The following is a 122,775-nucleotide window of genomic DNA, read 5'->3' as shown; positions in this document are numbered from 1 at the left end:
CTGAGCAAGAAGCACTCTCCCATATTCACCAAAGACTTTGGTTCATAATCTGCTTTATCTTCCGTCTCATCCTACTTTCTGACCACCTTTTATTTATTGACATTTTCAATGTTTCTCCCCCTCCCTCAACTCCATTTGGGACTCTGGGTTACTTTTTCTTTGTGGCTGAAGAATTTTTTCCATATCCAGATTAGATCTTATGGTCCACCATTTGACAACTCTCTTGTCCTTACCATACACACCAAGCCTGCATCAATCTACATGAATCTAACTGAGGTTTCTGGGGTGATGGAGAACATCCCACTGCCTGGGAGTCATACGGTTTTCCTAGACAGTAGTGTCTTCTTGTCTTATATTTCAAAAACTGTTCATCTTTTTTGATTATTTCCTATTTCTCCTTGTGGTAAGACAATGACCATGTTCTCTCCTTCATGAAGAAAACAGACTCCTTCACCTTTATGCCCCCAAACCTCCTACTTACCTGCATCCACGCCCTCCTTGCCTCTTTCCCTCCTGTCACAACTAGGAGAGTATGACCCCTCATCCTGGGTAAGGCCAATCTTTTCTTCCTGTTTTGGATCTTATTCCCTCACTACCTCCTTCTCTGTCCCCACTTGTCTACTGGCTCCTTCCTATCAGAATTTAGAGATTCTCAAGTCTTTTTCAACTTTAAAACCTCCTTGCAAAAACATCATAAACCTTCTGTGACTAAATTCAGGGAGAGATCTTTGTCAGTTCTTATTTTGGTTCCATGGCCTGTTTTAATCACTTCTTCTTTCTTGAAACTCAGTCCCTCTTTACCTGCCGTGACACACTCTCTTGGTTTTCCCAATGTTTTGTCTGCTCCTCCTCAACCTTTCTTCCTCATTTTCCCCCATACATGGTTATAAATCTTAAGGTTTTATGTTATGTGTTTTGAATTTTTGATTAATGACAATAGTAATAACACCAACAACACTGATAATAGCTAGCATTTACATAGATCTCATTGTGCATTAAGCAATTTTCATGCATTATCATGTGAACCATACTATGTTATTCTATAAGTTATTAACTCTAATATATAAATGCTAAACCATAGTGGCAAAGTTAACTTTATCAAGATCACATTACTAGTAAGTGGTAGGTCAAATACTCAAGACCAGGTCTGTCTGACACAACCTCCTAGGAGCATCTCACCCATTCCCATGGCTTCTGTCCTCATGTATGAGCAGCTGACTCCTGAGTCTTTATCTCCAGCCCTCATTATGTCTTCGGGGATCAGACCATTTGGCAACGTCATCCGAATGTCTAATAGGCACCTCAAATTCAACATGCTCCAAATGAAACTCATTATCTCTCTACCTCTTTCTAATACTTGTTTCTCTCTAAGGCTTTCTCCCTCTGTGAATGACCCCAAGTAGCCTATTTCTGTGCTTACCTTCTACCTGGGTATTATTGCTATGTCCCTTCTCTTTCATTCCCCCATCCAATCAGACATCCATTACTGTTGATTCTCTCTCCTTAGTATATTATCTCTATATATCTTAAGCATGTTTTTATCATACTAGTAGTCCAGCCACTGTCATCCCAATGAACTCTTGTGTGTCTTTTTGCTTCCCCTGCAGTCCTTTCTAAACTATTCTCCAATTATAACCAGATGTTTGTCTAAAATTCAAATCTGGTTATATTACCCTTATTTAAAATCCTTCTACAGTTCCCCACAACACTCGAGAGAACCCACAGTGCTTACCTCTTCTGCGCTGTGGTTGCTACCCACACTGTTTTTATTAGTTTCTCCTTGAATCCGACCCATTCTTTTTTTATATATATATTATAAGGCCTTTACGCATTCCCTTTCCTCTGCCTGAAATTATTCCCCCACCTTGTTTAGTCTGACTAATCCCCTATCAGTTTTCAACTCTTGGATTTGAGGTAACTCCTCCATTTCTGATGCTACGTGAAGTCTGCGTTAGGATTCTCATTTCAAGGTCCCATAACTCATTACCTTTTCTCTATAAACCTCTGATTTGCCTTTCTAGTTCTCTCACTAACCTGTAAGCTCAGGGAGGGCCAGGAGCACATCTATCCTGTTTGGCATTGATTCTGCAGATCATAGCACAGTGCCTGGCATTTAGAGAATTGTTAAATGAATAGTGGTAACTACAAAGTTCAGAAACTGAAAAAACAAAGGACATTTTGTTTGGGAAAATGCAGCAAAAACCACAGACTTAATCATAGGAATATAAGGACCTAAAGAGATTATTTGGTCTAGTGATTTTTCTAGGCTAGCATACCCAAGGATGAGCAGATGGTGGCGGAGGCAGCCCTTGAATCCAATCATCCAATGATGAAGACCCTGCTTGCTGTCACCAGTTCTCCAGGGTCCTGGGAGGAGCCCTCACCCCTCTGATACCACCCACCTTCCTTAGTGCCCTCCATGACTTTCTCCAGGAAACTTTCGCTGCCTCATTCCTATCTCTCTGCCTTCCACCCACTTGTCCTCAGTCAGTATCTTAGGGAACCTTTCAAAGTTAATCTACGTGACAGGATTCAACATCTGTCTTCTGCCCCCTTCTATCTTAGAAGTTCCATGGGCTGTGAGCCGATGTCCTGATTAACATGATATTATGAAATGATCACTCAAAGACATTAATGGAACCTAATCAGTGTCTTTAATTCTTCCCTTTTGAGTAGCAAGGGCAAAATTAGCTTTCTCTTCTTTGTCTGGGGGAGAACGACTTACATGTTGGAACCTTATTTGAGACCCAGGATTCAGGTACAGAGGAACATAGCATGGACTCTCTCAGTGACACTGAACTGACTGCAATGCTGAGAACTGAGCACAGGACGAAGCCAAAATTCAGGTGCTAGACCTAAAGATTGGGGTCAAAGCAGGCTTGATGCTGCATTTCCATAATAATTCTGCTAGGCCAAGACACGGTTGTCAGGAATGAGGAGTAAGATCAGGCTCCCAGGGGGTAACCTGGAGTGATGTCATATAGGTACGAGGGCTAGTCCTTCGTTGAAGACTTTCCAATCAGGAGAGAGCTCTGAACTTGCAGTCCCTTGATCAAAGTGGTCTCCCTTTTCCCATCTATCACCCAGTGATTTTCCATGGCAGCCTGAGGCCAACATTTGAGTGCAAGTCGTTTATTTGAGAGCTAATTCCAAAAAACTCTGAGAAGAGCGAAAATGTAAGAAAGAAAGAAGAAAGCCAATACCGTTTTACAGTCAGACTTCCTCTGTGGGCAACCAGAGCTTGGAACAATTTTTGAAGAAAGATAAGGATATTGCGGTTTAATCCAGCAGTCCCAGTCTCACTGGTTGAGGGTCATTCCAGAGATGTTAACTCTCCAGAATTTACAGCAGTAACTAGAGAAAGCCCTAGGCAGAGAGAGATGCAGGAAGTGTCTTCAGATGACCTCTGGGCCCCTGGAAGACATGGGCAAAGTGCAGACAGTGACTGCTCCATCCCCGGGCTGTGTGCAGCTGTTTGCAGCCCTAATTGGGAATCCTTACTTCTCTGTCCATTTAAATGCAGTGGGAGGAGGCACACTCCTTGTGAAGGAGCCATATTGCACCCAGGTATTATATAGAGTTAGTCTGGGCTTAGAATTCACTTCATGGATTGATGACTGGGGAAGGGCCAATCCAAGGAACTTCTACTCAGCTTCATTTCGAAGCTCAGCCTTGGCTTTGAAATAGTCCATCTGAGTATTTGCGGTTGTATTCCCTCCAGCCCACTAGCTGTTCCTGATAAGACAGCTTTCCTATTTGGTGGACATTCAGCCCTCTCCAGATGAGCCAACAGGGTTATTTTGTTCCCTTGGCCTTCTTTGTGCCAACAAGAGAGGGCCTTTCTCTATTGCTCCTCTAAGGAGCCTATATCATCCAGAGTCTGCAAGACTCTCCAGAGGAAGATTACACAACCTTAATACTCAACCCAGTGATGGGCAGAGAGTAGCTACAGGGCCAGCGCCGCCTTCTCTGCAATGGGTTCCTCTCTGGTTCCAGCTCCCATGAGCCAGGCCCAGGAGAGCAGGTATTCCTCTCACAGCAGCTCCCATCACTCACACTGCACTATCAGTCATGGGGGTTTCAACTCAGAGCCTTCAGAGAGGGTTTATCTAACCCTGCATTTCCCCCAATGCCTTCTGCAGAATTTTAGTGCACCATAAATAGGAGGTCTGAGAGGTAAACAATGCCAGCCAAACTTCCCCCTTGAAATGCATTTGTCAAAAAGAATGAAAAACACTAACGTGTTTTACTGTCCTTTTTTATTCTGTAATGGAGTGTTTTTTAAGGAGTGTCAGTTATTTCTGGACATGGCAGGCAGGTAAAGGAGAAGGCCCAGCTCGCGGCGCATAGGCTGCACTTGCCAGCAGAGACTGTGCTATCTGTGTCCTGCTCTTCATCCTGCAGCCTGTTTGTAAATTTTGGTCCTAAATGAAGTACATTCTTTAAGTTTTCTAGCTGGTTTCCTTTTCTTCTAATATAAGGTTTTTCTTTTAAAAAAAACATATGAATAGATTTTGATTATTTCTTTGGGTGATCGATTCATGAGCCCAAAATTCATGAGACTAAAATTGTTGTCTGGTCCTGAAAGTTTGCAAAATCTTAACCTAATGTATGGTGTCCAATGCATCCAGGTCTCTGGGACTCTGGTCCACCATGCAAAGCCTGAAAGGCATTCCAATGGCTCTCCGGGCTTTCGGCGGACTACAGTGTTCTCAGGAAGTCTGCCACCACCCAGGACTTGTCTGGGAGTAAACAGGATGGCTTGCATGACAGATGGGTAGAGAAGTATCTGTGGGGTATTTTCCCTGCTTGCTTTAGAGATGCTAGACCTGAAGCTTTTACAACAAGCATCTATTCTCAGTTCTCTGCAGAAACCACAGGTTCTGAGGAGTGAGTTTGAAGATGCAGATCCCTGGACCCCGGCTGTAAAGATTCTCATTCAATAGGTCTGAGGTGAGGCCCAGGAAGCTGCATTTTCTACTAGCTCATAGCTGGAGCTACCGAAGGTGTTCTACCTTTGAGATGTACGGGCAGCCCCTGCAACTGTGGGGGTGAGAAAAGTGCAGGTCAGGGTTGTAGGATCAGGGTAGGATCTGATGACCTGTTCCCCAGTTCTAGAGCTTTGGTGAAAGTCTTCCCGGATTCTGGAGACAGGTCAGAAGTTAATGTTGGGTGTATTAGGGAAAAGGAGACCTAGTACCAAGCAGTGGGGTGTTCTTTTTTTTTTTTTTTTTTTTGAGGGGTGTTCTTGTTGAGTGATCATCGCAAGAAACTGACTCTTGAGAGAATTTGGTTGGGCAGCCCCTCAGACCCCCTTCCTTCTGTTGTCAGCATTAGGACAACTGCTGGCCCACAACTTAAGGGACCTTACACTCATGGGATGGGAACAAAGAGTGGAATTTAGTTGTCTCTGAGGGTCAAGTTTCTATAGGTATTTACCTTGTATCTGAGGATTCTGGAATATAAGAAAACCTACTGAGTTTTCTTCTTTTGGGCCATAGAGGCATCTTAACATGGATTTGTGAATGCTGGTAAGTGAGTAGTTTTCAAGAAATGATGAAATCAATTTGAAGTGATTGAGCAGATAACAGTTGTTCCACATTTGTCATTTCACTGGTGATGGAAATGGCTTTGTTTGGTCCTTAGTCAGGATCTATGGTCCAGGGGGGCCAGCAGCCTCAGGCTGCTAGATGGAGGTGGATGTGGATAAGAGGGGAAGTGAGGGTCTCCCTGAGATTACACTGGGAAACACAGGTGTGATTTTGTAATTTATAATGAGAAATATTTGCTCTTCAGTCCCATGTTTCTGGCACAGGGCTTCTAAAACCACTGGAATTTTCTAAGTAATGAGCCATAAACATATCTTTCATTAAGTTTATGAGGTGGCTTTTGGGACTTACTGTGGAATGGGGGCTGGTTGCCAGTGGAGCCAACCATGTGATTAGAGGGTTGGAACTTTCAGTCCCACACCCTGACCTTCAGGGAGGGGAGAGGGGCTGGAGATTGAGCTCATTCACTAATGCCCAATAATTCATGCTGATATGATTAAACCTCCATAAAAACCCAAGAGAGCAGAGCTCGAAGAGCTTTTGGGTTGGTGAATGGGAGGATCTGGGGAGAATGGTACCCTCAGAAAGGACAAGAAAGCCCTGCGCCTTCTCCCTGTACCTTGTGCTATGCCTCTGTTCCTCCTGACTGTTATATCCTTTCATAACCAACCGGTAATATCATAAGTAAAATGTTTCTCTGAGTTCTGTGAGCCCCTCTGGAAAATCAATGGAACACAAGGAGGGGGTCATGGAAACCTTTGATTTTATAGCCAGTAGGTAACAATCTGGGCTTGCAATTGGTATCTTAGTTGTGTGTGTGGGTGGCACAGTCTTGCAGGACTGAGCCCTTAATCTGGGGGATCTGACATTATCTCCAGGTAGATAGTGTCAGAATTGCATTGCATTGTAGGACACACAGCTGGTATATGGAGAACTGCTTCTTGGTGAGGTAGGGAGCATGTGCCCTCCCACCAACACACACACTCACACACACACACACACACACACACACATTGGAATGGGGTATTAGACTGTATTAATAGGACAGGGGATCCTTTCTCCCAGCTTCTGTTCTTACTAGGAAAAATATTTCTCTAATCATGCAGTAAGTCTGAGTCCATCACAAAGATGGCTAAGCCTCATGAGAACTACAGCAACAGCAATAGGCATAACCATCTCTTTTAATCCCCAAAGAAATCCTGTAGAGTGGGTAGAAGGTATTTTCTTACATATAAGAAAACTAAGAACACTTAGGTTCTGTGCTTACTCTAGGTTATAAAGATATAATTGGGCTACACAAGCTTGTCTCCAAATCTTTTGATTCCATTCCCAGTGCTCTCCCATTTCTGGGATGGGTCTGGCTGACTGAAGCCATTAGGGAACCTACTGGTGGGGACATAATTGCAGGACTCTGGGACTTGAGAGAGGCAGTGACTCAACTGAATACATTCAGATTTGGTGAGGTTTCAGCAGGTCTCAGAGAACAGCCTCTTTGTTGTATAATATATAGCTCTTTGAGACTCAGGAGATCCAAGAGAACACTTTCCCCACTAATGTGGCATTTGGTTCTGTGTGGCAGCCATGATATGGGCAAACAGGTAATTCTTATGTTTCCAGAGCCTGATTAGTAGATGCAAGTGTCGGCTCCCATCCCATGTCAGATGACATCTTCTCATGCTTCTCACTGTTGCTCTCATCTATTTATGTACCACCAAAATGATCATTTTCATGCAGGTGATCCTAAATCTGGGCCTTTCTTCTGAGCTCCAGACCCACTAATCCAATGCCTTTGTACATGTCTTCTTGAATGCTCCATAGACACCTCAACATCACTGTCTCTCATGATCGCTCTATCTTCTCACACCCCAATCTCTTCTCATCCTATGTTCCCTGTTTGAATAAGTTAATAGCCATTTTTCTAATATGGAAACTTAGGGGTCCTCCTTTATGCTTCTCTCTATGTAATTTCCTCCCTTATTCCAGATGTTGTTTCAGACTGTGGGTACTGCAGTAAACAGGCTATAAACTCATAACCTTTGGGAGCTTAAATGTACCTCTGGGTTGCAGCCAACTTTTCTGACCAGCTTTCCAGGCAGACACTTTCCAGAGGAGAAAAAGACTGAGGTTATAATGACAGCATGAGTAGTCTGGAGTCACATTTGAAACACAAATTTAAATTTATACCTCCAACCTAGGCCTTTCAACTACATTCTAAATTCTTATAGTCAACTGTCTACTCATTATCCCTCACCTGGATGTCTGGTAGGTCTAGAAGGCCTATTAATTTCTTCATCCCAAATGTACTCTTCCCTTAGTCATCTTCATTTTAATAAATCAAAACTTCCAGTAATTCAGGCCCCAGGTCTCAAAACTTTGTTTGGAATTGGCCATAACTTCTCTCTCTCTCTCAAATCTCATACTTGGTCCCTCAGAAAATTCTAATGATGCTGCTTCTGAAGTCTAGCTGTCTGCTTCTCATCACAGCCACTGCTACCACCATCGGCTGGGCCAATGCACCATCATCTCTTGCGTTGGATGTAATTCGTATATGTTTGGAGTGTGTCTCATGGGTAACATTTTCTCAAACCCTTGCAGTCTGTCCTTTTTTAAAGCAGCAAGAATGATATTTTAAAAACATGCCTTCAAGTAAGTTCCCATTAATTTCATCTTTGAGTTCATCTCATCTTATTCTCTCTCTTGATCTCTGGGACCCAGTCCCGTGGAGACCACCTTGCTGTTTCTTGAACACACCAAACATGCTCTTGCCTCAAGGTTTTTGAACTTGTTATTATCGCTGCCCGGTATTCCCTTCCCATTTATAACCACATGGCCCATTCAAATATCAACTTGTTAGAGATGCCTCCCCTGACCACCCTTTCCCAAACACCAGCCAGTGGCCACTCTCTAGCCCTTTACCTTTCTTCATTTTTCCTCATAACTCTTTTGACTAACCAATACTAGCATTTTATTTGTTCACTATCTCTTTCAACTAAAATTTCTTCTCTCTAAATTTATGGAATTTTGTCTGCCTGCTTAACCGTTGAACTCTTAACATAAGAGCAGTGCTTGGCACATACTAGGTGATCCACAAATATTTGTGCAATTAACTCAAGGGATCCTGAATGTGTATGTATCAGTTATTTATGGAACATTGCTAGAGCTTTTAATCTGCCACAAGAATAGGGTTTTGAGGAAACAGGACAGAGAAAGCACAAGTACCTGAACTATGAGGACAGGGTGGGTAAAAACTGGCCATATCCCATGTTACTAAAGAAAAAACAATCTTCTACTGAATAGTAGCTTAAGGTTTAGGGTTCCCCAAATCCACCATGATTTGGATAAACATTGTTCTCCAAGGTGAAAGGAGAGTATGGCTGGGCTCCCTAGTTCATGGAATGAGAGAGCAAGCCATCTTTAGCACTGGGGTTACTGCTGGGCTCTCCATGCTAATGGAATTAAATGTCCCTGTTTTGGAGGATGTGACAAGAGTAATCAAGACTTAGAAAAGTCCCTGAGAGGTCAGCATTTTAGATAGTGATAATCTGTCCAGCTGAGCTGTCCGTTGTTCTAAAATTTTAATTGTTAGGCTTCTGATTGGAGCGATAGTGTACTGGACAAGGGAGCAAGCTGCCCAGGGAAGAGAAGGAATTTGAAGTAACTATGCCACTGGGAAAGTGCGATGCGTTGTTTGTGGTGATGAAAGTGAGACCACCCTAATCCTGCCCAGTAGTCAGAGATTGAGCCTTAGCTATCTGTAGCACCAGAAAAATATCACTGAGCCATTCTGGAAGTCCAATAGTCCTGATCTGCTATTCACTCATGGCCGAAGTCCTAAAGGAATGAAACTAGGGGAATCCTTGCTGAACATAATTTACCTCTGAATGATCCAGAGATAATAGCTAGCTAACCTATTGTCCAGGGATGGAGTATAAGGGACCTACAATGGGGAGGAAAGTGCGTGCTCTGTCTGTGGGTCTGAAAGAGCCAGGCCCTGTCTGGGATGGCCTTGAGCTGTCGGTGGTGCTGAACAAGAGCTGCAGAGGATGGATGAGAGCTGAATGGAAAGGGTGTTTTTGTTTCCTTGTTTCTTTATTCTATTATAGTTGTCCCAATTTTTTCCCTTTTGCCCCCCTTCACCCAGCCCACCCCTCTAGCCCACAGTCAATCCCCTCTCCATTGTCCATGCCCATGCATCATCCATACATGTTCTTTGACTAGTCCTTTCCTCTTCCTTCTACCATTCCTCCCTCTCCCCCCACTACAGCTATCTGTCTGTTCCATGTCTCTGGTTCTATTTTTCTCATTAGTTTATTTTGTTCATTATAGTCCAGTTATAAGTGAGATCATATGGTATTTGCCGTTTGACAACTGGCTTAGTTCACTTAGCGTAATAGTCTCCAGTTTCATCCATGTCGTCGCAAAATGTAAGAGAGAAGCTGATCTGTCTGTAGTGCTGAATGAGTGTGCCAGGCTTCAGTGCTGAGAATAACTGAGTTTCTGTAGGGGCTAAAGTGGAAGAAAGAAGTCATTCAAGGAAGAAAAGAAACTGGGAGTCTGGGAACATGCCTAAAAAGTATTTAATCAAAACATCTCTGCCCATCAGAATGGAGATCCAAATGAAGTTGAAAAGGAGGAAGATATTTCTTTCTCAAGGGTCTTTGCCTTCCTACCATCTCTCTGAACCCACTGAAAATGAGATCATAAAGAGGGAAAGTATTCTTGTCACTAAGAAGAAAGCAAGTTCCTCACCACATGATCTGTAATGTTGTGAACCCAGAAGTTCAGGATAGTTAATTGAGTCAGGTCTAGTGACTTTGAGTTATAATTATTCAAAAAACCCGAAGAAGTAGTGTGGTTTTATCAAAATAGTACTGGGCTTAGTGACAGAAAGCTTGAATTCTGACAGTAACTGGGTTTTTTAATTCTCTGGTCCTCACTTTTATGATTTGTAAACTAGAGATGATAACATCATCCCTGCTAATCTGACACTGTTGTTGGGAGAATCAAATAATGTACGTAAAAGCATTTTGTAAGCTAAGTGCTGTACAAATGCACAATATAGACTTAATATTTCCCATTACACATGAGATTTAATAGCCAGTAGCCACTTAGCCTATTTCAATTCCACATCACTAACTCTCAGCATATAAACTAAATAAACATGTGAGATCATTTACAATTAAACACAACATAAAAAACTCATAATGTTTCCACTTTCTTTCTCCATCCCCCATAGTGTGAATACTTTTGAATATGGCTAAGCTGCTCAAAGTAAAAGTGCCTATTTAATGAGTTAATATGAATAATAATAGTTTCAGGAATTTGAATAGGATTCATGCTGTGAATAAGAGTTATTTAAAACATATAGAATCTACTTTCTTTCTCCTATTTCAAATACCCTCCCCTAACAGAATTCCTGTCCTATTCAACAGGACCCTATCAAAATACATTGCTAACAGACCTCCAGAATTCTTGGGGAAGGGGGCCTGGCAAGCACTGTGAGTTTTAATTTTTAAAACTGTGACTGAACACGCCCAGGTGTATTTGAGTAAGCCCAAGATTTTGTAAGGATGAAGTGCAAGCCTTATTCAACAAGAATATTGAAATCACCATATAGACAATTCTATGCCATTAGTAAAGTCTTGGTGGACAGTAGAATTTAAGCAATTTCATAATCAATTAAGGTTTTTAGGGACATTGGGGCCCCCTAGCATCATATTTAACTAGATGACATAATATCACAAAGAACATGCATGACAAATGCATCCTTTAATACGTGTCATAACTCCTCAACATACTCCAGTATGTCTCCCCCAGCTCCTCTCATTAAAGATTTTATGAGGCTGTAAATGACCTCCAGGGTGCCAAATACAGACAGACTTTTAAATCTTGACATACTTGACTTAACAACAGGGTTTGACACAGTTAACTATTATGTTTATATTGAAATTCTCTCTCTTTGTTCCATTTGAAACTTCATTGAAGGCTTTCTTTTTCTTTTCTTTTTTTTTTTTTTTTTGTTCTGGCCATTAAATATTGGTGCTTCTTGGAGTTCTGTCCTAACCCTCTTCTACATTCCCTCTCATGGAAATCTAATTTTCTCCCATGGTTTTAACTTCCACTCAAACCTCTCTTCTGTGCGAATCCTGTCTACCTCCCTGTCCTTTTTGGATATCTCCTCCACCTAAATTAGCGTTCCTCTTGTTCCCAATTTTGTTAAATTGCATCATCAAGCTAGTTGCTCACATGATAAACCCATAGAGGCTCTCTCCCTTACTCTCTCATGTGCTCCAATCATCAAGCTACAGCTCTCTCTTACCTGGCTGGCTTCTCTGCTTGCTCTAGACTGGTCTCTTGCATACTCTGTTTTGCCTCCATACAGAGCAGCCAACATAATCTTTTAATAATGTAAATCTGATCATATCACTCCTCTGATTATACCTTTTAAAGGCTTCCCAAGCTCTTCAGACAATGCCTAAATTCATTCACATGGCACAAGAGGCCTGGCAAGATCTGGTGTCCACCCATCACCTCCTCCTATAACATTTTTTCCCTGTTTTCCTCCCAGTAGTGACACTCATCTGCCTTCAGTTACATCCACCAAGCTCCTTTCCACTTTGCTAAATACACACATGCATTTCTCATTCAATAATACTTTTCCCATCCCTTTCTTTTCTGACGTCTGTTTTTTCCTTCAGCTTTGTTTAAATATCCCTTCTTCAGAGCAGCATTTCCTGAATGGATTAGTTTTTTTATGTAACTGACTTGCACAGCAGCCTGTACTTTCATGGTGGCCATTTATTTCAGCAATTATCTCTTCAGTGGCTGTTCCTGTGCTAGAAATAAGCTCCCTGATGTCAGGGACGACATCTGTCTTTTTCCCTGTGGTATCCTTAGCACCTAGGACAATGTGACACATGTGAGTGTTCGATAAATATTTGTTGAGAAAAGGAATACATGAATGAACGATGTGGCTCTCTCAGAGACAGGCTGTTTTGGAAGGAGCATCACGAATGCGACCTGCAATTATCACTATTTAGTCTGGAGTTTCTGTTGTCAGTGTGCCCGATTTGACCCTAGAATGAAAAAGATGGTCCCTACTTCCCCAAGATGCTGAGCATGACAGTGTTTATCTGGAGTAGAAAAAGATGGAGCCATACATGGAGGAGAGAGGAAAGACTGAAATGGGGGAGAAGATGCTGAAGGAGAATTTGGTGACATTTACTAAGAGCGAGTCACTGCAATGCAATGAAAAAAAGTATGATTTGGGAATGAGGAGACCTCGTTCAACCCTGGACCTCCTGTTGACTTGTTTTCTGATGTTGAGGTGTATTTTTGGTCTCTGAGAAACAGTTAGCACACAGGAAGATGAGAAAGTACTCTGAGGTGACATTTGTAAGTTCCGGTTCCTTCTGAGTCTGGAAGTGATGGTACAGCTTTGACTCCCTTCTGAGTCTGCTCTTGTGAGGCAACTAAGGATTTATCTGATTAAGGGCCAAGTAGGTTCCCTGAAGACAGGCTGACTTTGCAGTAGCAAACATCAGGTCTGGGTTTGATTGTGCACCTGACAGAAGGATTTCTCTCTAACACGACTGGACAGTTGACTTCTGGATACAATAAGGGGATTGAGGACTAAGAAGATGGGCCTTCATATTTATTTTGGTTCTTGACTCCCCAGGGAATGAGAAGCAAGAGATCTGTGTTCTCTGGGCTACCGAGTCAAATGTGAACATGGCCTGCGTATTTAAGGTTCAAGGGCTTCTCTCTTGAAAATGCTGCAGCCTGGAAGTGCCCAGCTGAGCTCCTGGGGGTTGCAGGGTGAGCCCGGAGAACTTAGCTCTTCCTCATTCTGTCAACTACTCCAAAACGCTTTTATTCTCGGTAATTGCTGAAGATCTACTGTTCATTAACACTGTCAGCCATGGGTCTGTGATAAACCATGCTCAGTCTTTGGGCATCTCCTCTCTCTGGATTTAATTTGGTCCTCCGCCCAATGAGGGAGTTGGTCTAGGCTAGACTGAGGCCCCTCCATTTTGACAGGAAGCCATATTTCTTGATTTGGAGACCATTGAGTCTTCTCAGGGAGAAAAGAAACCCTTACTATCAGGAAATAATGAGAGAAATAAGCAAGAACTCAAGTATGTGATTCTGACCAAGCAGTGTTAAGCAGCAAAGACAAATGCCTCAAGGTGCTGAAAAAGCCAGAGGCCAGCAGAGATGGGAGAAGTTGGTAAAGTCTTTCTGGAGGACGCTGTTTGTAGATGGTTTCTCATCACTGTCTGTGTGGCCATATGAATGCCACATACTTGGGGCTTGGAGAGGCACAGTTGGTCCTGGGCTCTGGGGCCCTAAAGGATGAGAAGATGCACACCCAGGGGGAAGACTCCCAGCGGGCTCTCTCTCTCTGTGTTTGACCTTGGAGGAACACCTAAAAGCAGGGGCACCTCTTCAGGACCCCTTTCCGCAAGGCCATTCTATGGCTGTTAATCTTCTTCTTACACATTCATTATTTTAGAGCCAAATAGGTTTCTTGTGAACAATAGCCCCTCTTTTTCTTTTTTAATTTTCTCAAGAAAAATATGCAAATTCTGACAGATATAAAAGAGTTTTGGACAAGGTTCTAAGGCAACAGCACTGTGAATATTATGTAAATGCCAAGCAGTATAATGCAGCCCATCAGTTTATGCCAGGGAAGCAAAGGGTACTGGGAAAATCCAGAGCTGCCGCGCGGCTCCTGACGCTGAAAGAATCTGTCTTTTGTCCGCATATCACACTCTGATTTGGTCCTCAAATTCTGCTTCCAAATGGAAAATTCTGACAAAAATAGTATCACCTTTTAGGCCACTGTCAACACGTCACTTCCTGAGAGCAGCCTTTCTGGGTCTTGCCTTTCTAAATTAGGTGCCTCCAAGATGGTTTCCCAGAGAATCCTGTTTCTTCTTGACATGCATCACGGTTTATAATTCTATTTATTTGTCTGTTTATTTAATATCTGTCTCCCCCACTAGACTATAAGGCCTGCGAGGGCAGGAACAAATTTATTCTGTCCCCAGGTCTGTGCCCTGCACCGCGTACCTGGCACAGTGTATAGGGTGGAATATTGTCATTAGGTAAAAATGGCATCTCAGTGAAGTTGTCACGTTTTAAAAAACAATGTAGCATATTCTTAGTGTTCCAGATCTTTCAAAATGCTTTGTGAGATCGTCTCTGCCATTTGAGTCCTCTACATCTTTTTTATGTTTTCTTACACTTATCACATCTCTCCCCCAATAAAACAAATAGGTCCCACTGGTACAGAAACCAATGTGTAGACAAGCAGCGCAGTGTAATGGTTAAGTTCTTGGGTTCTGGAGCCAGACAGTCTGGGTTTCAATCCCCACTCTAGAAAATACTAGCTGTCGGACATGGGAAAGTTTACTTAACTTCTCTGTTCTCCTCTTTAAAACAATCATGAGAATGAAATGAGTGCTTAGAATAACATTTAGGTAGAGTCCTTAGAACCAGGGACTAGCGCACAGGAAGCACTATATCAATTTTGCTGTTAATATCATTCTGTGAGAGAACATGAAGATTCAGTTGTTAACCCAGAAGTACTATACAATCTGTCTGACTCCACGTCAAGTCATACAGTGATCCCTGAAGGAGAGCTGTCTCCAGTCCACAGGTGAAGAATCTGAGGTCCAGGTCTTGCCCAAAGACTCCAGCTGGAAGAGGCACAGAGCTGGGCCAGCAGCCCAGGTGTCCCGGTGCTTTCCCTACTCTGGCGCCGATGCTGTCAGTTTTCCCAGGATTCCCTTTTCCCTTCCCTCCTGCTGATTTCCCATGAAGCTAAGGCTGCAATAGACTAGAGCAGGAGACACAGAGTAGTATGTGGACGAGCACTGAACCAGGGGGCTGACCGGGACATTCTGAGCTGTCCCTATTATTAACCCATTTCTACAGCTAAGACACTAAACCTTGAGACCGGCTGACCCAGGTGGTAGTCTACTGGAGACCTAAGTCATTATTCTTATCTCTTCTGCCCAGAAGGTGAAGAATACAAATACTAGCACTGATTATTCTTGGGGAGTGGTATTACTGGTGATTTCTTGAAAACAGAGGGATAATACATACACACGAAATGTATAAAGTACACAGGTATTTGCAGGAATTTATACCTTGATTTTTTTCACATATGCAAATACCTGCATAACAACCATGGAGACCAAGATATTAAAGGTTTTCTGCAGCTCGGACCCTCCCCCGTGTCCCTTCCCAGTGGCTAACTTCTTTCCCAGCCCCTGTGGGGTAACCACTGTTCTGGCTTCTGTCATCAGAGGCAGCTTTTTCTAGGTGCCTCTAATCCTTTGCCTGTGTCACCGTGCCCAGTGCACGGTGGCCTCCCCTCTCTTCTCCATCTACCTAACCCACCCACTGTTTAAGGCCTTTCTTGACTCCCTTCTCCCTAACGCATCCTTGAACTGTCCTGCCAGTCAACTCCGTGAGCATCTCAAAAACATTGTCATCGTCATCGTACCGTGATTCACTCCACCTCTTTTGCCCTAGGGCTGTGTTTAATGCAATGCAAGCTCACACTGGCTGATGCGTTGGCTTTGGGTCCCTCCCTACAGAGTGTGAACAAAATGTCTCCAATAGGGCACCCGCCCACTCCCAGTCATGAGTGTCATGGAGGAACAATTCAAATTATGGGCAGGGAAGCTTGTGCCAGTAACCAGCTATGTGACCTTGAATAAGTCACTGAAAGTAAAATGCCAGGTCTCAGTTTCTTTATCTAGACGAGAGCATTGGAGTAAATAATAACAGGAACAGGAGTTCATAGACTGGGCTAAGCCCTTTACATCCTCCTGTTTAAACTTCACAGTCACCTTGTGAAACAGGTCTTATTAGGGAGGAGGGAGAGTTGCTTAACACGCTAATAAACAGCACAGCTGGATGCTAACCCAGATCCGGCTCAGTCCACAGGCCCGTGCCTTTAGCCACTGTCTTCCACACCTGGCTGTGGTCAGTGTGACCTCTTCCTACTCTTCTGAACAAGGTCCTAAAATATGGCTCCTGCCCTCTTTGGAAAGCCAGGGAGAAGCACGATGATGACTAGTGAGAGGAGAAGATGCCCATGGGTCTAACGAGCAAGGTGGACCAGAGTGGCAGCCTCCCTAAGGACAAAGGTTCTAAGCTTCTCAGAACTGCCAGCCACAGCCAAGGGAGGGAACACATTTGCTTGGAGGGGGGGGAGGGGCTGAGAGAAGGTGCTGTCACATTTAAATCTCCTTCCCAGAGGACCCAGGACACCAAGCCATAATGTTTATTCAGGAAGCACATACTGCTCATATGTGCAAAGTTTTGATGGGAGTATAAAAACCGAGGAGACTCATAAACTCACACTCCGGCGGGGAGAGACAAATAGAAGCCCCACGCTAACAGGAGACATGCGCCGCACAAATACAAATACACGAATGAAGAGGCAAGGCGGAAGCAGGGGGAGCGAGAGAAGGCTGTAAGCCTGGTGGGACAAAGTCTAGCCAGGGCTTTGGAGGACACGTGGGACCTGGGCAGGGAGTGAATATGCAAAAAGGTAGATCCAGTGGGTGAAGAATATATGGGAAAGGGCACAGCAGCCCCTGAGGGCTCAGAAGGAAGGTGTGGGCTCCAAGCGCTTGGTGGCGGTGGTCGTGGAGCCCTAGGAGCAGCTGCCTATGGGCTGAGAGGGGAGCCGACAGGAAGCATGGGGCTGCTGCCCAGGAAAGAGGCTGAGGTCTCACACGTCTTCACTTGATTAGGCTCTGACACCAGGGAATGTGTGATTGTGCACCTATCCAGGGTCACCGATCCCTGGTTTTTCTCCAACCAGAAAAGCATTCCCTTGGCGATATTTATTTGTGGAAGACTCTTTAGCTACCATTCACCATTACAGACCATCCTCAGCTTCCTCTTCCATTCCCTTCTGATGATGATTTTTTCAAAACCATTCCTGCAGATATGTGCCCTTTCATGTGCCTATGAAAAATGCCCATGTCATTTTAAATGGTATTATTATTATTATTTTCATTACTACCACCATTACTTGACTGCTAAGTGAATGCACAAGGAACCAGTAAATGACTTTTTAAGACCACTGCACAATCTTACTAATATTTCGAGCCAACTTTATACCATTTCAAAATAATTTTTTCCATCAGACTAAAAGCAATTCATTTTCCTGTGTCATTTCCACCTTCCTCCCACACTATGTGGTAGAAAAGCCCAACCTTTTGGCTTCTGTTATTCAAAACACGTACATATGGTTGATTCTACCTGCTTCATTTTGCAAGTCCAGTAGAGCTGACTCAAACTACATTTTTAAATCGTAGCAGGCATTTCTCTCTTTTTCTGGCACCAGTCAAATCAGGTAATCTTAAAAAGGAAATTATGATCAAGAATCAAACTTACACTAAATGCACAGGAGCTGTGGGAGAGAAAAAGGCCAAACAGAGCCAGAACCATAGAAATTTCTGAGTCGTTCTTCTGGATTGTGGATCTGGGACTGAAAACAAAGCACGGGTGGCCTTGGTCCTGCCTGCTGTCACCTCCCCGGACATGCCTGAACGCTCTGCTGCAGTTTGGGAACTGCCCTTGCTCCCCTGGGTTTGTCTTTTTTTTTTTTTTTCCACCACAATTTTAACACAGGCATTCGTCAAACTTGTAGCCTGTCAGAATTTTCTGGAGAGCATTGAAAAAAACAATTCAGACTCCTGGCTGTCACTCTTAGACATCCAGATTCAGTGGGCCCAGTGTGAGATCCAGGAATCTGTGTGTATAAAAAGTTCTGCAGTTTATTGTGACGCGTGAGCAAGAGCAGAAGTTACCTCTCTTGATCTTATCACACTTCTCCAACAAGGGTGCTTGCTGCCTTGGGTTTGAAGCAAAACTTATCTCTGGAAGAGGGTATCACTTCCGGCCCAGCAACCGTGGATTCTCTGCTTTCTATGCCCATATGAGTTTAGTTTGAACATTTTCATCAATACTCTTAGGATATTTGGCCTCTGTTACCACAGCTTTGGTAGAAGTTCGGAAATCACATCTGCCCATAAAACATCCCTTCATATCAATGAGACTCTTTGAAGAGAGTAAACTTGACATGATGTGGCATGTAGAAATTGACAGTATTTGGATTTAGCTATAATTTTCCCCTCCACCCCCTTATCCTTCAGAAGAGAGCAGTAGAGTTTTCTCTATGGATAGACTAAGAGCAATTGTTCTTTTAAGAACTATGGGTGTTTGGGGAAGGTCATGTATTCAAACAGTCTATAAAACCTGCTTCCTTTCTGGCTCATAGATAAAACCAGTAATTCTTCCCATATAATCCCCGGCATAGATCTTTCCACCATTAGCCATAGACTGGCCCCCAAGTCCCACAGCCAAACCTTTGCCGCTCAGCCTTGCTTGTCTCCTCAGTAAGAGATGCTCACTTCTCTCCCAGCTCGCCTCCACCCGAAACCATGAGTTCCTGGAACATATGGTCAGCTTAATATTCAAGCATGGCAGGAAGGAGGAACTCTGTCTGACGCCTGTTCTGCCGAGAGCTAGCGAGTGGCTGTGGTAGGCGAAGCCGGCCTGAGACCCCCTGGTTTTTTTTTGCAAAGACTTACACTTGCTTGTCCTCCTTAGTGAAGGTGGTGCGGCCTGGCCGATGGGAAGGTTGCCGCTGTTCACGGTCATAGACCCGCAAGGGTTCGTGCTTTCATGGGTGCCATTCCCATTTCCCGTCAGGAGTCCCACCCTGGCTGCGGGAGCTCCAGAAAGTGCACTCCTCGGATGGAAGCCGGGCGGGGGTTGCAGGGGAGACGCTTATGTGTGATTAGATGGTAAAGTAACAAATGTGATTTTAAATGGTCTCAAGGGAAATGCTGAAACCTGAGGAAGCAAAGAAGCTGCACTTAGATAACAATGCCTCCCGCATCCCTAGGAGGCTGCCCCCCGCCTGGCGCAATGCTGCCTTGGACAGCTGGACAGGCAGCTCCCTACCGTTGACCCATTCACAGGGGGCCTCCCTGGTATCTGGGGCCTCGTGTTTATTCAAACGGTTTTGTTCCTCTTCCCAACTAAAACTTAAAATTCTTATTTTTTCCTTTTGGAAAAATGTAATTGAAGAACATGTCAGAGTACTTTTCATACTCCTTTTGCATACTCAGTAATAGGCCAGGTCTTATGAAATGAAATTACCCCCAAAAAAAAAAAAAAGTGCTAAAACCTCAGATGTGATAGAAGAAAAGAGCAGGAGAAAACAACCGGTCCTTGTGGCCATGGGACTCAGCGGGAGGGGAAGTGGTGCAGACAGGTTGTGACCGCGTCCCCAGGCCTCAGTGGCTGTCTGGTTCACTCTGGGCTGGCAGAGCAGTTGATAGGGCAGAAAACTGGCTGGATGCTTTATTGGATTACGACTCATTTCTTCAAAACCTCCCAAATCAAACCAAAAGCAGTTTCTTTAGGTCAGGTTTCAGTTCTTAGGATATGCTGGCCCCTCCCTGTAGAGACCGCAACTACCTAAGGGACGAGCCAGGGCGGGCCAACACCCCTGCTCCAAGGCACAGAGCAGTAGGAAGGGCGGAGGCTGGAGGATCTGGGCGGAGGCTGGAGGGTCTGGGCTTCCGGAAAGCCCTGTCGGGGGTGAGGATGGTTGGGCGCAGAGAAGGAGCACAGTGCTTCATCCTACACACTCTGCCCACAATGGCTGAAGTATGCTTACAGCAGACCTGTGATCAGAAAATGCCTCTGCTGAAAATCCCTAACTGGTCCCCCATTGCGGTCACAGTGAAGGCCCAGATCCCAGGGGCACCAGGCGAGCTCTCCATGAAGTCGTGGCTTAGTGGTGACTACTCCCCACCCCACCCCTGTTCCCGAGACCCAGTAAAGCTGCGCTATTTTCAGATGCTTGAGCTCGCCATGCTGTCTTCCCATTTGGAGACTTTGAAGATGTTATTCTTTCTTGTTTTCTTATGTGCAATTTCCTCCCCTCCCCTTCACTTAACTTCTAATCATCCTTCCTTTTTCAGACTAAAACATCACTCCCTTGAGAATACATTCCCTGACCCTCCAAACCGTGGTAGATACTCCTATTATACCCACATATGAATTAATTTTTTTCATTCATTCCACACATACAGGGAAGGGCAAAAGCAGGTTTACAGTTGCTCAAATGGAAAATAATACAATAATTAACAAATAATCATACAAGAATAAACTGTGTTTTTCACACTCACAACTGTAAATCTACTTTTGCCCCACCCTGTATTTATTGAGTACCATCTACGTGCCAAGAGCCCACACGCTAGTGGGAGAGACAGACAAATAATTCTGAGAATGACCATGATTGTGTATCTTGTGATGAGAGGTCCCATAGTAATGCAAATTCAGATGACAGCCATCAGCAATTGGCTCTCATCCTTGGCAGCTGCTCACCCTGGTCACTTCATGAGCCACATGATAATGCGGTGCACTTTCTATAGGACTGAACTTACTGGGTCTCAAGGCATCATGGCAGGATTTTACTGTGCAACCAATTGCAGTAGGAAAAATAAAGGGAATGAAGTACTTTTAACACTGAGGATATAAAGCACCTCTCTGAGCCATTTGTTTAATATCTTATCTTCTCTACTATTTATTCATTTAACTCATGCTTAATAAGAACCTACTATGCATCTCTACTGAGAGCTGAAGTTATAGAAAGAAAAGATAAAGGTCTGTTCTCGGGCAGCTTACATTCTAGAAGGGGAGGTAGGAAATTAGCAGTTAAAAATTGAACAAATGTTCCTTGTCCTAGTTCCGGGCACAGAGCTCCTAAAACCCTTGGAATTTCTTGTGATTAACAAGATAAAGGTGTCCCTTGTTATGTGAATGAGGTGACTTTTGGACCACACCTTAGGATGGGGGCTGGTTGCCAGGAGAACCCACCATGTGATTAGAGGGTTGGAACTTTTTGTTGTTCTGGGGAGTTGGGGGCGGTGCTGGAGGTTGAACCAATTTCCAATGGCCAATTGTAATAGGGTACAGCTCTGTCCCCACAAGGGGATTTGTAATGGGGTCCAGAAATTGGGATGTCCAAGAAAAATACAGGATATTCTCACCCCATCCCCCACTCCCCCACCCCCGCCAAAAGGTGGGCATCCTTGAGGGATGGGAGACAAGGAGCAGGCTCATTGAGTTACTCTGCATGTCAATAACAGGACAAGGAGCAGGCCCATTGAGAATTACTTTGCATGTCAGTAACAGCTGAATAGCTTCATTCCACCTATGCAAAGATGGTTATTTTGGATATCAACAAGGCTAACCAGGAAAGTTTGCAGAAGTTTAACCTAGGATGTAACTGGGAAAGCAGCTCCCCAGATTTCAGGGCCTGCTGGAGGAGTCAAGGGTTGCGGGGGGGGGCGGGGGGGGGGAGGATTCCACCTGGGTTGGGACCTAGACGCAGCCGCCATGCTAGAGGCTTTTGACCACATGGTTTTGAGTGCAGAGTGGGGGCTCCCTTGACCACATGGCTTAGGAAGCAGGAAAGCAAGATGTAGCAGCCATGTAGGCCCACAACCCAGTTACAGCATGCATGCATGAGAGATCAGAGATGGTTTGCTCCATGCCACGAGGGAACAAAGACCATGTGGGAAGGAGAAAGGGGAGAAAGTACTCTTGCTGATGGGCCATGAGAAGGTACCACGTGGTTGTGAATTAAGAACTGAAGGTCGCGGCAACGCAGCAGATGGTGCTGGGAACAATGAGAGGCCTGCCTAGCTGAGCTCTGGACTTCAGTTCTCTTCCTTCTGAAGGACGGCACCCCTGACTGGCCTGACTAGGCAAAGGGAGAAAGGCAGGACTGTGTGTGTGTTAATGGTTGTTTTAAATGGTGGGTGTTTTAAAGGAACTTTGAGATTTAAGGGTGACATTTAGCCATTAATCAAAACCTGTATAACTTGAATAAATACTTCCTTTCCTTTTCACCAAGCTCTGCCATTGAGAGCCATGATTTCAAGGGTGGCGGGCAGACCAACCTAGAACAGAAAGACCCAAGGGAAAGGGGGGGCCTTGTTCCGGTAGTCGTGTCTTGGGTTCCCCCCATAAAGGGTCCATTGTTCGGTAACTCAACGATTTAATCAACCATGCCAATGTAATAAAACCTCAAAGGATCAGGCTTGGGGGCCTTCCAGGTTGGTGAACATATGGAGATTTGGGGAAAATGGCGTGCTTGGACAGGGCCTGGAAGCTCAGTGCCCTTCCCCATATCCTGCCTTCTACATCTCTTCCATCTGTTCCTGAGTTACACCCTTTTCTAATAAACCAGTAACCTAGAGAGTAAATGGGTTCCCTGAGTTCTGTGAGCCGCTGTAGCAAATTACTTAAACCTCTAATTTATAGTCAGTTGGTCAGAAGATTGGTAACAAGCCATGCTTGCAGCTGGCACCTGAAATGGAGGGCAATCTTGTGGGTCTGACCACTAGACTTATGGCATCAGTGAAAGTTGGGGAATTGCTGGTTGGATGGGAGGGCATACCCTCCCTTTGGCCTCCACACGTGTTGGAATTGGGTGCTCCGGACACTTATAGGAAAAGGAAAGAATTATTTCCCATAAAACAACATACTTTGCAAAGATTTCTTTTGCTCCAAACAACCAGGGAATTTTATGATGCAGGCCAATTTTCACCCCCTTTGACTCAACATCCTCTTTTCATGCTTCATCCCAGGAAACTTCCTGTCACGAGTCAAAACACCCATTCAAGCTTGTCCCCAGTAAGTTACAAGCTTCCTTCTGTGTTTGGTAGATGCATGTCATGTGTTCCTCTCCCAACGAAGTTGTAGTTGTGCTCCTTGAGAAAAGTGGGACCTACGAGACAACCCTGTAGGTCAACAGAGAACCCTTTTTTGAGGCTGGATTCTCTCTAGGGCGGGGTCCATGACTTCTTCCTGGGTCGCCACCTTGCCTGTTTAGACAGGAAGGTGCTGAGCTAAGAATTACTGAAGGAATAAAGCCGTTGTTCGTTTTAATCCATCAGCAGTTTGGTGTGCCTGGATTCATAGAATTCTTTTGAATGAAGAGTATGCTTTTAGCTTGCTGGAGTAACAATTCTTATTGAGTTGATTGGAGTAACTTGTAAGTATAGGGGTTTTATAGCTTTCACTTTCCCATTGAACAATGATACCTGATGCCAGTCTGGTGGCTGACATAAGTGGCCCTTATTTTCTATGTGGAGAAACGGCGAGGCTTAGTGGGGTTGAGAGTCTTCATTGGTGACACCAGCTTGACATATAAGGACAAGGATGAGAACTCAAGATCTCTTCCTCCAAGGCTCTTGTCCCCAGGAACCGTGGCAGATGAGGTAGAAGGGAGAGAATCGTTGCCGATTCCTTGGTCCCTGCCCCTTTGGGCTTGTCATCCACCTCTGTGCCCATGAGGTAGCCTGGATGCAGGCTGAGAGGGCCAGGAGGGGCCCAGGGACAAGGGTGCCCTGTGGAATCTGACCTCCCTGTCAGAACACGGAGCTCCAGGGAAGGCGAGGAGCTCGGTTTCCATGGCAGCATGCCCACCCAGTCAGCCCCTGCAGCTTCAGACCCGCTTGGGCCCCTAAGGCGGAGGCTGTGTGTGACCCGAGCCAGCCCTGTGCCCACGTCGCCCCCGCTGGGTTCAGGCCTGAGGCACGCTGCTCATTCTGAGCTGGAGCTCTGCCTGCCACGGTTCCCATGGGGACGGCTGTGGGCACATGCTGCCTTGGTCAGATCCCCAGATCCAACCCCCCTTACAATGTAGGCAGCTCCTCTCAGGCTCAGAGCCTTTGGAAGAAAGACTGAGTTTCAGGTGTCCCAGTCTCTCAATGCCCCCACCCCCAACCAAAGGTAGATTTAAGAACTTGGGACTCTGGGGCTTTCTGGGTCACATGTGGGGCATGCCGTCTGCGCCAAGGCCTAGGGACACCAAGATTACTGAGACACAGCCCCTGCCCTGAAGGAGGGATGAGGACAGACCTCAAACTGATCATGACAATGCTGCATGGCCCAGCAACCATGGAACTTGGGACAAGGGACAGGAAGGGTTGATCCACTCCGGGGAAGTTTTCTCCAGACAGAACGGCCTCCTTCCTCATCACAGCTTGCACAGCTGCACCAGAGGCCTGTGTTGCAGGAAGAGTTGGGGGATGAATGTGTGACTGTCATGGAAACATGGGTCTGTAAACAGGGCATCTCTACCCTCCAGGAGCCCCATGTACCAGGGACAAGGCTGGCAGCGCTCTCCTCCCCCACCCACCCACTGCCTACTTTATCATCCAAGTCTAGGGCCTGGACTGTCCTCGGGGCTGGAGCGGGGACACATCAAAAACACCGCTGTCAGTCTGAAGAAATGTACCCACCTGGTTTATAAGGAGAAATCTGCTCAGTAAAGGTGGGGAAAGTAAAGGTGGGGGAAAGATGGGGAGCTGAGCTCAAGGACCTGAAGGGTGATGTGCTTGGCTAGTCTTCCTCCAGTGCCACCATCCCCGTTGCTCCCCCTGTAAGTACCATGAGGAGGTGGACTGTGTTTCTCTCTCCCCACCTCCTGACAGCTGGTGCCTTAGCAAGATGCTCACTGCCCATCGCTGAGCAGCCAGGACCTGCCACCACGTGCCAGGACCTCCTCGCCCTCCCACAACAGCCCTGGGGGACAGGGGTGGCCGTGCCCTTTTCACAGATGAGTCAATAGTGTCTCAAATGCATTCAGTCACGTGCCTGGATCACAGAGCCTTCGTGGGGCAGGACTTGCATTACACTCGTCTATCTGCACAGCCATGATGTCAGGGGATTGAGAGACGGTCCAGAAAACGGGCAGCAGAAAGGAGAGGGAAGTCACATGGAGCCAGAGGTTATGTCGGGGCTGGTGTTCTGCAAGCCAACGGCCAGGGGAGCTACTGAAGCAGAGTCTTGAGAGGGGAACCGGAGCCGTGGAGAAGGACTATGCTGTGTCTGGGTGTCGGGGTTCCTTGGTGCAAAAATGGCTGGGGTTGGGGGGGAGGGGAAGGTGAGAACCAATAGTTTAGGATGGTGGTTCTCACATCTGGTGTGCCTTAGAATCCCCTGGCGAGCTCGTTCACTCAGATCCCTGGGACTCTGACTCCCACAGTCGGGGTGGGGTGAGGTTCTCCCTTCCTGACAGGCACAGGGGACAGGGGTGCGGCAGGTCCTCACTGTGCTGGGAGGAGCTCGGGGCATGGCCTCTTTGGGCCCCTTCCCGCCGGCACCTCAGCTGTCTGAGGCTTTGGGATCGGCTTCGCCAGCAGAGGCCCTCTCTCTGGCTTTGGGCACTGCTGACTCAGGCAGGGCAGAGGGGTCCCCTAGCCCCAGGAGCCGTGGTTGAGAATGTCCACCACTCTTACTGTGCTTTCTGTGCCAGCTTGACAGATAATGAACCAGGTGATTCCACGGGTTAGAGCTAATAAGTGCTAGAGCTAAGACTAAACCCAGGAGCTTAGCTAGGACCCAAGGGGATGAGGCCTCGCTGCTAAGGGGACGCACCTGAGACCCTTCAGGACCTGGACTACCCACTGCTTGGTGGGAAGGTACAACAGTGTATTTGCTGGGAGGCCTGGGCCTCTGCAGGCATGAGATTCATGGGCCACCTTTCACCCCAAACTCCTGAAACAGGAAGTTTCACTGGAATGAGAGACAGGCATTCTGAAAAGGGGAAAAAGAATCACCTGGCAGGAAACGGATTCCTACCGTGAGTTTTTCCCTTGGGGCATCCCTACTCACCATGGCCTGGATTGACGGAGCACAGTGAGCATCCCGGGGGTTCTTGCACTTTGCACAAGCAGGCGGCACTAGGAAAGAAAGACACCCTTACAGAGAACAGAAGGGAGCTTAGAGTTACCTGAATTTGAATACTAAAGGAGGCGGGATTTTCTTCTCTACCCCAAGCTCCTCATTACAATAGGATCGGAGCGGGGCGGTGCTGGTAGAAGACCGGAACTGTTGCTCACTTTCTCTTTGAAATACATTTCCTTCATTTCAATGACGATTGTTTTAGAGTCATAACTGATACCTGTTTTCATAATTTCAAAGTAAGAGAATAAAACAGGTCGAAGAAAAGACGCCCAATTCAGCATTGGCAGTGAGATCCGAAGGCGCCATGTTAGACAATACCTTTTATTTTTCAGAGTGCTGTTGGAAGGAAAATGCGTGGCCTGGTGTGGATTCGGTAGAAATCGGGCAAAGAGAGTTTTATAAGAGGAAGCATTTGGGATCTCAAACCTCTTAGGCCTGGGCTGAAGGAAAGCTCGGAGATGGCAGAACGAGGCAGGGCGTGTGCTAAGAGCTGTACCAGGCCCAGGAGAATCGGGAGCTCAGAATACAATTTCATCTAAATGGACAAAGGAAATATGGAATGGCTGTTAATGGACATTTCAATCCAAGATGAAATACGAGCCCAAGGAGCATTTCAATATAATATATATTTAATTGAAATCACCATGTAGTTCCATGCAGAGTGAGAATTGTTCTGGGACCTTTATTTTCTCCCTCTCTCATGCTTATTTTAGGAGAGAACTGTTAGCTTAAGCATTTGCTGAAGAACTGAATGAATGAAGTTGAAATGGGAAGAGGGGTTTTTGAAAATATACTTTTAATAATGCAGTTCACTTCCCATGCTTCCCAGGTTTTCTACAATGGAAAGATAGTGTTTTGATAATTAGCAGAAGATTGGAACTAGGTGGGGGACTAGGTTAGGCGTCTGTTGTCTTGAGGGAGAGGTTCCTGGAGCGGCCAGCGGGATGCCTGCTCTCCTTGGCCAGAAATGGTTCCCTTCCAACCTCTGAACCAACACTGGGGTGAAAAGGATGAAGGAAGATGCTGGCCAGCAAGGCCGGGGCCGTGCACCCACTGGGCCGGAGTCCTCTGTGTCATAATTGTGCAGGGAGCTGGCATTCCAGCGGGCGGCCCTCAGATGCCCTCTCCCTCAGCAAGCTCAGGGCCGGGATGTGAAGGTTCATGCTCTTGGCACATGTAATTCTAGAACAGCCTGTCTCTGCCTGTGGCCGGTAAAAATGGCCGTGCCAGGGCAGAGCTGAAGGACAGCTGGCAGATGGGCGGCGGGGGTGGGGGGAGCTGTGTCTGCTGAGAAACTGCTGTGGGTGCAAAGAAGCGTGCGTCCTGGCCCACAACCCCTCTTACTGGTCAGGAGACTGGAATACGGCCAACCATCGCGGATCTCCCTGGATACACTTCCTGAAGTCACAGCAGAAAATTCATCTCAGGATTTCACTGGAGGGGAGTCAGGGTGGGCTGGAGCTGCATCTGGTTCCCTCCAGGGGAGGGTGGGGAAGTGGGATGGGAGAGACCCAGCAATGGACAGGCAGATGGGCAGCCAAAGGTCATCGGCAAGGTTATCCTGTCCAGCGGCACCTGTGGAATCTCAGGAATTGCCTGGGGTGGTCCAAAATGCATAGTCTGGACCCCTATTCCTTTTCTCTTCTTTTGGTAAATCTAGAGCTGATTCCGAGAATCTGCCTTTTGCACAAGTACTCTGGATGATTCGGGCAATGGAATGCATTGTATCGCTCTTCGAGGTTGATGACAGAACCATTGTGTCGGCTGGAAATTCCCCACAATTGCTTGAAACAGCCTCACTGAAGAGTGGCGTGAAGAGCAAGCAGATCTCTCATTTGCTAACATACCGTGATGTGCAGAAGTAGGTGGTTCAGGGCCAGTGCAGCAAATCCACAATCCCACCAGGTCTCACATTCTTCCATCTTTCCACTCTGTCTTCTTTACAGCCCGGCTTCCATCCTTGAGTGGGCCTCGTTGTCACAAGACAGCTATTGGAGGACCAGCATTACATCTGTATTCCGGGCAGGAAGGAGGAAGTAGTAATGGATAAAAATGCATTTATCAACGGATTTATCAATGCATTTTCAGAGAGCTTTTTAGAAGCCTCATCCAACAATGTTGACTTATGACTCCCTGGCCAGAACTTACCACAAGTCTCCTCTTTGCTTCAAGGAAGGATTGAAATTGTATTTTCTTTAGAAGCGGGCACTTCGATGCCTCTAATAAAATCAGATTTCTTTTATTAAGGAAAGAAGAGAGTGGATTGGGTCTCACTACCACTTCCCCAACTTTGTCTTGGCCTGACCTTGGCCCCAGTAGCCAAGGACCACCCACAGGGGCATTGTCATAGAGAATAAGCTGTAATTGGGCCTAGCCTTGCTCTTAACTCTCTGAGAGCAGCCTCACCATGCAGCCCCATCTCTGGGCTGGCCTCAGGGAGGAAAGCACCTATGTACACAGAGGACAAACGCCTTTGGCTTGGCTCTGCCCCATGGCCGCTGTGAGGCTCAGGGGAGCTAATGCACGTAACAGCACCTCAGAAACCACAAGGCACTGGGTACATGTCCAGGGTCTCGCTACTAAAATGGGCTCCGGGAACCAACAGTATTGGCCTCAGCTGGGATGAAAAGCTAGCTAGACAGGAACATTCTCAGCCCCACCGCAGCCCTACTGAACCAAAATCTGCAAGGTCCCAGGTGACTCAGGGGCATGTTTGAGTTTACAAAGCACTTCCCTAAAGAGCTGTGGGCCTGCATAAGGGAGGCCAAGAGATAGGAGATGGGTGAGCTCACCTGCAACATTTCCTCCCGCCTGATTAGGTATCTTGAAAAAGTCACTCTTCCATTCTGGGCTCAGTCTTCCCACCTGTTGGAGGAGGAGTATGCACCAGACCCTGTCAGAAATGCAGACTCTCAGGACCCACCCAGAGTGGCCAAATAAGAGCCTGCATTTTAGCAACCTCTCTAGGAGGTGATGCACCTGCACACTGAAGTTTGAGAAACCTGTGCTAGATGCTCCGTGTGCCCTGAACTGAGAGGAATCAAACGATTTAGGCAGCTGGTCCCAGGGCGAGCATGGCTTCCTGCAGCTCCCTGGGTTGGGTGGGGTGGAGATACACTCAGTGGCTGCCAACCCTGGGGTCAGGGAGTGTGGTGAGCCCCATGGCTGGTCCGATAGAATCCTGGGCTAGGTCTGGAGCCGTGGTCAGTTCGATTCCCAGGCTGGGCACATGCCTGGGTTACAGGCCAGGTCCCCAGTGGGGGGTGTGCAAGAGGCAACCACACATTGATGTTTCCGTCTTCTTCTCCTTCCCTTCCCCTCTGTCTAAAAATAAATAAATAAAATCTTTTGTAAAAAAAGGCAATGTAGAAAGAGAGCAAGGGAATGGGAATGAATGCACTCTCAGGCAAGGAAAGCTAGTCCTGCAGACTACCGTGGCTTGGAGACTCACACTTCTCCCTGACACTTCTCTGGGCTGGATGGGCACCTGGAGACAGAGGCAGGAGTTGCTGGGTGGGGGTGGGGGTGGGGTGGGGCTCTGAGGATGGCCCTGGACCGTGGCCGCTGTTGAGTTCCTGCCACTGGCTTTCAGCAGCAGAGGGGGGCGGAGCCTACATTACCAGTCTTCTTGCCGCAGAACACTTGGTTATTAAAAAGAATCCTTCAAGACTGGTGTTTTGAATTAAATAAGGCTGCACTCCCACTCCAACTGAGCTCATAATGAAGTCTAATTTTATAAAAAGTCCAATTAACGGCTTTGTAAATATAAAAGAAAGGATCCCTGCTTTTTTTTTTTTCCTCGACCAAAGGACCTCAGAAGTTAGTCCTGTAAAAATGTCACATCTTGCTTTAAAGAATGGCAGGATTTCTCTGAGCGGAATAACAGGAAATGACTCACAGAGGGTACCCCGAGGTCACCGGGCTGTACAAAGAGGCCCCCTGCGCAGTAATGTGAGGCTGCCGGCCCACTGCGGGGAGGAAAGTGTCCTGCCCATGGAGCGGAGCTGTCCCCTCCAGGCTGGGGCTCTCCGTGGGGCCCGGGGACGGCGGGCATGCTGGCTCGTGGAGACCGGATGGCATGCTGAGGCTGGGAGCCCGGCACAGTCAGGATTTGGCGCCTCGAGGAAAACTCGCCTAGAAATCGCGCTCAATTAACCACATAAAACTTTGGGCCCAGGAACTCTTCCGGGCACTGGATTCTCTCTCTCTCTCTCACCTTGATCACAGTGGATGAGCAGGTGGAGACCCCGAAGATGCCTCTCCTGGTTTCTTGTAGACTCACTCGGGCCTGAATCTTCTGTTCTGCCTTCTAGCTCCCTGTCGGCTCCCCGTCACTGCCTTTCTGCCCTCCCCTTCTCTCCTCCCCCTTCTCCTGTCTCCCCTCAATCCCTAGGCCCTCACTAAGGGCAGCGGACCTGCCCCAGGCCCCAGACCTTCAGGTGAGGGATGGGCCAGAAAATCCTCAGGCGGAACATGCCAGTATCACCACGGCCTTGGTAAGATAGTAAACTTTTTTCATGTCATTTGTTAAGTGGCTGCTGCCTTGGGCACCTGTTAGTCAGAAAGCAGAATCCACCTCAGATGGTTCCAGAAACGTGAATGACAATGATGTGACTGTTTACTGGGGTATGGATGCCATCGTATTCGTTGTGTACTGCTATGTGACAGGTTACCCCAACATTCTGCTTTTTAAACCAACCAACATTTATAACCTCACATCGTTTCCGAGGGGTGAGAATCTGGCAGCGGCTTAGCCGCGTGGCTGGGAATCGGTCTTCCACAAGGTCTCAGCCGAGTGAAGGGCTGCAGTCCTTCCAAGACCTGCCTGGGGCTGCGGGTCTACTTCCCGGCTCATCCAGGGCCTTGCTGGCCAGCCACAATCCTTGCACTTCACCTCCTGGACCCCTCCACAGGGCCGCCCCCCTCCTGGCAGCCCGCCCCGCCCCCCAGAGTGAGTGACCCAGCAGAAAGTAAGGCAGAAGGGACTCAAGACACAAGCTGCAGGCCTTGCTAACCTAATTTCAAAAGTGACATGCCATCACATCTGCTGCATGCTGTTGGTCATTCGGAACAAACCCTGTACACTCATTATGGGAAGGGAAAACTCAAGGGAATGAATACCAGAAGGCTAAAATGAGTGCGGGCCGTCCTGGAGGCACCCAGAGACCCGCAAGGCAGGCGCATTCCCATCCCTGGACCAGAAGCGGCCCGGGGAAGCTCATGTGCCTGGGGCCCAAGGAGCACTGGACCTCCGGCAACGGGGTGCGGAACCGCGGCTGGAGCATCAGAGGACCGCGCGGCCCCTGCTGGAGCAGAGGATAAACGCTGGGCAAGCAGGACGCAGGGATAATGCCCTCACTGCTGCCTCTTCCTTCCCTTCAATCTCTGGCTGGTGCCTCTGGTCGGTAAACCCAACTGGAGGGCAGGCAGCAAGTGAGCCCAACTGAGGAAGCGTGGAAGGCCCTGTCCCTCTGGACACGGGTCAAAAAAGAGAAGGGCAGAGAAGGCATCTGAGGGGAGGGTGTGGGTAAATGGATCTAACCAGTCCCCGCTAATGTTCTTTGGCTGCCCAAGCTGCCCTGCCCCCGATATGTCCTGTGATCCAACAACTAAAGGGTCCCACTGGCCATACCTCTACTCCCCCCTTCCTGCATCCCCTTTGGCCACCTCCAAGGACTGTCTCTGGTGCTCAGTGACATCCATTCTGTTTGGTCAGTGTCCAAGCCTTACCAGGTTAGATATTTTGAATACCATGCCTACGCAGCAGAGACAGCAAAGGAAATGACTTGAACAAGGGCACAGAATGCCCACGGAGAGTCCGATGAGGGCGTGGTGCCTAGAAAGAGGAAACCCCAGGTCCACACGCTGCCCCGCATTTCCGAAGCAGCCTCTACCAGGGGCAGAAGCAGGCTCTTGTGCCCCATGGGAAAGGGTTCCCCTGTGTCCGAAGAACCACCTTCTTTTGGATTTGGAGTGAATCTGGCAGGGCCACCAGCATTTTACCTGTGCTTTGTCATGTTGTGTGGGCCACAGCGGCAGGATATAAACAGGGCACGGGTCTTGGGGCTGCAGACAAAGCCCACGTTCCTGGACAGAACCTCCTCCATGCTGTGTCCAAGCGGGTCCCTGTACAGATGGGGACTGAGGGAGGGGGGGAATCCTCTACGTCCTCTTGGAGTGAAGGGGAGCAGAGAAGCTTCCAGAACTGCTTTGGGAAGGGGATAAGGGGAGAGGGCATTGCAGTGGAGGGAAGAGGGTGTGAGTGCAGGAACCACCAGAAATACACCAAGACCAGCCCGAGGGCTGGCAGCACCTGAAGGGGAAGCAGTGAGTAGATAGATGGGAGGTAAACTGTTCATAACTGGCCTGTGGGGGAAACCCCAGTGACCTGGTTCTTTCTCTCCCTGGGGCCCGCCGGAGCCCTTCGCCCATGCCGGAAGCCAGCTGTGGCACGTCTGGGGCCAGCTGAGGAAAGGCTCAGGATTGTGGGTGGAACTGGATGCCCTACAGGAAAGGCGGCCAGATCCCTGAGTCCTTGAGTGTGCCTTGTATAACTCTTTGCATGTCCATTATAATGTGTTCACCTGCTCAGTGAACTCAAAACCACCTAGAAGACCTCCCCCTTTCAAAACAACACTGTTTTTTTTTTGCCATTCCTGTCCCTGACCATTGCCACCTGCCACCTGGATGTGTTCCTGCTCTGCTCCCCCAGAAGTGAGAGGCTGTAAGGATGAACCGCCCGAGAGCCTCCGAGCAGCCCTTACTTGCGATGAAGGTCAAAGTCAGGCCCACAGAGAGGATGGGGCCTTTCTCAAGGTCTTAGAGCAAGGCAGGGGTCGCGCCCCCGCTGCGCTGGGAGGAAGGGCAGGGAGGCTTTCTCAGTTGAGCCTCGTGCCGAGGGAGTGGGAAGCGGCTGCAGGCCCGAAAGGCCCTGAGCAAAGGCTGTTGTGGGGCTCATCAGAGCCTTCTTAAGTGTAATTGACTTTTAGGCATTAAACTTTTACCAGAATGAGCTCACGAGGTCTGTAGGGAGAAGGAAAGTGCCTGGCATTTACTGCCTCTTGGGGCAGCGTCTGGGGTGCAGAAAGCCCATCCTCCACACCGCAGGATGGAGCCCTCCCCTGGGAGGGAGAAGAGGGGCCAGGCCCCAGGAGAGGAGCAGGCCGGGATACAGTGTTCAGGGGCCAGCGGGTCCTCCCTGGTTCTGGCGGTGGGGGCACGGGGCGGGGGGCTAAGACCCGCCCCCCAGCAAAAGCCCTCCAGCAGCCCTGCCCGAGCCTGCGAGGAGCGACTCCAGCAGGGGTAGGCACGGAGGGGCGGAGAAGTCAGCCTTTGCTCGCAGGACCGCTCCCTGCCCTCCCCGACCACGTCCTCTCACCGTTTTGTCCCTATGCCTGTCCTACCTGCCATCAACCCCAGACCTAGCCTCAATCACTGCCCATCTCTGGGTACCTATTTTCTTCTCTCTGTGAGGGGCTGGACAAGATGATGCCTTGAAATGTTTGAGCTTTGTCATGCTTTAAAGAGGGAGCTATTTATCCCGATTTCTCATTCCACGGGTTTCTTTCTCTCAAATACCGAGGCAGCCACGCCTCTGGGTACCCGCTGTGTTCACGGTGTCCCCCCCAGGCAGGTGGGCGGGCACCTCGGCCCGTCGTCGCCAGCCCTGGAAGGGAGGGAGGGGCCATCCCTGCCCTTCCTCACAGCAGCCTCCCCCTCAGACTTCTGTGCTAAGAGATCCAGAGCCTTGACACTTCCATTTTTAAAAACCTCCCGAACTGGGCTTTTGAAAAAAATTGGTGTGTTGAAGGTTGACTGACATACCATGAGGCGCACAGAATTAAAATACTCAGTTTGGTAAATTCTGATATATAGTATTCACGTGTAAAAAAAACAAACAAACTACCAGCCAATCAAGATAGTGCACATTTTCATCATCCCCCCCAAAGTTTTTTCATGTCCCTTTATTCTCTTTTTTAATACTTCCTCATCCCCAGGTTACCACTGATTTACTTTCTGTCACTATACTTGAGTGTACATTTTACAGAACTTTATGTAAATGGAATCATGCAGTATATACTTGTTTTAATTTCATTCCTTTCACTTAGCATAATTTTTTGAAGAACCTTTCATGTCATGGCGTGTATCGGTAGTTCATGCCTCTGTACCAAGCAGCACAGCATTGGATGGATAAGCACAGTTTACTTATTCACCTGTTACTGACCATTTTTGTTTGCAGTTTGGGCTATTAAAAATAAAGTTGCTCTTAATATTTGTAGACAGGCCTTTGCCTGGGCACTGGCCCTCATTTCTCTTTGTTAAATACCCGGAGTGGAATGATTGGTTGTGTTAGAGGTGTATGTTTAATTTCATAAAAAATAACTAAACTATTTTCCAAAATAGTTTACATCAGTTTTTACACTCAAACTAGCAGGGTATGACTGTTCCAGTTGCTCCACATTCTCACCCAAACTTGGTGTGGTTAGTCTTTTTCTTTTCTCTTTTTTCCCCTTTTTTTGGGTGGGGGAGGGGAGCATACTAATAGGCATGTAGTGGTATCTCATTGAGGCTTTTATTTGCATTTGCCTAATGACTAGCGATGCTAAGCATCTTGTCATGTACTTGTTTCTGCCATCTATTCAAACCTTTTACTATTTCAGACTTTTTATTAGATTGCTTTCCTTCCTGTTATTGACCTGGAAGAACCCTTTGTATATTTGAGATAAAAGTCCTTTGATATATGTTTTGAAAATATTTTCTCCCAGTTTGTGGCTTCCTTTTCATTTTCTTAATAATGTCTTTGAAAGGCAAATGTTTTAATTTTAAAGCCCACGAGTACTATGCCGAGCAAAACTGGTCCATAGAAATGAGAGAGGTAAAGACGTCCACAAATAAACAAAAGCTAGAGGAGTTTATCACCATGAGAACTGCCTACAAGAAGTGCTAAGGGGAGTTAGTTCTTCAGGTTGAAACATGAAAATCTAAAACTCACTGGTAAATAATATAGTCAAACTCAGAATACTCTAACACTGTAATGATGGTGTGTAAAAAATTTATCTCTAGTATCAAAGTTAAAAGTCAGTGTTGTTAAAAATAACTATGACTATAAAAATTTGTTAATGGATGCACAATATAAAAAGACAAAGTGTGACATCAATATCATAAAATGTAGAGGGAAGAAAAGTGAAATTGTAGAGGTTTTTTTTTTATGTGATTGAAAGTAAGTTGCTATTAGTTTAAAATAGACTGTTATAAGTATAAAATGTCTTATGTAAGCCTCAGAGTAAGCACCAAAAAATCCCCTCTGGTAGATACAGAAAATATATAAGAAAAGGAATTAAAGCATGACACAACCAGAAGTATATCACAAAGGAAGAAAGCAAGAGAAAGAACTGAACAAAGGAACTACATAACAGTAAAAAAAAACAATCAACAAAATGGCAATGGCAAATCCTCACCTGTCAATAATTACTTTAAGTGTAATTGAATTAGTCCATTAAATTCTCTAATCAAGAGACAGAGTGGCTGAATGGATTAAGAAAACATCCAAAAAGATACTGCCTATAAGAGACTCACTTTAATTTTAAGATCACACATAGGCTGAAAGGGATGTAAAAAGATATTCTATGCAAATAGTAACCAAAATAGAACACGTGTGGTTATACTTATATCAATAAAATAGACTCTCATCAAAACTGATCACAAGAGACAAAGAAGGACACTATATAGTGATAAAATGGTGAATTCATTGGGAGGATATAAGGACCCAATACGTATGCACCCAACATTAGAGCACCTAAATATTTAAAGCAAATATTAACAGCTGAGAAGAAAAATATATAGCAATACAATAGCAGTAGGAGATTGTCATACTCCACTTTTAACACGGGACAGATCATCTAGACAGAAAATCAATAAGGAAACAATGAACTTGGATGACACTATGGAGCAAATAGACCTAACAGGCATATATGGAACATTCTATCCAATAGCACCAGAACACACATTCTTCTCAAATATAAACACACCATTATCCAGGATATCTTATATGTTGGGACACAAAGCAAGTCTTAACAAATTTAAGAAGACTGAAATCATATCAAGTATCTTTCAAACCATAATGGACTGAAACTGGAAGTCAATAACAGGAGGAAAGCTAGTAAATGCACAAATATGTGGAAATTAAACAATATACTCCCAAACAACCAGTGGATCAAATAAGAAATCAAAGTGGAAATAAAAATTTAACTTGAGACAATCAAAAATGGAGGCACAACCTACCAAAATTTATGAGATGCTGCAAAAGTAGCTCCTACAGAAAAGTTTGGAGAAATAAATGCCTATATTAATAAAAAAGAAAGATCTTGAGTAAAAACCTAACTTTGCACCTCAAAAAACTAGAAAAGGAATAAACTAAGCCCAAAGTTAGCAAAAGGGAGGATATAAAGTTTGAAGCAGAAATTAATGAAATAAAGACTAAAAAGGGCATAGAAAAGATCAACAAAATTAAGAGTTGGTTTGTGAAAACAAACAAAATTGACAAACTGTTAATTGGATTAGGCAAGAAAAAAGGGAGAGGACTCAGATGAAAAGAAAGACGAAACACTGTAAATTATACCACAGAAATACAAGCCATCCTAAGAGACTACTATGAACAATTATATGTCAACAAATTGGATATCTTAAAAAAAATGGGCGAATTCCTAGAAACATGCAACCTATGAAGACTGAATCATGAAGAAATAGAAAATCTTATCAAACTAATAATTAATAGGGAGACTCACCCAGTAATCAAAAACTTTCCAACAAAGAAAAGCCCAGGGTCTGGTGAATTGTACCAAACAATTAACAAAGGATTAATTCCAATCCTTCTCAAACTCTTCCAAAAATCTGAAGAGGAGGGAACACTTCTAAACAAAACCAGCACTACTCTGATACCAAAACCAGACAAGGACACTTCAAGAAAATAGAGTTACAGGCAAATATCTCTGATGAACACATATGCAAATATCCTAAACAAAGTACTAGCAAATCAAATTCAATAGTACATTAAAAGGATCATACACTATGATCAAGAGGGATATATCCTTAGGATGCAAGGATGGTTCAACATATGTAAATCAATAAATTTGATACAGCACATTAACAAAATGACAGCTAAAAATCTTGTAATCATCTCAACAGATGCAGAAAAAGCATTTGAAAAGTTCGACACCCTTTTATGACAAAAGCTCTCAAAAATTAGGCATGAAAGGAGTGTGCCTCAAGAGAACAAAGGCCTTGTATGGCCTTTGCCTTTTAGAGGAAAGCATTTCCTCTAAAATCAGAAATGGGACAAGGTTTCCCACTCTCGTCACTTCTATTCAGCATTGAAAGTTCTATCCAGAGCAATTAGGCCAGAAAAATAGTAAAAGTCATCCAAATCAGAAAGGAAGAAGTTAAACTGTCTCTCTTTGCAGATGACATTACCTTACATATAGGAAATCCTAAAGAATTCACCAAGAAACTGTTAGAACTAACAAATGAATTCAGTAAAGTTGTATGATACAAAATTAACATAGAAGAATCTGTTGTGTTCCCACACACTAACAACAAACTACCCAAAAAAGAAATTAAGAAAATTTCATGTATAATATTAAAAAAAAATACTTAGGAATAAATCTAACCAAGGAGATGAAAGAACTGTACACTGAAAAAGTATTAGGCATTGATGATATAAATAGAAGAAAACACAACTAGATTTTTAAAAATCCTGTGTTCTCAGATTGGAAGAATTAATATTATGAAAATGTCCACACTACCCAAAGCAATCTACAGATTCAGTGAAATCCCTACCCAAATCCCAATGGCATTGTTTTCACAGCAACATAAAGAATCATCTTAAAATTTGTATGAAACCATAAAAGACTCCAAATAGCCAAATCAATCTTGAGAAAAAAGAACAAAGCTGGAGATGTAACACGTCCCAATTTCAAACTATATTACAAAGTTATAGTAGTTAAAACAGTATGGTACTGACATAAAAACAGCCACATAGACCAATGGAAGAGAATCTAGGTTTCAGGAAAAAACCCATACATTTTCAGTCAATTGATCTGACAAAGGTGCCAAGAATACACAATAGAGAAAGTATAGTCACTTCAATAAATTGTTTTGGGAAACCTGAATGTCCACATGCAAAAGAATGATATTGGAAACTTATTTCATACCATGTACAAATGATGAACTCAAAATAAATTAAGGACTTAAAAATAAGACCGGAAACCATAAAACTCTTAAAAGAAAACATAGGGAAAAAGCTCTTTGACATTGGCCTTGGCAGTGATTTTTTTTTTTATTATGATACTTAAAACAACGGCAACAAAAGTAAAAATAAACAGATGGCAAATAAAATTTTTGTTGATTATACCTCAATAAATTTGGGCAAAAGCAGAGTATGAGCCATCAGTGTGATTTGGCTGCAGAAGAGGTTTTAAAATATAGAAAGAGCCCAGAGCATGCCAAAGAGGGAGGGGGAGCAGCAAGGGGCTGCAAGGGGCGCAGCAGATGCAACGTTTTTAGTTACACGGTGTCCTCGTTCAGGGTGGCCTGGGTTGGGGGACTGATGGAGATTAAGGACAATTAAATCTGCACCCCCAAGATGCCTCTTGGTATTGCCTCTGTCAGACTAGCACACTTGAAGTCTACATCAGTAGATGCATATTGCCCAAAAGGAGGGGTAGCCCCTCCAGCCTTCTGAGCACCAGGTGCTAGAAAAGAAAGATGAGCCAGAGTTTGCATGGAGAAGGAGGGGAGAATGGTAAAAGGATAGAAATGACATCAACATATTAGGGAATTGAGTACATGGACAGCACAGAGGATGTTAAATTTGGAGACAGAGCACAGCATCTCCTCAGGTAGAGGACGTCTCCTCACAGAACTCTGCAGACGTGCATTGTCTCCGGAGGAGAAGAAATGGATGGTGGAAGGTTTGCAGAGATTACCAGGAAAACTTGTACCCTCCCTTCACCTTCACTCGCGCTATCCCTTTTAGCCCGGGGGCAGTGAGCTGTAGAGGTTGAGAGCCTGAGCTCTGAAGCCAGGTGCCTTGAGTTCGAGTCTTGTTGGGGCCATTTATTGGCTATGTGGCCTGGGACAAGCCTGTTTCCACTACATGCCTCAGTTTTCTCATGAAGCTAATGAAGATTAAAAAGAGTTTATATTTAACAAAGCCATTGTGAGGATGAAAGGAGATAATAACAGTGAAGTGGCTACCGAGCCCAGAGTAAGTGCTCAATAAATGTGAGCACTTGTTTTCTCACCGCCTCTTTGATTACTCCTTGTGCAGCAAGAGACAGGATTGCCCACTGAATGACCCTGGAGGTTCTATCGGGGTTGCCAGGCAACGAGCTATCTGGGACCAGTGGCTCCCCCTCCTTGAGCCGGGGAAGCTGTACAGGATTTCAACTTCACTGGGCGCTGGTAGCTGACATTCCAAGACAGCTCCCAGAACGGCTGCCTCCTGAGCCTGCATTGTTGACACGGCAAGCTCCCGTGCTGGCTCATTCAAGGGGGAGAAGGGTAGGGAGTGGGAACACAAACACCCTGTGCCCTGGTTCCTTGCACTCTTCTTGGTGCAAGGGATGAAGAGGTGAGACCATGTATCTCACCTTGCTGGCTGTGAATTTCTCATGAAACCTGCGCTCTGCCCATCATACATGATGCGGTGTTTTCCTTTACCTAGGCCCCCACACCCTGCCCTAAACTGACTCACTCCTTCTCGTCTTTATTCTCCCAGAGCGTGTCCCAGGGTGAGTCCTCTGCCCCCTTCTAGATCCGGCTATGCCGGCTCCCTCATGATTTCATCTGCTGCTGGGGGGTTTCAGTGTCACCCTTGTGCTGAGGACCCCTGTCCATGACTCGTCCTCAAGTTCCAGGCCTGGCTGGACTTTGACATGTGGACCTGGTACATTAAACCTCCCAAATGTTCAAAACTGAATTAAGTTTGAGTTTTCTTTCCCCTTAGCCATGAAAATAAACAGAAGAGAGAGAGAGAGAGAAAGAAAGAAAGAAAGAAAGAAAGAAAGAAAGAAAGAAAGAAAGAAAGAAAGAAAGAAAGAAAGAAAGAAAGAAAGAAAGAAAGAAAGAAAGGAAGGAAGGAAGGAAGGAAGGAAGGAAGGAAGGAAGGAAGGAAGGAAGAGAGAAAGAAAGAAAGAAAGAAAGAAGAAAGGAAGGAAGGAAGGAAGGAAGGAAGGAAGGAAGGAAGGAAGAAAGAGAGAAAGAAAGAAAGAAGGGGAGGAGGGGGGGGGAGGGGAGAAAGAGAGAAAGAAAGAAGAAAGGAAGGAAGGAAGGAAAGAGACTTGTCCTTCCTATTCTCATTAACTTGGTAGCTTTTCTTGCCTCTATCTGGTCATCCTGACTAAACATCTTAAGGTGCTCCCTGCTCCCCGACAGCCAGTCATTTGGCACAAGCATCCTAGTTAGAGCGTGTTGCCCCCTCCTCCCTCCTCTCTCAGTGCCTGTTCCCCACCAGGACCAGTGGTCTGGTCTCTTTCTCCTGGACTCTATCCTGCATACTCTGGTTAATTTTCCTCTGCTGCCCAAAGGCTGCCCGTGGCTCCTTATTACCTATGTGATGCTAAGTAAAAATTAAAAACCTGCCAGTAAATAAACAACTCATTGCAGGTATTTTTTTGTCAACATTAAATATTTTGAATATTTAATTATATTCAAATATTCAAATATTTAATTATATTAAATATTCAAAGTATTTATATAGGATGTTTAGTCAGGATGACCAAATAGAGGGCAAGAAATTATATTAAATATTTTGAGGATTAAACTCTTTTTAATCTTCATTAGCCTCATGAGAAAACTGAGGCATGTAGTGGAAACAGGCTTGTCCCAGGCCACGTAGCCAATAAATGGCCCCGACAAGACTCGAACTCAAGGCACCTGGCTTCAGAGCTCAGGCTCTGAATATTTGACCTCCTCACCTGGCTTTTCAGGCTCTCGGAAAAGCAGTCCATGACTAAGACTCATCTGCCTCCGGTTGGCTGTCTACACTCCGGTGAAGCTCGTACTTCCTTCCCTTTCTACACTCCCTCCAATCCATGGCGCGGCCTGAGCGGACACCCTCAGGAACCCCCCCTCCCCCAGCCCGGTCTCAGTCCTGCACATCTACCAGGCGCATCTCAGATGGCCCCTCTCTCTGGGGAAGGCGTCCTGGGAGCCGGCCTCCATTCACACTCTCAGAGCAGAGGTCTGACCTTGGTAATTATCATCCCCTGAACCTTTGTCTAATTCTCCCAGTAGCGTGTGTGCTCTAGCGACTGAGGGCCAGTTTACACAAAGTGGTGCCGCTTTGGCCCTCAGGGCATGTCCGTTGATTGAACTGAGCAGGGGCTGATTTGCCTGGGGAGGAGAAGACGCAGAGGAGCAGGGGACTGGCTTCGGGTGCCTGTAGGGGTGTTCGGCGTGGATTTTGAGCATGGCTCCAGCGGGACAGAGCTCAGACCAGCCTCTCTGCCTCCTGGGGGTATCCTGGGTCCGCAGTGAGAGCAATCTCTGGGGAGTGTGAGCTTTATAGCACCCATCCAGGGTCTGGATAACTCACCATTTCCTACCTTGTCTCTCCTTATCTGTCTGGCTCTTTGAAGGCCAGGCTCACAAACACTGTGTAGCAATCAGGGAAAAGACATGTCGAGCATTTGCTGCCATCTAGTGGACGAAGTGTGTCTCAGCCTCTTGCAAAAATGAACCAGACCCTGTGCTCTCCCCAGGAGCTGGCTCCAGGAGTCCCGCCAGCCCCTGCGAAAGGGGACCATCTGAGGGTGAACAGGTGTCTGCGGGAAGGGCCAAAGTTTCTGCACACAACACGTCATATCTAAGCCCCTAAACTGCAATCTGGAATGGGCAAGGCCACACCTTCCCAGATCCTCCCCTACCTCCACTCAGGAGGTATCCTTCCTGGAACGATGGCCAGCCATCTTTTTCAGAAAACTCCGTAGGGATCTGCAAAACACCCAGAGTTCATAATCAGAGGCATCTTTTATGGAAGACATAGCTCAAGCAGAACTGGCCATAACATTAGAACCGGTGATTTCCAGAGGCCCTTCCAGCCCCGTGTGGGAGCCCCTGTGTCCATGTCTCAAAGGCTGACTGCTCCTGGGACACCCCTTCCCTCCCCTCCCCGCTGCCCCAGCACAGCACAAAGGCTCAGGCTCCACCAGGCAAGTGATGGTGCACTCACTGGGAAACTGAGAGGTACAAATGAGATTATTCACGGCAAATGCTCAGCTGGTGCCTGAACACAGCAACCGCTACGTAAAAATTAGATATTAACGATGATTAGATAATGATATTATTAACTTTTGCCAATGCTCCAGAGCACAAGACTGCCTACAAAACTCAGGAAACTCAGGCCCTGGACATGAATACATTGAGTCATGGATAGATCTTGTCCACACTGAAAATAATCACCCCTCAGTGCACTGCAGTGTCTGGCACTGGCCTTCCCTCCACTGGACAGTCAGAAGCAGCCAGAGGCTCAGACCTCAGACTCCAGGCTGCTGATAGAAACATCAGCTCCCTGTTTGAGGTACAGGATTCCAGGGCGATTTCTCCAGGGTTTTCCCCACTTAGATTATCACAATGTGTGTTCTTTGTCCCCAGTCCAGTCTTTTTGGGGTATGCCAGCCTTTGGGCATGCTCAGTTTTCAGGGAGGTCCTGGGCTACCCCTGGCACCAGGCCCTCTCGTTAGGCCTGGGTTGTTCTCTGGGCGGCATGTCATGCAGATATCCAGCCAGAACTAAGTGTAGTGTTCATCAAATGGCTACGATACCCTGCTCACCGCTGTGTCTGACGGTGTCCCCACCCTGGGGTCCAGGTGCTGCTCTGAGGGTGCTTTCTCTGTCAAAGGTGCCCACTATAGATTTTTAACCAGAGTCCAGTGAGGTTTTCTTATTGGTTCCAGCCAGTGGTGTGCGGGGGCTAGCTCAAGGCAGCTCATGGCACCTGATGGTGAACATTTCTTCCCAACTCCATGTTCGGAAACACCATGTTGGTAGCTTGAAATCAGCCATGATGGAAACATTCACCACGGAAATCAGTAAATGCTACAAATCCTGGTTTATCTCCCTTTTTAAAAAGATTTTTATTTACTTATTTATTTTTAGAGAGAGGGGAAGGGAAGGAGAAAAGGAAACCTCAATGCGTGGTTGCCTCTCATGCGCCCCCTATTGGGAACTTGGCCTGCAACTCAGGCATGTGCCCTGACTGGGAATTGAACTGGTGGTCTTTTGATTCAAAGGCAGGTGTTCAGTTCACTGAGCCACAGCAGCCAGGGCTCTTTTTTTCTTTTCCTGAAGAGCCAACTTTATACACTTATCAGTGTACCACTTGCTTCCTCCTTTAATTCCAAGCAAAGCACTACACTTTAACCACTACTTATACAACCACTGAACAAGAGGCTTTTTGGTGTACTATCTGAATAAAATGCAAAATGAAAGTCTTTCTTATTTATTTATTTATTTATTTATCCAAATATATATAACAGAGATTGTAGCTGGTGAAATATAGGGTGGAATTGACAAGTCAAGATCATGCTTTTAGGTTTGAAATAAATTCAAAATATTTAATGTTGGCAAAAAAATACCTGCAATGAGTTGTTTATTTATTGGCAGGTTTTTAATTTTTACTTAGCATGCAAAAGAGCTATATGTGATAAGCCACATTCTTGCATTGAGGAAAACATTAAACAAAGGTATTGGATAACATACCTCAAAACATATGGAAAAACACAATTTAAATGTTTTTTTTGTTTCTCATTCTGTTTTGACATAATTTGAACTGTGTTTCAATCCTAACATTAGTGTTCCTCTACGGTCCTTCCTAGCACCTGCTTTCTCATTAAAACAGTACCAGTAACTGGTTGTAGCCAGGCAGTCTTATCTGATAACACTGTAAAAACCACTCGAAGGGAACCTCGAAATACCACTCTTTTAGCCAGGAAAAAAAGAAAACAGAATAGTTAATTCAGTGAGTCCACTGTTCTTTCATACACTGAGCTGTGGGTCCCTGGAGCTCAGAGGCTGGAGGTGAGGCTGCGAGGCTATGAAGTCGGGGTGACAGTGAGGGGCTCAGTCGCAGTGGACCTTGCCCTCAGCCACCCCAAAGCCGGACAAGTCTCCTGTACAGAGTGTCTGGGGGGGTGAATGAGGCCTGTCTTCCAAGGCGCACTTGGTCATCTTCACCCTGTACTTTCGAAAGGCCTTTTGTATAACAGCAGCACATTTCTCCTCTTCCTTCCTCTTGGTGGTGGTGACTATAGGCTCATATAACTTCTTGAAGGGGTTGGCTTCCATGAACTTCTCCTCCATCATCGCTTTCATGCTGTCCAGGCCGCTGGAGTTGCCGAGTACCCTAGTGGTGAAAGCGAAGAGAATATCCAGACAGTGAAGGCGATCTCCGCTTACCATGGGCAAGTCCATGACTAGAAATTGAAACTTATTTGGCTTCGCCACCCGCAAAGGCTCCGGAAGGGCATCGGCAAAGTCAGAAAGGACAGAATATTTGATAAACTGTGTTGCTCCTGGATCAAACTTTTCCCAGACTTCATAGAACATTTCAAAGTCATCTTCACCCAAAGGGTCCTCACTTTCTTCAGTGGCTATATTGAAGTTTTCTAAAATCACAGCAATATACATGTTGACAACAATGAGAAAGGAAATGATGATGTAACTGACGAAGTAGGTTATGGCTTTGGTAGAGAGGTGACAGTCATCTACCTTGGGTTCACATGACTCTTCTGTTCGCAGCATGGGTTTGAGGAGGGAATCCCAACCTGCTGAGGTGGTTATCTGGAAGAGACAGAGCAAGCTGCCTACAAAAGTCTTAAAGTTGAATATCTCATCAATTCCATCGCCCGGACCTACTTTGCAAAATAAGTTCATACCAAAAATGGCATAAATAAACATCACCAGAAAGAGGAGAAGACCGATGTTGAACAGAGAGGGAAGGGACATCATCAAGGCAAAAAGGAGAGTCCTGATTCCTCGAGCTGCCCGAACAAGCCTCAGGATTCTGCCGATCCGAGCCAAGCGAACAATTCGGAAGAGGGTTGGAGGGAAAGGAATGTTCTTATTGTTTTCTATGGCAGAAATCATTGTACCTTAGGAGAAGGAGAAGAGGCTATGAATTTCCAGCAGGCACACCGGGTTCAGACCCAAACTGACTCTCTTGCCTCAGAATCTTAGTGGGAGCAACTTTTATTGACACCTTTTACTTTATGCACAAAATTAAGAAGTTTCTTTACCCATATAAGAGAAAATACCTTTCTGTTCATTAACTTGGAAAACAATATCCAAAGGCCATACAGTTGTAGATGGGATAGGATATCCAAAATAGTAAAGACCCCAGGAAAGAAAAGAAAACGCAGCTTGTGAAGGGCTATTTTGTGGGTTATCTCAGGCACTTGAAGTATATTATCTACATTGGGCATTTAAAGTCATTCATGGAGTAACAAATTTAACAATGTTCCACATTTACTGAACGTATAGAATGTAAAACAGACAAACTACAGACGGAGTCTTCTAGATTAGAGTGTAAAGAGAAGTTTCTTCTAACGATGCTTGGTTTGGGCCTAAGCAATTGGTGGAAATTGTGGAACCCCTAACCTCAAAGTTCCTTAAAGGGACAGGTTCTTATCTGTTTACAGGAATTTGAACACAGCCTGACACCGGTGAGGTCAGGGCTGGAGGAAGACGGTGGTGTTAGGATGCTCGTCTCTGGGCTAAAGCTTCCATGGATCTCTCATATTAGCTAACATGTTAATTCCAAGGACTCCACAAGTGCAAATTCAAAAAGGTTTAAGGGACTAAATTGGAGATACTGTCTCTGTTGTTGTAGATACCCTAGAAAGGGCATCTCAAACAGAGGTTTCTGCAAACTGCCTAATATTTGGCCCAAACTGTCACCCTGTTCTCTCACTGTCTACTCTGCAGGCAAGTGAAACAAAATTTAAAGCAACCCACATTTTGGTCCACATAGCAATACTACAGAATGGCTGCCACATGCTTGATTTGGGCAGACACGGCCTTGCTCTGGCGGTCCTCTAAGGCAGGGGCCCCCGACCTCCCTCCTCCCTGTCCGTGGACGCCGCTCGCTTTACTGCCTGAGCTCTGCATCCTGTCTCTCCACCCAACCCTGGTCCATGGAAAAACTGTCTTTCACAAAACTGGTCCCTGCTTCCAAGCACATTGGGGACTGCTGCTCTAAGGTCTTTAAGAGTGAAGGGCAGCCAAAACTACCTGCCATTACCTAATGACTAAAGAGAATGAACTTATGGCATACTTCAATGACTGTCCAATTGTGCCAAAGAAGTTTAATTCATATGTTAATTGGGCACCCAACCCTGGTGAGATGTGGAAGTTATTAAGTCCCAACTCAGCAAAAACTGGAGGAGGTCCATCCTTTAAGGCTCACCTCTTCCATGAATAGTTCTTTGATTAATCAAGTCCACAGTAATCTCTCCCATCTCAGAGCTCAATTCGTCTGTGTACCATGTAATTTGGTGTTCAATTGATTTTTCTATCTTTTCCTGACTCCTTAAGGTGCGTAGGTCTATCCCTGGTCAGGTAGCTCAGTTGGTTAGAGCACTGTCCCAATACATCAAGGTTGCAGGTTCACAGGGCACATACAGGAAGCAACCAACGAATGTATAAATGAGTGAAATAAAAAATCAATGTCTCTCTCTCTTCTGTCTCCCCCTTCCTCTCTCTAAAATCAATCAATAAAAATTTTAAAGAAATTTTTAAGGTGATTATGTCTTAATACCTCAACTGGATTGTTAATGCCTAGAGAGAGATTCGCTTTGTATTTCTCTAAAAGCTTAGGAAAAAGCTTGAGAGAGTGTAGAGGCTAAGGTGGTGAATAGCAGACCTACTGGCAAAGGCATATAAAATGCTGCCCACATTGGTGAGCAGGATTTGGCTCAATGTGCGTATTTCCTCAACTATTGGAGCAAAATGCTATCCAGTGCTATGCAGTGTACCTGCAACTGCCTGATGTTTGTTCAAAGGACAGAAGTCAGAGATATTTCCACCAACTGTACATGCCTGGCACTGCCTGGATGGAGTTCAATAAATAGTGGAATGAATGAGCTGCTCTCTGCATATTGGAGGAAGGGCTCTAACGCTCTTCGAGGGCTGCCCCAGACCCATCCTCCCACCATTGTCTAGCTCAGTTGCTTCTGTCAATTTCACCAGAATTTGAATTGACTAATAAAGATTAAAGGTCTGTTTAGCTGTAAGCCCATGGAAGGATCTACTGGTAAATTTTACCTACATAAACTTCATGGCCTAGAAACCAGAACAGCCTTTGAACTGTGCCATTTTCACGCTCTCTGAAAAACTTCATTGCTGCTGTAGTGATAGGAACTAAAATATTTTGATCCAACATATCTGCTTAAGGCATCCTTTCTGAAATAGCACAAAAGCTTCCCCCTGCGAAATCAGTTGTCATTGTCTTCACTGTTTTTGATTTATTAGAAGGGCCCCTGGGCAGTTTTATACAATTATAAAAAGTCAAATTATTGGTTTAATTAAAAGAAGACTTCAAAAAACCAGAGTAAATGCTATGGTTTAGCCACGAAGAATAAAGATATATGGCAATAATCCTCTTTCCCCCACTCCATTCTTCTTTCATAAACCCTAGAGTTCATCCTGCCTATGGTTGGGGAAACTCTACACTGATGATAGAGTGAGGCTGGTTGGCGAATGGGGCCCAGGCAGCTGAGACAAGCAGAGTTCACACCCTGGTTTACGGTAACACAGGATATGAAGGAAAGAGAAAGTACCGCTTGGCCTTATGACACACTTGTGGCGCCCCAATTTAGGATGGGTCATAGAGGCCTTGTACAGGCGGTAAGGGAAGGCCTGACAATGTCACAAGGGCATAATAATTGTGATCTGACATTCACATGGATTTTGAACTAAAGAAAAACATGGAAACTAAATGCCAAATCCTTAAAATTATAAAATGTTCATTAAGGCTTACAGTTGCACAGGAAAGGTAGAACTTTGACTCAATTACCTAGATAAACCAGGTGTCCCCACAGAAACTTTTTAGTCACCTTAATCTTGTCTATCTCCATGGGATAAATGGCCCACGCTATCTTTAACTCTCCATTTCAGTTGTGTAGGCAGTCAAGGGAATGGGAATTACTTTGCCTCTCCTGGCAACTTCCCAGTAAAGAATGGCATCAGCACCCCTATGTTTTCAGAAATCACATTGAGAAGAATTTATTGCCTTGTGGATAGTAAGATTTGCAAATTTACTTCTGGCGCTCAGATTAAAACCCCTCTGGCTGATCATTTTACTTACTAACAACAGAAAGAACCACGATCACACAATCGAATAAATTCCAGCCATTGGAGAAGTAGTATTGCCTCAAAGCGAAGATTTTGATGAGACACTCAATCGTGAAGATGGCCACAAAGGCCAGGTTGAGATATTCAAGGACGCTCTTCTTCTCCGGAGGCTGGTCATACGATTCAGCCATCATGCTAACCATGTTGAGGAGAATGAAGATGATGATGATGCCATCGAAGACCTGGCTTGTGACCAGGTCAAACACGAGGCCTTGGCATTTGTTCTGAGGAAAAACAATGAAAGGAACCACAGATCACTTTGAGATGTAAGGATGAAATCACATAAATAAAAAAAAGCACGTAAAACAGAATTTATTCTCTTACAATTAAAGCAGATTTTTGAAAAAATGCAGAGATTCTTTTTAAAGGGCAAAAAAATTCTTGTATACCTATTTTCATTTAAATTTAATTAAATAACTGGATTTTAAGCTGTAGCCTTATAGCTTTAATTTTAAAACGAAAAGTATAAATAAGAAATTCTTAGTAACAACATAACTTTGATGTGATGGATGATGTTTTGCTAAAATAAAATAGCTGATGTTGGGTTTAATAATAAAAAGATAAACTTTGGCTCTATGTTTTATCTGTTTATATTTTGACTTAAATGATATTCATGCAGAAAATACCTGCTCACATAATTATGTTGGACAAAATGGAATTATCATCTCCAAGTCTCCATTGTTAGTTCAGAGTAATCAAACCTTACACTTAACTAAAACTTTACATTCAAGAAATTCTTAAATATCAATTTTCTAATTCTTGCTCACCTGAAGATAAGGCTAGATAAATGGGATTCTGATCCAATGATTACTAAAAAAGGAAACAGAAAAGCTGATTGTTTCATGTTATTACTGATAGTGAACTTGCACAGTGGTTTGTACATAGATAGCCACACTGCTCACAAAATGAGCATGTGCTAATTGCTCTGTATAAACTCAAGTCTGCACGCCTAATCTACCATGGGCAGTGGAATGACTAATTATTCCACTATTTTCTTTAGTCTAACTACTATGAAACATCACTTTGTTTTTTAGTGGAAAAGTTGTTCTTAAACGCAAACTCAGACACTGATATTGTATGTTGTTCTTGGCTATACATTGGTTGTTTTACAATATATTGTATATATTATATTATATTACATTATAATCATTTAATCAAAGTGTACAGATACTATTCTATTTAGGGATCTCATAGACACCTAAGAATTCATCTCAGAACCCCAGGCACCTGTTACGGTAATCCAAGCAAAAGATGATGCTGGTTTGTGGTGGTAACAGTAGAGAAAGATATAAGCATTTTGGTTTAAGACCTCATAGAGTCAGAGAAGGTTTGCAGAATAGCTGAAGCCATCCTTTCTGGTTGGTGGAACCATTCAACCAGCCAGAGAACAGAGGATAAGGAATTCTGGAAGGAGATGAGTTTGAGGTGCCAGTGGGCATTCCAGGGCCACAAGCTAGTACAGGTATGGGTTTGGAGCTCAGGAAGGGTGGTGGGATGCAGGTGTGAAGTTTATTGGTATTAATGTTGATATGAATTAAAACCAAGAGAATGAATGATATCGGCAGGGAGAGCAAAGGCAATGAGAAGAAAGACAGTAGGGACAGCATTGGAGAGATACTACATTTAACTTAGTATCTTTCAAACTTTGCATCAGGAACACTGAGGCTATTCAAGGAGTCTGGAGAAGAAACTTGAAAGTCAAGTGCATTTCCTATGTAAGAATGCATCCGGGAAGTCGGAAAGGACCTGGAGAAAAAACACTTTTAAGGGCACTCTCCAGGGAAGCAGAGTGAGGGGTGAAAATAAACGTGAGTGAGGGAAGGCACTGGCCTTACAGTTGAACTCTAGTATTTGGACCAATGGAGGAGGTTAAGAGTATAAGTTACCTAAAGTGGTAGATAGTAAAAAAAATCATTCTATGTATGATTTTTAAACCCATAATAAAGCCACCATGTGGGGATGCTTCCAGAAGAACTAGAAATGATTCCAGATCCCTTGTTCTACTGCTGGAAATGAAATCCATCATTACCCTGGTGCAAACAGCTATATTCACCCATCCCCACCCCCATGCAATTGCTATTAATTTGTTCCAAAGATCAAAAGATAATATTTAGATTTTAGAGATTAAGAAAAAAATTGTGGCAAGGTTAAGTTGTGAGTAAAGGGCTAACAGCTGATGTTAAGACTTAGATCCAACTCAGGGACATGTGGGGATATGACATTGGATTTATCTCATGCAACCTTGATCTCTGGAATACAGGAATTAAGATACATATGTGGTGTTCATTGGTGAGATTGTACTTTGTTACTGGAATCATTCATTGTGAAGCCTCAACTGGTGACCTATAAGCTACCCAGGGAGGGCTGTGGCCTGGCACCTACCCCCCAGATGAGCCACATGACAAACATGCTAAAAAAGGTAGTTAAGGAATGGAGGGTGGCAGCTTCCCTCCTGTACAGTAGCCCACACCCACTTCAAATTCATCTTTTGCACCGTCACATGTCCAGTGCAGTGGAGAGGCCTAGCAGCTACATGTATGTCACTAAAACTTCTGTTTGGCTGTGAGATGCATTGCTAGGTTCATATCCTTCAAAAAATAAACTGCTAAATATGGGGAGACATGTTGCATCTTAGGACCCTTAGTTGATTCCAAACCTGGGATCAACTGGTGTTGAGTTAGTGGCTACAGAGCATACACATGTAAATAAAAATTCTCTTTGGTTTTTTGTGTTGGCTCAAGTTCAGATAAGAATTTCAAACTGAAATTAGCCCTAGAAAGTGAGATTGGTACTTACAATCTAGATTTGATTTAGGTAAATTGAAGTTCCACCTACTATTAATAGATTAAACCTCTCCAAATATAATTTTATCATTAACTCTGTAGGCAAAAATTCTTCATTGTATAAACTCCAGACACTTGGCCCTGATACTCACAGACATTTTTAGTGCAACTCAAAAACTTAATCCTGGCAGGATGGACTCTGCGCATGTTCTAAAATGCTCTTCCACTCAACAAAAAAGCACAAAGCGCACGCCTGATGCCATGCTCTATTCTGAGTGCTGGGAACAGCAGTGCATTGAACACACTTCTGATAATCTTGGGTCTTAGTTCACAGGAAAATCTCAAAATCCTCCACATGCTTCAGTTTTTAAGCCCTCCTTCCACACGGCTTTCTATGTCCAGGCTTTTCAGCCATCACTGACCCCTCCCCACCTAGAAAGTCTTCAAACTCACTTGTCAGAGCTACCAACAGTGCTTGTTTTCTTACTTTGTCATCTAACGCCCTTAAACCCCAGCTCTCCAATGAGGCCGTAAGCGCAGAGCAGCCCTCTCACATCTGGGAAAGCAGGGCTCACAGGAGGCAGGGTCAGCAAACTACAGCCCGCAGGCCCAGTCTAGCCCGCCACCTGTTTTTTTGTAGAACCCAGGGGCTTCGCCATGGGTTTTACATTTTCAAATGTTTGAGGAAAAACCCAAAAGAAGAATAAAGTTTTGACATATGGAAAGTATATGAAATCTAAACTTCAGTGTCTTTAAATCAGGTTGTATTGGCACACAGCCACGCACACTTGTTCTGTGTTGGTCGTGGCTGATTTTGTGCTTATGGGTGAGCTGAGTAGCAGTAGTAGCGGAGACCATATGGCCTGCAAAGCCTGAAATATTTACTGCCTGGCCTTTTACAGAAGAAGTTTGCCAGTGCCCGATATAGAAAGTTTATCATAAACACTTGTGAAGTGGAAATGAGTATGCATGACCTCATCTTCACAGCAGAAAAAGTTGACAAATGATAATATAAATACATTTTAAACTGGTCAAGATAAAACAGTGCACTAAGTTCCTGTCATTGCAATGCGTATATACCCAGCACCTATTGTATGCTCACTAAAAAGCAAATTAAAGTTGTTGCCCAGACTCTTACTACTGAATATAAGAGTCTAATTTTCCTAAGGACTTGAGCCATACATCAGTGTATCTGGGTCTTTAGTGAGTTCTCGGACAATGTCTGTAAATTTTAAAAATTAAAAAAGAACAGCAGTGTAGACATCTGAGTTCCTCCATAGCCACTTACTGGATCTACGTATTTAAAATCAATCAATTGTTCTCACCAGAGGCCTTGGAATAGGCTTTTGAGGTTTTTTGGATCCTAGTTTTTTCATTGCATTATAGTATTTCTTCTGTTCATCTGTCAGAAAAATGTCTTGGCCACCTAAGTATATGAAGAAGATGAAAGCTAATTATTAACAGATTTTTAAAAACAAGTTCTTAATTGTCAGAAATAGATTTAAAGTTATATTATACTTCTATCAATAATTCCTAAAATTCCAATGGGAAGCAAAAGAGGTCAGACTCTAGGGGAGGGCTGAAAGAGAACAGGGTTTAAGTTAAGGAGTAAGGGAGCAATGTTACTGTTATGTAATTTTAGAACATAAACAAAGGTTACAAATTCTTTGCAAATATCTACAGAAGCTTCACAAAACTGGATATATCTCAGGTTGCATAAATCAAACCACAATGCAACAAAAATACTAAAAAATTTAAACAAAAATCCCAGAAAGTGGCAATTAAAATTCTTCTAAAAAAAATGAAAGCATACCTCACTACTAATAAAATATCACAGAATCTGTCCAGAGCCATTCTCAAAAGTAAAAATTAGCTTTACATGTTTTCACTACTGAGCACAAAAGAATAGAAAAATGACCTAGGATTTTCATTCCTGGAATTTTGGGGGAAGTACAATATTTAGAAATCATGGATAAAGCAGAACAAAATTCCTTTAAAGCATATAGCTGAACTTGTAGAAAAGTAAGAAAAACCTCTGGGGTCTGAACATCAAGAACGAACTGAAAGACAGAGCAGTAAATTAATTCTAAAGCCACAGCTGGCCCAAGAGCATATACTAACCTCCGTAAAAATTAGAATCTTGGGCTTTAATAACTACAAAGGGTCATGGGAAAAAAGGCAGGGGGCTTATGCCTACGTCCCTGCAAGAACCTGGGACTCTGCATGTGCTGCCAATGAAAAGGTGAAGAGAACAGAATTTGGTGGCAATGAAAGACAACTCGGAAACTGTCTCAGTCTGTACTATGGATAAAAACACAGTCTTTCCTGATGATTTGTGAATCCAGGCCTGCCTGGATGAGGGTACGGGGTTTGAAGTTACACTCCCAGTATGGCCCCAAAATATATGGCCCTACAATAGTCTTTTCAAAGACTGGGAAAACTAGTGCTGGAAAAACTGGATATCCACATGCAAAAGAATAAAAGTGAATCTTTACCTAACTCCGTATATAAAAATGAACTCAAAATGGATCAAAGACATAAATATAAAATCTAAAGCAACAAAATTCTAAGGAAAAAACAGAGGATAAAAGCTTGATGACATTGCATTTGGCAATAATTTCTTGCGTATGACACCAAAGGCAAAAGAAAAAAATAGACAAACTGGATTTCATAAAAATTTAGTGCATCACGGAAGGACACGGGTTGTTTCCATGTCTTGGCCACTGTGAATGACGCTGCAATGAACATAGGGGTACATATCTCTTTACAGACCAATGTTTTCAAATTATTTGAGTAGATACTCTGAAGAGGGATTGCTGGGTCATATGGTAGCTCTATGCTTAAATTTTTGAGGAACCTCCATACTGTTTCCATAGTGGCTATACCAATTTACACTCTTTTGATGGATGATTGGATCAAGATACTATGTGTATCTTGTACATGTTTGGATCTCTGGACAACATGGATGGATCTTGAGAATGTCATGTTAAGAGAAGTGAGTCAGATGGCAAAAAAAGTCAAGAACCATATGATTTCACTCATATGTGAATACAAAACAGGAAGCCACAAATGGACAAATAGCACAAACAAACAAAATGAACTTGAAGACATTACATGGAATAAGCCAGTCACAAAAGGACAAATACTATGCTTACACTTAGATGAGGTACTTAGAGTAGTCAAACTGAGAGGGACAGAAAGTAGAAGAGTGGCTGCCAGCAAGTAGGGGGGAAGGAGAATGGGAGTTATTGTTTAATGCGTTCAGAGTTTCGGTTTTACAACACAAAGAGTTATGGAGATAGATGACGGTGATGGTTGTACAACATGATGACTGTATTGAATGTCACTAAACTGTACACTAAGATGGTAAATTTTGTATTACGTGTATTGTACCACAGTGAGAAAAAAAAAACTGGAAAAAGAAAAGAGAGCCCTGGAAGTTAACTAGGTTGTTTCAGGATGCCTGGCAGACACAAGTGTCTTCAGTAATCCTATGCATTATGATGGTATTACTACTACTTTTCTGAGACTGTCCTACCTGTGTGTTGTGGGATAAAGAAAATGAGTAATTACGGAAAATTCTGATGCTATTCTCTCTTGTGCCCATGAGAACCATGTTTCTCAGTGTAGAATACAGGTGTATAGATTAAATGAAAATCTCAGAGTCCAGAATTTGAATGATCGGAGTTCATATTTCCACATTAATCTTTCCCAGTAGTCCTAAATTTGATTAGCTGTGTCCTGTCCACTGGAAAGTCCTTGAAAAATGATGATGACCATTCCAGATTGTGGTCTTGGAACATTATCTCATGCCACAAAACCAGCACTCCTCACTAGCTCTCCAAGCAAGGAAGCTGTCAGATGGGAGGAACTTATTTGAATCCTGATTTGAAAAGAAACAAAGTTTACATCAATTAATTAATGAAAGAATAAATAAATATTTTAAGAAAATGAAAGACTGGAGGAAATTTGAACATGGACTGGGTATTTGACAAATTTAAAGGATTTGTATTAGCCTTTTTAGGTGTGATAATAGAATTGTGGTTATGGTTAAAAAAAGATGTGTTCTGCCCTGGCCAGTGTGGCTTAGTTGGTTGGGCACCTGACTGCAAATGGAAAGGTTGCCGTGTGATTCCTGGACAGAGCGCATGCCTGGGTTACAAGTTTGATCCCGAGTCGGGGTGTGAGCAAGAGACAACTGACCGATGTTTCTCTCTCACATCAATGTTTCTTTCCCTCTTTTTCTCCCTCCCTCAAATATCTGTGGGTGAAATGATATGATGTTTGTGCTTTGTTCTATTTTTAAAACTCTGGTGGCAGGATTGGGTGAAGTCATAGGTAGCATAAGGATGTTCTTAAATCAATAAAAGTTGTGATGGGTGAAGGGTATTTTGGGTTCATTTTACTATACTTTTGTGCCTGTTTAAAACTTTCTGTAATACAAAGTAAAACAAAACAAAATTGCTATGGACTGATCAAAACAGTGATTTCAAATGTAAGCTGAAATCTCAAATCACAAGGCCTGATTCCAAATTGCAGGCATTGATTGCAATCAAGCTGCATGTTACAGAGGTGACTCCACATAGCACACTCCTGAGTACACTGGTACCTCGATGCTCATCGTTATTTTGTTCCGGAACTCGTGCTGCGTGCCAAAACTGACGGACACCAAATGATGAAGTGTTTTCTCTTGCAGGGGCGCTGTGGTGACTCATACAAGTTTAGCAAGTGCAGTGAGTGCCATCCCAAGCAAGCGCCGAGTTATGAAACTTTATTTTTTCTCATCAAAATGCAACAAGTACAGGGTTTGACAAGTTCTTAAGCTAAGGAGTACTGGGGTATGACTGTAACAGCAGTGATAGAGTTGAGTAAGGACGGTGTGTGGCTCTTCATGCAAACACTAGGAGGGTTCATCAGTATCAAGATACATTGTAGATGGCTTAAAAGAGCTCAACAGAAAACTAAAAAAAAAAAAAAAAAAAAAAAAAGCAACCCTGCAAAAAATTGGAAAACCAAAGGTTAAGTATTTAGTTACCTGGCTTTAGAACTCATGAATGCAAGAGAAAAAGTCAAAAAGGTCAAGAGTTGCAGTTGGATTCCAATATGCTAAAGGTCTATAAGTTAAAAACATCATTACAAAAATACAATAAGCAAGTCACAAATTGGACATACTATGTAAAAACATAAGAAAAAATGACAATCTCGATTTTAAAAAGACACAAAGGCTAAAACATAATTCTTAAAAGAGAAATACCTATGGCTACCCTCCTGTGAAACCCTGTATAACCTCACAGATGACCACATAAGTGAATATAAAATAATGGGATAACACTGTTACCAATCAGCTAGAAAAAAATTATAAAAATCAGAATGATGAAAAAAGAATGAAGAGACATTTTCATATCTTACAAAAAGGGGTTACCCCGCACTATTTCCAAAAGGCTATTTGACAATACCTTTAACGTCTTAAGGAAATAATCAAAGATACACAAAGAGAAGTTCAAGAATGTTCATGGTAGTTTTAGAAGAGCAAGAAATTTAAAAATGACTTAAATCTCCAAAAAAAGGGGAGGGCGAATGATAAGGATAAAATATGATATATCCATAATATGGTATGTACTTCAGCCCTGAAAATTCTTACAACAAAGATGATTTTATGACATAGGTTCCTAACTTATGGGATGGAGGGGAAGCTACAAAATTAAAAATATTGTGCAATCTTGACTGTGTAAAAGGAATACATATTGAAGTAACTAGAGGTGTTTGCACCAAAATAATGAGACAATCCAAAATGGTTAACATTTGGTGGTCACCTTATGGGTGATTTAAATTTTCTTTTTATTTTCTTTATTTTCTACATGAACTGTGAATGACAAAATCAGAGGGGAAATCTGTTTATTACAATACATGGGGAAAAAGTCTCCCTAAAAAAAGAACAACCAAAGCTGTATCTTTCCCAACTATCTTCTTTCCAAGTTATTTCAATAAATCTTCTGAGACTTGGGTGTGGGAGCGAGGGCACAAGTTTACTGAAGAGGAGAGTTTATTCTTTGTATCCTGGGTAACAGTTACGCTTGAAAGGTTATTAAAATATGACTATAGTGTCATAAATACTAATCCTGGTAGGTTTTTTTTTCAATTAAGGTACAACAATGTCCGTGTTAAAGGGTAGAATGGAGAGAAAAAACAATCGTTTAATAAAACCCAGCTGTTTTTAGTCCCTTGTAAGCCACATCTTCAAGCAGAAGGGTAGGAGGGAGGGGGTGGTGGAAGGAGGGGGGAAGGGACTAGTCAAAGACCATGTATGAATAACTCATGGACCTGGACAACGGAGAGGGGATTGACCATAGGTGAGAGGGTTGGGCTGGGTGGAACGGGGCAAAAGGGAAAAAAATTAAGACAACTGTAATAGAATAAACAATTTAAAAAGTAATAAAAAGAAAAAAGAATCTTCTCCAGGTGGCTCCCTCTTTGTTCCCATGCTGATGGTAAAGGTTACTTTGCACAACAATCTAGGCCAGAATTATGTTTCACTCAAGTGCTTTGGAGAAAAGAGGTAAAATACCAAATCAGGACAACCCCAATACTTATCTTTTTCTGCTGTTGATTGAAGTTATCAATTAAAATGCCAATAAAGAGATTCAGAGTGAAGAATGAGCCAAAGATGATAAAGATTACAAAGTATATGTACATTCTTAAGTCATTCTCATACTTTGGCTGCTCGTCCCTCTAGGAATTTTTTAAATGAGAGAAGAAAACAATTACTGGACAGATATATAAGCCATATTAACTGCCTCATCTAGAAGACCAAGTCTGTCTCAGCAGCAGCATTAACCCTTCGGCCTCCAGACTAACATGACGCCTGCAGGGAGCCCCTCAGTTTCCCCTAGCCCAGGGCACCATACAGTGGGAGGGGCACGGTCACCTTTGGAAGATGTGACTGACTACCAACTCTTACTGAACAATTATATCCTTCATACAGGGCCCACACTATATTTAGTCTATGCTTGTGTTCTGTCACTCTTAAACTCCTGGTGTCTAGCATACCTTGTTACATGTAGCATACCATGATTGAATGAATGAATGGATTGAATGAATGGCCAAGCTTCAGAATGGAAACAAATGGACTATAACCAAGCTCCCCCAGCACAAGGTGTGACCAAAAGCATCAGAGGCTAGGGTAGCATAATCAGACAGAGAGAGGTCTCTCAATATTTTTTCAACTCTCCTGTGATTTGGACATGGGGTTGTAGTCATGGGCTTGCCATCATGGGCTTCATAACAAGGAATGGAGTAGATTGCTGGGCCAGGAGACCATGTGTAGAATAAGGCAGCAAGTCGGTGTTTGAGTTCAGTAGAAGTTGAGCGGGGAGAAATGTCCATGGTTTAACCACTTATAACTTCAATATTTGAGGCCAGCAGTATGCTCTGTGAGTACACAGACAAGGGCCATCATGCCAGAAGTGAGCACACACCAGCTAGAATGTCCCAGGACCAGCGTCCGGACAGGTACCCCCTCCATACGCTCCCACCCACATATGTAAGCCACAAGCCTTTTCTATCATACATTGGCATAAGCTTTCCTCCCCCTTCCCCAGCTCTACCTCAAAGCAGATGGATGCTCAAGGTAAAATAGGGAGAAGGTCATATATTCAGATTTTTAAAACAAGTACATTAATATTTTAAAATATTTCCTTGGTTATAAATTGCCTCTACTACTCCTATAACACTACTCATAGCACCTCTATGGCTACTACCAGCTCACACGTATCAAATACCTACCATGTGTAGGACATCAACTCTGACAACTCCCAAACGGAAAAGCACATACACATGTGATGACAGGAAAAAATAAACAAGGCTGATTCCACTCTTGACTCAACCATTTGCTTTGGATAACACTCTTCCCTTTTATTACTCAATCCTCTAGCTGGGAAATGGAAATAAACTAGATTGCTGAGCATTCTTCTAACTTGGGGAATCCATAATCACTTTTTATTTAACTAGAATTCAATGGTTGACAACCACCATAACCCCTTTAGTTTCCAGCGAGCCTGAAGCCAATTTTAAGGTCAAGAGCTAGTGCCCTTTCAAAAATGGCTCCTGCTTATTCACTCATTTGGAGAAAAGGTAAAAAAAAGAAAAAAAAAATCAAGGCATCCTTTGATTCTGTTGTTGTTTCTGGCTCCATCCCCTACGTGAGTGGTTTCTCCTTGGTCACTATGGAGAAATGGGACTGGACTTTGGAGCATGATAGGAGGTAGTCATAATATCCTTGATTTGACCCTAGCACTCTAGAGCATGATAGAACACAAGCTCACCTTTCTGGCATCAACAGCTGCTTGCATAATATCTGTCCAGCCCTTAAATGTTGCCTGCATCAAAAAGCAGATAAACATGAACACAATTGTAGACTTGACATCAGCAGACAGGTGCATGCAAAAGCAAGTCAGGCGAGTAGGCAGGTGTATGTAAGATGATGTCCTGCCCTTTCAGGACAGAATGTCCAAGTAAAAGAACAGAAGGGAATTTAAAGATGAATATCTTGAATTTTTTTCCTTCTTAATTTGCACAAAAGAAAAAGTTTAAAAACAAAAGAAATGTCTGCATTAAAAATTGCCACGAAAGCTATGAACCAACTGCTGGAAAGAGCCAGTTGAAGGTGCTTTCCTAACACCACATCTGTCTGCACTATCTGTGCAAGACCTGGCAACTGGAGTTTGACCTGGGGATGATTTTCGACAGGGAAATGTTACTAATGGTGCGGTTTGGCCTCTGAGGCTCCTCTCCTCTCTGATTGGAGCTCTGAAGAACTAGGCACCATACACGGCAGGGTGAGGTGGGCAGACCCTTACAGGGGCATCACTTGAAAACCAAGGCTCAGTAGACAATAAAGTTGGAGATGGTTAGTGGAGGGCAAGTCCAGAGGCACTGACTCCCACATGAGGATTTGGGATTCGATTCTATCACCTCAAGGGAGTCACTGTGCTTTCCTCAGTTGAGAAATAATTTATGATTCTTCTGAGAGTGAAAAACAAGCTGACCACACTTACCACTTGCAGCAGGGCAAGATAAGCCATGCCCACATTGTCAAAGTTGACTTTCCGGTTGCTCCAGGTGAGATTTGCACTTATACATTGATTTTTGTTGTTAACATCGTTCAGATTTATTAATATGGACTTGTTATCTGTTTCATTCACGCATCTTCCGAATTTTCCAGCAAACAAGTTTACTCCCAGGATACAAAATATAAGCCAGAAAATGAGGCAAACAAGCAAAACATTCAGAATGGCAGGTATGGCACCTATGAGAGCATTTACTACCACCTTCAGGAAACAAAACAGGAGAAAAACATTACAGTTGTGTGAGACTCATCACGTCTTGGTCATCCCAGGATAAGCCTGACATGTGAGGCTCTGCCTCCTTGAGCTCCTTCTCTTCTCTCCACCCCCGCCCCCACCCTCTGGCAAGCCCTGCTCTCAGCTGCATAGGTAATGGGTCCTTTCCGTTCCTACCGAGGCCCGCCTGAGAAGTGTCCTCTGACGGTGGTGCTGGAGAGACCTACGGGACACCTGCATTAGGATTCAAGGGAAGCCACAGCCCGGGTTGACTGTCACAGAAGCTCTTTTAGGACAGAGACTTTATTTTACATTTTTCTCCATTTCTCAAATTCTAAGCAGTGGTTTGGCCGGTAAGGAGTCAGGAAAAGCTTGGCAATTTAAGGGAAGCCCACCCAGCTCCGGGGGGGAAAGCGCCACCTCTCCCTGCCAGCTGAAGAATGGCGCTCTCTTTCACTTGAAGAATGTACCTTCATTCCTTCAAACTGGGACAGTGCGCGCAGGGGCCTCAGTGCTCGCAGAATCCGGAGGGATTTCAATTCCTTTAAATTGATGAGACTGGTCACGGACACCTGGTGGGAAGAGAAGCCCCAGGTAGTGCACCTGACTGGGTGCCCAGAGACGCGAACGTGGGGCTGACAGCCCTTATTCGGAGAGGAAAGGTGCATTATCTGACAAATAAAAAGAAGTCTCTCATTTTAATATGTGCTTATGTGCTCACTGGTGATATCACTAGTGTGTATTTATTCATACATTTATTAGCAACTCACGTTTCAAAAGTTCCAATTCTGTAAATTGCCTGTTTGCATCCTTCTCCCATTCTTACCTTCGGTTGTCTTTTTGTCATTGTTGTTTTTCTTCTTGAGCTGTAGGGAGTTTCTATATACTGTGGGTATTAATGATCTGTTATGGGTAATGTAAATACTGTCTTCAGGCTTTGGCCTATCTTTAACTATAATTATGGTATTGTTAAAAAGAAAAACAAAAATTTATCATTTTGATACAGTTGAATTTATATATATGGTGTGGTCTCATTTTTCTACGCCAAAAAAAGCATAAAGATCATTTAATATTATCCTGATTCACAAGCAACATAAAAGGATTATTCACTCACACTCTCCCATTTAATTTGTACAATAGTGTTCTGAATGAAGCGGCATTATATGTCGCCTACCACATTACAGACACAGAAACCTGAGGCTCAGAGGATCAGCAACTTGTTTCGGGTGGAATTTGAAATCATGCCTTGGTCTGCCTGATGTTACTAAGGTTAATGACAGCAATGGTGGACCACATTTATTGCATGCTTTCTTGGGGATTTATAAAGCTATATAATTATAATATTATTTATTTTCTCATTCTACTCATTTTTTGTTCCATTCACTTGTTATCAAGGTTATCCTTATCTCATTAAATAAGTTTCCAAGCCTCCCCTCTTTTTCTATATTTTGTAACAATTTGAATAAGGTCGGGGTTAATTGCTTCTCTTAGCTCAGGCTGCTACAACAGAATACCTTAGACTGCGTGGTTTATAAACAGCAGACTGTTATTTCTAGAGGCTGGAAAATCCAAGACCCAGAGCACTGGCAGAGCCAGCGTCTGGCTGAGGGCCAGCTACCTGGTTCCTCGGCGGGTATCTTCTTCCTGTGTCTTCACATGGTAGAAGGGTGAGGAAGTCCTGTATGGTCTCTTTTATAAAATCACTAACCCTATTCATGGGGGCTCTGCCCTCATGTCCTAATCAGCCCTAAATACCAACAGATTGGGGATTAGATTTCCACATATGAACGGGGGTGGGGGAAGGGGAAATAAACATTCAGTCTGTAGCACTGCTCCTTGGAAGTTTACTAATACTTGTCTGTAAAACCACCTGAGCCGGGTGCCCTTTTTATGACAGTGTAGTATTGGATTCCTGTTTTGATATTTTAAATGGTTATTGTTAGGTTTGTTTTCCATTTCTGCATCTGAGCAAGTTGGGACGATTAGAGTCCGCACTCATTTTCATCCATATGAAAACTGATGTCAAAAGCTTAAGCACTTTGCTTAAGGTTATACAGAAAGCAAGCTGCCAAGGTAGCTTCAGGGTCCATCTTCTAAGTTCAGGCCGGTAAACCCCAGGTCCCTAGAATGGAGATACAAATAACCTGCCCACTGTCTTATGGGTTCTTCACTATAATCTAATGAGGTAACTGGTGCAGAGTGATTCGTACTCTGGACACTGACAGAGAGCTACAGGACCGACCTGTGGATGTTCCTGTTGGAGGTCCTATGACACTGGTGGCTGCACTACATGGCCTACTTGTATCCACCAACAAAATTATGGTTCTTCAGTGGGGTGTGCTGACTGCATGGCTTATGCTTATGCATTTGTCCTATCTACTTCTTTGGTAATTCTTAAAATCCCCACCCAAGGATATGATTATTGACTTTAGAGAGAGAAGAAGGGAGAGAGAAAAAGAGAGAGAGAAATACTGATGTGAGAGAGAAACATTGATCGGTTGCCTCTCGCACATGCCCCAACCGGGGATCAAACCCACAACCTAGGCGTGTGCCCTGACCAGGAATCGAACATGCGACCTTTTGCTTTGTGGGATAATGCCCAACCAATGGAGCCACACTCTCAAGGCTGGGGCTCTACTTCTTTAAATAGCATGGACAGAAGTCTAACTAACCCGATCACGGTCAAAGGGATACAAATATTAAAATCATCAAGGGCTTTGGAGTGAGACTCACCAGGTTTGAATCTCACCTTCACCGCTCCCACCCAGGCAATCCTGAACATATTTCTGAGCCTCTCTATAACTCAGTTCCTTCCTATGTGTACGGGAAAAATAATAGTACCCCTACCACATGGAGTGACTGTGATAACTAACAGACAGGCTGCGTATGAAGCATATGGCAGAGTACGTGGCACAGAGAAAGCACTCGAAAAATGTGATCCACTCTCACTATTACCGGGCTCAGTGGCATATAGACCAAGGTGTGAATGCCAGTTTCACCTGAAACAAGTTGCTGGTTGTGTGATCTTTAGGGTTCTTTTTCCATAATGTGCTAAGTGATGTATAACTCTGCTTAACTCAGAACGCATTTGTGTAGATTAAATGAAAGCACATGTGTGAATAATCCTCTTATGTTGCTCAGTATTCAAAGTAGAGGTCACCTCATCTGTTGGATGCTGACCTGCTTTCAGGAAAAGTCCTGGAAAGAAATGGAAAGTTTAAAAGAGAGGACAAATCTAGGCTCCTCAAAGTTAGTTTGGACCCCCATCAGACATAAGCAGTGACTATGGAGAGAAGCGGACAAGTGCCATCAAGGGAAGGGTTGGGGTGACACGTATATGAAGTGCAGTGTGTGAGGAATGGGTCCCAGGAAAGGCAAGGCTGCTGACAGATAAGTGACCATGATTTACAACTACTGTGAAGAAAACTATTTTGGAGAGGCACACAAAAAAAGCAGCTCCCATCGTACACCCTCCCCCACCCCCACCCGCCAGCCCCCAGCCCCCAGCCCCCAGCCCCGCCGCCTGCATGGGCACAGGTGGCGAACTTACAATCACGATGATGAAATCGAGCCAGCACCAGGCGCTGGTGAAATACTTCCCAAAGCCAAAGGCCACCCATTTCAGAACCATCTCCAGGATAAAAATGTGTGTGAAAACATTGTCAGTAAATTTAAGTAATTCTTTGATTTTGGGTTGATCTTGAAGGTTAATATCTTCAAACATCTGAAATGATAAGACATAGCTATAGGCCAGGCTGAATATTTGCATAGGTCTCCTTGCTGACTTCATATTTTCTTTTCCTTCCTTATTTGTGCTTCCTTCCAAAAAATATGTATGATAAATTAGTATCTCTCTTGGTAATAAGTTTTGCTCAACAGGTATTAAGGCTGAGTTTTTCCAGTGGAATCAATTCCTTAAGTAAAACTGGAAGAAGCAAAATCCTATTTCTAGACTTCCGTTGCCACTACGTTCCCCAGGCTCTCATCACTGGCCCCTGGAATATAAGAACGTCTCCCTAACAAACCACCCCACTACTTCCTGGTGTTCCTAATCCTTTCAGCTCTTGCCAACAATACCCTGACAACTTTTCTAGAACCACTTAGTGGCATACACACCATCTTTTTATCCTCCTAGTTACCTTAGTGACTCTATTCAGTGGCTCTCGGTTGATTATAACATGTAAACACCTTAGTCCATACTCTAGATACAGCCCATCCTGAGGCCCATCATCTCCTACTACAAACAGCCTTCCCTCTTTGCCCCAGTGCTCCCTACACATGTGACCATTCTGTTCCTGCACCATGACATGCAGAACTTTGAGAAGCTATGGGCTAGAGCTCCCAGCGTAAATTACTTTGAATAGTAAACATGAAGCGTGCCTATGAAAATGAGACCTTCTAGCCTCCAGAGAGACTCTTTTTCATGCTACATACAAATATTTCCTTCACCCAAAGGATATGTGTGATTCTTCAGGATCTACAGAACTAGGATGCACACTGTCCTTTTGGTCTGTACAGTGTTACCGAGGATGAGAGAAAGGAGAGAAGGGGCCCTGACTCTAAACCTGCCAAGACATAAAGGCAAGAAAGAAATCAGCCCTGCTTTTGGGGACTGAGGCGATCCCACAGCTCCATGGCCCTGGGGAAAAAGAATGCGAAAGAGTCAGCCTCACTTCTAGCTCCCAAGTGGGCTTGGCTAAAGAAGGCCTTGTACTTCTGCTTCTGCCTCTGCCCCACTGGCTCCTTGTCAGCCCTCCGATCTCAGATTAACTGTCTTTTCTATAGGAAACTCTCTTTCTTCCACCAAGACTGGGCTAGCGGCCACCTTACACGGACCCATGGCCCCCATTGCTTCTCTAAATGTATCGCCGTGGTCCTGGCCTATGATTGCCTGAGCTCCATCTGTCTTTGCTACTAGTCTCCAAGTTCGTAGAAGTAAGGGACTTGTCCATGTGTTCGCCTCTTGAAAAGAAACAAACCTGAATGGCATTGGAAGCTCATTTTCTCACTCATTTTGGAAACTTAGCAACAAGCTGGCTCAGCAGATCTGAGTTAGCTCAGTGGAAGAGCAAGCTGATATTAGCAACTGCTTTTTGGAGGCTCCCACATTATAATGAGGCCACTTACTAACCCAGGAAGCTCCCATTATTACATAGTTTCCCCGACCAGAGCTTTCAAATCCTAATGAGCCCCAAATCATCTAGGTTCTGATTTAGCAGGATGAGCTCAAGACTGCATTTTTAACAAGCTTCCATGTAATAACTAAGGCTGTTGGTCCATACAGCATAGGCAACGGCAATCAATGAGACGTTTCTTTTCTCTATTTCTCTACAAAAATGCATAGTGAAACGGGCTGGATCCCTCCCCTGGAATCCTCTGCATTGTGCATTCAGTCTCACTCTGCCCAGCCTACACTTGCCTCAGCTGAAGACAGTTGAGAAAGTAGGAGAACTGTGTGCCCTCTGCTACTTCCCTTTCTCAGATGGTGCCACAGGGTATGTGTCTGTGGCCTTTGGACAACACCCCTGCTTTCCCACTGACTAGCACAAGGCTTGGTGTACACCACGTACCATTTATGGAGTTAATGAAAAACCCCTACCACTGAAATAAGAGTAGAGAGCCAGTGAAAGTGTAATCACCAGAAGACAACAGGGAACCAAAGGCTAAGGATTATTAATAAAAATTAATCATGGACATCCTCTTGGATAGTTTTGGAGAGAGTTGCGAATAATTGACATCGCAGTAAGTATATAAATGAGGATGTCTGTTGGTCACAGGCTCTGAAGGGCCCCAGTGCATTCTCATCTCCTTTCACCTAGAGGTCACACAGAGTAAAGCACTAACCAGAAAGTCAGGGGTAAAGAGGCAAGAGATATTTCCTAGTCCCCTTCTATTTGCTAGCAACTTACTGCAAAATGTTCTGACTCTAAATCAGAAAGGAGGAACCCAGGGCTCCATTCACTTGACATAACAAACAGTAAGAAAACTTAGTTCTATATTATAATCATTTTAAGGGGTGACACAAGATATAAAGGGAGAGTGAGAGAGAGAGAGGTAATAAAAGCAAAGGGGCAAGTGAAGAGGAGACAGGAAGGACCAAAAGGTGAGAAGAGAGAGCAAAAAAGAGTTTATGATCATGTGGCTATGGAGACCGATGCATTCGGTACTTTCCAAACCTCGCTGGGGCCTACCACACTCGATTTGGAAGGATCTGTCATGCGCATAAAGCAGCATCTCTTTGTCTCTCCTCTCAAGGGATTAAGTGATGGAAAACACCAAGACAACTTACTATATCCTAATCTGGTCCCTGTAGCCTTCTCATAATAGTTTACCTTTTAGAAAGCAGCATTATGGTCCTCAGGAAAAGAGAGGGGAGGAGCACTGCTGTCTAAAGGAGGAAACAGGTAGGATGCTGTGAAAATGTCTAGAAATCTTCCAAGACCAATAGACATACCTGGGGTCAAAGGCCAGACCTCGGGAGTCATTTTAGAGCGCTGGTCTGGGTCCTGTTTCGCTATGGGTAAAGTGCCTTTGGCTTAGGGCTTTCCCCTGGAAGCGTGACTCCAGGAGTAAAGACCCAGAGATCCAGCAGTAAAGCTCCCACTCCTGCCTATTCTCCCTGACAGCCCCGTGAGGGGCAAAGGCAGAATGCAGCTCTCCCAGCTGCCTTGCTTCCCAATGTCCCCACAAGACAGGATAATTTACCAATGCTCCACTGCTCAGCAGAATCACAAAGATAATAAAGCTCTCAAACCAGCTGTGTTTCACTATTTGGTAGCAGGTTTTCCGCAGGTTCCACCAAATGATCCAGGGGGACTTTCTCCTGTTCACAGCACAGCATGGGAAGCAGCGACACAAGCCTGAGAGGAATGAGCAGTAGCACTGTCATAGAGTCTGTAGTAAATTACATCAATAGCCCAACTCTTTACTCATCTGCGTACACATGCCCCTTACCATGTGATTTTTGCAATTCCTCCCACTAAAGAGGTAGAGTCTTTTTCCAGCCCTTTGGGTCTGGGCTCAGCCATGTTACTTGATTTGGCCAATAGAGCAGAGTGAGCCAGTTTGGAGCCAAGACTTTAAGAGGCCTTGCATGTTTCCACTTGTTCTCCTGCACAATGTCCCTAAGAAAGCTGTATTCAGACCAGCCCACTGGTTCCAGGAAGTGGATAGACATGTTACAGGAACCAAGATGCACAGTTAAACCGAGGCTAGATCAGCTGACTCCCAGTCAGTACCACTCACATGAATAAAGCAAGCCAAGATCAGCAGAGACAACTGGCATAATGAGCTGAATCATATTTACTGTTGTGTGCTATTGAGATTTTGTGGTTGTTTGTTATGCAGCAGTGTGTTTGGTGATAGTAAACAGTGTCCCAAGGACTGCAGGGAATGAGGTAGGGATGGATACAGGCTTTGCCAACCACCCATGAAAGAATTTGATCAATTGTCAAGATACTTACAAATAGCTGAGCATTTGGTCCCAACACACACACCCCTTTTGCATGAGTTACATCACCCTTTCCTCCAACTCTCCTGCTAAATTCTGTGGTTGCTTATTTCATGGCGGTTACAAGATTCCACTCCTTTTCTCATGATCTTCCTAAATCACTGTGAGGTCTCCTCAGTCTGCCCCTTACCTCCCTACATCTTTCAGAACATCAATAAATTAACTTTCCTGTAAGTTTCTCTTATCCTACTCCTCCCTCCTTCCAGGGCCCTCCCCCTCTTTTGCCTCCATCTCCACTGCTGACATCCTGCCCACACCTCAAGTCTAAATGTAAGTCAGGTGAATAGTAATCTATCCCTAGCCTGACCTCTGACCCCATGGGCAGTTTCAGTGCTGTCAAAAAGCCTGGAATGAGTCTAAAACTCATTCTCAGTGTTCTTTCTGAACCCAGTTTAGTCTCAAACTTATGGAGAATTTTTAAATTTTTAGATTCAGTTATTCATTTGTTAAGTTACTTACTTATGTACTTAGCAACATTTGTTGAACCCATAATCTGGGCCAGCTTCTATTCTCACTCTAGAAATACAATATTGACTAAGTTACTGGTTTGTTTTTTTTTAAGAGTCTCATGGAGGTAACAGACACAAATAAACTCCCCTCAGTGAATATAGGAAATCATGAAGGCACATAAGCAGGAACCACTACATCCCTCAAGAAATCAGGAAGTGGTGCATTTATTGATTGCTTATTATATGCCAGACACTCTTCTAAGTGATTTACATTCATTCATTTCATATCCACAACAACACTTTGCAGCAGGTACTATTGTTATACTCATTTTATAAATGATGAATAGAGAGGCTAATGAAATTAAAAGTTACAAGCTAGTAAATGGAGGGGCCAGAATTTGAGCTCAGACACCCTGGCTCCGGAGACAAAGATCTTAACTACAATGCTGTTCTGCTTCCAGAGAAGAATCTTAAGAGATGAGTTGAAGGCCTAGCAGGGGTTCTAGTCAGCCCTAAACTTACAGTCAAGTTCTCTTGGTCAATGATTCAAGTATTAATATATTCTGACAGTTGATGTACTAGGGACTATATAAAGTGGCAGGCATATTGGCTCGGTGGGCTTTCTAGTAAAGTTTACTGGAGTTTTTACCCTGGTTGTTGGTCTCTGAGCCTACCCAGATCAAGAATATCCTGAAATCCCCTTCATCTGGCCCTGATAAATGACCCCAAAATCTCTGAGTGACCTCTCTTCAATTTTGTCTCCAGCAGAAATAGAAAGAAGGCATATATCAAAACCACAGAGCTGCAAAGAATAACAGAATCCCATCAAAATATTCTTTGAAGTGGATGCAGTAATACTGCCACTTACCTTTGGGAAAACATCTGTCTAGTTCCTTTTGGGGAATACTTTCAGGTACCCACCTAAAGGGATCCTGCAGATCAATGGTGCTACATTCTGAGAGCACACTGATAGAATCAGACTTCTGCACATCAGAACAAAGGAAAGGGAGAATCATTTATCCACACCCTCTCTTACTGTGTTAGTACCTAATATCTCATAAAAAGTATGACTTTTTAGGTATGAAACTAATTAGGTAAAGTCTTCTAGGTATAAGGGGCACCAAGAAAGTATCCCTCTTGTTTGGGTCTTTCTAAGTGCTCTGCCAAGCCCTGACTTCAGGAGAGAATTCTCTAATTGTTCTCCCCTAGTGAAGAAAAGGGAAGGAGTATAAAGACATAGTATCTCAACATTTTTCTCCCTTCAAATCATATCCCTGATCAGCTGCCTAACCCCAAATAGGGAAAATAGGTGATGGGGAGAAGGTTACTTTACTGAGACTGTAATATACAATATTCAACTATTTCAACTTCTGGAATAATAGGCCTACACCAGTGGTTCTCAATGATTTTTCTCTCCTGGAGATACTGTAGCAATGTCTAAAGACACTTTTGAATTCCATAACTGGGGGATGCTACTGCAATCCAGTGTGTAGAGGCCAAGGATGCTGCAAAACATCCTAAAATACACAGCACAGCACACTACCACAAAGAATTATCCTGCCCCAAATGTTACTGTGGAGAGATTGGGAAACTTTGGTATAGACCTTTGCTTAAGATGTAACTACAGAAGTTTTCTCTGCACTAATCTTGATATTTTCCATAGTGCCTGTCTTGGAAAAGGTATATGGATGATCATACCACAAGTTCCTTCTGGAAATACCCTGGGAAAATTACCTTTCGGGGATTCTGTGCTGACAGATAAGCAGCATCTTCAGGTAACACTTCAATTTCCACACTTTGAATTCTTGGGCTGGAGGACTTGGCCTCCTGATGGAGCTCATAGACCTGACACAGAGAAGCCCAGAGTAGAATTAATATTCCTCCTGGAAATCTCACTTGAGATGAAACAAGTTTGAATTCTCTTTGGTTTTCTGTTTGTCATAAACATTTTGTCATTAATACTCTTTTCTTCCTAGTTTTTAAAACTGCTCCTAGAAAAACTCAACCAAAAACAAATCTGGGGAAATGAGTATAGGAAACAGGTAACAAGATTTACTCAGAAGTCATATGATCAAAAGAATATGGTTCTGGTACAAAATTCATCAAAAAAACCGCAGAGGTAAAACATATTGTATCCTTTCAATTCAGTAGTTAAAAAATAAATTGTTTAATAAATAGTACTGGTATAATTAGCTACCCCTGAAAAATTAATAAAACACCAGAATATAGTAAAAATAAAATTCATAATTTGATGTAAAAAATAGGTGAGTAAAGATGTCAGGAGAAAAATTTGGTAGCCAAGATGGAGGCATAGGTAGACACACTTTGCTTTTTCATGCAACTGAAGAAGGACAACAACAAATTAAAAAACAAAAAACAACCAGAACTGCCAGAAAATCTAACGGTATGGAAGTCCAACAACCAAAGAGTTAAAGAAGAAACATTCATCTAGACTGGTTGGAGGGGCAGAAATGGGCTGCTGGGAGGAGAGGATGTCGGGCAAGGCAGCAGACCAAGGAGGTGAGGCAGCTGCTGGCACCAGCGGTCCCGTATTCCCTTGTGGATAAACCAGAAGGAACAACTGGGGAGCAAGGCAGACCGCGCGATCCAGGGTCCCAGCATTGGAAACTAATGCCTCAAAACCTCTGGCTGTAAAACTGTGGGAGATGTATTGATGGGAGAAACTCCATCCTCACAGGAGAGTTTGTTGGAGAGATCCATGGGGTCCTTGAATGTACACAAACCCACCCACTCAGGAATCAGCACTAGAAGGGCCCAATTTGCTTGTGGGTAGCAAGGGAAGTGGCTGAAAATGGGGTGAGAGCCGAGCAAGCAGCATTGTTCCCTCTCTGACCCCTCCCCCCACATACAGCACCACGATGCAGCGTGCTCCACCCTGGCGAATACCTATGGCTCCACCCCTTACAACATAAAAGATGCACCTGAGACAGAGAAATATGGCCCAAATGAAAGACAGATCAAAGCTCCAAAAATAAAACTAAGCAAGAAGGAGATAGCCAACCTATCAGATGCAGAGTTCAAAACCCTGGTAATCAGATGCTCAAAGAAACGGTGGAGTACAGACACAAAATAGAGGAAAAAGTGAAGGCTATGCAAAGTGAAATAGAGAAAGATTATACAGGGAACCAACAGTGAAGCAAAGGAAACTGGGACTCAACTCAGTGATCTGGAACAGAAGGAAGAAATAAACATTCAACAGGAACAAAATGGAGAAACAAGAATTAAAAAAAAAATATAAGGAGAGGCTTAGGAACCTCTGGGACAACATTAAATGTTCTAACATGCAAATCATAGGGGAGCCAGAAGGAGAAGAAGAGAAAGAAATTGAAAACTTATTTGAAAAAATAAGGAAGGAGAACTCCCTAATCTGGCAAAGGAAAGAGACTTCCAGGAAGTCTAGGAAGCTCAGAGAGTCCCAGAGAAATTGGACCTAAGGAGGAACACCCCAAGATGCATCATAATTAAATTGCCCAGGATTAAAGATAAGGAGAGAATCTTAAAAGCAGCAAGAGAAAAGAAGAGTTACCCAGAAAAGAGTTCCCATAAGACTATCAGCTGATTTCTCAAAAGAAACTTTTTAGGCAAGAAGGGGCTGGAAAGAAGTATTCAAAGTCATGAAAGACAAGGGCCTACATCCAAGATGATTCTATCCAGCAAAGCTATCATTTAGACTGGAAGGGCAGATAAAGTGCTTCCCAGATAAGGAAAAGTTAAAGGAGTTCATAATCACCAAGCTCTTATTATATGAAATGTTAAAGGGACTTATCTAAGAAAAAGAAGATCAAAACTATGAAGAGTAAAATGACAACAAACTCACAATTATCAACAACTGAATCTAAAAAACAGAAACAACTAAGCAAACAATTAGAACAGGAACAGAATCACAGAAATGGAGATCACATGGAGGGTTATCAGCAGGGAGGGAGTTGGGGAAGAATGGGAGAAAATGTACAGGGAATAAGAAGCATAAATGTTAAGCACAAAATAGACAGGGGAGGTTAGGAAAAGTATAGGAAATGGAGAAGCCAAAGAACTTATATGTATGACCCATGGACATGACCTCAGGGGTAGGGAATGCTGATGGGAGGGAAGGTGGCGGGTGGAGGGGAATAAAAGGGAGAAAAAAATGAGACAACTGTAATAGTATAATCAGTAAAATACACTTTAAAAAAAAGAAGAAAAATTTGGAAAATAATTTTTTTATTCTTTGGTGTACAAAGGGTTGGCTTAACAAAATAGAAAAAAAGGCATAAAAGAAAAAATGAAAATGTATAAGATATAAGTGTAAACAAATAAAAATATATTTTGTCTGGTGATTTGCAGAGATATTCAAAAAAGGATATGTGAAGTTGCACCTTAGGTGAGGGTTTTATCCAAAAATCTGCGTAAGGGTTCCTGTGAACCTGACAGCATAAACTCATGAACACGTCTCCCTTTTTAACACATACAATAACATACACAGACACACAAATTAACACACACAAAAACAGGTAAATATATCTAGGGACCGGACACAGAACAGAAATACAGAGTAGTAACAATTTAAAGTATATAGTAGGTAATGGTGGCTAAAACTGTCCCATGTGAGGAAGAGAACCACAGCTATGTCTGAGGCTTAAAACTGGGCTGGGCTGAAGTTCTCGCCCTTAACACAGAAAGCCAACAGAAGCTGTGGCCAATACTTAAAAATATGATTATATAAAACTCTATACCAAGGGAGGCAGGAGGAAAAACAGCCTCAGAAATAAAACCTGAGCAAAGGCACCCACTGGTTGCTTAGTATCACCATTTGACAATAATCTTAAGTAGGCGATACAAGACTTGATTCTGAAATGGATGACTTAGAAGGGTCCCTTGAAGGTATCGCAGAACTTCAGCTGCAAAGAGAGTGACAGATCTTTCTATCAAAGATGAGTTTTCAAATTAATACTCAAAAATGTATGAGGAGACAATCATAAAATAAGTAGCTGCTCCCCTACCCTCAAATTAACTGCTGGGAGATGATTTTACTCATGAAAAAAATGAAAGCTATATAAAAATAATCTGGGAGTATCTGCAAAATGTATAAGTTTAGAATTTAATGAAAAAAAATACAAAGAGTTTCACTTCCTAGATGTCAGTGTAAGGAGTTCTGTGGAGATACTCCCCAAGAAAATAAGCAGAAGTGGTAAAAAATATTTTTTAAAAATCATTTCAAGTCCCTGGAAATTGCCCTAAGGGCATCGGCAAATGAAGAAACATTTATTTAAGAAAAGCTACAGAATTCAGTAATAATAACAGGAGCCCATGGCACTTGTGCCAGGTCCTGCTCTCTCCCTCCCAAGCCCCTGTAACACTGAGCTGAAGAGGCTAAATCCCTGGTGGATGAAGCCAAGATGTTGGGTTCCCTTTTTCAATCCAGCACCTACTCACCAAACAGAGGCTCTATTCCAAGTTCAGCAGCCTGAGAATGCTGAGGCCCTGACCACCCCTATTCCAGCTAGCTTGGAAGGAAGAGGGTCCAGGCAGAAAGGGAAGCCGAGAAGGTGGGAGGCACTGCCCCACTGCGTACCTGGAGTAGTGGCTAAAAGAGCTTGCTCAAGATGGAAGGCAATCCATAAAAAACAAGCGTTCTGAAGCTCTCCATAAAAGAACTGATTTAATTTTAAATACAGTGCAAAGAAGTTCAAGCCTAAGTAAAAATTAATAAAATAATAGATGAAATCAACAAAACCAAAAGTTGATTATTTTAAAAGGTCAAGAAAATTGACAAAACGTCTACAAGATTGACCAAAAGAAAAATGTGACAAGATTCAGATTACTAAAATTAGGGATGAAGGATGGAATGTTACTATCAACCTTACAGAAATCAAAAGGATTATAAGGCAATACTATCAATAACTGTGTGTCAACAAATTAGATAACTTCAATGAGACAGACATATTTCTAGAAATACAAAAATCTACCACAACAGACTCCAGAAGGAATAGAAGATCTGAGTAGCCCTATAGCAAGCGAAGAGATTGAATTTATAATTGAGAAATTTCCCACAGAGACTTCCAGTTTCCAGTCTGACAGGTAAAACACCTGGAGGTTTCCACTCCATCCTAACAAGCAAAAAGCTGGACAAACTGGAAAATAAAGAGCTCTTTTTAGATCCATGAGAGAAGTGAGGTCCAGGGCAAATGCTACCCTCCAAATTGTAGAGATAGACATGCAAATACAGAGAATCACAACTTCCCAGAGCAGAAAACCAGGAGCAAAAACTTCCATAGGAACCAGTGCCAAGGTAGAGAAACCGGAACTACAATGGGCAATTGCTGGAGGCTATGTGTGGACAAGTCTTCAGGGAGACCTATCTGTTTTTGAGTTTTACCTCTTGGAGCTCTGTCAAGTTCTCACAGTCAATACTGGAGAAAAATTCCCTCATGCTTCTGGCAGGCGGAGGGTAGAAATTGTTTTTGAAATATATGAAAATATCCTGTTCTTCTAATAAGACCTGCCCTCAAGTGAAACTAGTAAACCAGAGCCTTACCTGCTGGGGTTTTATCAGACCCCTACTGACCTGGGTGAAGGGAAATACCCAGTTGCAGCCAGTTCTAGATTTCCATGTGGAAGGAGGGAAATACCCAACTCCAGCTCACTCTGGCCATTCTGACCCACCTAAGGGGAGGGGGGACTGAGAAGCATAGTGAAGCGCAGGGTCCTGAGGCAAAGGCTCGCTAGAAGACTGAGACCTAATCATAATGCACGGAGACAGAGAAGAGGAGGGAGAGAATCCAACTGCATCCAACAAGTTTTGGTATATTATATTTTCATTTCCATTTATCTTTAAGTATTTTAATTTTTTGTGATTTCTTACTTGACTTATTGTTTATTTAAGAATTTTTCATTTAATTTCCACATATTTGTGAATTTTTCCCTTTCTCTTCCCCTCTCTAATAAAACTCTTCTGTTCACCCACACCTCACTAACACATAACTAAAGGCCTATTTACAGCAGTTCCATCTGCCCAGCACATCATGTCCAACTATGAAGAAAAAAATTACAAGGCATTCTAAAAGGTAAAAAGTATAGTTTGAAGAGACAGAGCAGGCATAAGAACCAGTCCCAATATGGCAAAGGTGTTTGAATTAATCAGACCTGGAATTTAAAACAACATGATTAAAGTGCTGAAGGCTCTAATGGATAAAGTAGACAGCACGCGTGAACACACAGACAATTTAATCAGAGAGATGGAAATTCTAAGAAAGAAAAAAAAAAAAGAAATGCTAGAGGTCAAAAACATTGTAACAAAAATGAGGAATGCCGTTCATTGGCTTGTTAGTAGACTGGACACAGCTAAGGAAGGAATCTATGAGCTTGAGGATATCTCCATAGAAACCACCAAAACTGAAAGGCAAAGAAAAAGACTATGGAGAGAAAAAAAGAAAAAACAGACGAGAACACCTGAGACCTACCCATGGGGCAACTACGAAGGTGCAATATTCGTGTCATAGGAGTTGACAGCTCTCATCTCCCACCACCACCCGCCCATGAACCCCACCACTGATCGCCGCAGAGACCGGGTGTGTTCCTACCACTGTCTCTTTTTCCACGCCAATCACGTCACTTTCCACACTCTCTTTCCTCACCTTTCATCCAACCCAAATTCTTTTAGGGCTCAACCAAAGGCACGTGATTCCCAGGTTGCCCCAGCCCACGCTAATGTCGCTCCTCTCTGGGCCCCTCCATCTGTGCCACACGTACAGGACCATGATTAGAATAAGCCCTGGGCTGTGCACACGGTATTGAGGGGCAGCCACCACATATTATGCCTTTACTGTCCCTGCAGAGTGCAACCAGTGTCCCTCTGGCAAAACTACCTCTGTACAACAATTAAATCTCTGTGTGAACTTTCATACCTGTTTTCCAGCCTCAGGTTGTGTGACAGTCTGTGCATTTTCTTCATCAAGAAATTCATCATCATCTTCTTCCTCTGCAAGTGGCGCCAGCAGAGTCTGAGCATGCCCAACACTCAAGGGCCTTGGTGCAGAAGTTAGTACACCGAACTCCTCCCAGGTCTCTGGGCCCTTTTTTATCTCTGCGACCAAGGGAATGATGTCTTTGTTCTCTGCAGAAGAGCCCTCTGCCACCTTTTTTTGCTTTGGTGAGCTTTGCCTCCTGCATCGCTTGCAACAATATTGCTCCAGGGTATTTATCACAAAACAAAAAGCCCGGTGGAACCGATCCAGGGCTAACTGGACTTTGGTTTTCCTGCCCTCTCCTTCCAAGTTTCCATCTCTCTCCTCATTGCTGAAGGAATTGAGCAACAAGGCAATGAAGAGGTTCAGTACCTAGGGAGGGGTTGGGATGTGGGCACAAGGAGAATGGAAAATTTAACCAAGGAAAGGATACCATAGGTTTCCAGAACAAATTTTTCCCAAGACCCAAAACAAAGTCAAATGAGAGTCCTGGATCCTTCTATCTCCCAAGAAATTTCATCTATAAAATAAGTAAGAGAGGAGGTTGAAGAGTAACAGAGATAGCAAGATAAAAGAAAAATGTACGTTAAAAGAGTACAAACAGCCGAATTTAGCTTTTCTACATAAAAGCAACGCATATTGTAGACTCCAGCCAAGGGTAAAGCCAAACCTTTTACCCTTGAAGGGTGTGACCATGTGGCATAATCAAGTGTGTATATTCCTTGTGAATCAGCCAGAATTGTGAGCTTGGATTTTTGTTGGCATCGCCCACAGGTATGTGGGTCTGATGTTTAAGACCACTGCGGGCCCTCTCCTACTGGCAGAATTTGAGAGATGGTGTACTTTGTGCAGGCTGATTAGGTCCCGCTGCCCAAACTGCAATGAGGTATTGGCACAGAGCCAGAGGGGTTTGAATCAAATCTATAACTCTTCTGTTGAAGCACATATCACTTTAAATTCAGATTATCTCCACGGTTCTCTCCTTAGGATTTTTGCTTACTCCTAATTCATCATCTTTACCTCCTAAAACTCTTGTTTGTGGCTCTCACCAGCTCAAAAATATACAGTCTTTGGGGAGAAGGGTATTGTGGGTATGAATAGGTCTAGTCAATCTTCTTCAGCTTCAACATGAGAATTCCCAACTTTGGATCTTTGCTCAAGCTTTCCTCTATCTGTTAAGTCTCCCTTGACTCTTAAGTGCCATTCTCAAGTACAATAGCTTACACAAAGCCTTTCTTAATGGTCCCTTCCTACTCCCATTAGTGGTATTCTGCTCTTCGGAACTTTTGTATCACTTACTATCTATACCTCTCACTAGGTTCTTTTTTATGATTTAAATTTTTTTAAAATTTTTTTATTGTTCAAATACGTTTGTATCCATTTTCCCACCATCGCTTTGCCCTGCCCCACCCACTCCCACCTCCCACCCTCAAGTTTTCCCCAGTTTGGCTTTGTTCATGGGTCCTTTATACATATTCCTTGACTTGACCCTTCCCCTCCTTTTGCCCATTACCCCTTTCCCTCCTCCCCTCTCATTACTGTTGGTTTGTTTTTTCTTTCAATGTTGCTGGCTATATTTTTCTTGCTTGTTTATTTTGTTGATTAGGTTCTACTTATAGGTGAGATCATATGGTATTTGTCTTTCACCCCCTGGCTTATTTTGCTTAGCATAATGCTCTCCAGTTCCATCCATGCTGTCACAAAGGGTAGCAGCTCTTTCTTTTTTTCTGTCAGCTGCGTAGTATTCCATTGTGTAAATGTACCATAGTTTTTTGATCCACTCATTTACTCATGGGCACTTAGGTTGCTTCTAGCACTTGGCTATTATAAATTGTGCTGCTATGAACACTGGGGTGCATAGGTTCTTTTGAATTGATGTTTTGGATAAAATTACCATGTGCAGACACCTAATTCTGTTGGCACCATAGCCCCAACTTAATTCTGAAGATCTTGTGCTTGGGTATCCTTGTGTATCTCCTGTCTCTTCATACCCTCACTCATGGACCCATAATTAGGCTCTCCATAAATGTCTATGTTTCCAGCTGGAAGTCACATACTCAAGGCAGCTTACACAATAGGGAAAAGTAATATAACCAGAGGTTTGAAAATAAAGCAGGAAACTAATTATAACATGAGGATAGGTGTGTTCCACCTTCCACTATACCTGCCTCAGAGCCAGCTTTGTCTTCGGCTGGTTCTTCACATGGCTGCATAACGTTTGCAGTTCTGCCTGGGGTCACAGTCATAAAACAGCCCAGAAGAGGTAAGAGGGCCATTTTTTCCCCGGTTCCTTCTCCTCCTTATCCCCCCCTTTCCTACTTCTCCTCCTTCTCCTCCTCCATCTTCTTCTTCTTTTAAAGAAAAGAAACGTTCTTCAGTGGACATCCCTTTACATCTTATTGACCAGGTTAAGTCACAAACCCCTACCTCAGGCAATCACTGGCAAAGAGAGTATGATTACCTTAGACTAATCACCAGAGTACAATATTATTGGGGCATCAGTCAACACAAGTACTATGTTACAAGGAGGTTTTGTTGCATGCTTATCATACTTTCCTCAAGCCAAATTCAAACACAAATCATTAATATTATATAACATCATAACACTATATTTAGAATAAAAATTTCACTAGTGAAATGTTGCCAAAGAAGCTAGTGCATTTGTGTAGTTCAAGTATTTAAAAAAAAAAACAACTCACCACAAGTTTTCCTATCACCATGATCAATACAAAGACAATAATGCACATGTACTTATTAGCTTCTTCCATACATTCCCACATGTTTTCGATCCATTCCCCGCAGAGGATGCGGAATACCACCAGAAAGGAGTGGAAGAAATCCCCCATGTGCCAGCGTCGTAAACATGAGCCTTCAGCGTCACAGGATTTTACTTTTGTTTTAAAATGACAGAACTGAGAGCCAAACAGCCGCATGCCAACTACCGAGAAAATAAAGACCACGATGGCCAGGACCACAGTCAGGTTTCCAAGGGCTCCGACGGAGTGGCCTATAATCTTAATCAGCGTATTTAAAGTTGGCCAAGATTTGGCTAACTTGAAGACCCTCAGCTGTAGAAACAGACAATGAACAAAAATGGAAGAAAAGCCAGTTAATGACAAATTCTATCTGTTCAACCACAAAACAAATGACATGCTCCCAATCAAAGTCACATCCATACTAAATGTGTCACCAACTCCATATCCCTATCTAACACTCACCTGCATCTACTTTTTGTTTTAAAAATGAAAATATTTTGTTCTAATTACTTTTAAATGATAAAGACTTTGAGGTCATAGTGATGGAGTTGAGCATATATGCTTGTTATATAAAATACATCTCAGAGGTCAAAAACTCAGGCCTGTAGGCCAAATCCATCCCGTTGCCTGCTTTTTTATGACCTGAGACGTAAGAACGTTTTGACATTTTTTAATGGTTGGGAAATAATCAAGAGAAGGACATTTTATTACACATGAACACTGTATGAAGTTCAAATATCCATGTTTGTAAAGTTTCATTGGAATGCAGCCAAGCTCACTCATTCTCTAATGTCTACGACTGCATTTGTGTTAGGATGACAAAGCTGAATGGTTTTGACAGAGATGACATGGCCTGTAAGCCTGAAAATATTTACCATCTGGCTTTTTACACAGAAAGTCTGCTAACTCCTACACTGAGTAATTCAGATCACGAGTCTGACCTAAACATGACAGGGATGAGTGTCATAGGATGTTCTAGACCCAGGAGAGAAAATGAAATGCGCTACTCAAAACGTGCACACTTTTTTCCAAAGAGAAATCTTCTCCATGAAAGCTTACAGATGTTTTAGGAGACGATAACCTTAGAGAAAAGGCAGCAACTAACTTCATAGGTTATTTCTTATATTCACTCTCAATGTAAACTATGGTTTAAGTCCAAAGTACAATCCTGTTAAGTATCACCTATTTGGGGGTGCAAATAGTGCAGGTAAAGTAAGTCTTATGTCCCAAGGGAAAGACCACCACAGTCTACTCAGAGTGGAGTTGGGAGAAACTGTGGTTCTGGTCTTTTACGTAGACGACACCAGAGTTCCTTGCTGAAGTGTATGGCTATCATAAGCCTAAACAATAGTAAAAACAAATGTAATTTTGCTCACCTGAGCACCCATAAAACTAGCTGAGCAGCCTAATAATGCCTGACTTTGAGTGGTATGCTCTCCTAATGCATCCCAAGTATAAAATGTACAATTTCTTAGGTAACTGAATCAAATGTTCTTATTCTATAGGCTTAGAAATCCTATCCATGACTAATTAACCTTTGAAAGAGGGCAAAAGGCCACCTTTTGTGGTTTCCCTATTTCCTGCTCAGATGTGTTGCTCTAGAACTTTTTATCCATGCCTCTCGTGGGCTTGGTGACATGGTACTCTGCCTCATGGCCATTTCCGGGCCTGTCTTGTATCATCCCTGGACTACAAAACTCCTTGAAGTGCTTTCCTCCTCTCTGAGCTTCCCCTGTGCCAGCTGACACCAGGGACTCTACAAAATTAGCCAGAATGCCTCCCATAGCTACGGCATGTGGAATGCGGCACTGGCAGCCGTGAGCAGGGACTTGTGAGAAAGCACCTGCTGGCAGCACCCGCCCCCCACCTGGGCTCTGGAGTCCAAAGCCCCTTGGTGAGCCCTGAAGTGAGGGTGCATGGCTCAGAGCTCAGTGGGGACTGGAGGGGTCACACACAAAGCAAAGAGCAGAGTTCCGACACCATAAGACAATTTTACATCTAGGTGTGTAAAGGATCATCTTGATAGGGTGAAGCGGGGAGTAGGGGTTCAGCTGAGAGAAAACCCCCGGGACTCCCAAGAGTATGAAAGACCCAAGTGGAAGGAGGGGTGCATTTCTGGTTTCTCCGGTTAAGGCAAGATGAGTTCAAGTTTAAGCCAAACTAGTCACTGACCTCACTCAAGACACTTTTCAGTTCTGGCTGCTAAGTTATTCAACAAAATAAGAAAGCAAGTGCCTTACCACTCTTAAGATACGGAAATTCGGCTGTTTAATGATCACATCTGCAAGACTCAAAAGAGCAACGATGCTGTCAAAAATGTTCCAGCCTCGGCGAAAGTAGTGGTAGGGATCAAGCGCAATGATCTTTAGAAACATTTCTGCCATAAAAATGCTAGTGAAAACCTACAGTGAGACAAAGAAAAGTGGGAAAAGGAAGCTACCTCGTTTTGCACACACTTTTAAGAATGGTCCAAGGGATTACAGAAGTTACAGAGAAATAAAATGCGTTCATGAAAAAGAAACATGTAACTGCTCTAGCAGGAACCTCACTCCCTTCCACAGTGCTCAGTCCAAAGTTACAGAGCTCACAGACATCGCAGGATGGAGAAAAAAAATATTTCTTATTCTGTTGAAAACAAGCAAGGCTGGTTTCTTGGTAGCTGGAAGAATGATAGGAAGCGTCGATCAATTCTTCTGAATTCTTTAAAATACCAAGAAAAACTCCAAAAGGGGAAACAACAGCTCTAAAAATTACAGATAAATAGATATTCTATTTAATAAATATTCTCCATAAACCAGAATCCAGGAGGGGTTCACCTAATCACTCAATCTTAACACCTTAATCAGAGAGAAAAAAAAAATTTAAAAGGGGCCCAGAGCAGAGAACTAAAAACATCACGAGGGACAGGAAAGTGTCTCCGAGGCACTCACTCAGAGGGTGAACTGTAGACTGATTATGGCCAAAAGGATCAGTGAGCTGGAATGTAATCCTAGAAACTCACTCAGAATATAGGGTTTTTCACACCAGAAAAAAACAAAAAAAAAACAAAAACAAAAAAAAACAAAAAAAAACAAAGATTGAAAAAGGAGAGTTACTAAATTATGTCTTGTCCATGGACAAAAACAATCTTTGTCTTGTTTTTTATAACTAGGTAAATACAGACTTAAGAAACTTGCAAAATGTAGAATAAGTAGTAGCTAAATTCAAAACCAAATCTATGTTCTATAGCTCTGAAGAAGATAAATCAAAGCATATCCTCACAGCAAATAACACATTCTCTCCCTCTCTCTCTTACCCTCTCTCTCTCTCACACATACACAAATAAAAATGAGAAAAACCATAGTATGGAAATCATAAGGAAATATACAATAAGAAGGGTAAAAGCCTTTAAAAATGTTGTCAGTTAAAAGACTCTCCTCTACAATTCTGGAAAAGAAAAACCACCCATTAATGATTAGATCTCCCTACTAAAAGTAACAGATAATCTGTTTTTTTATAAATAATTCAATTACCTCATATTTATTTTTTAAATCCCTAAAATAAAATGACATAAGTTAAAATAAAAGGATAGGCAAATAGAAATCAACAATAGGCGAATAAAAAGAAATCAAGGTGGCAAATAAAATTCAAAGCTTATCCCTATCTTTTCCCTGTAAGTAGTGCTGCCTACCAGTGGCCAATGCCACACCCAGTGCCTAAAGGCAGGCAGTGTTGCCTGTTCTAGTTTATTGTGCTGGACTGATCCCTGCCCCCTTTTGACACATTTCTCTTCCTCTTGTCTCTTTCAGGCTTTAGGTGTCTAGCTCTACAGTATCCCTGATGCCTTGGGACCATTGATTTTGCGATCCAATTCCATTGCTGTTTGTAGCTTCTTATGCACTCAATGCACTCCCCTGATGCAATCAATCCTGAAGCCTAGAGAGTCCATTTCCAAGTCCAATCCCATAGAACTCCAAAGGCCAGCTCAATCCTGGTCCACCCATCAGAGGAGGGAAACTTGGACGTGTTCTTTGAGAACTTGAGGCTCCCAGGCTTCCCTCCATTAACACATAAAGGCATAGTGGTGGAATGGCTGCCACCCTTGTCTGTGCGTCTAGAGAATGGTACACAGGGAGTGGAAGCACAGGCTAGGTGGTCAGCTCTCCATGTTTCTCATCAGTTTTCAGGAGTTGGGTGCAGCTGCTGCCTATGCCCTCAGGGACACCAACAATGTCCCTGTGTTTCCTTCTGCCTCTGGAGAGAGGGAAGGAGAAAGTCACTTAATTAGCCACCTTCTGACTGCAACATGCAGCTTCATCTCTACATTTAGGATGCCTCATCAGTGGGAAATTGGGGAGGGGCGCTTTTGTCATTTCCCACAGTTGTACAAGCTGATGAAGTGATGGACAGACCATCTTTGCAAATTCAAAGCCCTGCCCAGGGGTATGACTCTGGGTTCTTCGGATATTCTCTGGAATTTAGCCAAAGCTCTAACCACCAGGAGGTGCTGAAAGACGGGTCTGCTGACTCTGTTAAGGCAGGAAGCAAAACTGTGAAGGTACAGCACTCTGCTTCCAAGTGAAACAACACCATCAGCCCATTTTTGGAATACCTGAGCAGGAGATAGCTGAATACACTGGAGCCCAGAAGACCTCATGTATCAGAAGCTACTGTGTGTGTTAGGTTTATCATGCAGCATGGAATCTAATCTGATCCATGCACATCCACAGGGCACCTCTTCCCAAAGGCAGTGTGGGAAAAGGAACTTAGACACAGATTGTCTGTAAGGAGAACCATTCTGGCCTTGTACTTTAGTCTCATTGTAGCCCTGTTCTTCCTGGGAGGGATGTGGGACTGAAGGTGAGAAGTACCTGTCTCCAGTTCTACACCATCCTAAACTTGATGCATGGAAGTTGCTCTGTAAACCAACTCCTGGCTCAATAGTACAGCAGATTTTCATCAATGTAAAAAAAAAAAAATTAAAAAATACACGCATGCTTGCATCCATCCATCCTGCCTGGAAATATTCAGCAATGCTAAAAATGATTATCTTTGCTAGTAAGATCATAGGAAATGAGTTTCTTTGTATTTTCCCTTGTTTTTGAAATTTTTTTAAAAGCATGTATTGCTTTTTCAATTGGAAAAATTAAACAAAGCTTTAAGAAGAAAGGACTAGACATTCTGGTAAGATTTTTAGTCCGTTAACTCATTAATTAATTAGGGTAGAATATTCATTGGGTAATTATTTGTTGTTTCTGATATTTGGGAGACTAATTTTCCTGTGGGGGGAAAAATGCCTTCTGCAGGAACTATGGAAAATCCACTCTCTTTTCATAGTTTTCCCAACTTAACTGAGTCTAGATCCATCCAAGGAGGAACACACTGAAGCAGGCTCAAGTCTGGAACCCTGCCCCCACTCCACCCCACCAGCTCCAGACACCCCTTTCCTGGGAAGAAAATCCTCCACAGCTGCCTGGCCTTGAGCCATCTTTGAGGGGAGTAATACCGAGTAATAGCAGTCATGTCACATTATTTTGTGACAAATGATGTCATCATGAGTATCACCATGGACCATGGTTAATGTTTTCTTAATTATCCCAAACGGTTGACATTTTAAGATGTCACTTGCCTCTGGCTTACCACTGGGTGATTTTTTAGTCATTATTAGATGACTAAAAAGACACTTTAACATAATAGAGGGGCCAACACAGGGTCCATGAGAAATTACTGACCTGGGTAAACACAAAATCCTAAAAGTCATCTTTTTTCCACTACTCCACTTCAGGGGCCAAAGACCTAGGTTAGGTTGGGCCACTTACAAAAAGTATAGACTTTGAAAGAGAAAATTCAAAGTTTGAAATACGCTTCACATTTTAAAAAAACCTAAAGTTACCGAATTTCCTGTATTTAGCATAGAACGAAAACTGTTGCTCATGCCATGATGCTCCAAGGACATGAAGAGGGTGTTGATTATGATGCAGATGGTGATGGCCAGCTCAGTAAAGGGGTCGGTCATCACGATTCTCAGGACCTTCTTAAAGCTCACCCACCGGGGGCTACAGTCCCATATGAGGTATTTGGTTGCCAGGCTTTTCCCACACGGGAGGCAAGGCTCCTGGGATTTTTCTTGTTCTGGAGAAGGAGAATGAAAGAGCAGTTGAGGAACTATCTCTGACCCAGTCTGGCTGCTCTCTGCCTCAGTGCATTCCTTCCTCCCTCTTCCCTGGGGTCTCTTGTGACACAACATCAAGAAGGGCACTGATTGTGGAGCCAGAAAGGTTTACCATGTCAACTACTTGTATACAAGTCTTTATACTTATATTGGGAACCCATGGGAGAGACAGGTACAAGCCCTTGTTATGCTCACTCAAAGGCAGACCATGTGACAGCTGTAACAGAGGCAAAAGGAGCTCCCAGGGCTGAGGGGCAGGGGCGATGTTCAGACAGGAACATCTATATGCACTGAGACAATTGGCACTCTATCAGCTGGTTGAGTTCAGGTCAGAAAGCACCTCTGAGTTCCCTGGCACCGTTTCAGGGACTCATGCAGGACAAATGAGGTGATGCAATAGGCACAAAAGTGCTAAGCAACCCATAAGACAGTCTCCTTGCAGGAACTTGAGTCCTTCTTTTGAATACCAACACTTTATTTGGGTCCCTGTTACCTGCTGTTAATTAGGTCCATCACATGGACCCAGCCTGTCTACACAGGTCTGTTGTCCACACCAGATTCCTGACTCTAACTTCAATGGCAACTGCCACCTATGGGAAACTTCTATGTCTTCTCTTCTTTGGCTGATTGTCATTGTCACTGAGACCTCCTATGACAGCCTGGCCTAATCAAGAGGTTCCGTCTGTGTTCTTGGTCCTATTTAACTAGTCCCCACACTACCCAAGCGCTCAGGGTGGGCCTGCGTGGAAGACCCATTTCTTCCATACCACTTTGCTCACATGCTCCAAAAAGACATGGGAAATTGCAAGAAGTACAAGTGGGTGGCAGAGGGCTTCTGGAGCGGGACACTGCCGAAGAGATGGAGAATGGAAGGACAGCACTGAAGCGAGGACTCTTCCTTGGGCTGGAGGCAGAACTTACGCTGCATGGTGATGGTGAGGATGCTGACAGCACTCAGTGCCCTTTGCCTTTGAAAAGTGTCTCCAAGCTCTTCAGAGACGTCTACGGACAGGTTCTGGGACAGTCGTTTGGTTTGCTCTAGGAGGTGTGGCTGGAAAAGAGGACATGGTGGACCTTCTGAGGGAGGATACTGCCTCTCCTCAAAACTTCCCAACTACTGAGTTTCAGTGCCACATACAGCAAAGATGTTCAACATATTATAAAGGTTGACTCATTTCAACACCATGGCATAATAAATGTTTAGTTTTCATATTTCATGTTTAATAAATAAAAGAAAGATGGTTTGTCCACTCATATTTCTTATGTATGTACATTTTTAGAGGCCTACCTAGAGAAATTTTTCTTTCTCTGTGATTTATTCATTGTCAACAAAAGCAAACAATATTTTATAAAAACAAATTGTTCAGGGTATGAAAGCAATCAAAAATGTAATTTGGAAGCAATGTTTGTGAGGGGCAGATGAATTTAAAAAGGTGAATTGGGGCCAGAGAGTAAAGTGCCTTGAATGGCTGCTTAAATAATTTTGAAACAGTTAGTAACTGAAAAGAATGGTCAAAATAAATATCACAAAATCTCTGTACTAAACCTCAAGCACTCTCTCAGGCTGTGCCCAAGAGCTTACTGACTCTACCTTACCTACAATTCTAAATTCTCTAGAGATGAAAAAACATAAATTTTCAGTTATCCAGGAAACTCGAGTATACATAATGACTTATTTCTCAAAAGTTCTGACCAACCAGAGCCCCAGAGGGAACAACTCCTCTGTGATAAGTTATTCTAAAGGCAACCTGTGATCCTTCTATAGCTATTCCCTGTTCTAATCAAAGGGGAAAGACACTTTATATTAGGTGTCTGGGTCCTTGTCGTGTGGAACAAGGAGAAACTTCAAAATATTAAAAAATATTTGCAATCTCGTCAATATGCTGTGGTCTGACAGCAAAGAAACCTCCCAACTCTGCTGCTCCATCGGAGAACTGGTCACAGGAGTGGACAAGGTCGGTCCACCTACTTCAGAAAAGGCCCCCAACCCCCTCCCCCCAGCCTGTCCTCAGGCATGCACACGCACCTGCTGCCCACTTCATCTCCCTCCTGTCTCAGGGATGGCTCTAGCCATGATTCCCTGGCCTGTATCTTCAACATGCTCCCCGTTTCTGACTTCCTTATACACAATTAAAACATGTTTAAACATCCCCCACCTTAATGATAAGAATAGCTTTTTTTTCCTACTGCACATCCCTCTGTAACTTCATTTCTGTATATCCAGCTGACTACTCAATATCTCTGCTTGGAAGTCCCATAAGTACCTCAAAATTGACAGTCCAAAACTGAACTTGCCATCTTCAACATCCCCAGAACAAGTTCCTTTCCTGTCTCAGTAAATTACCCTCCATCGAGTCAACCAGCAAAGCTGTAAACTGAGCATCATCTCTACCCTCTGCATCTAGTCAATTGGTCAGTTGCTGAATTTTACCTTCTGTAAATCACTGTAATCTGTTAACCTCTCTTCATCCTCCCAACTCTAACCATAGTTTAAGCCACTGTCACCTCTTACTTCGATTACTGCAGCAGCTTCTCAGTGGGTTGACTCTGGTTTTGCCCTCCTCCAATCGCCTCTCTTCAAAAACTGTAAATCTGGTCATGTCACTCTTTTGCTTAACCCTTTGATCTTGGTGTAAGAGAGTAAACTCCTTAGCTTGGTTGGAAGGGCCTTTGTGATGGGCTCCCATCTCACCACTACAACCTGTCGTAACCTCCAGCCTCATCAAACACACATGCACACACCAGCAAGTCTTCTACAGGGTCATGTGCTCCTGTTCTCCTTTGCTTCCAGGTCTTTGCCTTTGCATGTGCTGTCCTCTCTTCCTGTAGCGTTCAGTTCCTCCTTTTGCCACTGCCTCCTCTGGAACTCTTTTCTGATCTACTGCCCTCCCCACTGCCCCCACCAAAGCCTGGGCTGGTTATCTGAAGCAGTTGCTGCTGTTGGCCCCACCCATATGTCCTTGGGCCTTAACTAAGGGCCTTCTCTGGTGACCCAAATCCCCTCTGCCCTACTGCACAGCAAATCAGAAATACAGAAAAATTAATCTCTCCTGACCCCAGCAATCTTGCAACCAATAATGGACCAAAGTTGGCATATAAATATTCTAGCACCCCCAGTCCAGGGAGGTTAAACTCCAAGTATCTTCAGAGGCAACTGGCTTGATAATGCACTTCAGCTGGCCACCCTCTCCTCTAGGTATCACTTCTCTCCCTTCTCCGTGTGCTTCCTGGTATCACTTTCTAAGCAGTCTCCTTGCACTCAAATATCTCAGGGTTTGCTTGGGAGGAACACTGCTCTCCCGCAGTGATCATCATGTCAGTCATCACACTGAATAGCAACTGCCTCCTTTTTAGTGTGTCTTCGTCATTAGTTGTTTGTCTTAGACACGTCATGCATCCCCAGGACCTACCCCAGGGTCAAGCAGATAGTAAACACTGTCAACATTCTAAATAGAGGTTTGTAAATAAGTGGGTAATTGAATAGACACAGGGGTGAAAGAAAGGATGTGGAAATGAGTGAGTGGATAAATGAGTAAATGAATGAATGAATCCTTTCAATTATATTGACAACTTGGCCTATAATTAATTCCTTGGCCAACACTTACCTGTTTTTGGGAATCTTCGTCAGAATCTGATCCTGGAACCTGTTCTTTCCCAGACTCTCTGAAAAAGAAGGACTTCCTTTTCTTATTACCAAATAGCTTTCTCTTCTTTGGGGAAAAAGATGATGCTTCGAGGGAATTAAGTGAACTTCTGTCAATTCCCATGGCAACCAGAGCCTTAGAGAATGAACAAAATTAATTAATGAACAGATTATACCTCCCTATGAAACACTGCAAATCACCTCGACCTTACTGAGTTTTCTTTCCTCTTTTCTGGTAGCACTGTACCATGTAGACTGCCTGTCACCTAATCAGGATGCTATCATTGTCATTATATGCCTGAGAACATGTCCCGTTTGCTCATGGAAAGTGCAGCCCTCAAAGGCAGGGTGGATTTTTTCATAGCTCTGTGTCACCAACCCGGAGCACAGTGTTCAGTACGTGCCAGGCACTCAATAAATGTTTGTGCCTGTGATGCAGTTATTAAGCTCATACAATAGATTTCCCCCAAAAAGTGTCTGTGGAGGGTGAGAAGCATATAAAATATGGTCCCTTCCCTGAAAATCTTAGAACTGAACTGGAAAAATGTAAAGATACCAGGAAAACAATGAGAATGGCCTATATATTTGATAGGAAATTCAAGAAGGGAGAGATAATCATGGCTGTTATCTCTAGAACCACCATTATTGACCACATAGCCAGCACTTTAGAATCGGTCCTAGAAGGCCCAAGGTTCAGAAGACCAAAGGGCAACTAAACAGGGTTTCCTGGTCTTAATAGCCCTGTGCCTAGACATCTTAGTGAGCAATAGCAGCAGAGCCAGTCTGCAAGGGGTTTAAATTACCAGACAAGCACCAGTAGGTGGAGAGCCGTGACCAAGCTTCATGCAGCAGCCTGAACCTCAGACCCCACGGCTTCTGGAGTCCCCCTAAGCAGAGCCCACTCTCGGACCCCAGGAGCCCCTACCTCCTTTTCTGCTTTTAACAGCTGTTGGGCTTCCTGGAACATCTTCTCCTTGGCCTCTGTCTCAGCAGCTACATTCCTGTTCTGTTCCTCATAAGCCATGGTGACAACAGCCAGGGTTAAGTTAATCAGGTAGAAAGAGCCCAGGAAGATGACCACCACAAAGAAGAAGACTGAGAAGAGCCCCGAGGTACGCAAGGTCTGCAAGGACAGAGCACACACTGGCATCGGAAATCTTCCACACGGGAGTAGCCATCACTTCAAGCAGAAGTTGCACAGTACAAATTGGTCTTCCCCAGCACTAGTTGGCCCCGCTGCCCACAGCATCGTTTACAGCCTCCCCAGTCACCCAGGGATTCCTGATACCCTCTCTCTCAGGAAGGAGATAACATCCATATGTTCCCATGCAAGTCTCAGTGAATTTTCTATAATTTCCCCTACAGTATTTGCATTTTAAAATTAAAAAGGCAAGAGTGATAGCAATGCTTTATGAAAACTGAAGTGCTAGTGGTGGAACCTCAGGCGGGCAGGAACCTGGAGAGGTGTCATATTTCTAGGAAGAGAGGTGTTTATGCACTATTCTTCCGTATATCACGTTCATAACTTTTTTGATGTTTCTAATAGAATTTCTAAAGCATAATGTAACAGTACCATTGTTAATGATGAAAAATAGATGACAAAGGTAAAGAATAGATGGTAGGTTATAAACAAATGATAGATATATTGAGAGAGTGAGGGGGGAAGATGGTAGGGGAGAGAGAGAGAGAATTAAAAAAAAATAACCTGTCGATAAAGCTTCTCCCAGGAATCTTGGGTCATAAGCCGGAACATGGCAAGAAAAGACCAGCCAAAGTTGTCATAATTTGTATAGTTATAGTCAGGATTCGTGTTGGTGTGCATGCATACATATTGAGAGGAGCAAGTCCTAGACATGGAAACAAAGGAACAGAGAAAGAGTAACATTCCCTATAGCCCATATTCCCTTTCCCCCCATGGCACTGGTTCTTCTAAGAGCCATTGGCTCACACCCAGAAGGCCTGTGTGAAGACATTATTTGTAGAGTGGCCTCTAGAGAGCTCAGTAAACCTTGTGTTAGATTAAAGCCTACTACATCTTGTGAGTTGACCTAATCTGAACCTGTGGCCACCACACAAGTGGCATCAGAAAAGCCTTCCCTACTTTCACAGACAGGGTTACAACCCCTGTTATCTCTCTTAGTATCTCGGTATTTTATAATCCTCCTCACACTTTCAAGGATTTACTCTACATCCCTCTTCACTGCAAGATGTCATCTCACGAGGACAGAGCTCCCTTGTTCATTCATGTGTTCCTTGGACCTAATACAGAGCTTGGCACACTGTAGCCCTTGATATCTATTTGTTATTGAGGAATGAACACAGTTTATTTCATCAGAGCACTTAGCATATTATCTTAATTTGAAATATACTCAACAAATCTCACCACTAATGTCCTAGGACAAAAAAGGGCCAGATAGCTACCAGCTGCTGGGATGAGTGTGTATGAACACACATACAACTATGTATGTAACTAGAGGCAGTGGTGGTCAACAGATCAGCAAACAGAAGAAGCGTGCTCAGGTAGTCTTGCACCAGGGTTATGCCACTGAACGGGGAACAAGAATTTCATGGGGCTCTCAATCATAACGTCATTTCCTACCATTGAAAGTCTTGAATATCCACTCCCCAAGAGTCAAAATATTACTACATGTTCAGCTGGTGTCTGATAAGTTACAAATTCAACAAAACTCAGGGGAGAAAGCTGCTCTAAACACTTGGGGATAATTTTTAATTTAATAACGCATGCGTAAACTTGCTTAGACATATGAAATAATCGATACTGTTTGAGAACTATTATCACTGACTTCCACAAATCATTAGATGAATACTGCTTGCCACATGACTAAAAGGTCTAAAGTTGCTCTGCTTGAGGGAAAAAAGGGAGAATATAAGCTTCTTACCCTTCCGACCAGATGCTACACAATTTGAACTCGGAATCTTTCATTTCAAAGCACGAATCTGAGAAGAAAATAATAAATTCAGATAAAAAATAAATCACTGAAATGAAAGAGAATAGCAAACATACCAGGTTATACTTGAAACAGATTGTTCAGAGCCCTCTAAAGTGATAAAGTGGGTGTCCAGCGAGGAACTGGAGTCTAAGCCATTCAGGGAGGAACAAGAGAAAAGGAGGGGGAGGAAATAGGAAGAGAAGGAGAAGAAGGAGAAAGCAGTTACATACCAATCATGTTTCCTCTCAGGACATAAAACTGAAGTAGAGACAACCCCCCAAGAAAGTTGGACACAGACTCAGCCCACAAGAAGCTCATAAACCAAGACAGACATGGAGAAAGTATAGCCACAGGAGATTCAGCACACATGAAATTGGTGTAGGGTTGGTCTTAGTGTGGAGAAGGTGCAGAATAAGGAGAAGTGACAACATTGGAGAAAATACTCGGGGCTAGGGGCTGGGTAGTTGCTGGTTTGCTTTGGTCAAATCCAGGTATTCTAAAGACTTCTGGAAAACATGTCAAAGAAGGGTGCAGAACTCTTTGTGGAAAAGGATGGGAGCTGACATTGTTCTTGTGGGTGTGACTTTAGGCTTTTCTTTCTCCATAGAAACCCAAAGAACAAGGCCTCTGCCCCCATGAGAACCCTGGATGGATGAAGTCATCCCTTGTGCCTAAGATACTGTAATGCACACATGTAGATAGTATGAGTGGGGATAAAACAAAGTCAACATTGCACAAACTAAGAAATAAAAGATGGGGTTTTTACCGTCAAAGTTACTGGTGTTTCCACAGGTCTTGTTGACACATTTGTAGTTCAGGGTTCCCATGAAGAGCTGCTGACCTACCAGGGCAAAGATGCTGAGGCAAAAGAGAGTCAGGATCAACACGTCAACAAGCTTCTTCACAGAGCGCAGCAAGGCACCCACAATGACCTTCAGACCTGAGGAGGAGGAGGACAGGTGTGGAGAGAAGCCCCAACTCACACACACAACACACACACCAGACACAGGCAAGGGGCAGACACAGGAGAGGGCAGCCAAGGCCTCCGAAGCTGTCTGACTGTAGGTCGGAATTGGAAGCTGGCCTGGCCTGGGAGACTGATGCCATGAATTCTAGTTCCAACTCTGCGCCTTAGAAGTGTGTATCATCAAAGTGTTCCACATGTCTAGGCCTTGGCCTCCTCATCCCTGCCCTGTGTCTGGCACAGGGTTGCTCTGAAGAGCAAATGAGAAGACTTTGAGCAGAAACATGTCACACAGATACAGGAATAACTTGTGACAGCTGTGCAGGCACCTCCACATCTGGGGGTGGGGGGTCACATGTATCATTAAGGCCAGGGTGAGGCCACCCTAGAAAAGGAGCCAGAGTTGTATTTAACATTTAGTAGTCACTACCTACCACAAGGTGCACGAAGTGTCATGAGACATAGCTAAATTGGGGGGCAGGAAGCTGGAAGGAGGAGCTTTGTCTGGACTCAAATTATGAGGACATCCTAGGAAAAAAACTCAGATTACTAGTTATATAAGATTTTTTTTTCATTCATTCAAGAAATGTTTACTAAGCAGCTACTGTGTCCATGGCATACTGTTAGGCTGCCAAAGTTCCATAAAAAATAACATAATCTTACAGTGTTCTGGCAAATATTTAAAATCAGCTCCCTGAGAAGTGGGTGTTGAGGGCTTGGGAAACTCTTCATTTAGAGCATTTACAGAGTTCCTTGTCTGCTGAATCTCATAACATAGATTCCCCATCTCCCGCCACATACCCCCCACCCCCAGCTGGTTTCAAGCTACCAGCATGACATCTCTGGATGCAGAGTTGGAAAAAGACGAGCACAACCTGCTGGGGAGCCAGAACAAGGCAGCCCCAGCACACCGCTGAGCCACAGACCCTGCCCTCCGTGCAGCTGGAGAGATAAACAACCAGATGTGAACTGCAGTGTGTGGGATCATGCTGACAAAGTTTCAGTTGATTAGCATGAACCATGAACAGTAGACTTGAGAACACAAGGCGGCGGCAGCCCTCAGTGGATGACCTTCTCACAAAGTGTGATGCCACCTGGGGAGGAGCCTCGAGGCCAAGCTGGGATATTCACTATGTCTCCAGTTGCAGCCAGACAAGAAATTACTACAACCTCATCCAAGCCCAGGTTTAATCTAAAAGAGGCTTGAGTCTTCTCCAAAGCAAGTTTTGAAAGAAAGAAGATGGTTGTGATTCCTGAATAGTTTTTACACAATCCCGTAAAAGGTTTTACCTTACACCCTTACTTCTAAAAAGTACCCAGGGATCTCATGTGTTCATGAGTCAAAAGGGAGACTATAGTCCAGATGAAGGAGATGGTAAAGCTACTTAGTGACTGCCTGAGTGTATATGAAAGTATGAGGGATTCAGCTCCCGCAGAAACCCCCCAAATCCACCTTGGAAACCAGGTCCACCTTGCAAGAGAGGAAGAGGAGGAGGAGGAGAGACAAATTCCATATAAGTGCCCTCTGACTGCCAGTTTCTTTATCACTGTGTAGTTGCTTTTCTGGAGTTTCTAAAAATAACCCACTGCTTTATTTGAAAAAACCCAAATTGCCTGTAGTTTTGGTATCGGAGCTGTCTTTAATAGAAGAGACTAGAAGGGAAAGAAAGAAGAGAGGTGGGAAAGGACTTCAGAGCAGGAATTTTTTATAAAGATTTTTTTTGGTAAAGGAAAGAGAGAAAACAGGAAGGAAAGGAAGAGTGTACCATAATCACCTCATTTTGGATAAACTGGAATTCATATTCACCACCCACCCTTGGCTTCCTCCTTGACTCACTGACTGCCTTCCTGCCCTGGCTTCCGGAGACCACCTTTGCCTTCCCTCCTACTTTACTGTGGCTCCTGTTCATCTCCTTTCCTGGTTTCTTCTCTTCTCCCCTCCCCTTTAAGGTTGCGTGCCCTGGGTCTCAGACTTTTGTCTTCTTCTATTTTCCATCTATGCTTTTTCTCTTGGTGATCTCATCAGATTTCATGGCTCTCAATATCATCTATAGGCTCATGATTTCAGATTGTTCCCCGGAACTCCCAGCTCATATAAAATTGCCCACTAGCAACTTTCATTTGCATGCTTCACAGCTATCGCAGACAGAACAGGTCCAAAAGGAACTCCTAACCTGACCTCTAGGACCTTTCGTGTCTCGGCCAATGATGACTTCATCTTTCCGGTCGCTCAGACCAAAAACCTTGACCCATCCTTGACTCTCTTCTTCTGCTCACACTACAAACAATCAACCTATCAGGAAATGCTATTGCTTCTACCTTCAAATTTATACAGGACATGACCACTGCCCGCCGATTCTTCTACCACCGCCTGACCTGGGAGCACCACCATCTCTTGCCTGGGTTACGGCAGTGGCCCTTCGTGTTGGTTTAGGTTCTCAGAAAAGCAGATACTATGGAACCAGATTGCAAAAGATTGGTTGGGCGAAATGCCTGTGAAGAGTAAAGGGGAAGAAGTAGAGTTGGCAGGGAGAGCCTCGGACTGTGACCCAGGGCTGTCACCTGAGAAAGGAGAGCAGGAAGAAAGCAGGATTGGGCACAACGAGCGGCAGACTAGTGCTGATGTGACGGTCTCCCCAAGGTTTCTGTCGAGCCCCTAAGCCAAAGTCCCCCAGTAGCGGGGAGCTCCATATCCCTCAGGAACAGTGTCTCTGACATGTAGGAAAGCATAGTCTTGGCATGAACGTGAATGCAGTGCTGAATCAAGACAGGTGGCAGCGGGGACCATTAGTCAACTATGGACCCTGTAGCAGGAGATATGAGCGGCACATTTCCATGGCGACTACCACGCCTCATATCTGGGCTTCCTGCTCCTACCTTCGCCCTCCTGAGTCAGGTCATGCACCTCCTCTGCTCAACGCCCTCACATGGCTCTCATTTATGTAACAGCCAAGCCCCAGTACCCCCAGTGTTCGCATGCCTCCCCTTTACCTCTGCGGTCCCACCTCCACCACCTGGCTCCTCACTCTGTCTGCTTTAGCCTCATTTGAATCCCTTCTCTTCCCCAGTCTTTGGCCTGTCTCCTACCCTCGGGACACTCTTTACCTTCCATCTGCCTGTGCAACTGTCACCACTTCATATCTGCTCACATCTCCCCTCCTCAGCGACACCCATCTTGACCACTCTATTGAAAACTGCAACCCGGTTCCCTAATCCCTGTGACTTCCAGTAGCCCACACGTTGCTTACTTTTCCTTTTTGATTTTCATGGCACATATCATTTTCTAGCATGCTAGATAATGTACTTATTAATTATAGTTATGGCTTAGGGTCCGTCTGCCCACCCCGCGCCTAGACCGTAAACTCCTGAGGGCAGGGGTGTTTGCTCACTGATATATTATCCCAAGCAGCTAGGATAGTGCCTGCGCAATACATATTTGTTGAACAATAAAACAAAAAGTAAAAGCAGAGTTTGTTTGTTTTTGGCTTACACGACATTTGGAGAAATTTTAAATATAAAAGAGTGTTCTCTCCCACTAAGAGTCTAAGAGCCAATGGTGAAAGTTAGAGGGACTTACCAGAAATTACTGAAATTGCTTTCAAAGCTCTCAACACTCGGAAGGTACGCAGGGATGACAGACCGTTGTTCTGGACCTTACTGTATGTCAGAAACCTACGAGACAAAGCACAGGAGAAGCCTGGGTTTTCTCAGTCCTGTGGCTGCACTGCATGCCTCCGTAAGGCAGAAGTAAGCACAGCCTTTGTGCACAAAGGTGGAATCTGGCGCCTCACCTTCCAAAGCCCGCCTTCATCTCAGGGTCTCGTGATATCATTCTCTATTGCTATGGACCATAGATTGTACAGGAGGCTGTTCTCAGCTAATCTTCATATGTGGACAAGGGTGAGAATTCCTTGAAATAGTTGTGGCTACATCCATGAGTAACATAAAGTAATCGAAACGTTTATTGACTGGCCCCAATGCACTTCTCTAAGGTCTTACTATAAGGCCAAGCCTGGAAGGAACACAGGTGGTTTGTCTCCTGGGCGCACACTATTCAGTACTGCACTATACCACCTTTCAATAATGAAGAGCACCCAATTGTTGAACTTCAAGTGTTAAACTTTGAAATGAATAGCATCTACTTCAAAGGGCTTTTGTGAATATTAAATAGGGCAATATATGCAAGTGCTTAAACTAATGGCTAGCTTGACAAATTAATTAATGTTAGGTTTATTATTACTTTGCTGGCGATAGACCATTGCTCTTCCTGCTTTTTATTTTCTGACTCTGTCTCATCATTCAGATGCCAAATTGATGTCCTTTCCTTCAAGAAAAACTTCAATTCTCACCTCATGTAATATACAAGATATACAATAATGAACTTGGAATGGACCAGGGTCTTCAACATAAAAGCCAGAACTATAAAAATTCTAGAAGACAACATGAGACACACTCTTTGTGACCTTGCAGTAGCTAAAGATTTTTTTTGGTTCCTCATACCTGCCCTGACTGCCCGATACATGCACAGCTCCTAGCCTAACACTCACCCACCAGATTGTAATAGTCGCTAATTGTTTCTCTTCCTGTCTGGACTGTGAGCTACAAGAGGGTGAGAATGAGGTATGTTTGTTTGTTTTTTCATTATCACGACCACTGTATCTGACACAGAACCTGGCTCATTATAGGCCAGTGTTTGGTGAATAAACAGCTGAAGGAATGAGAGCATGAGGGTTGGCCTAGAAATAAATCTGTGCATGGAGGTATCTGGCCGATTGCCTGCATGGTGCTGTTCAGGGCCAACCAACACTGCACCCAGAGCTCCAGGCATTATTAGACCACACTTAGCCACTCACATGGATTCACACAGAGCCCTGATGTGAGCCAAGGGGACTTCTTTCCCACCCTATGTCTCTTGTATAAAAATCTTGAACATTCTTACGCTATTGCAATCACAATGGAGTCCAGCCAGTTCCATGGATCTCGAAGAAAAGAAAACTCATCCAGAATAAAACCTCTTGCCAATATTTTTATCAAAGCTTCAAAAATATAAATCCCAGTGAAGACATACCTGCAAAGCAAATCATTGAGAACAAGAAGAAATACAATAAGTGATTATAAAAAGCAGAGAGCCTGCCTGCCTCATCTGGCCCTGATTGGGTTTTATCCATTTCAATGACATTTAGCATGCTGGTCTTTAGCAAACCAGAGTTCAGACAGGCAAGCTTCTCGAGCAAGTTCTGGTAGTTAGAATTTCTGACAAATGGGCCTGTTGGTAAAGTTGTAAAACTGCTTTACAATGCCTAGCTTCACAGCCATAATCTTGAGAGTAGTTTCAGCAAACATGGGATCCTAAGACTTGGGACTGTAGTCTGTCACTGTTTTTCTAGAGTTGGCCCTCTGATTTATGTAAGGGGATAAAGACAAAAAAATAAAAAAAGTAAAACACAAGGGTAAAACCTAAATCTTTCCACATCTCACATTTGTGGATTGGAAGACGATACCATTAAGATGTTCACACTACTCAAAGTGAACTAAAGGTTCGATACAATCCATATCAAAATCTCAATGATATTTTTGTAGAAATAAAAAAATACATCCTGAAATTCATATGGAACTTCAAAGAACCACAAATAGCCAAAACAATCTGGAAAAAGAACAAAGTTTGAGGTCTCACACTTTGTTATATTAAAACTTATCTCAAAGCTAAAGTAATCAAAACAGTGTGGTGTTAGCATATAAACAGACATGCAGACCATTGGAATAGAATAGAAAGCCCAGAAATAAGCCTTCACACATATGGTCAAGTGATTTTCAGCAAGAGTGCCAAGACTATTCAATGGAAAAAGAACAGTCTTTTCAACAGTGCTGGGAAAGCTCAATGCCCACATGCAAAAGGATGAAGCTGAACACTTATTTTACACAATGTAAAAAAATTAACGCAAAATGGATTAAAGAGCTAAATGTAAGACCAGAAAGTATAAAGCTCCTAGAATAAAATATTTGCAAATCCATAGACATTAATATCCATATTATACTCCTGTGATTCAACAAAAAAGAATCAAGTAATCTGATCTAAAAGTGTCAAACCGCTTGAATGGACATTTCTCCAAAGATGATATACAAATAGCCAACAAGAATATGAAAAGATGATCAATATCACTAATCATCAGGGAAATGTATATCAAAACTGCCATATCAGCCTTGTAGTCTAATGGATGGAGACTTTAAAAAAAAACAGAAAATAATAAGTGTTGATGAGGAGATGCAGAAATTGGAACTCTTGTAAACTATTGGTGGGATTGTAAAAAGGTGAAACAACCATAAAAAATAGTATGGAGGTTCCTAAAAAGATTGAAGATAGAATTGCTGTATGATCCAGCAATCCTGCATCTGGGTATATATACAGAAGAATTAAAAGTAGAGCCTAAAAAAGGTATTTGCACACCCATATTTATACTTGCACTATTCACAATAGCCAATAAGTGGAAGCAACACAAATGTCCACTGATAGAAAAAAAGATCAATAAAATGTGGTACATACAATGGAATATTATTCAACCTTTAAAAGGCAGGAAATCCTATGACATGCTACAACATGGATGAACCTTAAGGTCATTATGCTAAGGGAAATAAAACAGTTACAGAAAGGCAAACACTATGATTTTATTTATATGAGGCACCCAGAGTAGTCAAATACCACAAGAAACAGAAAGAAAAAGGGTACTTGCCAGGGAATGAAAGGAAGGGCAGAATAGGGAGTTATTGTTTAATGGGTACTGAGGTTCAGTTTTGCAAGATGAAAAGAGTTCTGGATATGAATGGTGGCAATGGTTGCGCAACAATGTGAATGTACTTAATACCACTGAACTGTACACTTAAAAATGGTTATGATAGTAAATTTTATGGAATGTGTATTTTGCCACAATTTTTAAAAAACTATCTTTTATTTTCTTCCTTGAGTTCCTCTTCATGTCTATCCTCTAATTTATTTCCCTTCTTCCCCTTCTTCTACCTCCTCCAAACAAAACACAATACCCTAGCTCTCTTGTTAGAATCCCAAGCTGTCAAAAATGCTGGGTCTGTGTGCATACACTCGTTCCACTTTTGGGACCAACGTAATCAACTCAAACAGTCTGTTGGTTCAGAATAAAAGTGGACCTTTTCTGGTAGACTATCCAGCCATTGTTACCCCTCAAAGCTACAGAACTAAGTTCTTGAAAACTTGAAAAACCCCAAAGCAGCCAAGTCAAAAAGAAGTGTTCATAAGGTTGACACAGGCAGGAACTCCTCTCTCTTCCAGCCCCTTTTAAGCAGTACCTTTTAGGTGACAGATAAACACAGAAGATTAATTAATGTCTGCTCTGAAATACCATTTTTTTAAAACTCAGGTATAATTTATAAATTTATAGGTATTTTGGAAAAGGCTATAATTGCAGATTTGTGGGGGTTTTGCAAGTCTTCATTTAGACCTTAAGCAAAAGAGACAGCAGCCCCAACTGCCGTTTCAGCCTGACCATCTAGCCTCCCACAGCTGACCTCCCATGCCTACTGTTCTGCTTTCAGCAGAAGCCTGGTACATGGTGGGAGAGGCAGACCAAGATGACATTTGATACGGAGTAGAGCCATGTCCACCAGTAGGAAGCAGGGCTTAGAAGCTCCATAACGGGGAAACTCCTATCCATCTGGCAAATGAGGCCCTCTGGAGTGTGTCACCTTTAGTTCAAGCATAGTCAAGGTATTCAGCAGGTTTTTGGTTTTTTGGTTTTTTAGGTTCAGTTGTTGATAGTTGTGAGTTTGTTGTCATTTTACTGTTCATAGTTTTGATCTTTTTCTTAGATAAGTCCCTTTAACATTTCATATAATAAGAGCTTGGTGATGATGAACTCCTTTAATTTTTCCTTATCTGGGAAGCACTTTATCTGCCCTTCCAGTCTAAATGATAGCTTGGCTGGATAGAATCATCTTGGATATAGGTCCTAGTCTTTTATGACTTCAGATACTTCTTTCCGGCCCTTTCTTGCCTGCAAGATTTCTTTTGAGAAATCAGCTAACAGTCTTTTCTCTTGCTGCCTTTAAGATTCTCTCCTTATCTTTAATCTTGGGTAATATAATTATGATGTACTTTGGTATGTGCTTCCTTGGGTCCAACTTCTTTGGGACTCTGAGCTTCCTGGATCTCCTGGAAGTCTATTTCCTTCACCAGACTGGGGACATTCTCCTTCATTATTTTTTCAAATAAGCTTTCAATTTCTTGCTCTTCCTCTTCTTCTTCTTCTGGCACACCTATGATTTGGATGTTGGATAGTTTAATGTTGTCCCAGAGGTTCCTAAGCCTCTCCTCACTTTTTTTAATTCTTGTTTCTTCATTCTGTGCTGGTTGAATCTCCTCCTTCCGCTCCAAATTATTGATCTGAGTCCCGGTTTCCTTCCTTTTACCATTGGTTCCCTGTAAATTTTTATTTCACTTTGCATAGCCTTCACTTTTCTATCCATTTTGCGACCATACTGAACCATTTCTGTGAGCATCCTGATTACCAGTGTTTTGAACTGTGCATCTGATAGGCTGGCTATCTGTTCATTGCATAGTTCTATTTTTGGAGCTTTGATCCGTTCTTTCATTTGGACTATATTTCTTTGACTCAGCACACCTGTTATGTTCTCAAATATATATTTTTAAAGCTTTAAAAGATACCTTTTGACCTACCAAACATATTTCTAAGACTCCATCCTAAGAAAATAATTTTTCAAAAGTAGCTTTATGCAAAAAGATGCCTATTGTAGTGCTATTCATAGTAGAAAATTTTAGAATGATTAAGCAAGTTATGGTTTATTCACCCAATAAAATATTATGTAGCCATCAAAATAGATTTCTATAGAACTATGTAAGCACAAAGAAAACCACTGAAAAGCTAGACATAAAATTTGCATGTGTGCTGTTAATTACCAATGTATTTTTGAAAGGCCTTTAAAAACAATCATAGCCCTGGCTGCTGTGGCTCAGTAGACTGAGCGCCAGCCTGAGGACCAAAGGGTTGCTGGTTTGATTCCCAGTCAGGGTACATGCCTGGGTTGCTGGCCAGGTCCTCAGTAGGGGGCACGCAAGAGGCAACCACACATTGATGCTTCTTTCCCTTTCTTTCTCCCTCCCTTCCCCCTCTATAAAAATAAATAAAATCTTTTTAAAAACTGTAAAAAAAATAAAAACAATAATAAATATATATATATAAAAAATTAAAATTGACTCTGCTAGCATTGTGTTGGGGAATTGAAATTATGGGTGACTTTTTCTTTCTCTATATATCTAAAGTTTCCCGCTCTCCATATATATATAAAGTTTTTTAGGTATACTTGTTTAAAAACAGGACAGACACTTACTCAGCATAAGTATAATTGCTATCCGTAGCATTGCTTTCCTTTCCACCAGCCGTGGCCATGAACACGCAGTTGATGATGACAGTGCAGATGATAAACATGCTGAACAATGTGACCAGTGTCCATTAAGGCAGGTATACTACAGGATGGCATGTGTCATTAGCTATTATAGTTAAGGCCATGGGTGCCCCTCCAGGTCCCCTTCTATGCAGGTGCACTTGTCCTCTAACTGCGTTGGCTGAGAACAACCTACAGCTGCCCCACGCTCAGGTGGAATGGCAGCCTCCTCACCTGGAAGGCTACAACCCCCTTCCACAAGCCTGACTGACAGACTCACAAAAAGCTAGTCCCTTGCCTCTAGGTGATGAAGTTCTGTGATAATTCATGCCCTGGAGCTCCCTGTGGGCTCAGGTTGACAGAAACTCAGTTGCAACTCAGTCCTTGCTTGCCTCCTCCTTTTGTTTCATCCTGCCTCCCGTTCTCCTTCTCCAGAGAGCACTCCTCTATTAAATTACCTAAATAAAAATCCCTATATCAAGCCCTGCTTCTAGGGTACCCAACCTAAAGAGCTATTCCTTCTTTCTCTTCAAAACTTCATCCTGTCTACCAATCCATGTCTTTTACACCTTCCCCAGTCTGAAACTGTCCAGTGTCTCCTCCAACCCCATACACATCAGAAACACTCAAAGATTCCTGCCTGTCTCTATCCCTAAGACTGAGGCTGCAAACTCAAATTCTTAAGAGCCTGGCCAATAACATAACTGGGTGAAATGAGCTGATGCTGGGTCACAGGGAGGGGTGAACATGGGGTCATATGGAGCTTGCTCATCCTCTCTAAAAGCGGCTGTGGTTCCTCACTACACTGACTTTGCCAGATAGGAGGAGTGTAGGCCTAGCCTCAACAGAGGTTCTGTTTTTCAAGAGAAGCTGGTAACCTGGACTTATAACATTAGGGAGTATTTCCAAAAAGTTCTAAACATTGTGTAGGTCCAACACAAGACATTTATTAGCTAAATATGGTGCACAGGTTGACAGTTTAGAACTTTTGGGTCTCACCTGAGATGCTCCTTTCTCCAGGAAGCCATCCGTGATGCCTCCAAAGCACAGCAGTGCCTCTCCACACTACCACTCCCAAACCACCCATCTCACTAAAACGTCCTGTCTGCTTCTGACCCAGCTCCTTTGGAGGCCAAGGATCCCAGGGCCACACCTTGTTCACACCCAGCACTAGCACAGTCCTGCCATGCAGCAGTAGGCCTTTGGCCACTATTGGTTGAAAGAATGGGCTGTTCCCACTCAACAAACATATGAACACCCTGGGGTGCATGCAATTTTCACTGGACTGGACTTAGTAAAAGATGCAACAAAAGGATATGAATGGATTGAGATTCTAATGGCTAAACTTCGGACTGAGTTGAAAGGCCCAAAAATGAACAAGGCACGCTTGGCACTGAAGCGGTAGATTGTTCTCTTCTTGTTCAACACCATAAATGTCTGCAAAAGACCAAACACAATAGGAATTACATATAGTGACAAAACAATATTTATCATGAGTTCATTTAGAGAAAATTCAGGGGAACTGTGGACTGAGGTATAGACTGGCTTTAACTACAGCTTCTGATTGGAGAGCTATCAACCTGAAGCCTGAGGTGACAGCCAACACTGTGACTCCGGAAGCCAACAGGTGTCCCCAGATGGCCTGGGTCTCACTCAGAGACCCAAGATAAGTGTTGGGCTGTGGCCCGTTCACCTAGAGGAATACTCTGGAGGCCCCAGAGATGGAGCACACAGCCCTGCATGGCCCTGCAAATAAAGAACGCAGATGTGAAGAGTAATAACTGAGGCAAACAAAGCTCTTCGTGTTGTACTCTATAAGGTGTTATCTACAGAGACAAGAACTAGAAGAGAAGTAGAAGAGATGGAAGTAGAATTGAACATTTACATTCAGCAGATTATTCTGATCACTAATGAAAACTTTATAATGAATCATAGAGTAGTTAGGGACCTAGAGAGTCCATATTGCTCTGCTTGAGCAGTTCAACATGCGATAATCTACCAATCAATTCTAACCTTGAGGATCTCCAATGAAAAGCTATCAAGGTTCCCAGACTTGCTCTCCAGTCCCCCCCATGGACATAGAGGCAAATATGCCTGTGGTTCTCACCTGGCAGGGGAAGCTCCACAGAAGGAATCTGGAAAGGCATGTGGGTGTTTTTTGTTGTCACAATGACTGGAGGCACCACTGGCCTTTTGAGGGTAGGTCCAGGGATGCCAAGCCCAGGACAGACCTGCCAAATGCCACATTGTCCCCCTCATAGTGCCCACTTGGGCCCCATTGAATTACACCAAACCTGAACCCATTTCCTCCTGGCATATCTTCCTGGGCTCTGGAATAGAGCAGACCCTGGACAACAACCTTCACTCAACATCAACACCCCAACCTCCCTCCTTCCATTTAACTGCAATCTAGCTGTTCCTTTATGTGTCCTTAAGGCTGTTAGTTACAAAAGCCTTAACAGAACGTGGGTCATTCTTGTCTCCCTGTGTTAGTCCCTTTCAGACTTGCAAAAAGTACTACATGACATGTAATCTAGCATGTTCTCAGAGAGGAAAGACAGGCCTTATCACCAAGGCACAAGACAGCAGGGTGGGTACTGCCTTAGCTCAAGTAGCAGAACTTCAGCTACTGCCAATGATCAACCTTCCTCCACTCAGCTTCTGGAACTTACTTGTATGATGACCATCTGGCTGCAGGAAAATGTGTGGACTAGGAGACATTATGTTACAAAATGAAATGGGCCACAGGGTTCTTTAAAATCCATGAATGAGCCCAGGAGCCCAAGCTCCAGTTCGGGGACAGAGAGCAAACCTATCCTTGAGATGGGTCACCCCAGACTAATAGGTGGCATGACATGGCTCTGTTTCCGTGGCCTTTGATTTTGATATTTTATTAATGTCTCCTGTGACTGCTTTAAATATTTCAACTAATGGCGTATTTAACTACACTTGCCAGGGTTTTAATGATTATAATGATAGGTACCAGCTCCTTTTGTCTGCTTGCTGACACATCTCCACCCCTTTCCCTGTAACTCTTCAAAGTGGGAGCTCCTAAAGAGAGGACGTGGACAGGGACTATATAAAGAGCCCTTGGATTTGAGTCCCAACTCCACCCCTTACTGTCTGTCTGACCTGGCATAAGCCACTTCCCCCTCTAGTCTATGGTTTCCTTATCTGTAAGGCAGAATGTTAACTATCATACATACTTCACATGACTGGTCATGTGAGGCAATAGATACGCAGAGCTCTAAACAAGTATGGTGTCTTTTGATTTGAAGGGAGGACCCAGGCTGAGAAGAGATAGTTCTAGAACATCCATCCAGGCGAGAACAGAGCCTGTCCTCCAGGACTGTTTACAACATACCAAGCTGCTGCCTACCTCACAGGTCTCCTATCCAGCCTTGAGGCTGAAGGAGGCCTCCAGCAGTTACTTCACATTTAATAACTCTGCCTCCAAAAAGCCCCTGGAATCTGGGACAAGGAAAAGGAGAAATATTGGAGTGTTTATGATCCTTCATTTCTCTTCCCTTTTCTTATCCTTCCCATTCATACCCTACTTTCCTTGATACACATGGTCCCCATTTGGCTTGGTAACCCTAAGTCTATCCCAGTTCAAGGACATATGAACCAGGCAATTTTTCCTTTGGAGAAATGAATTTCTCATGGCTGCTAGAGAAGGATGCTCTCAGCATCCCATGTTTTCAAGGACTTCCTCCACATTCCCCAGCCTCCTTCCTCCCTGGCCTCAGTCTGGATCCATTCTCTGCTGGATCACACAGTGAGATGGTAATGGTAAGATCTTCTGAGCCTTTCCTGAAATGGGATGGGATGCAGAGAACTGTCCTCACTGTCCCCCTAGGCTTTCAAACAGCCATCAGAGGAGCACAGAGTTCACATTTCCTCACGTGGGCCCCTTCAACCAACTTCTACTAGAATTTTCCTCCAAGAACTACATCCAGGTAGATGAAACAGCCGGGCTGTCATATACTGGCATGTGGTTTGTGTGTAATCTGCATGTGTCTACTTAATTATCATATTCTTAGTCTTCATTTATTGAGCTCTGATTATGTGTCAAGTGTTGGTCTAGGGCAGTGGTTTTTCATCTCATGGCACACATAAGCTAATTACCAAAATTTTTTGGCACACTAAAAAAAAATATTTTATTTTTTTCTGATCTGACAAAAAAATAGGCAAAATTTTGATTCATTCACAACAAATGGCTATTGTTGTATTGGCTGTTGTCATTTTTTTACTTGACAATCTAAGGGAAAAGAAGTTAGGTATACCACTGGTGACTTTCAAGCTGTTGCCCCAGTGCTGGCGTTCAGAGGGAGTGAGTCTGAGCAAAAGGAATCTGCTTTCTTCCTTGTAGACTAGTTTGCATTAAAAATATTTTATATGGGACCGAAAGATGGCAGAGGAGTGAATGGGAATCATGCAGACCTCTTCCCAAGACCAAACTGGAATTGTGACTAAATGGTGGAGAAATCACCTGGAAAACTATGGAATGATAGAGGGAGAGGAGCCTTGGAGCTGTGGACAGATAGTGGAATCAACTTTCACACATCCTAATGGGTGAGAAGTGTGGTAGAGGCTTGTGAGGGTGGGCTGGGCGCCCACGGGCACCAGCACCAGAGGGACATTGAAACGGCCAGTTAGATCCCCCTGAGAAGAACAGGGTCTGAATCATGTAGTCTAGGGACCCCTAGACTACAGCAGCTGAAACGAGGAAAACACACAGACAAAACGCAACCCCAAAAAGCTTAGGGGCGCTCTCTGCCAGAGACAGGCGGCTGGAGATGCAAAGAGACATTTAAAGGGCCAACACAAAAGTTTGCAGTGGCAGCTGCCTTCCTTGATCTCTGGGTAGAGGCGGCAGCAGAGTGGGCTAGTGCCTGAGGAAATATTGGTGAGGAAAACTTTGTGAAAAGAACTGAGACGGCGGCCAGCAGAGCCCCGGTGATAACTCACCTCCCACTCGGCAGCTACCATCTCAGGCATAAGGGAATCCATGAACCTGCCTTTTGCGCGCTCCAAACACAGCTTGTGTGTGTGTGGGCTGGGGGCTGAGTGCAGACTGGCTGGAAGAAATAGAGGATCCCTGGCCAAAGGGGACACACAGCTGCATAGAGACCCTTGAGGAGAGACTGGAGAAAGAGGGGCTGGGGAAAGAACTGGAGGATTATCTGAGATCCCCAGAGCAGACTCCCTCCACATTCTGTAGGCCCCATTTTGCGCAGGCAGGCCATGCCCCCAAAGAGGCAGAAGCAGGCACGGGAGCCAGAAGGTGTGCGATTACAACGTGATCCGCAGAAATAGTGGATCCCTGGCTGAAGAGGTCACAGAGCTGCCCAGAGACTCTCAGGGAGAGACTGGAGACAGAGGCATTGGGGAGTCCCAGTGCTGACTCTTCCCCAGTCCACAATCTCCATGTTGCTCAGGCGGACTACTCCCCTGAGTGACGGCAGCCTATAAGGGCACGATAGTCCCGCCATCAGGAGGCACTGCTGCGCCCTGTGGTGCCTAAGCCTGACAGATGAGGACAGAGTGACCAGATTGACAATCACAGGAGACAGACACAGACAGCAGATTCCTGGAAGGCTCAAACAAATGGCCCAAGGTCAGATAGGGTCAACGACTGACACCATCAGAGGCAGACCCAGAAAGAAAAGTAAGTAAACAAACAAACTAACAAACAAACAAACCCGACTACTACCATAGAAGTTTAATCCACAAAGTCAGGAAATCTAGATGGATCAATTGAAGCAGAAGCAAAAATAAAAATAATAATAAAAATAGACTCTCCCAAAAATGGGAAGAAAAAGAAGTTCTCTCCAAATGAGGGGAAAGGAGGAATCCCCACAGAGAGAGCTAAATGAAATAGAGGCAAGTGAACTATCAGATATTGAATTCAAAACAATGTCTCTAAGGAAGCTCAATGAGCTCAGCCAGCTCAAAGACAGCTATGAGAAACTGCAGAGAAATTATCAAGAACTTACAGCAAACTATATTAACATGGAAAAGGACATAGAAACTATCAAGAAGACACACGAAGATATGAAGAATACCATTTCCGAACTGAAGAACACAGGAGAAGGAATCAAAAGCAGGCTGGATGAGGCAGAGGGTCAAATCAGAGAGCTAGAGGACAAGGTAGAAAAAAAGCTCCCAGAATGAACAAGAAATGGAAAAAAAGACTCAAAGAGAATGAGGAGGCATTTAGGGAAATGCAGGACAACCTGAAACGGAATAATATCCACATAATAGGGATACCAGAAGGAGCAGGGGATAGAGAACCTCTTGGAAAAAGTAATGATGGAAAATTTCCCCAATTTGAGGAGAGAAAAGGTCTCACGGGTCCAGGAAGCACAGAGGGCCCCATTCAAGAGGGACCCAATGAGGCCCACTCCAAGACACATCATCATTAAAATGGCAAATATCAAAGACAAAGAGAGAATCCTAAAGGCAGCAAGGGAGAAACAGGGAGTAACACACAAGGGAGCCCCAATATGGCTAGGAGCTGACTTCTCAACAGAAACACTACAAGCCAGAAGGGAATGGCAAGAAATATTCCAAGTAATGAAAAGCAAAGGCCTACAACCAAGGCTGCTCTACCCAGCAAGGCTCTCAATTAAAATAGAAGGGGAAATAAGGAGTTCCCCAGACAAAAGAAGGCTAAAAGAATATGTCTCCACCAAACAACCACTAGAAGATATGCTAAAGGGACTGGTTTAAGAAGATGAAGGTAAAGTGTAAGAAAGAGAAAAATACAGGTACAAAGAGAAAAAATGAATATTTTTCTATCAATAATATCTCAATGTAAATGGACTAAATGCCCCAATCAAAAGACACAGGATAGCTGAATGGATAAGAAAATATGACCCACACATATGCTGCCTACAAGAGACCCACCTCAGAACAAAAGACCTACACAGATTGAAAGTAAAGGGATGGAAAAAAATATTTCAAGCAACTGGGCAAGAGAAGAAAGCAGGAGTAGCAATACTTATATCAGACAAAATAGATTTCAAAACAAAGGCCATAAAAAGAGACCCAGAGGGACACTTTATAATACTTAAAGGAAGAGTCTATCAGGAAGACATAAACACTGTAAACTTATACGCACCCAACATAGGAGCACCCAAATATATAAGGAAAGTCTTGGACAACTTCTAAAAAGATATAGATAGCAACACACTGATAGTAGGGGATTTTAACACTTCACTGTAAAAAATGGACAGATCTTCCAAACAAAACATCAACAAGGATATTGTGGAACTGAATGACGCACTAAATCAAATGGACTTAACTGACATATATAGAACCTTACTTCCCAAAGAAGCAAAATACACACTCTTTTCAAATGCGTATGGAACTTTTTCAAACATAGACCATGTGATAGGACGTAAAGCAAGCCTCAGAAAATTCAGGAAAATTGAAATAATACCAAGCTTTTTCTCGGACCACAAGGGCTTGAAACTGGAAATCAACCTCAAAGAGAACCCTTAAAAACTTGCAAACTCATGGAGACTGAACAGTAGACTATTAGACAATGAGTGGGTCAATAATGAGATAAGAGAAGAAATCAAAAAGTTTCTGGAAACAAATGAAAATGAACAGACAACAGTCCAAAACCTATGGGACACAGCAAAGGCAGTCCTGAGAGGGAAGTTCATAGCAATACAGGCTTACCTAAAAAAGATAGAAACATTTCAAATAAAAGACCTAACACTACAACTTCAAGAACTGGAGAAAAAACAACAAGTAAATCCCAGAGCAAGTGGAAGGAAGGAAATAATCAAGATTAGAGCAGAACTGAATGACATAGAGATGAAAAGAACAATTCAAAGAATCAACCAATCCAGGAGCTGGTTCTTTGAAAAGATAAATAAAATCGACAAGCCTTTAAGCAGACTCATCAAGAAAAAAAGGGAGAGGACCCAAATAAATAATATCAGAAATGAAAGAGGAGAAATAACAACTGATACCACAGAAATACAAAGGATTGTAAGAAACTACTATGAACAATTATATGCCAAGAAATTTGAAAACCTTGACAAAATGGACAAATTTCTAGAAGAGTATAATCTTCCAACACTGAAGGAGGAAGAAACAGAAAGCTTGAACAGACCGATAACAGCTGGGGAAATTGAAGCAGTAATCAAGAAACTCCCAGCACACAAAAGCCCAGGGCCAGACGGTTTCCCAGGAGAGTTTTACAAAACATTTAAGGAAGAGCTAACTGCTCTCCTTCTCAGACTATTCCAAAAAATCCAAGAGGGGGGAAGACTCCCAGACTCTTTTTATGAGGCAAGCATCACCCTAATCCCAAAACCAGATAAAGACCCTACAAAGAAAGAAAACTACAGGCCAATTTTACTGATGAACATAGATGCTAAAATCCTCAACAAAATATTGGCAAACCACATCCAGCAATACATTAAAAAGACCATCCATCAAGATCAAGTGGGGTTCATCCCAGGGATGCAGGGATGGTTCAATATATGCAAATCAATATACATAATACATCACATAAACAAAAGGAAAGACAAAAACCACATGATCATCTCGATAGATGCAGAAAAAGCATTCGATAAGGTACAGCACCTATTTATGATCAAAACACTCAGCAAAATGGGAATAAATGGGGCATTCCTAAACGTAATAAAGGCCATATATGAAAAACCTACAGCCAACATCATACTCAACAGGCAAAAACTAAAAGCTTTCCCACTAAGATCAGGAACACGACAAAGATGTCCGCTTTCACCACTTCTATTCAACATGGTATTGGAAGCCCTAGCCACAGTGGTCAGACAAGAAAAAGAAATAAAAGGCATCCAAATAGAAAAGGAGGAAGTAAAACTATCATTGTTTGCAGATGACATGACAGTGTACATAGAAAACCCTGTAGCCTCCACCAAAAAACTACTCAACCTAATAAGTGAATTTGGCAAAACAGCAGGATACAAAATCAATATTCAGAAGTCAAAGGCATTTCTGTACACCAGCAATGAAATAGAAGAAGAAGAAAATCAGAAAAAAAAAATACCATTCAATATAGCAACAAGAAAAATAAAGTACCTAGGAATAAATTTAACCAAGGAGGTAAAAGACCTGTATGCAGAAAACTATACAACATTGAAGAGAGAAATTAAGGAAGACACAAATAAATGGAAACATATACTATGCTCATGGATTGGAAGAATTAATATCATCAAAATGTCCATACTACCCCAAGCAATTTATAGAGTCAACGCAATCCCTATTAAGATACCAATGATGTATTTCACAGAAATAGAAAAGACATTTCAAAAATTTATATGGAACCATAAACAACCCCAAACAGCTGCAGCAATTTTGAGAAAGAACACCAAAGTAGGAGGTATCACAATACCAGACATCAAACTATATTACAAAGCCACAATACTCAAAACAATCTGGTACTGGCACAAGAACAGACCCATAGACCAGTGGAACAGAATAGAAGGCTCAGAAATAAGCCCAGGTCTATATGGGCAACTAATATTTGACAAGGAGGACAGAAGCATAAAGTGGAGTAATAATAGCCTCTTCAACAAATACTGTTGGGAGAGCTGGACAGCTACATGCAAAAAATTGAAATTTGATCATCAGCTGACACCATACACAAAAATAAACTCAAGACGGATAAAAGACTTAAATGTAAGTCACAATACCATAAAAGTCCTAGAGGAGAACACTGGCAGGAAACTCTCAGATATCCCATGCAGCAAGTTTTTCACCGATATGTCTCCTAAAGCAAGGGACATAAAGGAAAGAATAAACAAGTGGGACCTCATCAAAATAAGAAACTCCTGCATGGCTAAAGAAAACATCAGCAAAATGAAAAGGGAGCCAACCATATGGGAAAATATATTTGCTAATGATACATCAGATAGAGGTTTGATCTCCAAAATATAAAGAACTCACTCGACTCCACTCCAAGAAGACAAATGATCCAATCAAAAAATGGGCAAAGGACCTGGGCAGATGCTCTTCCAAGGAAGAGATACAGAGGGCCCAGAGACATTTGAAAGGATGCTTGGCATTTAGCCATCAGAGAAATGCTGATCAAAACCACAATGAGATACCACCTCACACTGGTCAGAATGGCCATCATAAACAGATCAACAAACAACAGGTGCTGGCGAGGCTGTGGAGAAAAGGGAACACTAGTACACTGTTGGTGGGAACGCAGACTGGTGCAGCCATTGTGGAAAGCAGTGCGGAATTTCCTCAAAAAGCTGAAAAACTGCCTTTTGATCCAATGATTCCCCTGCTGGGACTATACGCTAAGAATCCCAAAATGCCAATTCAAAAGGACCTATGCACCCCAATGTTCATAGCAGCACAATTTACAATAGCCAAGTGTTGAAAGCAACCTAAATGCCCATCAGTAGATGATTGGATAAAAAAATTAGGGTACATATACACAATGGAATACTACGCAGCAGAAAGAAAAAAAGAACTACTACACTTCGCGACAGCATGGATGGAACTAGAGAGCATTATGCTAAGAGAAATCAGCCAGGGGGTGAAAGACAAATACCATATGATCTCACCTATAAGCGGAACCTAACCAGCAAAACAAATAAGCAAGGAAAATAAGACCAGCAACACTGAAAGAAAAAGAAACCAACAGAGACAAGAGGGAAGTAGGGAGGGGTGGGTGAGGGAAAGGGAAGGGAAGGGGCAAGTCAAGGAAATTATAGCAAGGACTCATGGACAAAACCAAAGTGGGGAAGGATTGAGGGGGGGGGAGGGGGCAGGGGAAAGTGGTGGGGGGAAGGCAGAGACAAATGTATTTGGAAAAATAAATAAATTAGTAAAAAAAAAACAGAAAAAAAAGAAGAAAATGGGAGAGAAAAAAAAAGAAGTTAGACCCCTTACTAAATAGGGGTCTAACTTAAAATATTTAAAATATTTCATGTTTAAAAGATTCTTGCAGCACACCAGCTTGCCAAGGTACACAGGTTGAAAATTGCTGCTCTCAGGTTTTGACCTTCATAAGACTAATAATAGCCTACAAAGCCTACTGCCTAAAGCTTTTTAGAGGTAAACTCTAAGAAGTTTTCAGGGTAAACTCTTGTTGCTAAACTGGACAATCCTGGACAGCAATATCAATCCTTCACATAGGTATAATGCTTTACAGTTTATAAAGTGCTTCCAAAGCACATCTATGCTGGAAGGCAGAGGAAACAGGCATGATCCCCATTTTGCAGATGAGAAAAATTAGGATTAGTGAAGTTATTTACCCAAAGTCATAAAGTCAATCATTGAAATGGCCTACACCCAACTTTTCTGACTGCTAGGCCAATCTTCTTTCTTGACATTTTATTGTCCCTGTTCTTGTTTTAACCTTTCTGCCGCCCCTAGTCTTCATGCTTTTCTCTAAGACATGCATTATGGAAAGAAAATGAGGACTGAATGGGGTTCTCAGGATTATGAAGGTCATGACAAAGGGTAATGGCAAAGGAGAAGTACAGCCAGCCACCTGCAAACCCCAAGATCGGTGTTTGAATATCCTTGTAACACAAGCTACAGCTGCATGGTTAAAATGCCCCAGCCTCCCCATGGAACTACCTTATGATTTCTGTAGAACGGGTCCAAGTCTTCCAGGGGCTTTGCTATCAGGTCACGGGGAATGTCACCATAGAGCTTGGGCAACTTCCTGGATGCCTTTAGATCAAGCTGAGGTCGAGGCTGAGGTTCTGCTGCTGTCTGGCCTTTGAGCTTCTTTTTCTCCTTTTGGATGGCAATCCGCTTCTCAATTGCAGCCAAAGATTCAGAAGTGAAGGGGCGGAAGTTCCGTGCATCTGGGAAGATCACTGGGTGGTACCAGTCATCCATCTTCACCCTTGGGACAGAGACAAGAAGCAGATCTTCAGAGAGCTCTGGAAAGTAGAGATTACACAACCTGCCTTGGCATTCTACTCTTCAAAGACAATGTCATGGGGTCTATAAGAATTGGGACTGAGGCGAGGGGGCCTGGGAGCTTACTGACTGTGGGACAGGTCAGAAGAAGTGATCGCCACTATCAGTATAGCAAGAACTTTGGGCACAGGCAAGACCAAAGCAGGGCATCATTCCTGGAGGATCTAGGGATAGGTGGGAAGTAGAATTCAGAAAAAGGCAGAAGTCCACTCTCTAAAATTCAGACCCAAGCATAGAGCAAGACAATAAGACCCAACCAGCTGAGCTACTGAAGTGAGGCCTGCAGGAGGTAGACAAGTGGCCATAGTGTGAATAGGAGAGGCAGGAATGGGACTCAAGTGACCCAAAGCTATGCATTGTAAAATCACAACTAAGTGCATGGGTGTTTTCTCACATCTGGTCAGCCGAGTTCTTAAAATGTGATGGAATGGAACACAGACAGGCACATTTATATAATATCTATAATCCTATGCCAGCTCTCTTCTGAGACCCAGACCTGACAGAAGCGAGACCCCAAGAAATCAATAAGGATTTGCCCAAGTTAATAGTGTCACTCTATCATGAGATGATAGCTTTGCTGGTCCCTTCTACAAGGACTTTCTCTTCAGCCTCAGGCTTAAAACAAGACTCTGAGAAAAAGTAACAGTGTTCAGGTTGAATGCCTTAATTCCCCCATGACAGCCATCCTCTCCCTTCTTATTTACTGAATGCCAGTTTAGGATTGGCTCCCAAACCCCTCCAGAGGGGGGAAAACACTCCAGGGAATTCTGATGGGAAATTCAACATAACATTGGTTTGTTTATTCAACAACCACGTGCTCAGTGTCTGTTCTAGGCATAGTACTAGATACAAACGATGAAAAAACCACAGTCCCTCCTCTTGGTCCTACAATTGTGCCATCCTGGTGTAATGGAGAAGACAGATAAAGGAGAGGAAGTTACAGGAGAGTAAGACAAATGCTACTATACTAAGAAGTAGAGGGTGCTCCATCTGCACAGGATAGGCATCTAATTTGGGGGAATCAGGGATGGCTCACTAAAGGCTTTAATGCCTCAGTGAGAACTAAAGGAGATATAAGACTTAGACAAGAAAAAAGGAGACATTAGAGTGTTGCAGGATGAGCATATAGCTTGCACAGGGATCCCTGGGTGAAAAAGAATATGGTGTCCATCAACAAGTTTTGTTTGCCAGGAAAGGAGAGTTTGTGGAGAGGAATGGCTAGAAAGGCCCCGTGTGCTCTCTAGTCAGCATTGCAAGAGCACATGAGGCCTTAAAATCATTAGTAAAGACCATGAACTTCATCCTGAGGGCAATGGGAAGCTGCTAAACAGTGGACTGTTGTTGTTTCTTGTTACAGAGAAGTAACACTATCAAGTTGTGTTTTTTTAATATCCCTCTACGTGGTGAGAATGAATAGGGCTTGGGACAGGGGGGTGAAGGAGGTAGGGAGGTTAGAATCAGAGAAATCAGCTTGGAAACAATGACAACAAATCACAACCACGCAGGATGACCTAATGAAGAGGATGGACTGCACAAAGAGTTAAGGAATAGCCTTGACAAGAAATTAATGGGAAGGGAAGGATTTAAGGACCGTAAGGAACTAAGGTTCTTGGCTTGGGCAGCTGGGTCATAGAGTGGTACTACTCACTCAAACTGAAAGCACTAGAGAAGCAAGAAGCTTTGGGGGAACAAAATCAATTCAAAATACATGAAATTGAAGCTGCTTGTGGGACCTGCCAGTGGAGAGCACCAGGAGACACTTGAATACAGAGAGATCACAGCTTACACAAGTCAGGCTCTGAAAATAGCACATAAGAAAAAAAATTGTCAAAACTTCTCTTGACAATCCCTCAGGAAGGCACCCCACTGAAGAGGCATCCCAACTCATTGGTCAACAAATTCAATACAGCCAACTTTTCTTCCACTGCCAGAACCAATTACTTTCTTCAGTTAATCCCCAAAGTTGTTGGAATGTGTTGAAGGGACATAATAAAAGCAACATAGTATCTTTAAACACACTAAGGGCAATGTGCTGTTCACAATATGTGGGCCATATGTCAACTGAAATGAAACAAGTTAACTGTAGGTTCACTGCATTCTGTCCCTTTCATTCATTACAGATTTGTCTGGATGATGGGATTGGCCATATTACTTAATTACTCTCTGTCCCCTCCATTCTTCTTACCTCCCATTCCATTCCTCTGTCTCTCATAAACATATGTAATTGAATGTGTATAAATTAAGTTGGTGTATAATGAGACTCTACTGTGTTTGGCTCTAGAGCTCATGAAAGATAGGGATTCAAGATAGGCGTGAAGCATTTTGCGGTCAAAGGCATATGGATGCTAATTGATCCTCTGAAATGAATGAGCTAAGAAAGACCCTGGATGCCGGAAACCGGACCTTATGCTAAGTCACAGCAAGGAATCAAGTGGAGAGCTGCTACCATATAAGGAGGCTACTAAAGGAGAAACTGGACACTCTGGCCCTGCTATTCAGGCCCTGGGGATATTTTTCCTGGATTCTTGAGGGAAAGAGACTTGATAGAAATAAATAACACAAAATAAAACTCACAACTTTTGAAAATTCACACATTAAAGTTTGGTATACATGATGAAATAACTGAAGAACCACATCTTAAAAGTAACATTGAATACTGCAACAACTGATCCAGGAAATACAGGACTTTGAGTTGATAATAAAAATCATCAACTCAAATAAATCTGACAAAATAAAATCACATGCAGTATAATTTTCTTAATAACTGAAAAAAGGTGATAGAAGAATCAAATATTCTTAAAAGATTTTATTTATTTATTTTTATAGAGAGGGGAAGGAGAGAAACATCAATGTATGCTTTGCCTCTCGCATGCCCCATACTGGGGACCTGGCCCACAACCCAGGCATGTGCCCTAACTGGGAATTGAACCAGCAACTTTTCAGTTCCCAGGCCGGCACTTAGTCTAGTGAGCCACACCAGCAAGGGCTCATAGAATAATAAAATATTCAATGACATATGGCCCACATATTGTGAACATCACATTGCCCTTAGTGTGTTTAAAGATACTATGTTGCTTTTATTATGTCCCTTAAACATATTCCAACAACTTTGGATAAAAGTAGACTCAGGAAAATTGAACTGTGGAAATGAAGGCCACACATGCAAAATTAACTAAATGAATAAAAATCAATATGGCACACACAATAATTGGTAAAGTTCAAATCTTCATTGTGAAATTTATACCAAAAATACTTAATTTGGAAAATTTCTTTACAGAAAATAGATTGCACTGCATGGAAAACTAAAGAACTAAATTGGCTAAGTGCAATTATTTTCCAAGCTTTACTAATAATCAAGTATGAAGACAAATGTTTCAGACACTAATGACTCTTAACAAAAACATTATTTGAGCATATGCTCCCAAAAGATGAAAATAGAATCCAAAAAATGAAATGTGCATGGAATACAAGACATAGTGTACATAGCCTAAGTGCAATAAAAAAAAAAACAAACACAAAATTCAGGATGATTGCATCTCAATTGGCTTAAAAAGCAATTGATTTGTCTACAACTAGAGGTCAGAGAGCACTCACAAAAATCCTTCAAGAATAAAGTAAACATCTGTAGCAAAGAATATGATTAAGAAACTGGTTTCTTAATAGGTAAAAAAGAAAGAAGGGGAAGGGTCAAGGAATATGTATAAAGGACCTGTGGACAAAGACAAAGTGGGGGAGGACTGGACGTGGGAGATGGGGGGTAGGTAGGGCAGGGGAGAGCAATGGGGGAAAATGGGACAACTGTAACTGAACAAAAATAAAAATATTTTAAAAAGAAAAGTAATTAGAAATTCCATCAAAACATATCATTCTTCAGAAAGTCATGTTTTACATGAAGCCAACTAAATGGTTTGAGCTGCTGGCATAATATAAAGCTGGGAAAGAAGAGTCTGCTTGACCGTGACACTTAGGACATTCTCTTTCATGCGGCAGAATGTCGGTGATATCAGAGTGTATCCCCTTCTCTATGGGTCCAAATATTCTAGTTGGTTTTAGAGTCTAGTAGCTATAAAACCATTATATAATAAAAGCTATATTAGTTTTTAATTTCAACAACCATCCTTATAGATAAAGCAGTATTAATTATAATTACAGAATAGAATTCAAATGTGATAAATGTTATAAAATTTTATTGCAAGCGAGAATTGGAAAGAAAAGATAAAGGGAAGGTCGGAGATACCAACTTCCTCATCCTGAACACTTGGAGAATCAAGACATTTTAAGGAAGGTCGTTGGATCAAGGAATGCAAGTATAAGTCTATTCCTTAAAACTATGCATGGAATCAAGTGGGAACCAAATTAAAAATATAAGTAGCTAAAGCTGGACAAATCATGAGAACAGCAGAAGAATTACTGTCAGTCAGCTAAATTCCTCATCTCACATAGGGACAATTCAATAACTTGTGCTTAAACTTCATAAGCAGAGAAATAGAATTATTTAGAATAAGCAAGACAATAACTAGAAGACTGAAAACCTGAACTAGTATCTAGATAAAAGTGGAGACATTTTAAGTTTCATGTTATATCCTTCCCAACATATTTTCCTCCTGAGCTATTTGATTTAGGGCATGCATGCATTACTTTCATAGGACTGCAGAGGAATATAAAAATACGTCAAGGGCCCTAAACATCCTCTGGTTCAAAATATCAGGTACAGTGACAGGCTCTAAATCTCCTTGAGTCATAAAGGAAGCAAGTATAATCTCAACTTGCCGTCCTAAAAACCGAAGGCCAGCAACATGTGAACTGTGATCTGACACAGGAAGTCACGGGGACTGAAAGCTCAGGAAGAGGCTCGACAAGACCTCCGTGAGCAGCTGGACTGGACTCACCAAGGGAGGTGGGCGCTGCCCATCAGAGAGGGCTCTGCTCATGCTCCTCTGAGGGCTGGCCCGGCAGGCTCATGGGCCCACTCTCCCTGAATGGATAGAAAACAAACACCTAGGAAAGAGGACCAAGGCCTCACCTCCCTAAGCAGAGACCCTAAGTTCCTCAGAAATTCACTCTCAGTTAAGATTAGGTAGCTCTAGGCCTTACTTCAAATATATAAGCTTTATAGAGGTATTTAGGTCTGAGCTCATTCATACGCTGGGTGCTGTGGTTGCAAAGCGATATAAAACACCACCCCCAGGCCTTGAGGGTCGTACAGCGGTGTAGGGGGTCCGGTAAGTCAAGATGAAGGATAAAACCACACGATGAGTATGGCCGCACCACAGGGAAGCATTCGGAGCTGCAGGAGCCCAGAGGAGGGCACGGTTATGAAGAACCAGAAGTCATTGAGCTGGGAGGAGAGCGGGAGGCGCACGCATGTGTGAAAACACTGAGGGTAGCAAAGAGCCTTTGTTTCTTATTTATGACTTTTCCCACAATTATAAAAGTTAAATAACCTCACTATGCTGGACATTTTCAGCTTGCCCTCCAGACCTCTCCTCATCTTTCTCCACCCTGCTCAGAGCCCATGAAGTTGATCCACAAAAGGAACTCTCTTTGGGGTTCCTTGAACTCTGGCTTCTGGTTGGGTTTGGCCAATGGGAGGCACCAGCAAGAGAACAGAGAAGAGCGGAGAGTGACGTCAGCGTTCTCCCCAACTCTCTCACTGAGGGCGGCCACGGGCCAGAGCAGCTGTCAGCAGGCCCGGCCACCCAGCTCTCTCTCCAGTTCCGTAGCACCTCCTTCCCTCAGCCCCTTCAGATGTGGAGAGTAAGGGCGCCCACTCTCACCACACTTGGGAACTGCACCCCAACTTGTTTTTGTTACTGAGTTCTGCCCCTTACCATTGTAAAATGCCCCTTTAATAAAACATCCTTGAAATGCCCAGTTTGAATGTACATCTGTTTCCCGTCAGGGCTCTGGCTAATAGAATCATCCATTAAATAAAATTTAGAAAACAAGAAAAGGAAATGATTATCCACAAACCAAAGCCACCCAATACACAGAAGTTTTAACATTTTGGTATACTTCTTTTCTGTAGCCTTATTGTGCGTAATTTATATAGCTATCATTGTAATACAGATGCAATTTTTACTTCATGAACTTTTCAGTTAATGCTTTATCACAAACATTTGTACTATGATAGGTATCATTTAATGGTGTCAACCCTGTTCCAGGTAAAATTTAATCCTTAGGACAATCTCATGAGTTAAAGATCATCTTTGGGGCATTTCTGAAAAGAAATGTCCATCTCGAATTAAGGTGAATTATTTGTGACCTTCTCTTAAGAGGCAGAGGTTTAACCTTGTATCTTCTGGATTACTGGTTCTCTCTAGTTTTCTATCTTGGTAAGGAGCCAAACTGGATAACCTGACACTCACGCTTTCCCCTAACCAGTACAGAAGCCCCGGGGGAAATCATCAAAGATTTGTAACTGTGTGCCCAGAACATTTCAACATTAATCTGGTTCACACAACTTGAAATGCCAAAAGTCCACCCTTAGGTTAATGAGAACTATATGCTAGGGGCTAAGCACTATGTTTAATGCTTTAAATGGATTACATCTCATAATTTCCAAAGAAATCTACAAAGTGGGCATTATAATATCATCCACATTTAGCAGAAGAAAACGTTAGGGTTTAGCAAAATGGAGATACTTACCTATGATCACATACCTACGTGCTGGAGAATCTCAATCCCAAGTTAATACCATCCTGCAATCCATCTGCCTGCCTAGTACTGCATACTCAAAGCTAAGACATCCCAAGGAGGTGAGAGAAGAGAGTCAGGAGAAGAAAGACACATAGCTTCCAGCTGGGCTGGGTCTACGCCACCCTCACTGTGTACGACATGTTTCCCAGGACATTAATCTCACTGCCACCTTCCCAGTTACATGTCACTCCCACAGGCATTCCACTGGCCCCACCATGACGCCCTCGCTCCCACCCAAGCCAGGCAGCCCAAAGGTAGATGTGTCCTGTATCATGATGGCCCCTTGTCTGTTTTGGGTGGTGGTCTGAACAGCACGTTCTTAACTTTGGTGACCATGTTCATTAAGGTAGGTTACAAAAAATAATATCCCCTTCCTCTTGCTTAGATCCCACAAGAAAATCAGAAAGCAAATGAACATGAACAGACTTTAACACAACTGAGCTCAGTCTAAAACCAATCCCGAGATTAGTTTGCTAGCTCTTTAGGGGAAAAAAAAAAACATACGTTAATTTCTGATTAAGTTAATTGGCCACAGAGAATTCAGAAACTATTCAGAGGATTTGTACCCTAGGCTCAGATGGAAACAAGACTTCAGCACATCTAGAAAAGTCTAATTCCTAACACAAAGTCCAATGTGGCAAGCACCTATCTAACCAGACAGCTACATCCCGTCCCCATGCCCCCCTCGGAGGACCACCGGATGGACACCATCACTGAGCCACATATCTTGTACCTGGTCTCTGCCTATGATTTGAGCAGGAAAAGACTATGAAGGCCTATAATCCATCCTTATGAACAAAAATAGAGCAAGTTCCATAGTGGCAAGTCCAGATGTGAAAGAAGAGAAGAACAGGGCTGCCCCCAGACCAGATTTACCTGCCTTCTGGTAATGTGGCTCCAGACAGCAGCCCCACTGGAATCTCTCAAAGCTCTTTCCTCGGAGCAAGTCTCTCTCAGAGCCCGGGTGCCTGCTCCTGGCAGTTGGAGCCCTTCTGGGAGGAGTGGCTCAGAAGCCGGGTGAAGAGCATGGAGGAAGGCAAACTGGAAGGGAGCCAAAGTGATTTTAAAGACTCGTGTAGGAAACCCTGTAACTGGAGAAGTGGCTGAGATGGTACTTACATTTATACTTTGGAAGCATCTGCCTTTAATCAGTGCTTAATCTAACTCTGCAGAAAGCATCATTAATAAAGAAACAGGTTGTTTTTTTTCCCCCTTCGGTCTCATTCAAGTGGGTGAGAGAATACAGATAACTGTACGAAAGCCCTGCTGTGCTTCTGAACTCAGCCTAGCCTGCCGGCCACCTAATGCAGGGACGCTAGGTCTCGCCCCGCCTTCCCCAGACCTCCTGAGGCCCTCAGTGTGCAATTGTTCATAAGGCATCCACTCAGCTCTTCCTCCTCCCTCTTCTCTTGT

General features: G+C 43.4%; 1 protein-coding gene across 1 annotated transcript; it reads right to left on the bottom strand.

Annotated features, from left to right (window-relative positions):
• Positions 1-44,480: 44,480 nt before the first annotated feature.
• SCN11A (sodium voltage-gated channel alpha subunit 11) lies at positions 44,481-114,579 on the bottom strand. The gene is made up of 26 exons (XM_054595501.1): positions 114,313-114,579; positions 104,027-104,145; positions 102,655-102,762; positions 98,219-98,347; positions 96,857-96,951; positions 93,082-93,255; positions 92,265-92,322; positions 91,070-91,211; positions 90,290-90,487; positions 89,327-89,500; positions 86,643-86,772; positions 85,443-85,681; positions 81,811-81,972; positions 79,514-79,882; positions 76,755-77,186; positions 70,585-70,695; positions 69,719-69,833; positions 67,597-67,751; positions 64,442-64,615; positions 61,362-61,463; positions 60,607-60,879; positions 59,875-59,928; positions 58,141-58,282; positions 52,879-52,979; positions 48,724-48,994; positions 44,481-45,511 (listed from the first exon to the last, which is right to left on the bottom strand). Exons 1-26 carry the CDS (start codon positions 114,577-114,579, stop codon positions 44,481-44,483), a joined length of 5,325 nt encoding a protein of 1,774 aa, XP_054451476.1.
• Positions 114,580-122,775: the final 8,196 nt, after the last annotated feature.

Source organism: Pteronotus mesoamericanus, unplaced genomic scaffold (genome assembly GCF_021234165.1).
Source record: "Pteronotus mesoamericanus isolate MK-2021 breed Mesoamerican mustached bat unplaced genomic scaffold, CSHL_Meso_final scaffold_54, whole genome shotgun sequence".
In the NCBI taxonomy this organism is placed as follows: domain Eukaryota; kingdom Metazoa; phylum Chordata; class Mammalia; order Chiroptera; family Mormoopidae; genus Pteronotus; species Pteronotus mesoamericanus.
This window is presented reverse-complemented; position numbering and strand designations above follow the sequence as displayed.

Bases quoted from the DNA above. Each gene is read 5' to 3' on its own strand.
- SCN11A (XM_054595501.1), bottom strand. From the start codon at position 114,579: ATGGATGACTGGTACCACCCAGTGATCTTCCCAGATGCACGGAACTTC. The intron at 92,323-93,081 runs GTAAAAACCCCA...TTTTCTTCTCAG, and splicing joins AAACACCAGTAACTTTGACG to ATTCGTGCTTTGAAATGAAA. The intron at 64,616-67,596 runs GTAAATTATCCT...TTATCATTTCAG, and splicing joins TGCTGAGCAGTGGAGCATTG to ATGTTTGAAGATATTAACCT.